Source organism: Taudactylus pleione, unplaced genomic scaffold (genome assembly GCF_031769625.1).
Source record: "Taudactylus pleione unplaced genomic scaffold, aTauple2 ptg000052l, whole genome shotgun sequence".
Classification (NCBI taxonomy): Eukaryota; Metazoa; Chordata; class Amphibia; order Anura; family Myobatrachidae; genus Taudactylus; species Taudactylus pleione.
This window is the reverse complement of record NW_028284454.1, coordinates 601418-745596: the sequence shown is the minus strand read 5'-3', so window position 1 is coordinate 745596 and position 144179 is coordinate 601418. Positions and strand designations below refer to the sequence as shown.

At 48.9% G+C, this 144179-nt stretch overlaps 1 protein-coding gene across 2 annotated transcripts; it reads left to right on the top strand.

The window, feature by feature from the left end:
- The first annotated feature begins 87828 nt into the window (after positions 1 to 87828).
- On the top strand, positions 87829 to 143771 carry LOC148535424 (solute carrier organic anion transporter family member 1C1-like). 2 transcript variants are annotated; one of them, XM_088462663.1, is made up of 15 exons: positions 87829 to 87957; positions 90983 to 91110; positions 112844 to 112985; positions 113068 to 113200; positions 113298 to 113404; positions 116009 to 116155; positions 118779 to 118877; positions 120301 to 120516; positions 125991 to 126155; positions 126520 to 126715; positions 137360 to 137525; positions 137648 to 137832; positions 141951 to 142015; positions 142123 to 142240; positions 143370 to 143771. In XM_088462663.1, exons 2-15 carry the CDS (start codon positions 90997 to 90999, stop codon positions 143578 to 143580), a joined length of 2064 nt encoding a protein of 687 aa, XP_088318789.1. In that variant the 5' UTR covers positions 87829 to 87957; positions 90983 to 90996; the 3' UTR covers positions 143581 to 143771. The 2 variants fall into 2 exon arrangements, with proteins under 2 accessions (XP_088318789.1, XP_088318790.1); XM_088462664.1 differs by lacking the exon at positions 90983 to 91110.
- The last annotated feature ends 408 nt before the right edge of the window (positions 143772 to 144179 follow it).

Genomic DNA, 144179 nt, shown 5'->3' with positions numbered 1-144179 from the left:
TTTCGGGGGTTACAGCATCCTTTAACGGTCAAGCCAGCCGGCCCTTTACTTATGACACAGGCGCACGCTTGGCACTACTTTGTTGATGCACGTGCGGCTACTGCGCACACAATTCACAAACACAGAAAATAATTTTTTTTTTGGTTTGGACTGGAGTGTACTTTGGGGGTTACAGCACCCTTTAACGGTCAAGCCAGCCGGCCCTTTACTTATGACACAGGCGCACGCTTGGCACTACTTTGTTGATGCACGTGCGGCTACTGCGCACACAATTCACAAACACAGAAAATAATTTTTTTTTTGGTTTGGACTGGAGTGTACTTTCGGGGGTTACAGCACCCTTAACGGTCAAGCCAGCCGGCCCTTTACTTATGACACAGGCGCACGCTTGGCACTACTTTGTTGATGCACGTGCGGCTACTGCGCACACAATTCACAAACACAGAAAATAATTTTTTTTTGGTTTGGACTGGAGTGTACTTTCGGGGGTTACAGCACCCTTTAACGGTCAAGCCAGCCGGCCCTTTACTTATGACACAGGCGCACGCTTGGCACTACTTTGTTGATGCACGTGCGGCTACTGCGCACACAATTCACAAACACAGAAAATAATTTTTTTTTTGGTTTGGACTGGAGTGTACTTTCGGGGGTTACAGCACCCTTAACGGTCAAGCCAGCCGGCCCTTTACTTATGACACAGACGCACGCTTGGCACTACTTTGTTAATGCACGTGCGGCTACTGCGCACACAATTCACAAACACAGAAAATAATTTTTTTTTTGGTTTGGACTGGAGTGTACTTTCGGGGGTTACAGCACCCTTAACGGTCAAGCCAGCCGGCCCTTTACTTATGACACAGGCGCACGCTTGGCACTACTTTGTTGATGCACGTGCGGCTACTGCGCACACAATTCACAAACACAGAAAATATTTTTTCTTTTGGTTTGGACTGGAGTGTACTTTCGGGGTTTACAGCACCCTTTAACGGTCAAGCCAGCCGGCCCTTTACTTATGACACAGGCGCACGCTTGGCACTACTTTGTTGATGCACGTGCGGCTACTGCGCACACAATTCACAAACACAGAAAATAATTTTTTTTTGGTTTGGACTGGAGTGTACTTTCGGGGGTTACAGCACCCTTTAACGGTCAAGCCAGCCGGCCCTTTACTTATGACACAGGCGCACGCCTGGCACTACTTTGTTGATGCACGTGCGGCTACTGCGCACACAATTCACAAACACAGAAAATATTTTTTTTTTTGGTTTGGACTGGAGTGTACTTTCGGGGGTTACAGCACCCTTAACGGTCAAGCCAGCCGGCCCTTTACTTATGACACAGGCGCACGCTTGGCACTACTTTGTTGATGCACGTGCGGCTACTGCGCACACAATTCACAAACACAGAAAATAATTTTTTTTTGGTTTGGACTGGAGTGTACTTTCGGGGGTTACAGCACCCTTTAACGGTCAAGCCAACCGGCCCTTTACTTATGACACAGGCGCACGCTTGGCACTACTTTGTTGATGCACGTGCGGCTACTGCGCACACAATTCACAAACACAGAAAATAATTTTTTTTTTGGTTTGGACTGGAGTGTACTTTGGGGGTTACAGCACCCTTTAACGGTCAAGCCAGCCGGCCCTTTACTTATGACACAGGCGCACGCTTGGCACTACTTTGTTGATGCACGTGCGGCTACTGCGCACACAATTCACAAACACAGAAAATAATTTTTTTTTTGGTTTGGACTGGAGTGTACTTTCGGGGGTTACAGCACCCTTAACGGTCAAGCCAGCCGGCCCTTTACTTATGACACAGGCGCACGCTTGGCACTACTTTGTTGATGCACGTGCGGCTACTGCGCACACAATTCACAAACACAGAAAATAATTTTTTTTTGGTTTGGACTGGAGTGTACTTTCGGGGGTTACAGCACCCTTTAACGGTCAAGCCAGCCGGCCCTTTACTTATGACACAGGCGCACGCTTGGCACTACTTTGTTGATGCACGTGCGGCTACTGCGCACACAATTCCCAAACACAGAAAATAATTTTTTTTTTGGTTTGGACTGGAGTGTACTTTCGGGGGTTACAGCACCCTTAACGGTCAAGCCAGCCGGCCCTTTACTTATGACACAGGCGCACGCTTGGCACTACTTTGTTGATGCACGTGCGGCTACTGCGCACACAATTCACAAACACAGAAAATAATTTTTTTTTGGTTTGGACTGGAGTGTACTTTCGGGGGTTACAGCACCCTTTAACGGTCAAGCCAGCCGGCCCTTTACTTATGACACAGGCGCACGCTTGGCACTACTTTGTTGATGCACGTGCGGCTACTGCGCACACAATTCACAAACACAGAAAATAATTTTTTTTTTGGTTTGGACTGGAGTGTACTTTGGGGGTTACAGCACCCTTTAACGGTCAAGCCAGCCGGCCCTTTACTTATGACACAGGCGCACGCTTGGCACTACTTTGTTGATGCACGTGCGGCTACTGCGCACACAATTCACAAACACAGAAAATAATTTTTTTTTTGGTTTGGACTGGAGTGTACTTTCGGGGGTTACAGCACCCTTAACGGTCAAGCCAGCCGGCCCTTTACTTATGACACAGGTGCACGCTTGGCACTACTTTGTTGATGCACGTGCGGCTACTGCGCACACAATTCACAAACACAGAAAATTATTTTTTTTTTGGTTTGGACTGGAGTGTACTTTCGGGGGTTACAGCACCCTTAACGGTCAAGCCAGCCGGCCCTTTACTTATGACACAGGCACACGCTTGGCACTACTTTGTTGATGCACGTGCGGCTACTGCGCACACAATTCACAAACACAGAAAATAATTTTTTTTGGGTTTGGACTGGAGTGTACTTTCGGGGGTTACAGCACCCTTAACGGTCAAGCCAGCCGGCCCTTTACTTATGACACAGGCGCACGCTTGGCACTACTTTGTTGATGCACGTGCGGCTACTGCGCACACAATTCACAAACACAGAAAATAATTTTTTTTTTGGTTTGGACTGGAGTGTACTTTCGGGGGTTACAGCACCCTTAACGGTCAAGCCAGCCGGCCCTTTACTTATGACACAGGCGCACGCTTGGCACTACTTTGTTGATGCACGTGCGGCTACTGCGCACACAATTCACAAACACAGAAAATAATTTTTTTTTGGTTTGGACTGGAGTGTACTTTCGGGGGTTACAGCACCCTTTAACGGTCAAGCCAGCCGGCCCTTTACTTATGACACAGGCGCACGCTTGGCACTACTTTGTTGATGCACGTGCGGCTACTGCGCACACAATTCACAAACACAGAAAATAATTTTTTTTTTGGTTTGGACTGGAGTGTACTTTCGGGGGTTACAGCACCCTTAACGGTCAAGCCAGCCGGCCCTTTACTTATGACACAGGCGCACGCTTGGCACTACTGTGTTGATGCACGTGCGGCTACTGCGCACACAATTCACAAACACAGAAAATAATTTTTTTTTGGTTTGGACTGGAGTGTACTTTCGGGGGTTACAGCATCCTTTAACGGTCAAGCCAGCCGGCCCTTTACTTATGACACAGGCGCACGCTTGGCACTACTTTGTTGATGCACGTGCGGCTACTGCGCACACAATTCACAAACACAGAAAATAATTTTTTTTTTGGTTTGGACTGGAGTGTACTTTGGGGGTTACAGCACCCTTTAACGGTCAAGCCAGCCGGCCCTTTACTTATGACACAGGCGCACGCTTGGCACTACTTTGTTGATGCACGTGCGGCTACTGCGCACACAATTCACAAACACAGAAAATAATTTTTTTTTTGGTTTGGACTGGAGTGTACTTTCGGGGGTTACAGCACCCTTAACGGTCAAGCCAGCCGGCCCTTTACTTATGACACAGGCGCACGCTTGGCACTACTTTGTTGATGCACGTGCGGCTACTGCGCACACAATTCACAAACACAGAAAATAATTTTTTTTTGGTTTGGACTGGAGTGTACTTTCGGGGGTTACAGCACCCTTTAACGGTCAAGCCAGCCGGCCCTTTACTTATGACACAGGCGCACGCTTGGCACTACTTTGTTGATGCACGTGCGGCTACTGCGCACACAATTCACAAACACAGAAAATAATTTTTTTTTTGGTTTGGACTGGAGTGTACTTTCGGGGGTTACAGCACCCTTAACGGTCAAGCCAGCCGGCCCTTTACTTATGACACAGGCGCACGCTTGGCACTACTTTGTTGATGCACGTGCGGCTACTGCGCACACAATTCACAAACACAGAAAATAATTTTTTTTTGGTTTGGACTGGAGTGTACTTTCGGGGGTTACAGCACCCTTTAACGGTCAAGCCAGCCGGCCCTTTACTTATGACACAGGCGCACGCTTGGCACTACTTTGTTGATGCACGTGCGGCTACTGCGCACACAATTCACAAACACAGAAAATAATTTTTTTTTTGGTTTGGACTGGAGTGTACTTTGGGGGTTACAGCACCCTTTAACGGTCAAGCCAGCCGGCCCTTTACTTATGACACAGGCGCACGCTTGGCACTACTTTGTTGATGCACGTGCGGCTACTGCGCACACAATTCACAAACACAGAAAATAATTTTTTTTTTGGTTTGGACTGGAGTGTACTTTCGGGGGTTACAGCACCCTTAACGGTCAAGCCAGCCGGCCCTTTACTTATGACACAGGTGCACGCTTGGCACTACTTTGTTGATGCACGTGCGGCTACTGCGCACACAATTCACAAACACAGAAAATAATTTTTTTTTTGGTTTGGACTGGAGTGTACTTTCGGGGGTTACAGCACCCTTAACGGTCAAGCCAGCCGGCCCTTTACTTATGACACAGGCACACGCTTGGCACTACTTTGTTGATGCACGTGCGGCTACTGCGCACACAATTCACAAACACAGAAAATAATTTTTTTTTGGTTTGGACTGGAGTGTACTTTCGGGGGTTACAGCACCCTTAACGGTCAAGCCAGCCGGCCCTTTACTTATGACACAGGCGCACGCTTGGCACTACTTTGTTGATGCACGTGCGGCTACTGCGCACACAATTCACAAACACAGAAAATAATTTTTTTTTTGGTTTGGACTGGAGTGTACTTTCGGGGGTTACAGCACCCTTAACGGTCAAGCCAGCCGGCCCTTTACTTATGACACAGGCGCACGCTTGGCACTACTTTGTTGATGCACGTGCGGCTACTGCGCACACAATTCACAAACACAGAAAATAATTTTTTTTTGGTTTGGACTGGAGTGTACTTTCGGGGGTTACAGCACCCTTTAACGGTCAAGCCAGCTGGCCCTTTACTTATGACACAGGCGCACGCTTGGCACTACTTTGTTGATGCACGTGCGGCTACTGCGCACACAATTCACAAACACAGAAAATAATTTTTTTTTTGGTTTGGACTGGAGTGTACTTTCGGGGGTTACAGCACCCTTAACGGTCAAGCCAGCCGGCCCTTTACTTATGACACAGGCGCACGCTTGGCACTACTGTGTTGATGCACGTGCGGCTACTGCGCACACAATTCACAAACACAGAAAATAATTTTTTTTTGGTTTGGACTGGAGTGTACTTTCGGGGGTTACAGCACCTTTAACGGTCAAGCCAGCCGGCCCTTTACTTATGACACAGGCGCACGCTTGGCACTACTTTGTTGATGCACGTGCGGCTACTGCGCACACAATTCACAAACACAGAAAATATATTATATTTTTAGCACTTGGGGGGAGCACCCCTGATGGACAGAGCACCCCCTGGACAACACTACAGCACCTCTTTAGGACTGGCACACTGCACAGGACTTTGGAGTGGACACAGCCCCTATGGAGAACTGACTGCACAACACAGTCCAGCCAGCCCCTATGGACTTTGAAGTAGTGGACACAGCCCCTATTAACAACAGCAGCACAGCACAACACAGCCAGCCCCTATGGACTTTGAAGTAGTGGACAACAGCAGCACTACACTACACTACACTACACAGCACTAACTCCCACCCTCCCTCTTCACTGTCCACAGCCGAGTGAGAAAATGGCGCCGACGTGGGTACCTTATATAGGATCCAAAACCCGCGAGACTCGGAAGGCGGGAAGATGACGTTTTGCCTCGATTTCAGAATCCGAGTCAGGCGGGAAAAGTCGAGCCTGACTCGGATCGGACTCGGATCGGGGGGGCTCGGGGGGGTTCGGATTTCAGAAATCCGAACCCGCTCACCCCTACTGTACATACACACACATACACACACTGTACATACACACACTGTACATACACATACTGTACATATACATACACACACATACTGTACATACACACACTGTACATACACACACTGTACATATACATACACACACATACTGTACATACACACACTGTACATACACACACTGTACATATACATACACACACATACTGTACATACACACACTGTACATATACATACACACACATACTGTACATACACACACTGTACATATACATACACACACATACTGTACATACACATACTGTACATACACATACTGTACATACACACACTGTACATACACACACTGTACATACACACACATACACACACTGTACATACACATAAACCTTCTATCGGATGAGGTGTTGTCATGTGTGCAAACCACTTATCATACTAACATAAAATAAAGACACTGAGACGTGGATTTTGCAGATAACTTGATGGCGATTTATTGGAGCAATAATAATTATTATTTATTTAAGGATGTATGGTGGCAAAGAAAGGACGGCCAGAAATCAGCCAGATCTGCTATGCCCACACACAAACAACGAAAGGCATAGCAGGCGTAGATCGCCCAGAGTGCATACACATAACCATGTAAATCATGTCAACAACAAAAGGTAACGCTCACCCCCATCTTGACTTCCCACCCGTTTAGGTGGTGATACTGCCCCCCGTTCGGTTGGTACAGCCAACTACCAGTCAACGAAGGGAGCGCCCTTAAATCATAATTGCACCCGGACTGGTGACCTGCCGTTCTTTCCCACTTCAAGCCCATTATATAAAGTTCCTGTTGCAAAAAACGCCCCCCCTAACTGCCATAGGCTAGCTCCCACTAGTCATTTGCATACATGCCTGCCCAGAGCTGGATTAAGGCTTTGGGGGGCCCGGGGCACTTAAGACAGGGGGGCCCTAAAGTCTCTAAAATTAAAATCATTCATCATCAATCACTAGAGAGAGAATTACGGTACAATTCGGTGGTAAATATTAATATTATATATAGCATATAGGTATCCTGTAGAAAGGAAAAAGCTGCACTCCACAGACTTTTAAAATAGTTCAAATTTGTTTAAATAGTTACCGATATTTCAAGACCTCTATGAATCTTTTCCTCAGGGTACATATTTACACTAATTTAAAAGTATGTGGAGTGATGCTTCTTTCTTTCTTTCTACAGGATACTGTACCTATTTGCGTCTACTAAAGTAGGAGTGCACTCCGGCATACTGTTTCTTTTCCAGAGTGCCAAACTTCACATTTAAAAAAAAGTGACTTACCGATAACCTACATCTCCAACTCATTTAGCCAACTGAAGCCATGTCACTTTTGTGGCATCATAGGCATTGTATAACACAGCGCGTTTGCTGCGTGCTGAACAGCGATACGTTCCACCCGCGGCACACAAATCCCTGCGCACGTGACCAGTGTGTGTTAACCAATGGGCGCTTCAAAAGAGAGTTGCTATGCAACATGATAAATACACAATCTCGGTATAAATAAGCAGGGATAAGCACTCAAAAAAAAACCTGTATAATCCAGGCAGACTATCTTGTCCAGGGGGTAAAATAATATAGGGACTTGGCCATAGGGACACACAAACCAATCTCCAATTATTGTGTTAAAGTACAAGCATATCACTTCTAGCTATACCAGATATATATATATATATATATACACACACACATCTATCTATCTCTCTCTATAGCTCTATATATAGATATATATGTATAATATATAGATATATATATCTATATATATATATATATATATATATATATATATATATATATATGGAGAGAGAGATTTATATATAGATTTATATGTATATGGTATAGATCTATATATATATATATATATATGTATATATATATATATCTATGTGTATATATATATATATATATATATATATAAACACATAGATATATATATACATAGATAGATAGATATATATATATAAATCTATATAACAAAAATTGAGCTGCCTAAACGAATAAGGTCTGTCACTGACTTACCCTAACACTGGGACAGACAGTGCACAGACCAGGCTCCCTGCTGTCGTTGTTGAGCCCAGTGCCCGCTCCTCAGTGGTGAATAAGAAAGGAGGCCAGAGTGGAGGACCGGCGCAGGCAGTCGCGCAGCGTCATGAGATGGGATTGAGTTCATGACGCTGACGCGGCGCCGCGCATCACATTGCCAATAGAGAGTATGCGCAGTGCAAGCATCTGACCTCTGCCGGCGGCGCCCACAGCCCATTCAAGTAAGAAAGACGGGGGCCAGGGCCGGCGGTGGAGGCGATGCAGAGTCTCCACTTGGAGCCTGGCTTTCTGCCTCGGAAACGCGGCAGAAAGGTGCTTGGTGCCCAGAGCACTCGGGGCCCCTCTGAACTTCGGTGCCCAGCACAGATGTGCCCCTAGTCCCCCCGTCGCCGGGCCTGGTGGCAGGGGGCCCTCTCCAAGAGGGGGGCCCAGGGGTACATGCCCCCAATGCCCCCCCCTTAATCCGGCCCTGCCGGTATTTCACCCTTGCCGGGATATGACAGTCGGGAAGCCGGCTGCCGGTGTTTAGGCAGTCGGCTTCCCGATTGCATACCGTGTACAGTATGTGTATGTGTGTGTATGTACAGTATGTGTATGTACAGTATGTGTATGTACAGTATGTGTGTGTATGTACAGTATGTGTGTGTGTATGTACAGTATGTGTATGTACTAGGGGTGTGCACCGGCCACTTTTCGTGTTTTGTGTTTTGGTTTTGGATCTGGATCTTTCTTCGTGTTTTGGATCTGGATTGGTTTTGCCAAAACCACCCTTCCGTGTTTTGGGTTCTGGGTTTTGTGTTTTGGATCTGTATTTTTTTGAAAAAAAGCATAAAAACAGCTAAAATCACAGAATTTGTGGGTTTTTCTGCTCCTATGCTATTATTAACCTCAATAACCTTAATTTCCACTCATTTCCAGTCTATTCTGAACACCTCACACCTCACAATAGTGTTTTTATGTCCAAAAGGTTGCACCGAGGTAGCTGGATGACTATGCTAAGCGACACGAGTGGGCGGCACAAACACGTGACCCATCTAGGAGTGACACTGCAGTGGCAGACAGGATGGCAGTTTAAAAAACTAGGCCCCAAACTGTACATAGTGCAAAGAAAAAAAAGAGGTGCAAGATGGAATTGTCCTTGGGCCCTCCCACACACCCTTATGTTGTATAAACAGGACATGCACACTTTAACAAACCAATCATTTCAGCGCCAGGGTCTGCCACACAACTGTGGCTGAAATGATTGGTTCGTTTGGGCCCCCACAAAACAAGCTGGCAATTAATCTGTCCCTGCACAAACTGGCTCTACGGAGGCAAGATGTCGTCCTCATCCTCCTCATCCACCGATTCCTCACCCTCTTCAGTGTTGTGTACATCCTCATCCTCACAGAGTATTAATTCGTCCCCGCTGGAATCCACAACCACAGGTCCCTCTGTACGTTCTGGAGGCTGGTCTCCCTGGAAGAGTTGATAACTCATTTTATGAACATCATCTTCTCCACATTTTGTGGAAGCAACCTCCTACGCCTTTCGCTGACAAGGTTCCCAGCTGCACTAAACACTCTTTCGGAGTACACACTGGAGGGGGGGCAACTCAGGTAAAATAGATCCAGTTTGTACAGGGACCTCCAAATTGCTTCTTTTTCCTGCCAGTACAGGTACGGACTGTCTGACATGCCTACTTGGATGCTGTCACCGATGTAATCCTTTAACAGACAGACGCACGCTTGTCACTGCTGCTTTGAGGATGCAAGTGCGGCTACAGCCCACACAATTCACAAAGACAGAAAAAAAAAGAAGAATATTTTTATTGTTTGTGTAGCACACTTTGAGGGTGTCACCACCCTTTAACAGACAGACGCACGCTTGTCGCTGCTGCTATGAGGACAGTATCATATGCAGTGACAGTAGACTTGTCAGAAATTGTTGGCACGTCCTTCAGTCCGGACCAGATGTCCAAACCAGCCCTTGACTTATGACACAGGCGCACGCTTGGCGCTGCTACTATGTTGAAGCACGTGCGGCTACATCGCACACAAGTCACAAACACATTAAAAAAATTGTTTTTTATTTTTTGGAGCACTTTGAGGGTGTCACCATCCTTTAACAGACAGACGCACGCTTGTCGCTGCTGCTTTGAGGATACAGGTGGAATCTAGACGGGATTTGGAACCAGGGACACACTACCTCCATCAATTGTCTAAATCCCACTGCACTAATGGCGGATACCGGATGCACGTCTAACACCAACATAGCAGTCAAGGCCTCAGTTATACGTTTTGCTTCAGGATGACTGCTGTCGTACTTCATCCTCATCGCTAGGGACTGTTGGAGGGTCAATTGTTTAGTAAAAGTAGTGATGTTCCTACTTCCTCTCTGGGATGATGAACAACTCCCAGCAGCAGCAACAGCACTAGGAGGAAGTGGTTCTTGATCTTTCCCTATTTTATTTTTATCGGAGAAAGTTTTTTCCTCCATTTATGTTATATTGATATATATGTGCGGCTAAAGCGCACACAAACACAGAAAATATTTTTTTATTTTTGCTGGAGAGTAGTGCACTTTGTGGGTTACACCACCCTTTAAGAAATGAGCCAGCCGGCTCTTTACTTATGGGACACAGGCGCACGCTTGGCGCTGCTCCTTTGTTGATGCACGTGCAGCCACAGTGCACACAAGTCACAAACACAGAAAATATTTTGTTATTTGGTTTGGAGTGTACTTTGGGGGTTACAGCACCCTTTAACGGTCAAGCCAGTTGGCCCTTTACTTATGACACAGGCGCACGCTTGGCACTACTTTGTTATTGCACGTGCGGCTACTGCGCACACAATTCACAAACACAGAAAATATTTTTTGTTTTGGTTTGGACTGGAGTGTACTTTGGGGGTTACAGCACCCTTTAACGGTCAAGCCAGCTGGCCCTTTACTTATGACACAGGCGCACGCTTGGCACTACTTTGTTGATGCACGTGCGGCTACTGCGCACACAATTCGCAAACACAGAAAATATTTTGTTATTTGGTTTGGAGTGTACTTTGGGGGTTACAGCACCCTTTAACGGTCAAGCCAGCTGGCCCTTTACTTATGACACAGGCGCACGCTTGGCACTACTTTGTTGATGCACGTGCGGCTACTGCGCACACAATTCACAAACAGAAAATATTTTTTTTTTTGGTTTGGACTGGAGTGTACTTTGGGGGTTACAGCACCCTTTAACGGTCACGCCAGCCGGCCCTTTACTTATGACACAGGCGCACGCTTGGCACTACTTTGTTGATGCACGTGCGGCTACTGCGCACACAATTCGCAAACACAGAAAATAATTTTTTTTTTGGTTTGGACTGGAGTGTACTTTTGGGGTTACAGCACCCTTTAACGGTCAAGCCAGCCGGCCCTTTACTTATGACACAGGCGCACGCTTGGCACTACTTTATTGATGCACGTGCGGCTACTGCGCACACAATTCACAAACACAGAAAATATATAATTTTTTTAGCACTTGGGGGGAGCACCCCTGATGGACAGAGCACCCCCTGGACAACACTACAGCACCCCTTTATGATTGGGACACTGCACAGGACTTTGGAGTGGACACAGCCCCTATGGAGAACTGACTGCACAACACAGTCCTCCCAGCCCCTATGGACTTTGAAGTAGTGGACACAGCCCCTATGGACAACAGCAGCACAGCACAACACAGCCAGCCCCTATGGACTTTGGAGGAGTGGACACAGCCCCTATGGACAACAGCAGCACAGCGCAGCACAGCACAACACTACTCTGCACTACACTACACTACACAGCCCAGCCAGCCCTAACTCCCACCCTCCCTCTTCACTGTCCACAGCCGAGTGAGAAAATGGCGCCGACGCGGGTACCTTATATAGGATCCAAAACCCGCGAGACTCGGAAGGCGGGATGATGACGTTTTGCCTCGATTTCAGATCCGAGTCAGGCGGGAAAAGTCGAGCCTGACTCGGATCGGCCTCGGATCGGGGGGGCTCGGGGGGGTTCGGATTTAAGAAATCCGAACCCGCTCACCCCTAGTATGTACAGTATGTGTATGACCAGTAAGTGTATGTACAGTGTGTGCATGTACGGTATGTGTGTGTGTTTTTTTTACACCAGTAGTGTCTAAGGAAGGTTGTTTCTGGGGAATAGAGGGCAGTAGCCAGTGGACAGGATGAAGTTGGAGGGGGCAGGTAAGAAGGAGAGGTAAACTGGAGGATAGAAATGAGGCAGGTACATGAGAGCGAGTTATAATTACTGAGGCTGTTATAGAGAGGGGATAATGGCATTAGACAGGTGACAGAAATGAAGGAGGGTTGAGAGGAATGGGGAGTCAGGTAAAGGAAAGGTGGGTACACACTAGACGATAGGTCACCTGATCCTGCTGATCGGGCCGGCATATTGTCCACATCGCCAGTGTGTACCCACTATGCATAACCCTGCGCACTCCCATGGAGGCGTCTATCGGGGTCGTTCCATCGCCCTGCATGTAGGGCCGATGGAACAATCCAGGTGCCGACGCCGGCATAGTGGATGGAGCCGGTGCCCGACATATCGGGCGTTCAATCACCGAATCGCGCAGTATGTTTCGACCTCCCAATATATATTGCGTGGTCGGGCGTCGCATTGCTGGGTACACACATCGGCAAGTGTGTACCTAGCTGAAGACTGGCAAGGGAATGAGGTATGAAAAGAGGAGGCGGTAACAATATGGCGGCTGGTGTAGAGGGGGAAAAGCAATGTAGGCAGATAATAAGGCTGTGCATACACTAATATATTTAGGCTAGTAAAGAGGGGAATAAAACAAATGAGGCAGGTAGAGAGTGAGGACAAAGAGACACCCCCATAAATTGGGCTTTTTATGATTGTTTTGGGCTTGTTCTTTACTTATTGGTTGCTTGTTTTCCATTTCAGAGTTGTCAGCACTGCTGAGGAGATAAGGGAGCATCATGGTGTGGATGACACTTGGAGCAAAGAGCTGGACAAGGTCTGTAGCAATCCCCCTGACACATCCCTGCATCAGACCTTTACCCCTCCAGCAGCAGCACACTAAGCCCAGGCACCGTGTTACATTGAGCAGCACACGTGTCAGCCAGTTACCCCGCGGGCACTTATTGGGAGTCTGTATTACTGATAATCTGTGACATAATGCCAGGAAATAGGAATAGGATCTGCAATAGCCAAAACCTGTCACTCAGGAAAAGAACATTAACATTCTAAGACAAATACATATTAGTGTCCACCTTCTAGCCTAAATATAACCGAGGGCACATAAACTTCTAGTCAGGGAGAGAGGGGTTAATAACGTGGAAGATGTTTGTTTTTTGTTTGACAGTAGCTAGGCAGATGTGATAGGATGAGAGGTTAGGGGGTGTGTTATGTGAGAGTGTGTGGTGATAGGATGAGAGGATAGGGGGCGTGTTATGTGAGAGGGTGTGGTGATAGGATGAGAGGATAGGGGGCGTGTTATGTGAGAGGGTGTGGTGATAGGATGAGAGGATAGGGGGCGTGTTATGTGAGAGGGTGTGGTGATAGGATGAGAGGTTAGGGGGTGTGTTATGTGAGAGGGTGTGGTGATAGGATGAGAGGTTAGGGGGCGTGTTATGTGAGAGGGTGTGGTGATAGGATGAGAGGTTAGGGGGCGTGTTATGTGAGAGGGTGTGGTGATAGGATGAGAGGATAGGGGGCGTGCTATGTGAGAGGGTGTGGTGATAGGATGAGAGGTTAGGGGGCGTGTTATGTGAGAGGGTGTGGTGATAGGATGAGAGGATAGGGGGCGTGTTATGTGAGAGGGTGTGGTGATAGGATGAGAGGTTAAGGGGGCGTGTTATGTGAGAGGGTGTGGTGATAGGATGAGAGGTTAGGGGGCGTGTTATGTGAGAGGGTGTGGTGAGAGGATGAGAGGTTAGGGGGCGTGTTATGTGAGAGGGTGTGGTGACAGGATGAGAGGTTAGGGGGCGTGTTATGTGAGAGGGTGTGGTGACAGGATGAGAGGTTAGGGGGCGTGTTATGTGAGAGGGTGTGGTGATAGGATGAGAGGTTAGGGGTGTGTTATGTGAGAGGGTGTGGTGATAGGAGGAGAGGTTAGGGGGCGTGTTATGTGAGAGGGTGTGGTGATAGGATGAGAGGTTAGGGGGTGTGTTATGTGAGAGGGTGTGGTGATAGGATGAGTGGTTAGGGGGTGTATTATGTGAGAGGGAGTGGTGATAGGATGAGAGGTTAGGGGGTGTGTTATGTGAGAGGGTGTGGTGATAGGATGAGAGGTTAGGGGGTGTGTTATGTGAGAGTGTGTGGTGATAGGATGAGAGGTTAGGGGGTGTGTTATGTGAGAGGGTGTGGTGATAGGGTGACAGGTTAGGGGGCGTGTTATGTGAGAGGGTGTGGTGATAGGATGAGAGGTTAGGGGGCGTGTTATGTGAGAGGGTGTGATGACAGGAGGAGAGAATAGGGGGCGTGTTATGTGAGAGTGTGTGGTGATAGGATGAGAGGTTAGGGGTGTGTTATGTGAGAGGGTGTGGTGATAGGAGGAGAGGTTAGGGGGCGTGTTATGTGAGAGGGTGTGGTGATAGGATGAGAGGTTAGGGGGCGTGTTATGTGAGAGGGTGTGGTGGCAGGATGAGAGGTTAGGGGGCGTGTTATGTGAGAGGGTGTGGTGATAGGATGAGAGGTTAGGGGCGTGTTATGTGAGAGGGTGTGGTGATAGGATGAGAGGTTAGGGGGTGTGTTATGTGAGAGTGTGTGGTGATAGGATGAGAGGTTAGGGGGTGTGTTATGTGAGAAGGTGTGGTGATAGGGTGACAGGTTAGGGGGCGTGTTATGTGAGAGGGTGTGGTGATAGGATGAGAGGTTAGGGGGCGTGTTATGTGAGAAGGTGTGGTGATACGATGAGAGGTTAGGGGGCATGTTATGTGAGAGGTGTGGTGATAGGAGGAGAGGTTAGGGGGCGTGTTATGTGAGAGGGTGTGGTGATAGGATGAGAGGTTAGGGGCAGTGTTATGTGAGAGGGTGTGGTGATAGGATGAGAGGTTAGGGGGCGTGTTATGTGAGAGGGTGTGGTGATAGGAGGAGAGGTTAGGGGGCGTGTTATGTGAGAGGGTGGGGTGATAGGATGAGAAGTTAGGGGGCGTGTTATGTGAGAGGGTGTGGTGATAGGATGAGAGGTTAGGGGGCGTGTTATGTGAGAGGGTGTGGTGATAGGATGAGAGCTTAGGGGGCGTGTTATGTGAGAGGGTGTGGTGTTAGGATGAGAGGTTAGGGGAGGTGTTATGTGAGAGGGTGTGGTGATAGGATGAGAGGTTAGGGGGCGTGTTATGTGAGAGGGTGTGGTGATAGGATGAGAGGTTAGGGGGCGTGTTATGTGAGAGGGTGTGGTGATAGGATGAGAGGTTAGGGGGCATGTTATGTGAGAGGGTGTGATGACAGGAGGAGAGAATAGGGGGCGTGTTATGTGAGAGTGTGTGGTGATAGGATGAGAGGTTAGGGGTGTGTTATGTGAGAGGGTGTGGTGATAGGAGGAGAGGTTAGGGGGCGTGTTAGGTGAGAGGGTGTGGTGATAGGATGAGAGGTTAGGGGGTGTGTTATGTGAGAGGGTGTGGTGATAGGATGAGAGGTTAGGGGGTGTATTATGTGAGAGGGAGTGGTGATAGGATGAGAGGTTAGGGGGTGTGTTATGTGAGAGGGTGTGGTGATAGGAGGAGAGGTTAGGGGGCGTGTTATGTGAGAGGGTGTGGTGATAGGATGAGAGGTTAGGGGGTGTGTTATGTGAGAGTGTGTGGTGATAGGATGAGAGGTTAGGGGGTGTGTTATGTGAGAGGGTGTGGAGATAGGGTGACAGGTTAGGGGGCGTGTTATGTGAGAGGGTGTGGTGATAGGATGAGAGGTTAGGGGGCGTGTTATGTGAGAGGGTGTGATGACAGGAGGAGAGAATAGGGGGCGTGTTATGTGAGAGTGTGTGGTGATAGGATGAGAGCTTAGGGGGCGTGTTATGTGAGAGGGTGTGGTGTTAGGATGAGAGGTTAGGGGAGGTGTTATGTGAGAGGGTGTGGTGATAGGATGAGAGGTTAGGGGGCGTGTTATGTGAGAGGGTGTGGTGATAGGATGAGAGGTTAGGGGGCGTGTTATGTGAGAGGGTGTGGTGATAGGATGAGAGGTTAGGGGGCGTGTTATGTGAGAGGGTGTGATGACAGGAGGAGAGAATAGGGGGCGTGTTATGTGAGAGTGTGTGGTGATAGGATGAGAGGTTAGGGGTGTGTTATGTGAGAGGGTGTGGTGATAGGAGGAGAGGTTAGGGGGCGTGTTATGTGAGAGGGTGTGGTGATAGGATGAGAGGTTAGGGGGTGTGTTATGTGAGAGGGTGTGGTGATAGGATGAGAGGTTAGGGGGTGTATTATGTGAGAGGGAGTGGTGATAGGATGAGAGGTTAGGGGGTGTGTTATGTGAGAGGGTGTGGTGATAGGAGGAGAGGTTAGGGGGCGTGTTATGTGAGAGGGTGTGGTGATAGGATGAGAGGTTAGGGGGTGTGTTATGTGAGAGTGTGTGGTGATAGGATGAGAGGTTAGGGGGTGTGTTATGTGAGAGGGTGTGGAGATAGGGTGACAGGTTAGGGGGCGTGTTATGTGAGAGGGTGTGGTGATAGGATGAGAGGTTAGGGGGCGTGTTATGTGAGAGGGTGTGATGACAGGAGGAGAGAATAGGGGGCGTGTTATGTGAGAGTGTGTGGTGATAGGATGAGAGGTTAGGGGTGTGTTATGTGGGAGGGTGTGGTGATAGGAGGAGAGGTTAGGGGGCGTGTTATGTGAGAGGGTGTGGTGATAGGATGAGAGGTTAGGGGGTGTATTATGTGAGAGGGAGTGGTGATAGGATGAGAGGTTAGGGGGTGTGTTATGTGAGAGGGTGTGGTGATAGGATGAGAGGTTAGGGGGCGTGTTATGTGAGAGGGTGTGGTGATAGGATGAGAGGTTAGGGGGTGTGTTATGTGAGAGTGGGTGGTGATAGGATGAGAGGTTAGGGGGTGTGTTATGTGAGATGGTGTGGTGATAGGGTGACAGGTTAGGGGGCGTGTTATGTGAGAGGGTGTGGTGATAGGATGAGAGGTTAGGGGACATGTTATGTGAGAGGGTGTGTTGATAGGATGAGAGGTTAGGGGGCGTGTTATGTGAGAGGGTGTGGTGGCAGGATGAGAGGTTAGGGGGCGTGTTATGTGAGAGGGTGTGGTGATAGGATGAGAGGTTAGGGGGCGTGTTATGTGAGAGGGTGTGGTGATAGGATGAGAGATTAGGGGGCGTGTTATGTGAGAGGGTGTGATGACAGGAGGAGAGAATAGGGGGCGTGTTATGTGAGAGTGTGTGGTGATAGGATGAGAGGTTAGGGGTGTGTTATGTGAGAGGGTGTGGTGATAGGAGGAGAGGTTAGGGGGCGTGTTATGTGAGAGGGTGTGGTGATAGGATGAGAGGTTAGGGGGTGTGTTATGTGAGAGGGTGTGGTGATAGGATGAATGGTTAGGGGGTGTATTATGTGAGAGGGAGTGGTGATAGGATGAGAGGTTAGGGGGTGTGTTATGTGAGAGGGTGTGGTGATAGGATGAGAGGTTAGGGGGCGTGTTATGTGAGAGGGTGTGGTGATAGGATGAGAGGTTAGGGGGTGTGTTATGTGAGAGTGTGTGGTGATAGGATGAGAGGTTAGGGGGTGTGTTATGTGAGAGGGTGTGGTGATAGGGTGACAGGTTAGGGGGCGTGTTATGTGAGAGGGTGTGGTGATAGGATGAGAGGTTAGGGGGCGTGTTATGAGAGAGGGTGTGATGACAGGAGGAGAGAATAGGGGGCGTGTTATGTGAGAGTGTGTGGTGATAGGATGAGAGGTTAGGGGTGTGTTATGTGAGAGGGTGTGGTGATAGGAGGAGAGGTTAGGGGGCGTGTTATGTGAGAGGGTGTGGTGATAGGATGAGAGGTTAGGGGGTGTGTTATGTGAGAGGGTGTGGTGATAGGATGAGAGGTTAGGGGGTGTATTATGTGAGAGGGAGTGGTGATAGGATGAGAGGTTAGGGGGTGTGTTATGTGAGAGGGTGTGGTGATAGGGTGACAGGTTAGGGGGCGTGTTATGTGAGAGGGTGTGGTGATAGGATGAGAGGTTAGGGGACATGTTATGTGAGAGGGTGTGTTGATAGGATGAGAGGTTAGGGGGCGTGTTATGTGAGAGGGTGTGGTGGCAGGATGAGAGGTTAGGGGGCGTGTTATGTGAGAGGGTGTGGTGATAGGATGAGAGGTTAGGGGGCGTGTTATGTGAGAGGGTGTGGTGATAGGATGAGAGATTAGGGGGCGTGTTATGTGAGAGGGTGTGATGACAGGAGGAGAGAATAGGGGGCGTGTTATGTGAGAGTGTGTGGTGATAGGATGAGAGGTTAGGGGTGTGTTATGTGAGAGGGTGTGGTGATAGGAGGAGAGGTTAGGGGGCATGTTATGTGAGAGGGTGTGGTGATAGGATGAGAGGTTAGGGGGTGTGTTATGTGAGAGGGTGTGGTGATAGGATGAATGGTTAGGGGGTGTATTATGTGAGAGGGAGTGGTGATAGGATGAGAGGTTAGGGGGTGTGTTATGTGAGAGGGTGTGGTGATAGGATGAGAGGTTAGGGGGCGTGTTATGTGAGAGGGTGTGGTGATAGGATGAGAGGTTAGGGGGTGTGTTATGTGAGAGTGTGTGGTGATAGGATGAGAGGTTAGGGGGTGTGTTATGTGAGAGGGTGTGGTGATAGGGTGACAGGTTAGGGTGCGTGTTATGTGAGAGGGTGTGGTGATAGGATGAGAGGTTAGGGGGCGTGTTATGAGAGAGGGTGTGATGACAGGAGGAGAGAATAGGGGGCGTGTTATGTGAGAGTGTGTGGTGATAGGATGAGAGGTTAGGGGTGTGTTATGTGAGAGGGTGTGGTGATAGGAGGAGAGGTTAGGGGGCGTGTTATGTGAGAGGGTGTGGTGATAGGATGAGAGGTTAGGGGGTGTGTTATGTGAGAGGGTGTGGTGATAGGATGAGAGGTTAGGGGGTGTATTATGTGAGAGGGAGTGGTGATAGGATGAGAGGTTAGGGGGTGTGTTATGTGAGAGGGTGTGGTGATAGGAGGAGAGGTTAGGGGGCGTGTTATGTGAGAGGGTGTGGTGATAGGATGAGAGGTTAGGGGGTGTGTTATGTGAGAGTGTGTGGTGATAGGATGAGAGGTTAGGGGGTGTGTTATGTGAGAGGGTGTGGAGATAGGGTGACAGGTTAGGGGGCGTGTTATGTGAGAGGGTGTGGTGATAGGATGAGAGGTTAGGGGGCATGTTATGTGAGAGGGTGTGATGACAGGAGGAGAGAATAGGGGGCGTGTTATGTGAGAGTGTGTGGTGATAGGATGAGAGGTTAGGGGTGTGTTATGTGGGAAGGTGTGGTGATAGGAGGAGAGGTTAGGGGGCGTGTTATGTGAGAGGGTGTGGTGATAGGATGAGAGGTTAGGGGGTGTATTATGTGAGAGGGAGTGGTGATAGGATGAGAGGTTAGGGGGTGTGTTATGTGAGAGGGTGTGGTGATAGGATGAGAGGTTAGGGGGCGTGTTATGTGAGAGGGTGTGGTGATAGGATGAGAGGTTAGGGGGTGTGTTATGTGAGAGTGGGTGGTGATAGGATGAGAGGTTAGGGGGTGTGTTATGTGAGATGGTGTGGTGATAGGGTGACAGGTTAGGGGGCGTGTTATGTGAGAGGGTGTGGTGATAGGATGAGAGGTTAGGGGACATGTTATGTGAGAGGGTGTGTTGATAGGATGAGAGGTTAGGGGGCGTGTTATGTGAGAGGGTGTGGTGGCAGGATGAGAGGTTAGGGGGCGTGTTATGTGAGAGGGTGTGGTGATAGGATGAGAGGTTAGGGGGCGTGTTATGTTAGAGGGTGTGGTGATAGGATGAGAGATTAGGGGGCGTGTTATGTGAGAGGGTGTGATGACAGGAGGAGAGAATAGGGGGCGTGTTATGTGAGAGTGTGTGGTGATAGGATGAGAGGTTAGGGGGCGTGTTATGTGAGAAGGTGTGGTGATACGATGAGAGGTTAGGGGGCATGTTATGTGAGAGGTGTGGTGATAGGAGGAGAGGTTAGGGATCGTGTTATGTGAGAGGGTGTGGTGATAGGATGAGAGGTTAGGGGCAGTGTTATGTGAGAGGGTGTGGTGATAGGATGAGAGGTTAGGGGGCGTGTTATGTGAGAGGGTGTGGTGATAGGAGGAGAGGTTAGGGGGCGTGTTATGTGAGAGGGTGGGGTGATAGGATGAGAGGTTAGGGGGCGTGTTATGTGAGAGGGTGTGGTGATAGGATGAGAGGTTAGGGGGCGTGTTATGTGAGAGGGTGTGGTGATAGGATGAGAGCTTAGGGGTCGTGTTATGTGAGAGGGTGTGGTGTTAGGATGAGAGGTTAGGGGAGGTGTTATGTGAGAAGGTGTGGTGATAGGATGAGAGGTTAGGGGGCGTGTTATGTGAGAGGGTGTGGTGATAGGATGAGAGGTTAGGGGGCGTGTTATGTGAGAGGGTGTGGTGATAGGATGAGAGGTTAGGGGGCGTGTTATGAGAGGGAGTGTGATGACAGGAGGAGAGAATAGGGGGCGTGTTATGTGAGAGTGTGTGGTGATAGGATGAGAGGTTAGGGGTGTGTTATGTGAGAGGGTGTGGTGATAGGAGGAGAGGTTAGGGGGCGTGTTATGTGAGAGGGTGTGGTGATAGGATGAGAGGTTAGGGGGTGTGTTATGTGAGAGGGTGTGGTGATAGGATGAGAGGTTAGGGGGTGTATTATGTGAGAGGGAGTGGTGATAGGATGAGAGGTTAGGGGGTGTGTTATGTGAGAGGGTGTGGTGATAGGATGAGAGGTTAGGGGGCGTGTTATGTGAGAGGGTGTGGTGATAGGATGAGAGGTTAGGGGGTGTGTTATGTGAGAGTGTGTGGTGATAGGATGAGAGGTTAGGGGGTGTGTTATGTGAGAGGGTGTGGTGATAGGGTGACAGGTTAGGGGGCGTGTTATGTGAGAGGGTGTGGTGATAGGATGAGAGGTTAGGGGGCGTGTTATGTGAGAGGGTGTGATGACATGAGGAGAGAATAGGGGGCGTGTTATGTGAGAGTGTGTGGTGATTGGATGAGAGGTTAGGGGTGTGTTATGTGAGAGGGTGTGGTGATAGGAGGAGAGGTTAGGGGGCGTGTTATGTGAGAGGGTGTGGTGATAGGATGAGAGGTTAGGGGGTGTATTATGTGAGAGGGAGTGGTGATAGGATGAGAGGTTAGGGGGTGTGTTATGTGAGAGGGTGTGGTGATAGGATGAGAGGTTAGGGGGCGTGTTATGTGAGAGGGTGTGGTGGCAGGATGAGAGGTTAGGGGGCATGTTATGTGAGAGGGTGTGGTGATAGGATGAGAGGTTAGGGGCGTGTTATGTGAGAGGGTGTGGTGATAGGATGAGAGGTTAGGGGGTGTGTTATGTGAGAGTGTGTGGTGATAGGATGAGAGGTTAGGGGGTGTGTTATGTGAGAAGGTGTGGTGATAGGGTGACAGGTTAGGGGGCGTGTTATGTGAGAGGGTGTGGTGATAGGATGAGAGGTTAGGGGGCGTGTTATGTGAGAAGGTGTGGTGATACGATGAGAGGTTAGGGGGCATGTTATGTGAGAGGTGTGGTGATAGGAGGAGAGGTTAGGGGGCGTGTTATGTGAGAGGGTGTGGTGATAGGATGAGAGGTTAGGGGCAGTGTTATGTGAGAGGGTGTGGTGATAGGATGAGAGGTTAGGGGGCGTGTTATGTGAGAGGGTGTGGTGATAGGAGGAGAGGTTAGGGGGCGTGTTATGTGAGAGGGTGGGGTGATAGGATGAGAGGTTAGGGGGCGTGTTATGTGAGAGGGTGTGGTGATAGGATGAGAGGTTAGGGGGCGTGTTATGTGAGAGGGTGTGGTGATAGGATGAGAGCTTAGGGGGCGTGTTATGTGAGAGGGTGTGGTGTTAGGATGAGAGGTTAGGGGAGGTGTTATGTGAGAGGGTGTGGTGATAGGATGAGAGGTTAGGGGGCGTGTTATGTGAGAGGGTGTGGTGATAGGATGAGAGGTTAGGGGGCGTGTTATGTGAGAGGGTGTGGTGATAGGATGAGAGGTTAGGGGGCGTGTTATGAGAGGGAGTGTGATGACAGGAGGAGAGAATAGGGGGCGTGTTATGTGAGAGTGTGTGGTGATAGGATGAGAGGTTAGGGGTGTGTAATGTGAGAGGGTGTGGTGATAGGAGGAGAGGTTAGGGGGCGTGTTATGTGAGAGGGTGTGGTGATAGGATGAGAGGTTAGGGGGTGTGTTATGTGAGAGGGTGTGGTGATAGGATGAGAGGTTAGGGGGTGTATTATGTGAGAGGGAGTGGTGATAGGATGAGAGGTTAGGGGGTGTGTTATGTGAGAGGGTGTGGTGATAGGATGAGAGGTTAGGGGGCGTGTTATGTGAGAGGGTGTGGTGATAGGATGAGAGGTTAGGGGGTGTGTTATGTGAGAGTGTGTGGTGATAGGATGAGAGGTTAGGGGGTGTGTTATGTGAGAGGGTGTGGTGATAGGGTGACAGGTTAGGGGGCGTGTTATGTGAGAGGGTGTGGTGATAGGATGAGAGGTTAGGGGGCGTGTTATGTGAGAGGGTGTGATGACAGGAGGAGAGAATAGGGGGCGTTTTATGTGAGAGTGTGTGGTGATAGGATGAGAGGTTAGGGGTGTGTTATGTGGGAGGGTGTGGTGATAGGAGGAGAGGTTAGGGGGCGTGTTATGTGAGAGGGTGTGGTGATAGGATGAGAGGTTAGGGGGTGTATTATGTGAGAGGGAGTGGTGATAGGATGAGAGGTTAGGGGGTGTGTTATGTGAGAGGGTGTGGTGATAGGATGAGAGGTTAGGGGGCGTGTTATGTGAGAGGGTGTGGTGATAGGATGAGAGGTTAGGGGGTGTGTTATGTGAGAGTGGGTGGTGATAGGATGAGAGGTTAGGGGGTGTGTTATGTGAGATGGTGTGGTGATAGGGTGACAGGTTAGGGGGCGTGTTATGTGAGAGGGTGTGGTGATAGGATGAGAGGTTAGGGGACATGTTATGTGAGAGGGTGTGTTGATAGGATGAGAGGTTAGGGGGCGTGTTATGTGAGAGGGTGTGGTGGCAGGATGAGAGGTTAGGGGGCGTGTTATGTGAGAAGGTGTGGTGATAGGGTGACAGGTTAGGGGGCGTGTTATGTGAGAGGGTGTGGTGATAGGATGAGAGGTTAGGGGGCGTGTTATGTGAGAAGGTGTGGTGATAGGATGAGAGGTTAGGGGGCATGTTATGTGAGAGGTGTGGTGATAGGAGGAGAGGTTAGGGGGTGTGTTATGTGAGAGGGTGTGGTGATAGGAGGAGAGGTTAGGGGTCGTGTTATGTGAGAGGGTGTGATGATAGGATGAGAGGTTAGGGGGCGTGTTATGTGAGAGGGTGTGGTGATAGGATGAGAGGTTAGGGGGCGTGTTATGTGAGAGGGTGTGATGATAGGATGAGAGGTTAGGGGGCGTGTTATGTGAGAGGGTGTGGTGATAGGATGAGAGGTTAGGGGCAGTGTTATGTGAGAGGGTGTGGTGATAGGATGAGAGGTTAGGGGGCGTGTTATGTGAGAGGGTGTGGTGATAGGGTGACAGGTTAGGGGGCGTGTTATGTGAGAGGGTGTGGTGATAGGATGAGAGGTTAGGGGGCGTGTTATGTGAGAAGGTGTGGTGATAGGATGAGAGGTTAGGGGGCATGTTATGTGAGAGGTGTGGTGATAGGAGGAGAGGTTAGGGGGTGTGTTATGTGAGAGGGTGTGGTGATAGGAGGAGAGGTTAGGGGTCGTGTTATGTGAGAGGGTGTGATGATAGGATGAGAGGTTAGGGGGCGTGTTATGTGAGAGGGTGTGGTGATAGGATGAGAGGTTAGGGGGCGTGTTATGTGAGAGGGTGTGATGATAGGATGAGAGGTTAGGGGGCGTGTTATGTGAGAGGGTGTGGTGATAGGATGAGAGGTTAGGGGGCGTGTTATGTGAGAGGGTGTGATGATAGGATGAGAGGTTAGGGGGCGTGTTATGTGAGAGGGTGTGGTGATAGGATGAGAGGTTAGGGGCAGTGTTATGTGAGAGGGTGTGGTGATAGGATGAGAGGTTAGGAGGCGTGTTATGTGAGAGGGTGTGGTGATAGGAGGAGAGGTTAGGGGGCGTGTTATGTGAGAGGGTGTGGTGATAGGATGAGAGGTTAGGGGGTGTGTTATGTGAGAGTGTGTGGTGATAGGATGAGAGGTTAGGGTTTGTGTTATGTGAGAGGGTGTTTTGATAGGATGAGAGGTTAGGGGGCGTGTTATGTGAGAGGGTGTGGTGATAGGATGAGAGTTTAGGGGGCGTGTTATGTGAGAGGGTGTGGTGATAGGATGAGAGGTTAGGGGGTGTGTTATGTGAGAGTGTGTGGTGATAGGATGAGATGTTAGGGGGTGTGTTATGTGAGAAGGTGTGGTGATAGGGTGACAGGTTAGGGGGCGTGTTATGTGAGAGGGTGTGGTGATAGGATGAGAGGTTAGGGGGCATGTTATGTGAGAAGGTGTGGTGATAGGATGAGAGGTTAGGGGGCATGTTATGTGAGAGGTGTGGTGATAGGAGGAGAGGTTTGGGGGTGTGTTATGTGAGAGGGTGTGGTGATAGGAGGAGAGGTTAGGGGGCGTGTTATGTGAGAGGGTGTGATGATAGGATGAGAAGTTAGGGGGCGTGTTATGTGAGAGGGTGTGGTGATAGGATGAGAGGTTAGGGGGCGTGTTATGTGAGAGGGTGTGATGATAGGATGAGAGGTTAGGGGGCATGTTATGTGAGAGGGTGTGGTGATAGGATGAGAGGTTAGGGGCAGTGTTATGTGAGAGGGTGTGGTGATAGGATGAGAGGTTAGGGGGCGTGTTATGTGAGAGGGTGTGGTGATAGGAGGAGAGGTTAGGGGGCGTGTTATGTGAGAGGGTGTGGTGATAGGATGAGAGGTTAGGGGGTGTGTTATGTGAGAGGGTGTGGTGATAGGATGAGAGGTTAGGGGGCGTGTTATGTGAGAGGGTGTGGTGATAGGATGAGAGCTTAGGGGGCGTGTTATGTGAGAGGGTGTGGTGTTAGGATGAGAGGTTAGGGGAGGTGTTATGTGAGAGGGTGTGGTGATAGGATGAGAGGTTAGGGGGCGTGTTATGTGAGAGGGTGTGGTGATAGGATGAGAGGTTAGGGGGTGTGTTATGTGAGAGTGTGTGGTGATAGGATGAGATGTTAGGGGGTGTGTTATGTGAGAAGGTGTGGTGATAGGGTGACAGGTTAGGGGGCGTGTTATGTGAGAGGGTGTGGTGATAGGATGAGAGGTTAGGGGGCATGTTATGTGAGAAGGTGTGGTGATAGGATGAGAGGTTAGGGGGCATGTTATGTGAGAGGTGTGGTGATAGGAGGAGAGGTTTGGGGGTGTGTTATGTGAGAGGGTGTGGTGATAGGAGGAGAGGTTAGGGGGCGTGTTATGTGAGAGGGTGTGATGATAGGATGAGAAGTTAGGGGGCGTGTTATGTGAGAGGGTGTGGTGATAGGATGAGAGGTTAGGGGGCGTGTTATGTGAGAGGGTGTGATGATAGGATGAGAGGTTAGGGGGCATGTTATGTGAGAGGGTGTGGTGATAGGATGAGAGGTTAGGGGCAGTGTTATGTGAGAGGGTGTGGTGATAGGATGAGAGGTTAGGGGGCGTGTTATGTGAGAGGGTGTGGTGATAGGAGGAGAGGTTAGGGGGCGTGTTATGTGAGAGGGTGTGGTGATAGGATGAGAGGTTAGGGGGCGTGTTATGTGAGAGGGTGTGGTGATAGGATGAGAGGTTAGGGGGCGTGTTATGTGAGAGGGTGTGGTGATAGGATGAGAGCTTAGGGGGCGTGTTATGTGAGAGGGTGTGGTGTTAGGATGAGAAGTTAGGGGAGGTGTTATGTGAGAGGGTGTGGTGATAGGATGAGAGGTTAGGGGGCGTGTTATGTGAGAGGGTGTGGTGATAGGATGAGAGGTTAGGGGGCGTGTTATGTGAGAGGGTGTGGAGATAGGATGAGAGGTTAGGGGGCGTGTTATGTGAGAGGGTGTGATGACAGGAGGAGAGAATAGGGGGCGTGTTATGTGAGAGTGTGTGGTGATAGGATGAGAGGTTAGGGGTGTGTTATGTGAGAGGGTGTGGTGATAGGAGGAGAGGTTAGGGGGCGTGTTATGTGAGAGGGTGTGGTGATAGGATGAGAGGTTAGGGGGTGTGTTATGTGAGAGGGTGTGGTGATAGGATGAGAGGTTAGGGGGTGTATTATGTGAGAGGGAGTGGTGATAGGATGAGAGGTTAGGGGGTGTGTTATGTGAGAGGGTGTGGTGATAGGATGAGAGGTTAGGGGGCGTGTTATGTGAGAGGGTGTGGTGATAGGATGAGAGGTTAGGGGGTGTGTTATGTGAGAGTGTGTGGTGATAGGATGAGAGGTTAGGGGGTGTGTTATGTGAGAGGGTGTGGTGATAGGGTGACAGGTTAGGGGGCGTGTTATGTGAGAGGGTGTGGTGATAGGATGAGAGGTTAGGGGGCGTGTTATGTGAGAGGGTGTGATGACAGGAGGAGAGAATAGGGGGCGTGTTATGTGAGAGTGTGTGGTGATAGGATGAGAGGTTAGGGGTGTGTTATGTGGGAGGGTGTGGTGATAGGAGGAGAGGTTAGGGGGCGTGTTATGTGAGAGGGTGTGGTGATAGGATGAGAGGTTAGGGGGTGTATTATGTGAGAGGGAGTGGTGATAGGATGAGAGGTTAGGGGGTGTGTTATGTGAGAGGCTGTGTTGATAGGATGAGAGGTTAGGGGGCGTGTTATGTGAGAGGGTGTGGTGATAGGATGAGAGGTTAGGGGGTGTGTTATGTGAGAGTGGGTGGTGATAGGATGAGAGGTTAGGGGGTGTGTTATGTGAGATGGTGTGGTGATAGGGTGACAGGTTAGAAGACGTGTTATGTGAGAGGGTGTGGTGATAAGATGAGAGGTTAGGGGACATGTTATGTGAGAGGGTGTGTTGATAGGATGAGAGGTTAGGGGGCGTGTTATGTGAGAGGGTGTGGTGGCAGGATGAGAGGTTAGGGGGCGTGTTATGTGAGAGGGTGTGGTGATAGGATGAGAGGTTAAGGGGGCGTGTTATGTGAGAGGGTGTGGTGATAGTATGAGAGGTTAGGGGGTGTGTTATGTGAGAGTGTGTGGTGATAGGATGAGAGGTTAGGGGGTGTGTTATGTGAGAAGGTGTGGTGATAGGGTGACAGGTTAGGGGGCATGTTATGTGAGAGGGTGTGGTGATAGGATGAGAGGTTAGGGGGCGTGTTATGTGAGAAGGTGTGGTGATAGGATGAGAGGTTAGGGGGCATGTTATGTGAGAGGTGTGGTGATAGGAGGAGAGGTTAGGGGGTGTGTTATGTGAGAGGGTGTGGTGATAGGAGGAGAGGTTAGGGGGCAAGTTATGTGAGAGGGTGTGATGATAGGATGAGAGGTTAGGGGGCGTGTTATTTGAGAGGGTGTGGTGATAGGATGAGAGGTTAGGGGGTGTGTTATGTGAGAGGGTGTGATGATAGGATGAGAGGTTAGGGGGCGTGTTATGTGAGAGGGTGTGGTGATAGGATGAGAGGTTAGGGGCAGTGTTATGTGAGAGGGTGTGGTGATAGGATGAGAGGTTAGGGGGCGTGTTATGTGAGAGGGTGTGGTGATAGGAGGAGAGGTTAGGGGGCGTGTTATGTGAGAGGGTGTGGTGATAGGATGAGAGGTTAGGGGGCGTGTTATGTGAGAGGGTGTGGTGATAGGATGAGAGCTTAGGGGGCGTGTTATGTGAGAGGGTGTGGTGATAGGGTGAGAGGTTAGGGGAGGTGTTATGTGAGAGGGTGTGGTGATAGGATGAGAGGTTAGGGGGCGTGTTTTGTGAGAGGGTGTGGTGATAGGATGAGAGGTTAGGGGGCGTGTTATGTGAGAGGGTGTGGTGATAGGATGAGAGGTTAGGGGGCGTGTTATGTGAGAGGGTGTGATGACAGGAGGAGAGAATAGGGGGCGTGTTATGTGAGAGTGTGTGGTGATAGGATGAGAGGTTAGGGGTGTGTTATGTGAGAGGGTGTGGTGATAGGAGGAGAGGTTAGGGGGCGTGTTATGTGAGAGGGTGTGGTGATAGGATGAGAGGTTAGGGGGTGTGTTATGTGAGAGGGTGTGGTGATAGGATGAGAGGTTAGGGGGTGTGTTATGTGAGAGGGAGTGGTGATAGGATGAGAGGTTAGGGGGTGTGTTATGTGAGAGGGTGTGGTGATAGGATGAGAGGTTAGGGGGTGTGTTATGTGAGAGTGTGTGGTGATAGGATGAGAGGTTAGGGGGTGTGTTATGTGAGAGTGTGTGGTGATAGGATGAGAGGTTAGGGGGCGTGTTATGTGAGAGGGTGTGGTGATAGGAAGAGAGGTTAGGGGACATGTTATGTGAGAGGGTGTGTTGATAGGATGAGAGGTTAGGGGGCGTGTTATGTGAGAGGGTGTGGTGGCAGGATGAGAGGTTAGGGGGCGTGTTATGTGAGCGGGTGTGGTGATAGGAAGAGAGGTTAAGGGGCGTGTTATGTGCGAGGGTGTGGTGATAGGATGAGAGTTTAGGGGTCGTGTTATATGAGAGAGTGTGGTGATAGGAGGAGAGGTTAGGGGGCGTGTTATGTGTGAGGGTGTGGTGATAGGAGGAGAGGTTAGGGGGTGTGTTATGTGAGAGGGTGTGGTGATAGGAGGAGAGGTTAGGGGGCGTGTTATGTGAGAGGGTGTGGTGATAGGAGGAGAGGTTAGGGGGTGTGTTAAGTGAGAGGGTGTGGTGATAGGATGAGAGGTTAGGGGGTGTGTTATGTGAGAGGGTGTGGTGATAGGATGAGAGGTTAGGGGGAGTGTTATGTGAGAGGGTGTGGTGATAGGAGGAAAGGGTAGGGGGCGTGTTATGTGAGAGGGTGTGGTGATAGGATGAGAGGATAGGGGGCGTGTTATGTGAGAGGGTGTGGTGATAGGATGAGAGGTTAGGGGGCGTGTTATGTGAGAGGGTGTGGTGATAGGATGAGAGGTTAAGGGGCGTGTTATGTGAGAGGGTGTGGTGATAGGATGAGAGGTCAGGGGGCGTGTTATGTGAGAGGGTGTGGTGATAGGATGAGAGGTTAGGGGGCGTGTTATGTGAGAGGGTGTGGTGACAGGATGAGAGGTTAGGGGGCGTGTTATGTGAGAGGGTGTGGTGACAGGATGAGAGTTTAGGGGGCGTGTTATGTGAGAGGGTGTGGTGATAGGATGAGAGGTTAGGGGGCGTGTTATGTGAGAGGATGTGGTGATAGGATGAGAGGTTAGGGGGCGTGTTATGTGAGAGGGTGTGGTGATAGAATGAGAGGTTAGGGGGACGTGTTATGTGAGAGGGTGTGGTGATAGGATGAGAGGTTAGGGGGACGTGTTATGTGAGAGGATGTGGTGATAAGATGAGAGGTTAGGGGGCGTGTTATGTGAGAGGGTGTGGTGATAGGATGAGAGGTTAGGGGGACGTGTTATGTGAGAGGATGTGGTGATAGGATGAGAGGTTAGGGGTCATGTTATGTGAGAGGGTGTGGTGATAGGATGAGAGGTTAGGGGGCGTGTTATGTGAGAGGGTGTGGTGATAGGATGAGAGGTTAGGGGGCGTGTTATGTGAGAAGATGTGGTGATAGGATGATAGGTTGGGGGTGTGTTATGTGCGAAGGTGTGGTGATAGGATGAGAGGTTAGGGGTGTGTTATGTGAGAGGGTGTGGTGATAGGAGGAGAGGTTAGGGGGCGTGTTATGTGAGAGGGTGTGGTGATAGGATGAGAGGTTAGAGGGCGTGTTATGTGAGGGGGTGTGGTGATAGGATGAGAGGTTAGGGGGCGTGTTATGTGAGAAGGTGTGGTGATAGGATGAGAGGATAGGGGGCGTGTTATGTGATAGGGTGTGGTGATAGGATGAGAGGTTAGGGGGCGTGTTATGTGAGAGGATGTGGTGATAGGATGAGAGGTTAGGGGGCGTGTTATGTGATAGGGTGTGGTGATAGGATGAGAGGTTAGGGGGCGTGTTATGTGAGAGGGTGTGGTGATAGGATGAGAGGTTAGGGGGCTTGTTATGTGAGATCTGCAGGAAGGGAAGTGCAGTTTGTTGCTTGGCAGATCTGTTCTTTGATTTTTCCTTGTACTTTCTTGTCTCTTCTTTATTCTATCCCTGCCCTTCAGTTTTTCTTTAGATTGTTTAGATTATAAAGGTTATTTCCCTACTCTCTCTTTTCTTATCCATTATGCAGCGCTCCCAATGTGCACGCTCGGTACCCACCCGTCTTTCCGGCGCGGACTCTGCGAACACTACGACACCTGCAGTGGTCACAGCATTCATTCGCAGAGTTCTCGTGGGCACACGCGGCAAGTCACGCCGCCCACCCCTTGTCCCCCAGAGGTCGCCCAGCTCAGGGCGGATGATAGCCAGGGGCAGGGTTGGCATAAAAGGCCACATAAGCGTGTAGGCCGGACGCCTGTCATGGCGTCGGCTTACACGCAGGTTACAGTAGCCCAGCAGGGTGAAGATGGGGGGTGGAGCCAGAGGGGGTGGAGCCAGCACCTGCATAGCGACAGGCACGTTAATGCTCCCTCTCCTTTGCTGCCCTCTGATCCTAGCAGCAGGGATTCGGATATGGGGTCCCCATGTCTGTGTTTGCCAGCTCCTCCAAGCCTGTGGGGTTGCAACTTTGCAGGCAAACACTTTAACTGCGGGGTCTGTGGCATCTGGGAGTGTCCCTTTATTGGATGCTGGGGCCATTGCCGGACTGATGATCTCTGTAGTAGGTGCTGCTGAAACTGGCGTTCCTTCTGCGTTGGCGGCGTCCACTGTGCAGATACAGCTTGGCCCTTTGGTGCAGCAGTTAGGCAGGATTTGAGGCCTCTCCCTCTCTCCTATACCAACAGCTCCCTCTGTCTCTTTTGCTCCCTCTGCTGTCTCCCTTCCTCAGCCCAATCAGGCTGCGGATACAGTCAGTGCACACGATTCTGCCTCAGTCTCTTATTTTACAGAATTTGGTTTGGAGGAGGTTCCAGTGGTCAGGGCCCCAACCAGAGGTGGAGCGGCGGACGTCACAGTCAGTGCAGGGAATGGAGTCACCAATGCCATTGTCGGTCCTTCCGGTGAGTGTGCCAGTTCATCTGACTGCGGGTCTAGTTCCATTTCCTCCTCCTCTTCGAGTGATAGCTCACCTAGGGCTAGACGTAAACGGGCCAGGAGGTCTTGTAGACATCGCTCGCGTCATCGAAGGCATTCTAGTGACCAGTCCTCAGGGAGTAGTACCAGTGTAGATCGGGGGCAGGTTGTAGTACACTGCGCTAATACAGCAGTTACTCAGGGTGTGCGTACCAGAGTTAAGCGGCGAATCATAAAAGGGCACTACATAGACATGTTCACACTTACAGCTATGAAAAAAGCTTTTGCGGCTGCAAAGGCTAAAGGGGGTATTGGGCTGGAGGCGTATAAAACATACACTAATTGGATATCAGGATTTTTGTGTGTTTTCGGCTTGCTACCTTAAAACGCGGCTGACCGAGTACCTTAACGTGATTCGGTATTTACACCTATTCAAGTCATCACAGGGTCTGGCTTGGCATCTATACACCGAGGAGTTTCATCATAAACAGGATCGGGTCATGGTCATGGACTTATGTTGTAAGGATGTTGAGGTGTGGATGGAGGTGGCACAGCCTGTCAGGGTTCAGCCTAGGATCGGCTATCTCTCATCTCTGTGCCGGCTTCCCCTGACTTTCTTGTGGTCAGACGTCTGGTGCAGTGAGGGGTGAGTTGCTGTGTATTCTGCCTTAGGTGCTTTTGTGGACTTCCATGGTTGGCTGTGTGTTTTGGGGATTTGAGTTCCCATCATGGGCGCCGCCATGACAGTTCCTCTCATGTGACAGACCTCCTAACCAATGGTAGCATGATCTTAGTCAGCTGATGCTGTGCTCCAATAATCTGCTACCTCTTGGTATAAATCCGCCCCCAGAACTTCAGGAAGAGGCTGTTCAACTTCTTCTTATTTGTCCCAGTGCCTCTGATACCAGTGTTGTTGCTCTGTGCTATTCCTGCAGAGAGTTGCTTCAGCCTGCTCACAGTTCTCCAGTTTCCAGCATTTGCTTCCATGCTATTCTTAGTCTGAGAGTTTGTTTTCTCCCAGTATCCAGACTGTCATGTTTTCTATGTCTGTGTGTCTTTGTATATGTGCTGCTAGTATTGCAGCTTCCCTGTGTCACCGAGGTGTCAGATTTCCTGCTAATTACTAGTTAGCTCACAGCTGGACCTCCCAGCACTCTCCCAGTGTGTGCCTGACTTCTCTCTGTGTCTTGTCTGTGCAGTCAGCACCTACATTTATAGCATTCCAGTATTTGTCTGTGATCTTTGCTCAGTGTCTTGTCTCTGCTAATCAGCTCCAAACATATCTAGCAATCCCCAGTATTTGCCTTTGTCCTGTACCACATTTCTAGCATTCCCATATATTACCTGAGTCCACTCTGCTCTTGTCTGTGCTACCCCCAGTATATGTTTGTATTTTTCTGCATATTTAGCAGACTCCAGTACCTGCCTGTGTCCACATCTCCCTGAGCTCCTGGATTTCTTAGTGATTCTTAGTACATTTCTTAGTATACTCATGCAAGCCTGTGTTCAGGATTTCTAATTGTATTTCAGTATTCTGTTCCGTTCTCATATTCTAGCATCCAGATTCTTTCCCTGTGTTGTAGCATTCATTCTAGTCTTGGTCTTCTGCCATTCCCAGGTACCTGTCCAGTGGGCCGCGACCTGCTCGCTTGGTGCAGCGAAAACCAAATCCCAATTGGAGGGGTCACTGGAGAAAACCACCAAGTGAGTTAGACTCCATGCCTCTGGGCAGGTCTCGCCAAACCTGGGTTCGGCCGCAACTAGGAGACCTAGTCCAGTCACTCCCCTAGTCACCCGAACCCCCCGGATTACCGTCCTCCACAGAGGAACATTTGCACCGGATCGTGACACAGCCTACATGCATCCTTTCTGATCATATCCCTGGGCGGCTAGTTCATCCCTTGTCTCCTCTGCGCCAAGGACAGTTAGTGGAGGGCAGAACAAGCGTAGGTGTTACGCGTACAATAACGGGAATTGTACCCTGGGAAACAGGTGTCGTTTTCGACACCAGTGCCTCCGCTGCAGCACAACACACCCCAGTAAGGATTGTTCCCATGGTCCAGGAGGGTCTTAGGCCACCTCCACAGCACCCACTGCCAGGGGTCGGGAATTTTAAGTAGAGCAGCAACTCCCATCTGTCTGGAGGCTATGGCAAGATGGCTGGACTGGTATCCTGTGCGGGACGATGCTGCCTTTTTGCGTAAGGGTTTTGCAGGGTGGTTTTCACTTCCAATAATTCGACCAGTGGGTACTGGGTGCCCTAGGAATTTCCATTCGGCCTACGATTTGCCTCACATGGTTAAGGACAAGGTTATGAAAGAGGTCGGGCTGGGTCGCATGTTTGGGCCGTTCCTGCAACCTCCGGTACCCGATCTTGTCCTTTCACCTGTGGGAGTTGTCCCCAAGAAGGCCCCGGGTAGTTACCGTTTAATCCAGCACTTGTCGCATCCGACAGGTAATTTGGTTAATGACGCCATAGGGGTTGAAGTCTGCCGCGTACGTATCAGTCCTTCGACTCTGTGTTAGTTGCAGTTCCGGGTTCCTTGATGGCGAAGGTGGACATTGAGTCCGCTTTCAGATTGTTGCCCCTGCATCTGGAATAATTTCAATTCATGGGGTTTCGATTGCCGGATGGGTATTACCTGGACAAATGTCTTCCTGTGGGATTTTCGGTTTCCTGCGCTTTCTTTGAGCATTTCAGTTCCTTTCTCCATTGGTGCATCACTGTAGGGTCTGGGGAGACGGGCATAGCACATTATTTGGACTTCTTGTGCGTGGGTCCCTCTGGTTCTTACCGCTGCTATCGCCTCCTGTATTCATTGCAAGCACTTTTTTCGCAATTTGGGGTTCATATTGCGCACGACAAGACTGAGGGCCCAACTACTTGTTTGGTTTTCTTGGGTATTAAAATTGATACCTTGGAGGGTCTTTGCCGGCTGCTGCCGCAAAAGGTGCGCCGCTTGCAAGATGCTATCCTCCTAGCGTTGGCAGGGGGGAAGGTAACACTTCATCAAGAACAATCCTTGCTCGCGCTGTTTAACTTCGCGTGTCGTGTTCTCCCGGTGGGGAGGGTGTTTTGTCGCAAGCTGCAGAGGGCCTTGGTAGGGCTACGTCGGCCACACCATTTTTTGTGGCTGTTGGCTGAATTGGAACTGGACATGTCGGTTTGGGAGACCTTTTTGTGCGATTTTAATGGAGTGCATGTCTGGCCTGTGGATCCTCAGCCTAATGTTTGCCTGCAGCTCTTCACGGATGCTGCAGGATCCTCAGGTTTTGAATCATATTTGGGTGGTGATTTGTGTTTTTCGGCTTGGCCGGAGGAATTGTTGCAGGCAGGACTGACCAAGAACTTGCTCCTGCTTGAACTATTTCCCATAGTTGTGGCATTGGAGCTATGGTGTCCTCGGTTGCGCAACCGATCTGTCGTGTTTTGGTGTGATAACCTGGGTGTGGTACATGCGATCAACAATCAAAGATAGTCATCGATACCAGTTCTGCGTCTCCTTGCTTGGCTGGTCCTGCCCGCTTTGCAATTTAACATTCAGTTTACAGCCCGTCATGTGCCCGGTACTGACAATTCCATTACAGATGCGCTCTCCAGGCAGGATTGGCGAAGGTTTCGTGAATCAGCGCTGTACACGGCATTAATTGGTGAGCCTTGTCCTTCTCATTGTTGGCCAGTCATCAAGCCAGAATGGTAGATCTCGCACGTCGGTCCGTGACCTCACGGACTTTGACAGCGTACCAGGCATATTGGCAGCCGTGGGATAATTTTTTTGCACAGACGGAGTTCATCAGGTAGATCCCGTTATTCTAATATGGTCACATTTGTATGGTTTTTAGTTTGATTCCGACAGGTCGCGGGCTTATGTTGCCCAGAGAGTTGCCGGGATTACATTCTTTCTGAACTTAGCAGGACTGAGATCATCAATAAGGGTTTTTATATACAAAGGGCCCTTAGGGGTTGGTCTCGCTCCATACCTACGGTGGATGATCAGCGTCATCCTATTGGTCCTGATTTGTTAGTGCGGCTATGTGTAAGCTTGACAGTCATTTGTTCCACGCAGTTCGAAGTTCGTTTATTCCACCTCGCTTTTGCAATGGTCTTTGATGGGGCTTTTCGCATCAGAGAGCTGGTTGCGACTTTGCGGCATGTTCAACCCCCTCTGTTTCGTTCCCACATTCTGCTGCGCAATACGATGCTGTGCCATATTCTGCGTTCTAAGACCAATCAGATGGGTAGGGGTCGCTGGGTGCCCCTGAGATCCTGTCCTGATGACAGGATTGTCCGGTTCACTTGTCCTCCCAATATGATCTCTGCCGGCCGGTGCTGCCGGGGCCTTGGCTCATGCATGAAGACGGCTCTCCTCTGACAAGTGCTTTCCCCTTCGGAGTAGAGCACCCATTCTTTTAGAATTGATGCTGCAACTTTTTTAGGCCTCTTCGGGTCTTTCTTCACAGGAGATCCAGGCTCTCGGAAGATGGAAGTCCAATGCCTACAGAAGATATGTTCGTGTGGAACCATAAATTGTTATACTTTGTTTGACTTGAGTGCTTTGGCCAACTCGCCGCCTTTCTGGTGGGGGTCCCGAGAGATTTTGCCCTGTTTTTTGCCCTGCTTTGGACATTGATTGGTTAGCTTAAAATAAAAAATAAAAAATGAATAAATACAAATAAAAGAAATACATGAAAGATAAATGTTTACAATAGAAAAGATCCAGCAGGTTTTTTGTAGGTTTTTACCTCAGGTCAAGTCTTCCTCCCCCCTCCCACCCTCCCACTCCTCTTTTATGATTTGACATGTTGCATATATACTCATCTATTATTATTTCTGTATGTTTGCAGGTTTCCAGGACGCTAGGCCCATTTGGTGTATTGGACACTATTTTATTTTTTGGGCCGGGCAGTCGCGCTTTGCTGAAGATGCCTCCGTGTTCCCGCATTGGGAGAGTGTTAGGTGGTTGGGGCAGAGGGGCATGTTGTGGGAAGCTTTGTTGCGCAGCTTACACAGGTCAGTGACTGAATTCGGAGCCCCCTTAGTGTTAATTATTCATCTCGGGGGCAATGATTTGGGCAAGCGAACTTCCTTAGAGCTGCGCCATGCGATTGTTCGTGACTTGAGGGAGGTGGTTCGGCTATGGCCTAACTGCCTGTTAGTATGGTCCTCTATCATCGCCTGGCCTTCCTGGCGCTATTATTATAATAGCGCGGCTTTGGACAGGTCCAGGAGGAAAGTGAACAAATGGGTGGCTAGGCACGTGCTGGAGTTGGGAGGGCTGGTGGTGCATCATCCTTTAATTCAGGTCCAGGATGCCCATCTTTTTCGTAGGGATGGGGTACATCTCACTGAGGAGGGAAATTTTTTGTTTCTGGAAGGCATATTTGTGGTATTAAGGGGTTTCGTTAGTTAGTATGGTGGCGGGCTGGTTCTTTACTGAGAACCGCTGTGGCGGGTAAGACCGGCAATATTGAAGCGTCCATCTTGTGGCAGTAATAGCGGTGCGCATCCCTTCAATGCACTGATAGGCTGATGTCACCATATTGGGGTCAGCGGCACCTCTAGACTGAGCAGGATAAATGGTGCATTGGCATGGGTGTTGGGGCCGCATCACTTGCACTGAAAGGGATAGTTGACCCTAACAAGTTGTGATATATACTTTTGGCATAAGACCAGTGGACACTGGTTATTTGCCGTTCTATCTCCTGCCACCATACCTTCATTGTAACTAAATAAAGCTGACCAGTTAGTTTAAATGGCATAACTTGGTCTCGTCTGTTTATTTTAGTTAAGTTTAGTTTAAGTTTATGGGTCACAGCTATCATCTGACGATAGAAAGTTTATTACAGCTCACACTGACAGTTACACAGACACCTGTCAGTGAGGAGAGTATTACAGCTCACACTGACAGTTACACAGACACCTGTCAGTGAGGAGAGTATTACAGCTCACACTGACAGTTACACAGACACCTGTCAGCGAGGAGAGTATTACAGCTCACACTGACAGTTACATAGACACCTGTCAGTGAGGAGAGTATTAGAGCTCACACTGACAGTCACACAGACACCTGACAGCGAGGAGTGTATTACAGCTCACACTGACAGTTACATAGACACCTGTCAGCGAGGAGAGTATTACAGCTCACACTGACAGTCACACAGACACCTGACAGCGAGGAGTGTATTACAGCTCACACTGACAGGTACATAGACACCTGTCAGCGAGGAGAGTATTACAGCTCACACTGACAGTCACACAGACACCTGACAGCGAGGAGAGTATTACAGCTCACACTGACAGTTACATAGACACCTGTCAGCGAGGAGTGTATTACAGCTTACACTGACAGTTACACAGACACCTGTCAGCGAGGAGAGTATTACAGCTCACACTGACAGTTACACAGACACCTGTCAGCGAGGAGAGTATAACAGCTCACACTGACAGTTACACAGACACCTGTCAGTGAGGAGAGTATTACAGCCTACACTGACAGTTATACAGACACCTGTCAGTGAGGAGAGTATTACAGCTCACACTGACAGTTACACAGACACCTGTCAGCGAGGAGAGTATTACAGCTCACACTGACAGTTACACAGACACCTGTCAGCGAGGAGAGTATTACACCTTACACTGACAGTTATACAGACACCTGTCAGCGAGGAGAGTATTACAGCTCACACTGACAGTCACACAGACACCTGACAGCAAGGAGTGTATTACAGCTCACACTGAAAGTTACACAGACACCTGTCAGCGAGGAGAGTATAACAGCTCACACTGACAGTTACACAGACACCTGTCAGCGAGGAGAGTATTACAGCTCACACTGACAGTCACACAGACACCTGACAGCGAGGAGTGTATTACAGCTCACACTGACAGTTACACAGACACCTGTCAGCGAGGAGAGTATTACAGCTCACACTGACAGTCACACAGACACCTGACAGCGAGGAGAGTATTACAGCTCACACTGACAGTTACACAGACACCTGTCAGCGAGGAGAGTATTACAGCTCACACTGACAGTTACATAGACACCTGTCAGCGAGGAGAGTATTACAGCTTACACTGACAGTTACACAGACACCTGTCAGCGAGGAGAGTATTACAGCTCACACTGACAGTTACACAGACACCTGTCAGCGAGGAGAGTATTACAGCTCACACTGACAGTTACATAGACACCTGTCAGCGAGGAGAGTATTACAGCTCACACTGACAGTTACTCAGAGACCTGTTAGCGAGGAGAGTATTACAGCTCACACTGACAGTTACACAGACACCTGTCAGCGAGGAGAGTATTACAGCTCACACTGACAGTTACATAGACACCTGTCAGCGAGGAGAGTATTACAGCTTACACTGACAGTTATACAGACACCTGTCAGCGAGAAGAGTATTACAGCTCACACTGACAGTCACACAGACACCTGACAGTGAGGAGTGTATTACAGCTCACACTGACAGATACATAGACACCTGTCAGCGAGGAGAGTATTACAGCTCACACTGACAGTCACACAGACACCTGACAGCGAGGAGAGTATTACAGCTCACACTGACAGTTACACAGACACCTGTCAGCGAGGAGAGTATAACAGCTCACACTGACAGTTACACAGACACCTGTCAGCGAGGAGAGTATTACAGCTCACACTGACAGTTACACAGACACCTGTCAGAGAGGAGAGTATTACAGCTCACACTGACAGTTACAAAGACACCTGTCAGTGAGGAGAGTATTACAGCTTACACTGACAGTTACACAGACACCTGTCAGCGAGGAGAGTATTACAGCTTACACAGACACCTGTCAGCGAGGAGAGTATTACAGCTCACACTGACAGTTTTACAGACACCTGTTAGCGAGGAGAGTATTACAGCTCACACTGACAGTTACACAGACACCTGTTAGCGAGGAGAGTATTACAGCTTACACTGACAGTTACTCAGACACCTGTCAGCGAGGAGAGTATTACAGCTCACACTGACTGTTTTACAGACACCTGTTAGCGAGGAGAGTATTACAGCTCACATTGACAGTTACACAGACACCTGTTAGCGAGGAGAGTATTACAGCTTACACTGACAGTTACTCAGACACCTGTCAGCGAGGAGAGTATTACAGCTTACACTGAGTTACACAGACACCTGTCAGTGAGGAGAGTATTACAGCTCACACTGACAGTTACTCAGACACCTGTCAGCGAGGAGAGTATTACAGCTTACACTGACAGTTACACAGACACCTGTCAGCGAGGAGAGTATTACAGCTTACACAGACACCAGTCAGTGAGGAGAGTATTACAGCTCACACTGACAGTTACACAGACACCTGTTAGCGAGGAGATTATTACAGCTTACACTGACAGTTACACAGACACCTGTTAGCGAGGAGAGTATTACAGCTCACACTGACAGTTACACAGACACCTGTCAGCAAGGAGAGTATTACAGCTCACAATGACAGTTGCACAAACACCTGTCAGCGAGGAGAGTATTACAGCTCACACTGACAGTTACACAGACATCTGTCAGCGAGGAGAGTATTACAGCTCACACTGACAGTTACACAGACACCTGTCAGCGAGGAGAGTATAACAGCTCACAACGACAGTTACACAGACACCTGTCAGCGAGGAGAGTATTACAGCTCACACTGACAGTTACACAGACACCTGTCAGTGAGGAGAGTATTACAGTCTACACTGACAGTTATACAGACAACTGTCAGCGAGGAGAGTATTACAGCTCACACTGACAGTTACACAGACACCTGTCAGCGAGGAGAGTATTACAGCTCACACTGACAGTTACACAGACACCTGTCAGCAAGGAGAGTATTACAGCTCACACTGACAGTTACACAGATACCTGTCAGCGAGGAGAGTATTACAGCTCACACTGACCATTACACAGACGTCTGTCACTGAGGAGAGTATTACAGCTCACACTGATAGTTACACAGATACCTGTCAGCGAGGAGAGTATTACAGCTTACACTGACAGTTACACAGACACCTGTCAGCGAGGAGAGTATTACAGCTCACACTGACCATTACACAGACATCTGTCACTGAGGAGAGTATTACAGCTCACACTGATAGTTACACAGATACCTGTCAGCGAGGAGAGTATTACAGCCTACACTGACAGTTACACAGACACCTGTCAGCGAGGAGAGTATTACAGCTCACACTGACAGTTACATAGACACCTGTCAGCGAGGAGAGTATTACAGCTTACACTGACAGTTATACAGACACCTGTCAGCGAGAAGAGTATTACAGCTCACACTGACAGTCACACAGACACCTGACAGCGAGGAGTGTATTACAGCTCACACTGACAGTTACATAGACACCTGTCAGCGGGAGAGTATTACAGCTCACACTGACAGTCACACAGACACCTGACAGCGAGGAGAGTATTACAGCTCACACTGACAGTTACACAGACGTCTGTCAGCGAGGAGAGTATTACAGCTCACACTGACAGTTACACAGACACCTGTCAGCGAGGAGAGTATAACAGCTCACACTGACAGTTACACAGACACCTGTCAGCGAGGAGAGTATTACAGCTCACACTGACTGTTACACAGACACCTGTCAGTGAGGAGAGTATTACAGCTTACACTGACAGTTACACAGACACCTGTCAGTGAGGAGAGTATTACAGCTTACACTGACAGTTACACAGACACCTGTCAGCGAGGAGAGTATAACAGCTTACACAGACACCTGTCACCGAGGAGAGTATTACAGCTCACACTGACAGTTTTTCAGACACCTGTTAGCGAGGAGAGTATTACAGCTCACACTGACAGTTACACAGACACCTGTCAGCGAGGAGAGTATTACAGCTTACACAGACATCAGTCAGTGAGGAGAGTATTACAGCTCACACTGACAGTTACACAGACACCTGTTAGCGAGGAGATTATTACAGCTTACACTGACAGTTACACAGACACCTGTTAGCGAGGAGAGTACTACCGCTCACACTGACAGCTACACAGACTCCTGTTAGCGAGGAGAGTATTACAGCTCACACTGACAGTTACACATACACCTGTTAGCGAGGAGAGTATTACAGCTCACACTGACAGTTACACAGACACCTGTCAGCGAGGAAAGTATTACAGCTCACACTGACTGTTACACAGACACCTGTCAGCGAGGAGAGTATTACAGCTCACACTGACAGTTACACAAACACCTGTCATCGAGGAGAGTATAACAGCTCACACTGACAGTTACACAGACGTCTGTCAGCGAGGAGAGTATTACAGCTCACACTGACAGTTACACAGACACCTGTCAGCGAGGAGAGTATTACAGCTCACACTGACAGTTACACAGACACCTGTCAGTGAGGAGAGTATTACAGTCTACACTGACAGTTATACAGACAACTGTCAGTGAGGAGAGTATTACAGCTCACACTGACAGTTACACAGACACCTGCCAGCGAGGAGAGTATTACAGCTCACACTGACAGTTACACAGACACCTGTCAGCGAGGAGAGTATTACAGCTCACACTGACAGTTACACAGATACCTGTCAGCGAGGAGAGTATTACAGCTCACACTGACCATTACACAGACGTCTGTCACTGAGGAGAGTATTACAGCTCACACTGATAGTTACACAGATACCTGTAAGCGAGGAGAGTATTACAGCCTACACTGACAGTTACACAGACACCTGTCAGCGAGGAGAGAATTACAGCTCACACTGACAGTTACACAGACACCTGTCAGCGAGGAGAGTATTATAGCCTACACTGACAGTTATACAGACACCAGTCAGTGAGGAGAGTATTACAGCTCACACTGACAGTTACACAGACACCTGTCAGCGAGGAGAGTATTACAGCTTACACTGACAGTCACACAGACTCCTGTTAGTGAGGAGAGTATTACAGCTCACACTGACAGTTATACAGACACCAGTCAACGAGGAGAGTATTACAGCTTACACTGACAGTTACACAGACGTCTGTCAGCGAGGAGAGTATTACAGCCTACACTGAGTTACACAGACACCTGTCAGCGAGGAGAGTATTACAGCCTACACTGAGTTACACAGACACCTGTCAGCGAGGAGAGTATTACAGCTTACACTGACAGTTACACAGACACCTGTCAGCGAGGAAAGTATTACAGCTCACACTGACAGTTACACAGACACCTGTCAGCGAGGAGAGTATAACAGCTCACACTGACAGTTATACAGACACCTGTCAGCGAGGAGAGTATTACAGCTTACACTGACAGTCACACAGACACCTGTTAGCGAGGAGAGTATTACAGCTCACACTGACAGTTACACAGACACCTGTTAGCGAGGAGAGCATTACAGCTTACACAGACACCTGTCACTGAGGAGAGTATTACAGCTCACACTGACAGTTTTACAGACACCTGTTAGCGAGGAGAGTATTACAGCTCACACTGACAGTTACACAGACACCTGTTAGCGAGGAGAGTATTACAGCTTACACTGACAGATACACAGACACCTGTCAGCAAGGAGAGTATTACAGCTTACACTGACAGTTACACAGACACCTGTCAGCGAGGAGAGTATTACAGCTTACACTGACAGTTACACAGACACCTGTCAGCGAGGAGAGTATTACAGCTTACACAGACACCTGTCAGTGAGGAGAGTATTACAGCTCACACTGACAGTTTTACAGACACCTGTTAGCGAGGACAGTATTACAGCTCACACTGACAGCTACACAGACACCTGTTAGCGAGGAGAGTATTACAGCTTACACTGACAGATACACAGACACCTGTCAGCAAGGAGAGTATTACAGCTTACACTGACAGTTACACAGACACCTGTCAGCGAGGAGAGTATTACAGCTCACACTGACAGTTACACAGACACCTGTCAGCGAGGAGAGTATTACAGCTCACACTGACAGTTACACAGATACCTGTCAGCGAGGAGAGTATAACAGCTCACAACGACAGTTACACAGACACCTGTCAGCGAGGAGAGTATTACAGCTCACACTGACAGTTACACAGACACCTGTCAGTGAGGAGAGTATTACAGTCTACACTGACAGTTATACAGACAACTGTCAGCGAGGAGAGTATTACAGCTCACACTGACAGTTACACAGACACCTGTCAGCGAGGAGAGTATTACAGCTCACACTGACAGTTACACAGACACCTGTCAGCAAGGAGAGTATTACAGCTCACACTGACAGTTACACAGATACCTGTCAGCGAGGAGAGTATTACAGCTCACACTGACCATTACACAGACGTCTGTCACTGAGGAGAGTATTACAGCTCACACTGATAGTTACACAGATACCTGTCAGCGAGGAGAGTATTACAGCTTACACTGACAGTTACACAGACACCTGTCAGCGAGGAGAGTATTACAGCTCTCACTGACCATTACACAGACGTCTGTCACTGAGGAGAGTATTACAGCTCACACTGATAGTTACACAGATACCTGTCAGCGAGGAGAGTATTACAGCCTACACTGACAGTTACACAGACACCTGTCAGCGAGGAGAGTATTACAGCTCACACTGACAGTTACATAGACACCTGTCAGCGAGGAGAGTATTACAGCTTACACTGACAGTTATACAGACACCTGTCAGCGAGAAGAGTATTACAGCTCACACTGACAGTCACACAGACACCTGACAGCGAGGAGTGTATTACAACTCACACTGACAGTTACATAGACACCAGTCAGCAGGAGAGTATTATAGCTCAAACTGACAGTCACACAGACACCTGACAGCGAGGAGAGTATTACAGCTCACACTGACAGTTACACAGACGTCTGTCAGCGAGGAGAGTATTACAGCTCACACTGACAGTTACACAGACACCTGTCAGCGAGGAGAGTATAACAGCTCACACTGACAGTTACACAGACACCTGTCAGCGAGGAGAGTATTACAGCTCACACTGACTGTTACACAGACACCTGTCAGTGAGGAGTGTATTACAGCTTACACTGACAGTTACACAGACACCTGTCAGTGAGGAGAGTATTACAGCTTACACTGACAGTTACACAGACACCTGTCAGCGAGGAGAGTATTACAGCTTACACAGACACCTGTCACCGAGGAGAGTATTACAGCTCACACTGACAGTTTTACAGACACCTGTTAGCGAGGAGAGTATTACAGCTCACACTGACAGTTACACAGACACCTGTCAGCGAGGAGAGTATTACAGCTTACACAGACACCAGTCAGTGAGGAGAGTATTACAGCTCACACTGACAGTTACACAGACACCTGTTAGCGAGGAGATTATTACAGCTTACACTGACAGTTACACAGACACCTGTTAGCGAGGAGAGTACTACCGCTCACACTGACAGTTACACAGACTCCTGTTAGCGAGGAGAGTATTACAGCTCACACTGACAGTTACACATACACCTGTTAGCGAGGAGAGTATTACAGCTCACACTGACAGTTACACAGACACCTGTCAGCGAGGAAAGTATTACAGCTCACACTGACTGTTACACAGACACCTGTCAGCGAGGAGAGTATTACAGCTCACACTGACAGTTACACAAACACCTGTCAGCGAGGAGAGTATAACAGCTCACACTGACAGTTACACAGACGTCTGTCAGCGAGGAGAGTATTACAGCTCACACTGACAGTTACACAGACACCTGTCAGCGAGGAGAGTATTACAGCTCACACTGACAGTTACACAGACACCTGTCAGTGAGGAGAGTATTACAGTCTACACTGACAGTTATACAGACAACTGTCAGCGAGGAGAGTATTACAGCTCACACTGACAGTTACACAGACACCTGTCAGCGAGGAGAGTATTACAGCTCACACTGACAGTTACACAGACACCTGTCAGCGAGGAGAGTATTACAGCTCACACTGACAGTTACACAGATACCTGTCAGCGAGGAGAGTATTACAGCTCACACTGACCATTACACAGACGTCTGTCACTGAGGAGAGTATTACAGCTCACACTGATAGTTACACAGATACCTGTCAGCGAGGAGAGTATTACAGCCTACACTGACAGTTACACAGACACCTGTCAGCGAGGAGAGAATTACAGCTCACACTGACAGTTACACAGACACCTGTCAGCGAGGAGAGTATTATAGCCTACACTGACAGTTATACAGACACCAGTCAGTGAGGAGAGTATTACAGCTCACACTGACAGTTACACAGACACCTGTCAGCGAGGAGAGTATTACAGCTTACACTGACAGTCACACAGACACCTGTTAGTGAGGAGAGTATTACAGCTCACACTGACAGTTATACAGACACCAGTCAACGAGGAGAGTATTACAGCTTACACTGACAGTTACACAGACGTCTGTCAGCGAGGAGAGTATTACAGCCTACACTGAGTTACACAGACACCTGTCAGCGAGGAGAGTATTACAGCCTACACTGAGTTACACAGACACCTGTCAGCGAGGAGAGTATTACAGCTTACACTGACAGTTACACAGACACCTGTCAGCGAGGATAGTATTACAGCTCACACTGACAGTTACACAGACACCTGTCAGCGAGGAGAGTATAACAGCTCACACTGACAGTTATACAGACACCTGTCAGCGAGGAGAGTATTACAGCTTACACTGACAGTCACACAGACACCTGTTAGCAAGGAGAGTATTACAGCTCACACTGACAGTTACACAGACACCTGTTAGCGAGGAGAGTATTACAGCTTACACTGACAGATACACAGACACCTGTCAGCAAGGAGAGTATTACAGCTCACACTGACAGTTACACAGACACCTGTTAGTGAGGAGAGTATTACAGGTTACACAGACACCTGTCACTGAGGAGAGTATTACAGCTCACACTGACAGTTTTACAGACACCTGTTAGCGAGGAGAGTATTACAGCTCACACTGACAGTTACACAGACACCTGTTAGCGAGGAGAGTATTACAGCTTACACTGACAGATACACAGACACCTGTCAGCAAGGAGAGTATTACAGCTTACACTGACAGTTACACAGACACCTGTCAGCGAGGAGAGTATTACAGCTTACACTGACAGTTACACAGACACCTGTCAGCGAGGAGAGTATTACAGCTTACACAGACACCTGTCAGTGAGGAGAGTATTACAGCTCACACTGACAGTTTTACAGACACCTGTTAGCGAGGACAGTATTACAGCTCACACTGACAGCTACACAGACACCTGTTAGCGAGGAGAGTATTACAGCTTACACTGACAGATACACAGACACCTGTCAGCAAGGAGAGTATTACAGCTTACACTGACAGTTACACAGACACCTGTCAGCGAGGAGAGTATTACAGCTCACACTGACAGTTACACAGACACCTGTCAGCGAGGAGAGTATTACAGCTCACACTGACAGTTACACAGATACCTGTCAGCGAGGAGAGTATTACAGCTCACACTGACCATTACACAGACGTCTGTCACTGAGGAGAGTATTACAGCTCACACTGATAGTTACACAGATACCTGTCAGCAAGGAGAGAATTACAGCTCACACTGACAGTTACACAGACACCTGTCAGCGAGGACAGTATTAAAGCCTACACTGACAGTTATACAGACACCAGTCAGCGAGGAGAGTATTACAGCTCACACTGACAGTTACACAGACACCTGTCAGCGAGGAGAGTATTACAGCTTACACTGACAGTCACACAGACACCTGTTAGCGAGGAGAGTATTACAGCTTACACTGACAGTCACACAGACACCTGTTAGTGAGGAGAGTATTACAGCTCACACTGACAGTTATACAGACACCAGTCAACGAGGAGAGTATTACAGCTTACACTGACAGTTATACAGACGTCTGTCAGCGAGGAGAGTATTACAGCCTACACTGAGTTACACAGACACCTGTCAGGAAGGAGAGTATTACAGCTTACACTGACAGTTACACAGACACCTGTCAGCGATGAAAGTATTACAGCTCACACTGACAGTTACACAGACACCTGTGAGCGAGGAGAGTATAACAGCTCACACTGACAGTTATACAGACACCTGTCAGCGAGGAGAGTATTACAGCTTACACTGACAGTCACACAGACACCTGTTAGCGAGGAGAGTATTACAGCTCACACTGACAGTTACACAGACACCTGTTAGCGAGGAGAGTATTACAGCTCACACTGACAGTTACACAGACACCTGTCAGCAAGGAGAGTATTACAGCTCACACTGACAGTTACACAGACACCTGTCAGTGAGGAGAGTATTACAGGTTACACAGACACCTGTCACTGAGGAGAGTATTACAGCTCACACTGACAGTTTTAAAGACACCTGTTAGCGAGGAGAGTATTACAGCTCACACTGACAGTTACACAGACACCTGTTAGCGAGGAGAGTATTACAGCTTACACTGACAGATACACAGACACCTGTCAGCAAGGAGAGTATTACAGCTTACACTGACAGTTACACAGACACCTGTCAGCGAGGAGAGTATTACAGCTTACACTGACAGTTACACAGACACCTGTTAGTGAGGAGAGTATTACAGCTCACACTGACAGTTACACAGACACCTGTCAGTGAGGAGAGTATTAGAGCACACACTGACAGTTACACAGACACCTGTTAGCGAGGAGAGTATTACAGCTCACACTGACAGTTACACAGACACCTGTTAGCGAGGACAGTATTACAGCTCACACTGACAGTTACACAGACTCCTGTTAGCGAGGAGAGTATTACAGCTCACACTGACAGTTACACAGACACCTGTTAGCGAGGAGAGTATTACAGCTCACACTGACAGTTACACAGACACCTGTTAGCGAGGAGAGTATTACAGCTTACACTGACAGATACACAGACACCTGTCAGCGAGAGTATTACAGCTCACACTGACAGTTACACAGACACCTGTCAGCGAGGAAAGTATTACAGCTCACACAGACAGTTACACAGACACCTGTCAGCGAGGAGAGTATTACAGCTCACACTGACAGATACACAGACACCTGTCAGCGAGGAGAGTATTACAGCTCTCACTGACAGTCACACAGACACCTGACAGCGAGAAGTGTATTACAGCTCACACTGACAGTTACATAGACACCTGTCAGCGAGGAGAGTATTACAGCTCACACTGACAGTTACACAGACACCTATCAGCGAGGAGAGTATTACAACTCACACTGACAGATACACAGACACCTGTCAGCGAGGAGAGTATTACAGCTCACACTGACAGTTACACAGACACCTGTTAGCGAGGAGAGTATTACAGCTCACACTGACAGTTACAGAGACACCTGTTAGCGAGGAGAGTATTGCAGCTCACACTGACAGTTACACAGACACCTGTCAGCGAGGAGACTATTACAGCTTACACTGACAGTTACACAGACACCTGTCAGCGAGGAGAGTATTACAGCTTACACAGACACCTGTCAGTGAGGAGAGTATTACAGCTCACACTGACAGTTACACAGACACCTGTCAGCGAGGAGAGTATTACAGCTCACACTGACAGTTACACAGACACCTGTCAGCGAGGAGTGTATTACAGCTCACACTGACAGTTACAGAGACACCTGTCAGCGAGGAGAGTATTACAGCTTACACTGACAGTTACACAGACACGTGTCAGCGAGGAGAGTATAACAGCTCACACTGACAGTCACACGGACACCTGTCAGCGAGAAGACTATTACAGCTTACACTGACAGTTACACAGACACGTGTCAGCGAGGAGAGTATTACAGCTTACACTGACAGTTACACAGACACCTGTCAGCGAGGAGAGTATTACACCTTACACTGACAGATTCAGTGAAGGAAGAGGAGATGGATCAGTGCAGGCTCAGTGTAACCAGGAGGTGGTGGGCACTAAAGGCTGCTCAGAGAAGGAAGCCCCCTGTGAAATGCAGTTTTGAGCAGAGCTACCTCGGAGAAGCCAGCTGGGGGTGAGGAGACAGGCGGGTAGCTGAAGGGGCTGAGAGTAGCAGCGGTCGGCAGAACCTTATATTGTGCAGCAGCACCTGCCAGCAGATGTGAGTGACTTATTACGCTGCACATACTCGCAGTGTCATCCTGTAATAGGGCCACTGTAGTCTTATACCTATTACACAGATACAAACAGGAAGAAGTGACATAAAAGGAATCAGAACCTGGATAACCGAGGGCTGTTTAGTTTTCCATCACCCGGCTCTATTACTAATAATAGCGAAGCGGAGAGAGTTTGGGGGAGTGGGGAGTTAGACCCTCACTGTGAAGCAGGATATATTTTACTTACTGAAACAAAAGTAACTTGTTAACATAGACACTTTCAGTATCCTTAGTTGGTAAGAAAGTAACTGTATCCGGTAACAGTCTCAGAGAACTTCGTACATCCTCCCTAAATTGAAGGATGTTCCCAAAATAGTGTGAGAGCATAAGGAACATTCTACACATTGCAAATACAGAACTCTTGTCTGACGTTTGGACTCTCTAATTAACAGGAGACTTTGTTACTGTACTATTGCATGACATGTGAGTTTACATTTATTTACGTTAACGGACCATATATATGTTTTTATATAATATGTATAATTTGTTCAGTTATCATATAAACATCATATGTACAATACTTGGAATGATCAAGTTAAATTTGTGTTACCAACCATCTTACTAAAGTATAAGTATTCTTCAAACTGTATCTTGTGCGTCACTTTCCTGGAGGAGCAGTGGAGGGAAGACGTAGATAATTATTCTGGTAAATTGTATATTCATAGTGTGATCCAATGTTACATGACACACCTATAACTCAACACTTAGATTAGGGTTTTCCCAAGTAGGCTCAAACTCCTTACTGATACTTGGGTGGAGGCACTGATTTACAAAGGAGTTACACCACTTAGTGGGAGGTAAAGGGTGGGTACTATAGAGTATAGTATGTTTCTCCCACAGGCAGAGACATACAGTACATGGATCACAGATCACAGGCAGAGACATACAGTACATGGATCACAGATCACAGGCAGAGACATACAGTACATGGATCACAGATCACAGGCAGAGACATACAGTACATGGATCACAGATCACAGGCAGAGACACACAGTACATGGATCACAGATCACAGGCAGAGACACACAGTACATGGATCACAGATCACAGGCAGAGACACACAGTACATGGATCACAGATCACAGGCAGAGACACACAGTACATGGATCACAGATCACAGGCAGAGACATACAGTACATGGATCACAGATCACAGGCAGAGACACACAGTACATGGATCACAGATCACAGGCAGAGACATACAGTACATGGATCACAGATCACAGGCAGACACATACAGTACATGGATCACAGATCACGGGCAAAGACATACAGTACATGGATCACAGATCACGGGCAAAGACATACAGTACATGGATCACAGATCACGGGCAGAGACATACAGTACATGGATCACAGATCACAGGCAGAGACATACAGTACATGGATCACAGATCACAGGCAGAGACACACAGTACATGGATCACATATCACAGGCAGAGACATACAGTACATGGATCACAGATCACAGGCAGACACATACAGTACATGGATCACAGATCACGGGCAAAGACATTCAGTACATGGATCACAGATCACGGGCAGAGACATACAGTACATGGATCACAGATCATGGGCAGAGACATACAGTACATGGATCACAGATCACGGGCAGAGACATACAGTATATGGGTCACAGATCACAGGCAGAGACATACTGTACATGGATCACAGATCACAGGCAGAGACATACAGTACATGGATCACAGATCACAGGCAGAACCATACAGTACATGGATCACAGATCACAGGCAGAGACATACAGTACATGGATCACAGATCACAGGCAGAGACATACAGTACATGGATCACAGATCACAGGCAGAGACACACAGTACATGGATCACAGATCACAGGCAGAGACATACAGTACATGGATCACAGATCACAGGCAGAGACACACAGTACATGGATCACAGATCACAGGCAGAGACATACAGTACATGGATCACAGATCACAGGCAGAACCATACAGTACATGGATCACAGATCACAGGCAGAGACATACAGTACATGGATCACATATCACAGGCAGAGACACATACAGTACATGGATCACAGATCACAGGCAGAGACACACAGTACATGGATCACAGATCACAGGCAGAGACACACAGTACATGGATCACAGATCACAGGCAGAGACACACAGTACATGGATCACAGATCACAGGCAGAGACACACAGTACATGGATCACAGATCACAGGCAGAGACACACAGTACATGGATCACAGATCACAGGCAGAGACACACAGTACATGGATCACAGATCACAGGCAGAGACAGACAGTACATGGATCACAGATCACAGGCAGAGACACACAGTACATGGATCACAGATCACAGGCAGAGACACACAGTACATGGATCACAGATCACAGGCAGAGACACACAGTACATGGATCACAGATCACAGGCAGAGACACACAGTACATGGATCACAGATCACAGGCAGAGACACACAGTACATGGATCACAGATCACAGGCAGAGACACACAGTACATGGATCACAGATCACAGGCAGAGACACACAGTACATGGATCACAGATCACAGGCAGAGACACACAGTACATGGATCACAGATCACAGGCAGAGACAGACAGTACATGGATCACAGATCACAGGCAGAGACACACAGTACATGGATCACAGATCACAGGCAGAGACACACAGTACATGGATCACAGATCACAGGCAGAGACATATGTGACACCCAGCTGAGGGTGTACGGTACTAAGGGTGATGTGTTCTTCCCAAGTTTACCAATTTCCTTACTCTTTCGACTGCTTCGGTTCAAGTACAGTAAGAATCAGACTTAGGTTACCGACTAGTGTTTGAAGAACAGTGTGAATTTATTCACAATTTTCCAAAAAAAGAGTAATTTTACACATTAAGTAACACATCAACAAAATACATTACAGTACATTACATACATGAGAATACAATAAATACACTCTGTTCCTAGCGAGATTTTATTAATCTGGAACACTTCTGTCTTTAGGCTGAAAAGAAGGTTATTAGATCATACATGTAGAATATCAACTAACAATCTACAAAACATCGGTGGCCAATGAAACTTCTTATCTCAATCACTGACTCTGAACCCCGTCAGTGACCAAATATTACTGTATGCAAATAACAGTTTTAGGCATTCTCAGTTTCCCTTAAGGTCTGGACATTACCCCTTGCGTTGGTGCACGTTAGTGTAGTAGCTACTTGGTCACTTTTTCTCCCTGATTCCTGAAGGTAAGTATGTAGATTACACTAACTCAGGTGCTGTTACTGATGTTGATGCTTGTACGTGGCAAGCCCGGGCCTGTTAATTCCTTTGGATACTGTAGGTGGTTGCGGTCCCTGAGGCTGTCTGTCATTTACTATTAAGAATAGACTCCTGCAGTTAACACTAGAGATGGCTGACTCAGCCTAGCTTTGGTGTAAAATCCTGACCTGTCTCCCGGCTCTTGTATTAGTACGTTGAAGCCTATCTAAACCTCAATTATTTATTTGCAACTTTAAATAATTTCACCCCTTCCAATAGCTGCATGAGGTGTTTAGTCTCACTAAGTCGGCTGGGTTTCCCCCCTGTACTGTCCTTTACTCCAAGCCCTGTTCAGTTAATGTCTATCCTCTGCTCTCTATTATTCCTGGTAACAATATCCCTGATAAAGTTGCAACTTGGATTGGTTTTCAGATTTCTAGGTTAATTGTACATGCACTAAGGCGGTCATTCAGACCCACTCGCGAGTGGCAGTATGCTCGCAAGTGGGTCGATGTTCCCCACTGCGCATGCGCACGACGGAGGGAGCTCCGTCGTGCGCAGGCGCGAGACCCGGTGAGCGTCGGGCTTCCCATCGCTCCGGGTCTCGCACCAAAGGGGGCGTGCTGTCGATGTTGATTGACAGCACGCCCCCTTTGGTAGGCGTGCCTGCCAGATGGAGGCGTTCCCATGGGAACGCCTACCGTCTGAAGCCAGCCCCACTGACATCACTAGTGATGTCAGTGGGAGTGATTTTGGCTCTGATAGAGCCAAAATCACTCCTGGGCTTGCGGCAGCGAGACCCTACCGCAGGGTCTCCGTCACAAGTCCGATGGTCGCGATGGTCAAGACCATCACGACCATCTTTTTGGCCACTCGCATATGCTGTGGGTGGTCACCCACAGCTATGCGAGCGGCCAGGAGGCCGCTCCATTTTCATGGAGGAGGGCACTGATTCAGAGCGAGCGCTCTGGTCAGAGCGTCCGGCTCTGAATCAGGCCCTAAGTCTTTATTGGGTTCCTTGCAATGCGTTGATCAAGCTGCTCTATATGAAGAACACATTTGTTTTGTGCTTCCTTATTTATACTGCAGCTCCTAATATATGTTGTGCACAACAGATTCAAGCATGCAAGTTGTGTACCTTACTAGCGGTTCCAAAGCCTGCTTTAGAAGTTTTCTCAAGGCATGCTGGGTCCTGGTGGAGCTGGGCTGGATATGCAGATGAGCAACATCAGAGGTACCAAGCAGGTGTCTCTTGAGCAGTCAGTAGTAGGGGTAGGGGTCTCACAGCTGAGCTGCGAGGGCTTCCTATAACTGTGGCTGAGCTGCGAGGGCTTCCTATAACTGTGGCTGAGCTGCGAGGGCTTCCTATAACTGTGGCTGAGCTGCCAGGGCTTCCTATAACTGTGGCTGAGCTGCGAGGGCTTCCTATAACTGTGGCTGAGCTGCGAGGGCTTCCTATAACTGTGGCTGAGCTGCGAGGGCTTCCTATAACTGTGGCTGAGCTGCGAGGGCTTCCTATAACTGTGGCTGAGCTGCGAGGGCTTCTTATAACTGTGGCTGAGCTGCGAGGGCTTCTTATAACTGTGGCTGAGCTGCGAGGGCTTCCTATAACTGTGGCTGAGCTGCGAGGGCTTCTTATAACTGTGGCTGAGCTGCGAGGGCTTCCTATAACTGTGGCTGAGCTGCGAGGGCTTCCTATAACTGTGGCTGAGCTGCGAGGGCTTCCTATAACTGTGGCTGAGCTGCGAGGGCTTCCTATAACTGTGGCTGAGCTGCGAGGGCTTCCTATAACTGTGGCTGAGCTGCCAGGGCTTCCTATAACTGTGGCTGAGCTGCGAGGGCTTCCTATAACTGTGGCTGAGCTGCGAGGGCTTCCTATAACTGTGGCTGAGCTGCGAGGGCTTCCTATAACTGTGGCTGAGCTGCGAGGGCTTCTTATAACTGTGGCTGAGCTGCGAGGGCTTCTTATAACTGTGGCTGAGCTGCGAGGGCTTCCTATAACTGTGGCTGAGCTGCGAGGGCTTCCTATAACTGTGGCTGAGCTGCGAGGGCTTCCTATAACTGTGGCTGAGCTGCGAGGGCTTCCTATAACTGTGGCTGAGCTGCGAGGGCTTCCTATAACTGTGGCTGAGCTGCGAGGGCTTCCTATAACTGCGGCTGAGCTGTGAGGGCTTCCTATAACTGTGGCTGAGCTGCGAGGGCTTCCTATAACTGTGGCTGAGCTGCGAGGGCTTCCTATAACTGTGGCTGAGCTGCGAGGGCTTCCTATAACTGTGGCTGAGCTGCGAGGGCTTCTTATAACTGTGGCTGAGCTGTGAGGGCTTCTTATAACTGTGGCTGAGCTGCGAGGGCTTCCTATAACTGTGGCTGAGCTGCGAGGGCTTCCTATAACTGTGGCTGAGCTGCGAGGGCTTCTTATAACTGTGGCTGAGCTGCGAGGGCTTCCTATAACTGTGGCTGAGCTGCGAGGGCTTCCTATAACTGTGGCTGAGCTGCGAGGGCTTCCTATAACTGTGGCTGAGCTGCGAGGGCTTCCTATAACTGCGGCTGAGCTGGATCCTCTGACTGACAGACAGCAATGATTACGTAGTAGCAGGGATGCAATTGGGGGAATAGTGGTCTTATAAAGTAGAGAACCACTTAGGAAAACAAGAGGGACTGGGCTGCTTTTACCTTTCAGCATTCACTTCAAAGACTGCAGGGCAGACTGGCCTTTATTACCTTTATTAGCCAGTAACAGAAGCCTATACCTAAGGGCAAGACTTGTGGAGCAGTCACTTAACCAACAAGGGCTTTGGGGCTGGGCTGACTGATAGGTGGGCAGAAGGGCAATGCGCCGGTATTGGGAATCCTTCCTCACCCAGCTGTTGTCACTGAGATGCAGCTTCACATACACAGGCACAGTCGCCAGCAGCACCACAGCCAGGGTATTCAGCTGGCACCTCAGAACTTCCTGGTAGGGATGGGCAGAAAGATTCACTACACTGAGTTGAGCCACATGGCTCAACTCAGTGAAGTGTCTGGAGACACGACTCTTTATGTAATGCAGCGCTGTAGCCAGCAGGGGAGCCAGCGACTCAGAGTGAGTCACTGACAGCTCCGCCCCCTACACTGCTGATCTGACTCAGTGCAGAAGTATAATCAGGTCGGATCAGCAGTGTAGGGGGAGGAGCTGTTACTCACTCTAGCTACCACTGACAGAGAGATTAGGGGAGGTGACAGAGAAGCTAGAGGAGGTGACAGAGAAGCTAGGGGAGGTGACAGAGAGGATAGGGGAGGTGACAGAGAGGCTAGGGGAGGTGACAGAGAGGATAGGGGAGGTGACAAAGAAGCTAGGGGAGGTGACAGAGAGGCTAGGGGAGGGGACAGAGAAGCTAGGGGAGGTGACAGAGAGGTGAAAGAGAGGCTAGGGGAGGTGACAGAGAGGCTGGGGAGGTGACAGAGAGGCTAGGAGAGGTGACAGAGAGGCTAGGGGAGGTGACAGAGAGGCTAGGGGAGGTGACAGAGAAGCAAGGGGAGGTGACAGAGAGACTAGGGGAGGTGACAGAGAGGATAGGGGAGGTGACAAAGAAGCTAGGGGAGGTGACAGAGAGGCTAGGGGAGGGGACAGAGAAGCTAGGGGAGGTGACAGAGAAGCTAGGGGAGGTGACAGAGAGGTGAAAGAGAGGCTAGGGGAGGTGACAGAGAGGCTGGGGAGGTGACAGAGAGGCTAGGAGAGGTGACAGAGAGGCTAGGGGAGGTGACAGAGAGGCTAGGGGAGGTGACAGAGAAGCAAGGGGAGGTGACAGAGAGACTAGGGGAGGTGACAGAGAGACTAGGGGAGGTGACAGAGAGGCTAGAGGAGGGGACAGAGAAGCTAGGGGAGGTGACAGAGAGGATAGGGGAGGTGACAGAGGCTAGGGGAGGTGACAGAGAGGCTAGGGGAGGTGACAGAGAAGCTAGGGGAGGTGACAGAGAGGATAGGGGAGGTGACAGAGAGGCTAGGGGAAGTGTCAAAGAGGCTAGGGGAGATCACAGAGAAGCTAGGGGAGGTGACAGAGAGGCTAGGGGAGGTGACAGAGAAGCTAGGGGAGGTGACAGAGAAGCTAGGGGAGGTGACAGAGAGGCTAGGGGAGGTGACAGAGAAGCTAGCGGAGGTGACAGAGAGGCTAGGGGAGGTGACAGAGAAGCTAGGGGAGGTGACAGAGAGGTTAGGGGAGGTGACAGAGAGGCTAGGGGAGGTGACAGAAAAGCTAGGGGAGGTGACAGAGAGGATAGGGGAGGTGACAGAGAGGCTAGGGGAGGTGAGAGAGGCTGGGGGAGGTGACAGAGGCTGGGGGAGGTGACAGAGAGGCTAGGGCGGTGACAGAGAAGCTGGGGGAGGTGACAGAGAGGCTAGGGGAGGTGACAGAGAGGCTGGGTGAGGTGACACAGAGGCTGGGGGAGGTGACAGAGAGGCTAGGGAGGTGACAGAGAGGCTGGGGGAGGTGACAGAGAAGCTGGGGGAGGTGACAGAGAGGCTAGGGGAGGTGACAGAATCTAGGGGAGGTGACAGAGAAGCTAGGGGAGGTGACAGAGAGGCTGAGGGAGGTGACAGAGAGGATGGGGGAGGTGACAGAGAGGATGGGGGAGGTGACAGAGAAGCTAGGGGAGATGACAGAGAGGCTAGGGGAGGTGACAGAGAAGCTAGGGGAGGTGACAGAGAAGCTAGGGGAGGTGACAGAGAGGCTAGGGGAGGTGAGAGAGGCTAGGGCCGGTGACAGAGAGGCTGGGGGAGGTGACAGAGAGACAAGGGGAGGTGACAGAGAGACTAGGGGAGGTGACAGAGAGGCTAGAGGAGGTGACAGAGAAGCTTGGGGAGGTGACAGAGGATAGGGGAGGTGACAGAGAGGCTAGGGGAGGTGACAGAGAGGCTAGGAGAGGTGACAGAAAAGCTAGGGGAGGTGCCAGAGAGGCTAGAGGAGGTGACAGAGATGGAAGGGGAGGTGACAGAGAGGCTAGGGGAGGTGACAGAGAAGCTAGGGGAGGTGACAGAGAGGATAGCGGAGGTGACGGAGAGGCAAGGGGAGGTGTCAGAGAGGCAAGGGGAGGTGACAGAGAAGCTAGGGGAGATGACAGAGAGGCTAGGGGAGGTGACAGAGAAGCTAGGGGAGGTGACAGAGAAGCTAGGGGAGGAGACAGAGAGGCTAGGGGAGGTGACAGAAGCTAGCGGAGGTGACAGAGGTAAGGGGAGGTGACAGAGAGGCTAGGGGAGGTGACAGAGAAGCTAGGGGAGGTGACAGAGAGGATAGGGGAGGTGATAGAGAGGCTAGGGGAGGTGAGAGAGGCTAGGGGAGGTGAGAGAGGCTGGGGGAGGAGACACAGAGGCTGGGGGAGGTGCCAGAGAGGCTAGGGAGGTGACAGAGAAGCTGGGTGAGGTGACAGAGAGGCTAGGGGAGGTGACAGAGAGGCTAGGGGAAGTGACAGAATCTAGGGGAGGTGACAGAGAAGCTAGGGGAGGTGACAGAGAGGCTGAGGGAGGTGACAGAGAGGATGCGGGAGGTGACAGAGGATGGGGGAGGTGACAGAGAAGCTAGGGGAGGTGACAGAGGCTAGAGGAGGTGACAGAGAGGCTAGGGGAGGTGAGTGAAGCTAGGGTAGGTGACAGAGAGGCTGGGGGAGGTGACAGAGAGGCTGGGGGAGGTGACACAGAGGCTGGGGGAGGTGACAGAGAGGCTGGGAGAGGTGACAGAGGCTGTGGGAGGTGACAGAGAGGCTAGGGGAGGTGACAGAGAGGCAAGGGGAGGTGACAGAGAAGCTGGGGGAGGTGTCAGAGAGGCTAGGGGAGGTGACAGAGAGGCTAGGGGAGGTGACAGAATCTAGGGGAGGTGACAGAGAAGCTAGGGGAGGTGACAGAGAAGCTGGGGGAGGTGACAGAGAGGATAGGGGAGGTGACAGAGAGGCTAGGGGAGGTGACAGAGAGGCTGGGGATGTGACAGAGAGGCTAGGGGAGGTGACAGAGAGGCTAGGGGAGGTGACAGAGAAGCTAGGGGAGGTGACAGAGAGACTAGGGGAGGTGACAGAGAGACTAGGGGAGGTGACAGAGAGGCTAGGGGATGTGACAGAATCTAGGGGAGGTGACAGAGAAGCTAGTGGAGGTGACAGAGAAGCTGGGGGAGGTGACAGAGAGGCTAGGGGAGGTGACAGAGAGGCTAGGGGAGGTGACAGAGAGGCTAGGGGATGTGACAGAGAAACTGGGGGAGGTGACAGAGAGGCTAGGGGAGGTGACAGAGAGGCTAAGGGATGTGACAGAGAAGCTAGGGGAGGTGACAGAGGCTAGGGGAGGTGCCAGAGAGGCTACGGGAGGTGAGAGAGTCTAGGGGAGGTGACAGAGAGGCTGGGGGAGGTGACACAGAGGCTAGGGGAGGTGACAGAAAGGCTGGGAGAGGTGACAGAGGCTGGGGGAGGTGACAGAGAGGCTGGGGGAGGTGACACAGAGGCTAGGGGAGGTGACAGAAAGGCTGGGAGAGGTGACAGAGGCTGGGGGAGGTGACAGAGAGGCTAGGGGAGGTGACAGAGAGGCTGGGGGAGGTGACAGAGAGGCTAGGGGAGGTGACAGAGAGGCTAGGGGAGGGGACAGAATCTAGGGGAGGTGACAGAGAAGCTAGGGGAGGTGACAGAGGCTAGGGGAGGTGACAGAGAGGCTTGGGGAGGTGACAGAGAGGCTAGGGGAGGTGACAGAGAAGCTGGGGGAGGTGACAGAGAGGCTAGGGGAGGTGACAGAGAAGCTGGGGGAGGTGACAGAGAGGCTAGGGGAGGTGACAGAGAGGCTAGGGGAGGTGACAGAGAGGCTAGAGGAGGTGACAGAGTCTAGGGGAGGTTCCAGAGAGGCTAGGGGAGGTGAGAGAGGCTTGGGGAGGTGACAGAGAGGCTGGGGGAGTTGGCAGAGAGTCTGGGGGAGGTGACACAGAGGCTGGGGGAGGTGACAGAAAGGCTGGGAGAGGTGACAGAGGCTGGGGGAGGTGACAGAGAGGCTAGGGGAGGAGACAGAGAGGCTAGGGGAGGTGACAGAGATGCTGGGGGAGGTGACAGAGAGGCTAGGGGAGGGGACAGAATCTAGGGGAGGTGACAGAGAAGCTAGGGGAGGTGACAGAGGCTAGGGGAGGTGACAGAGAGGCTTGGGGAGGTGACAGAGAGGCTAGGGGAGGTGACAGAGAAGCTGGGGGAGGTGACAGAGGCTGGGGGAGGTGACAGAGAGGCTAGGGGAGGTGACAGAGAGGCTAGTGGAGGTGACAGAGAAGCTAGGGGAGGTGACAGAGAGGATAGGGGAGGTGACAGAGAAGCTAGGGGAGGTGACAGAGAAGCTAGGGGAGGTGACAGAGAGGATAGGGGAGGTGACAGAGAGGCTAGGGGAGGTGACAGAGAGGATAGGGGAGGTGACAAAGAAGCTAGGGGAGGTGACAGAGAGGCTAGGGGAGGGGACAGAGAAGCTAGGGGAGGTGACAGAGAGGTGAAAGAGAGGCTAGGGGAGGTGACAGAGAGGCTGGGGAGGTGACAGAGAGGCTAGGAGAGGTGACAGAGAGGCTAGGGGAGGTGACAGAGAGGCTAGGGGAGGTGACAGAGAAGCAAGGGGAGGTGACAGAGAGACTAGGGGAGGTGACAGAGAGGATAGGGGAGGTGACAAAGAAGCTAGGGGAGGTGACAGAGAGGCTAGGGGAGGGGACAGAGAAGCTAGGGGAGGTGACAGAGAAGCTAGGGGAGGTGACAGAGAGGTGAAAGAGAGGCTAGGGGAGGTGACAGAGAGGCTGGGGAGGTGACAGAGAGGCTAGGAGAGGTGACAGAGAGGCTAGGGGAGGTGACAGAGAGGCTAGGGGAGGTGACAGAGAAGCAAGGGGAGGTGACAGAGAGACTAGGGGAGGTGACAGAGAGACTAGGGGAGGTGACAGAGAGGCTAGAGGAGGGGACAGAGAAGCTAGGGGAGGTGACAGAGAGGATAGGGGAGGTGACAGAGGCTAGGGGAGGTGACAGAGAGGCTAGGGGAGGTGACAGAGAAGCTAGGGGAGGTGACAGAGAGGATAGGGGAGGTGACAGAGAGGCTAGGGGAAGTGTCAAAGAGGCTAGGGGAGATCACAGAGAAACTAGGGGAGGTGACAGAGAGGCTAGGGGAGGTGACAGAGAAGCTAGGGGAGGTGACAGAGAAGCTAGGGGAGGTGACAGAGAGGCTAGGGGAGGTGACAGAGAAGCTAGCGGAGGTGACAGAGAGGCTAGGGGAGGTGACAGAGAAGCTAGGGGAGGTGACAGAGAGGTTAGGGGAGGTGACAGAGAGGCTAGGGGAGGTGACAGAAAAGCTAGGGGAGGTGACAGAGAGGATAGGGGAGGTGACAGAGAGGCTAGGGGAGGTGAGAGAGGCTGGGGGAGGTGACACAGAGGCTGGGGGAGGTGACAGAGAGGCTAGGGCGGTGACAGAGAAGCTGGGGGAGGTGACAGAGAGGCTAGGGGAGGTGACAGAGAGGCTGGGTGAGGTGACACAGAGGCTGGGGGAGGTGACAGAGAGGCTAGGGAGGTGACAGAGAGGCTGGGGGAGGTGACAGAGAAGCTGGGGGAGGTGACAGAGAGGCTAGGGGAGGTGACAGAATCTAGGGGAGGTGACAGAGAAGCTAGGGGAGGTGACAGAGAGGCTGAGGGAGGTGACAGAGAGGATGGGGGAGGTGACAGAGAGGATGGGGGAGGTGACAGAGAAGCTAGGGGAGATGACAGAGAGGCTAGGGGAGGTGACAGAGAAGCTAGGGGAGGTGACAGAGAAGCTAGGGGAGGTGACAGAGAGGCTAGGGGAGGTGAGAGAGGCTAGGGCCGGTGACAGAGAGGCTGGGGGAGGTGACAGAGAGACAAGGGGAGGTGACAGAGAGACTAGGGGAGGTGACAGAGAGGCTAGAGGAGGTGACAGAGAAGCTTGGGGAGGTGACAGAGGATAGGGGAGGTGACAGAGAGGCTAGGGGAGGTGACAGAGAGGCTAGGAGAGGTGACAGAAAAGCTAGGGGAGGTGCCAGAGAGGCTAGAGGAGGTGACAGAGATGGAAGGGGAGGTGACAGAGAGGCTAGGGGAGGTGACAGAGAAGCTAGGGGAGGTGACAGAGAGGATAGCGGAGGTGACGGAGAGGCAAGGGGAGGTGTCAGAGAGGCAAGGGGAGGTGACAGAGAAGCTAGGGGAGATGACAGAGAGGCTAGGGGAGGTGACAGAGAAGCTAGGGGAGGTGACAGAGAAGCTAGGGGAGGAGACAGAGAGGCTAGGGGAGGTGACAGAAGCTAGCGGAGGTGACAGAGGTAAGGGGAGGTGACAGAGAGGCTAGGGGAGGTGACAGAGAAGCTAGGGGAGGTGACAGAGAGGATAGGGGAGGTGATAGAGAGGCTAGGGGAGGTGAGAGAGGCTAGGGGAGGTGAGAGAGGCTGGGGGAGGAGACACAGAGGCTGGGGGAGGTGCCAGAGAGGCTAGGGAGGTGACAGAGAAGCTGGGTGAGGTGACAGAGAGGCTAGGGGAGGTGACAGAGAGGCTAGGGGAGGTGACAGAATCTAGGGGAGGTGACAGAGAAGCTAGGGGAGGTGACAGAGAGGCTGAGGGAGGTGACAGAGAGGATGCGGGAGGTGACAGAGGATGGGGGAGGTGACAGAGAAGCTAGGGGAGGTGACAGAGGCTAGAGGAGGTGACAGAGAGGCTAGGGGAGGTGAGTGAAGCTAGGGTAGGTGACAGAGAGGCTGGGGGAGGTGACAGAGAGGCTGGGGGAGGTGACACAGAGGCTGGGGGAGGTGACAGAGAGGCTGGGAGAGGTGACAGAGGCTGTGGGAGGTGACAGAGAGGCTAGGGGAGGTGACAGAGAGGCAAGGGGAGGTGACAGAGAAGCTGGGGGAGGTGTCAGAGAGGCTAGGGGAGGTGACAGAGAGGCTAGGGGAGGTGACAGAATCTAGGGGAGGTGACAGAGAAGCTAGGGGAGGTGACAGAGAAGCTGGGGGAGGTGACAGAGAGGATAGGGGAGGTGACAGAGAGGCTAGGGGAGGTGACAGAGAGGCTGGGGAGGTGACAGAGAGGCTAGGGGAGGTGACAGAGAGGCTAGGGGAGGTGACAGAGAAGCTAGGGGAGGTGACAGAGAGACTAGGGGAGGTGACAGAGAGACTAGGGGAGGTGACAGAGAGGCTAGGGGATGTGACAGAATCTAGGGGAGGTGACAGAGAAGCTAGTGGAGGTGACAGAGAAGCTGGGGGAGGTGACAGAGAGGCTAGGGGAGGTGACAGAGAGGCTAGGGGAGGTGACAGAGAGGCTAGGGGATGTGACAGAGAAACTGGGGGAGGTGACAGAGAGGCTAGGGGAGGTGACAGAGAGGCTAAGGGATGTGACAGAGAAGCTAGGGGAGGTGACAGAGGCTAGGGGAGGTGCCAGAGAGGCTACGGGAGGTGAGAGAGTCTAGGGGAGGTGACAGAGAGGCTGGGGGAGGTGACACAGAGGCTAGGGGAGGTGACAGAAAGGCTGGGAGAGGTGACAGAGGCTGGGGGAGGTGACAGAGAGGCTGGGGGAGGTGACACAGAGGCTAGGGGAGGTGACAGAAAGGCTGGGAGAGGTGACAGAGGCTGGGGGAGGTGACAGAGAGGCTAGGGGAGGTGACAGAGAGGCTGGGGGAGGTGACAGAGAGGCTAGGGGAGGTGACAGAGAGGCTAGGGGAGGGGACAGAATCTAGGGGAGGTGACAGAGAAGCTAGGGGAGGTGACAGAGGCTAGGGGAGGTGACAGAGAGGCTTGGGGAGGTGACAGAGAGGCTAGGGGAGGTGACAGAGAAGCTGGGGGAGGTGACAGAGAGGCTAGGGGAGGTGACAGAGAAGCTGGGGGAGGTGACAGAGAGGCTAGGGGAGGTGACAGAGAGGCTAGGGGAGGTGACAGAGAGGCTAGAGGAGGTGACAGAGTCTAGGGGAGGTTCCAGAGAGGCTAGGGGAGGTGAGAGAGGCTTGGGGAGGTGACAGAGAGGCTGGGGGAGTTGGCAGAGAGTCTGGGGGAGGTGACACAGAGGCTGGGGGAGGTGACAGAAAGGCTGGGAGAGGTGACAGAGGCTGGGGGAGGTGACAGAGAGGCTAGGGGAGGAGACAGAGAGGCTAGGGGAGGTGACAGAGATGCTGGGGGAGGTGACAGAGAGGCTAGGGGAGGGGACAGAATCTAGGGGAGGTGACAGAGAAGCTAGGGGAGGTGACAGAGGCTAGGGGAGGTGACAGAGAGGCTTGGGGAGGTGACAGAGAGGCTAGGGGAGGTGACAGAGAAGCTGGGGGAGGTGACAGAGGCTGGGGGAGGTGACAGAGAGGCTAGGGGAGGTGACAGAGAGGCTAGTGGAGGTGACAGAGAAGCTAGGGGAGGTGACAGAGAGGCTAGGGGAGGTGACAGAGAGGCTAGGGGAGGTGACAGAGAAGCTGGGGGAGGTGACAGAGAGGCTAGGGGAGGTGACAGAGAGGCTAGGGGAGGTGAGAGAGAGGCTAGGAGAGGTGACAGAGAAGCTAGGGGAGGTGACAGAGAGGCTAGGGGAGGTGACAGAGAGGCTAGGGGAGGTGACAGAGAAGCTGGGGGAGGTGTCAGAGAGGCTAGGGGAGGTGACAGAGAGGCGAGGGGAGGTGACAGAATCTAGGGGAGGTGACAGAGAAGCTATGGGAGGTGACAGAGAAGCTGGGGGAGGTGACAGAGAGGATAGGGGAGGTGACAGAGAGGCTAGGGGAGGTGACAGAGAGGCTGGGGAGGTGACAGAGAGGCTAGGGGAGGTGACAGAGAGGCTAGGGGAGGTGACAGAGGATGGGGGAGGTGACAGAGAAGCTAGGGGAGGTGACAGAGGCTAGAGGAGGTGACAGAGAGGCTAGGGGAGGTGAGTGAAGCTAGGGGAGGTGACAGAGAGGCTGGGCGAGGTGACAGAGAGGCTGGGGGAGGTGACACAGAGGCTGGGGGAGGTGACAGAGAGGCTGGGAGAGGTGACAGAGGCTGGGGGAGGTGACAGAGAGGCTATGGGAGGTGACAGAGAGGCAAGGGGAGGTGACAGAGAAGCTGGGGGAGGTGTCAGAGAGGCTGGGGGAGGTGACAGAGAGGCTAGGGGAGGTGACAGAATCTAGGGGAGGTGACAGAGAAGCTAGGGGAGGTGACAGAGAAGCTGGGGGAGGTGACAGAGAGGCTAGGGGAGGTGACAGAGAGGCTAGGGGAGGTGACAGAGAGGCTGGGGAGGTGACAGAGAGGCTAGGGGAGGTGACAGAGAGGCTAGGGGAGGTGACAGAGAAGCTAGGGGAGGTGACAGAGAGACTAGGGGAGGTGACAAAGAGGCTAGGGGATGTGACAGAATCTAGGGGAGGTGACAGAGAAGCTAGTGGAGGTGACAGAGAAGCTGGGGGAGGTGACAGAGAGGCTAGGGGAGGTGACAGAGAGGCTAGGGGAGGTGACAGAGAGGCTAGGGGAGGTGACAGAGAAGCTGGGGGAGGTGACAGAGAGGCTAGGGGAGGTGACAGAGAGGCTAGGGGATGTGACAGAGAAGCTAGGGGAGGTGACAGAGGCTAGGGGAGGTGCCAGAGAGGCTAGGGGAGGTGAGAGAGGCTAGGGGAGGTGACAGAGAGGCTGGGGGAGGTGGCAGAGAGGCTGGGGGAGGTGACACAGAGGCTAGGGGAGGTGACAGAAAGGCTGGGAGAGGTGACAGAGGCTGGGGGAGGTGACAGAGAGGCTGGGGGAGGTGACACAGAGGCTGGGGGAGGTGACAGAAAGGCTGGGAGAGGTGACAGAGGCTGGGGGAGGTGACAGAGAGGCTAGGGGAGGTGACAGAGATGCTGGGGGAGGTGACAGAGAGGCTAGGGGAGGTGACAGAGAGGCTAGGGGAGGGGACAGAGAGGCTAGGGGAGGTGACAGAGAAGCTGGGGGAGGTGACAGAGAGGCTAGGGGAGGTGACAGAGAGGCTAGGGGAGGTGACAGAGAAGCTAGAGGAGGTGACAGAGGCTAGGGGAGGTTCCAGAGAGGCTAGGGGAGGTGAGAGAGGCTAGGGGAGGTGACAGAGAGGCTGGGGGAGGTGGCAGAGAGTCTGGGGGAGGTGACACAGAGGCTGGGGGAGGTGACAGAAAGGCTGGGAGAGGTGACAGAGGCTGGGGGAGGTGACAGAGAGGCTAGGGGAGGAGACAGAGAGGCTAGGGGAGGGGACAGAATCTAGGGGAGGTGACAGAGAAGCTAGGGGAGGTGACAGAGGCTAGGGGAGGTGACAGAGAGGCTTGGGGAGGTGACAGAGAGGCTAGGGGAGGTGACAGAGAAGCTGGGGGAGGTGACAGAGGCTGGGGGAGGTGACAGAGAGGCTAGGGGAGGTGACAGAGAAGCTAGGGGAGGTGACAGAGAGGCTAGGGGAGGTGACAGAGAAGCTGGGGGAGGTGACAGAGAGGCTAGGGGAGGTGACAGAGAGGCTAGGGGAGGTGAGAGAGAGTCTAGGGGAGGTGACAGAGAAGCTAGGGGAGGTGACAGAGAGGCTAGGGGAGGTGACAGAGAGGCTAGGGGAGGTGTCAGAGAGGCTAGGGGAGGTGACAGAGAGTCTAGGGGAGGTGACAGAGAAGCTAGGGGAGGTGACAGAGAAGCTGGGGGAGGTGACAGAGAGGATAGGGGAGGTGACAGAGGGGCTAGGGGAGGTGACAGAGAGGCTGGGGAGGTGACAGAGAGGCTAGGGGAGGTGACAGAGAGGCTAGGGGAGGTGACAGAGAAGCTAGGGGAGGTGACAGAGAGACTAGGGGAGGTGACAGAGAGACTAGGGGAGGTGACAGAGAGGCTAGGGGATGTGACAGAATCTAGGGGAGGTGACAGAGAAGCTAGTGGAGGTGACAGAGAAGCTGGGGGAGGTGACAGAGAGGCTAGGGGAGGTGACAGAGAGGCTAGGGGAGGTGACAGAGAAGCTGGGGGAGGTGACAGAGAGGCTAGGGGAGGTGACAGAGAGGCTAGGGGAGGTGACAGAGAAGCTAGGGGAGGTGACAGAGGCTAGGGGAGGTGCCAGAGAGGCTAGGGGAGGTGACAGAGAGGCTGGGGGAGGTGGCAGAGAGGCTGGGGGAGGTGACACAGAGGCTAGGGGAGGTGACAGAAAGGCTGGGAGAGGTGACAGAGGCTGGGGGCGGTGACAGAGAGGCTAGGGGAGGTGACAGAGAGGCTAGGGGAGGTGACAGAGATGCTGGGCGAGGTGACAGAGAGGCTAGGGGAGGGGACAGAATCTAGGGGAGGTGATAGAGAAGCTAGGGGAGGTGACAGACGCTAGGGGAGGTGACAGAGAGGCTTGGGGAGGTGACAGAGAGGCTAGGGGAGATGACAGAGAAGCTGGGGGAGGTGACAGAGTGGCTGGGGGAGGTGACAGAGAGGATAGTGGAGGTGACAGAGAAGCTAGGGGAGGTGACAGAGAGGCTAGGGGAGGTGACAGAGAGGCTAGGGGAGGTGACAGACAAGCTGGGGGAGGTGACAGAGAGGGTAGGGGAGGTGACAGAGAGGCTAGGGGAGGTGACAGAGAGGCTAGGGGAGGTGACAGAGATGCTGGGGGAGGTGACAGAGAGGCTAGGGGAGGGGACAGAATCTAGGGGAGGTGACAGAGAAGCTAGGGGAGGTGACAGAGGCTAGGGGAGGTGACAGAGAAGCTAGGGGAGGTGACAGAGGCTAGGGGAGGTGCCAGAGAGGCTAGGGGAGGTGAGAGAGGCTAGAGGAGGTGACAGAGAGGCTGGGGGAGGTGGCAGAGAGGCTGGGGGAGGTGACACAGAGGCTAGGGGAGGTGACAGAAAGGCTGGGAGAGGTGACAGAGGCTGGGGGAGGTGACAGAGAGGCTAGGGGAGGTGACAGAGAGGCTAGGGGAGGTGACAGAGATGCTGGGCGAGGTGACAGAGAGGCTAGGGGAGGGGACAGAATCTAGGGGAGGTGATAGAGAAGCTAGGGGAGGTGACAGACGCTAGGGGAGGTGACAGAGAGGCTTGGGGAGGTGACAGAGAGGCTAGGGGAGATGACAGAGAAGCTGGGGGAGGTGACAGAGAGGCTGGGGGAGGTGACAGAGAGGCTAGTGGAGGTGACAGAGAAGCTAGGGGAGGTGACAGAGAGGCTAGGGGAGGTGACAGAGAGGGTAGGGGAGGTGACAGAGAAGCTGGGGGAGGTGACAGAGAGGCTAGGGGAGGTGACAGAGAGGCTATGGGAGATGACAGAGAAGCTGGGGGAGGTGACAGAGAGGCTGGGGGAGGTGACAGAGAGGCTAGTGGAGGTGACAGAGAAGCTAGGGGAGGTGACAGAGAGGCTAGGGGAGGTGACAGAGAGGGTAGGGGAGGTGACAGAGAAGCTGGGGGAGGTGACAGAGAGGCTAGGGGAGGTGACAGAGAGGCTAGGGGAGGTGACAGAGAGGCTAGGGGAGGTGACAGAGATGCTGGGGGAGGTGACAGAGAGGCTAGGGGAGGGGACAGAATCTAGGGGAGGTGACAGAGAAGCTAGGGGAGGTGACAGAGGCTAGGGGAGGGGACAGAGAGACTTGGGGAGGTGACAGAGAGGCTGGGGGAGGTGACAGAGAGGCTGGGGGAGGTGACAGAGAGGCTGGGGGAGGTGACAGAGAGGCGAGGGGAGGTGACAGAGAAGCTAGGGGAGGTGACAGAGAGGCTAGGGGAGGTGACAGAGAGGCTAGGGGAGGTGACAGAGAGGCTGGGGGAGGTGACAGAGAAGCTGGGGGAGGTGACAGAGAAGCTGGGGGAGGTGACAGAGAGGCTGGGGGAGGTGACAGAGAGGCTAGGGGAGGTGAGAGAGGCTAGGGGAGGTGACAGAGAAGCTAGGGGAGGTGACAGAGAAGCTGGGGGAGGTGACAGAGAAGCTGGGGGAGGTGACAGAGAGGCTGGGGGAGGTGACAGAGAGACTAGGGGAGGTGACAGAGAGGCAAGGGGAGGTGACAGAGAAGCTGGGGGAGGTGACAGAGAGGCTAGGGGAGGTGACAGAGAAGCTGGGGGAGGTGACAGAGGCTAGGGGAGGTGACAGAGAGGCTAGGGGAGGTGACAGAGAGGCTGGGGGAGGTGACAGAGAGGCTGGGGGAGGTGACAGAGAGGCGAGGGGAGGTGACAGAGAAGCGAGGGGAGGTGACAGAGAGGCTAGGGGAGGTGACAGAGAGGCTAGGGGAGGTGACAGAGAGGCTGGGGGAGGTGACAGAGAGGCTGGGGGAGGTGAGAGAGGCTAGGGGAGGTGACAGAGAAGCTAGGGGAGGTGACAGAGAAGCTGGGGGAGGTGACAGAGATGCTGGGGGAGGTGACAGAGAGACTAGGGGAGGTGACAGAGAGGCTAGGGGAGGTGACAGAGAAGCTGGGGGAGGTGACAGAGAGGCTAGGGGAGGTGACAGAGAAGCTGGGGGAGGTGACAGAGAGGCTAGGGGAGGTGACAGAGAGGCTGGGGGAGGTGACAGAGAGGCTGGGGGAGGTGACAGAGAGGCTAGGGGAGGTGACAGAGAGGCTAGGGGAGGTGACAGAGAGGCTGGGGGAGGTGACAGAGAAGCTGGGGGAGGTGACAGAGAAGCTGGGGGAGGTGACAGAGAGGCTGGGGGAGGTGAGAGAGGCTAGGGGAGGTGACAGAGAAGCTAGGGGAGGTGACAGAGAAGCTGGGGGAGGTGACAGAGAAGCTGGGGGAGGTGACAGAGAGGCTGGGGGAGGTGACAGAGAGGCTAGGGGAGGTGACAGAGAAGCTGGGGGAGGTGACAGAGAAGCTGGGGGAGGTGACAGAGAGGCTGGGGGAGGTGACAGAGAGACTGGGGGAGGTGACAGAGAGGCTAGGGGAGGTGACAGAGAAGCTGGGGGAGGTGACAGAGAGGCTAGGGGAGGTGACAGAGAAGCTGGGGGAGGTGACAGAGAGGCTAGGGGAGGTGACAGAGAAGCTGGGGGAGGTGACAGAGAGACTAGGGGAGGTGACAGAGAGACTAGGGGAGGTGACAGAGAGGCTAGGGGAGGTGACAGAGAAGCTGGGGGAGGTGACAGAGAGGCTAGGGGAGGTGACAGAGAAGCTGGGGGAGGTGACAGAGAGGCTAGGGGAGGTGACAGAGAAGCTGGGGGAGGTGACAGAGAAGCTGGGGGAGGTGACAGAGAGGCTGGGGGAGGTGACAGAGAGGCTAGGGGAGGTGACAGAGAGGTTGGGGGAGGTGACAGAGAGGCTGGGGGAGGTGACAGAGAGGCTGGGGGAGGTGACAGAGAAGCTGGGGGAGGTGACAGAGAAGCTGGGGGAGGTGACAGAGAGGCTGGGGGAGGTGACAGAGAGACTAGGGGAGGTGACAGAGAGACTAGGGGAGGTGACAGAGAGGCTAGGGGAGGTGACAGAGAAGCTGGGGGAGGTGACAGAGAGGCTAGGGGAGGTGACAGAGAAGCTGGGGGAGGTGACAGAGAGGCTAGGGGAGGTGACAGAGAAGCTGGGGGAGGTGACAGAGAAGCTGGGGGAGGTGACAGAGAGGCTGGGTGAGGTGACAGAGAGGCTGGGGGAGGTGACAGAGAAGCTGGGGGAGGTGACAGCGAGGCTGGGGGAGGTGACAGAGAGGCTGGGGGAGGTGACAGAGAGGCTGGGGGAGGTGAGAGAGGCTAGGGGAGGTGACAGAGAAGCTAGGGGAGGTGACAGAGAAGCTGGGGGAGGTGACAGAGAAGCTGGGGGAGGTGACAGAGAGGCTGGGGGAGGTGACAGAGAGACTAGGGGAGGTGACAGAGAGGCTAGGGGAGGTGACAGAGAAGCTGGGGGAGGTGACAGAGAGGCTAGGGGAGGTGACAGAGAAGCTGGGGGAGGTGACAGAGAGGCTAGGGGAGGTGACAGAGAGGCTAGGGGAGGTGACAGAGAGGCTGGGGGAGGTGACAGAGAGGCTGGGGGAGGTGACAGAGAGGCGAGGGGAGGTGACAGAGAAGCTAGGGGAGGTGACAGAGAGGCTAGGGGAGGTGACAGAGAGGCTAGGGGAGGTGACAGAGAGGCTGGGGGAGGTGACAGAGAAGCTGGGGGAGGTGACAGAGAAGCTGGGGGAGGTGACAGAGAGGCTGGGGGAGGTGACAGAGAGGCTAGGGGAGGTGAGAGAGGCTAGGGGAGGTGACAGAGAAGCTAGGGGAGGTGACAGAGAAGCTGGGGGAGGTGACAGAGAGGCTGGGGGAGGTGACAGAGAGGCTAGGGGAGGTGAGAGAGGCTAGGGGAGGTGACAGAGAAGCTAGGGGAGGTGACAGAGAAGCTGGGGGAGGTGACAGAGAAGCTGGGGGAGGTGACAGAGAGGCTGGGGGAGGTGACAGAGAGGCTAGGGGAGGTGACAGAGAAGCTGGGGGAGGTGACAGAGAAGCTGGGGGAGGTGACAGAGAGGCTGGGGGAGGTGACAGAGAGACTAGGGGAGGTGACAGAGAGACTAGGGGAGGTGACAGAGAGGCTAGGGGAGGTGACAGAGAAGCTGGGGGAGGTGACAGAGAGGCTAGGGGAGGTGACAGAGAAGCTGGGGGAGGTGACAGAGAGGCTAGGGGAGGTGACAGAGAAGCTGGGGGAGGTGACAGAGAAGCTGGGGGAGGTGACAGAGAGGCTGGGTGAGGTGACAGAGAGGCTGGGGGAGGTGACAGAGAAGCTGGGGGAGTTGACAGAGAGGCTGGGGGAGGTGACAGAGAGGCTGGGGGAGGTGAGAGAGGCTAGGGGAGGTGACAGAGAAGCTAGGGGAGGTGACAGAGAAGCTGGGGGAGGTGACAGAGAAGCTGGGGGAGGTGACAGAGAGGCTGGGGGAGGTGACAGAGAGACTAGGGGAGGTGACAGAGAGGCTAGGGGAGGTGACAGAGAAGCTGGGGGAGGTGACAGAGAGGCTAGGGGAGGTGACAGAGAAGCTGGGGGAGGTGACAGAGAGGCTAGGGGAGGTGACAGAGAGGCTAGGGGAGGTGACAGAGAGGCTGGGGGAGGTGACAGAGAGGCTGGGGGAGGTGACAGAGAGGCGAGGGGAGGTGACAGAGAAGCTAGGGGAGGTGACAGAGAGGCTAGGGGAGGTGACAGAGAGGCTGGGGGAGGTGACAGAGAAGCTGGGGGAGGTGACAGAGAAGCTGGGGGAGGTGACAGAGAGGCTGGGGGAGGTGAGAGAGGCTAGGGGAGGTGACAGAGAAGCTAGGGGAGGTGACAGAGAAGCTGGGGGAGGTGACAGAGAAGCTGGGGGAGGTGACAGAGAGGCTGGGGGAGGTGACAGAGAGGCTAGGGGAGGTGACAGAGAAGCTGGGGGAGGTGACAGAGAAGCTGGGGGAGGTGACAGAGAGGCTGGGGGAGGTGACAGAGAGACTAGGGGAGGTGACAGAGAGGCTAGGGGAGGTGACAGAGAAGCTGGAGGAGGTGACAGAGAGGCTAGGGGAGGTGACAGAGAAGCTGGGGGAGGTGACATAGAGGCTAGGGGAGGTGACAGAGAAGCTGGGGGAGGTGACAGAGAAGCTGGGGGAGGTGACAGAAAGGCTGGGGGAGGTGACAGAGAGACTAGGGGAGGTGACAGAGAGACTAGGGGAGGTGACAGAGAGGCTAGGGGAGGTGACAGAGAAGCTGGGGGAGGTGACAGAGAGGCTAGGGGAGGTGACAGAGAAGCTGGGGGAGGTGACAGAGAAGCTGGGGGAGGTGACAGAGAGGCTGGGGGAGGTGACAGAGAAGCTGGGGGAGGTGACAGAGAAGCTGGGGGAGGTGACAAAGAGGCTAGGGGAGGTGACAGAGAAGCTGGGGGAGGTGACAGAGAAGCTGGGGGAGGTGACAGAGAGGCTGGGGGAGGTGACAGAGAAGCTGGGGGAGGTGACAGAGAAGCTGGGGGAGGTGACAGAGAGGCTGGGGGAGGTGACAGAGAGGCGAGGGGAGGTGACAGAGAAGCTAGGGGAGGTGACAGAGAGGCTAGGGGAGGTGACAGAGAGGCTGGGGGAGGTGACAGAGAGGCTGGGGGAGGTGACAGAGAAGCTGGGGGAGGTGACAGAGAAGCTGGGGGAGGTGACAGAGAGGCTGGGGGAGGTGAGAGAGGCTAGGGGAGGTGACAGAGAAGCTAGGGGAGGTGACAGAGAAGCTGGGGGAGGTGACAGAGAAGCTGGGGGAGGTGACAGAGAGGCTGGGGGAGGTGACAGAGAGGCTAGGGGAGGTGACAGAGAAGCTGGGGGAGGTGACAGAGAAGCTGGGGGAGGTGACAGAGAGGCTGGGGGAGGTGACAGAGAGACTAGGGGAGGTGACAGAGAGGCTAGGGGAGGTGACAGAGAAGCTGGAGGAGGTGACAGAGAGGCTAGGGGAGGTGACAGAGAAGCTGGGGGAGGTGACATAGAGGCTAGGGGAGGTGACAGAGAAGCTGGGGGAGGTGACAGAGAAGCTGGGGGAGGTGACAGAAAGGCTGGGGGAGGTGACAGAGAGACTAGGGGAGGTGACAGAGAGACTAGGGGAGGTGACAGAGAGGCTAGGGGAGGTGACAGAGAAGCTGGGGGAGGTGACAGAGAGGCTAGGGGAGGTGACAGAGAAGCTGGGGGAGGTGACAGAGAAGCTGGGGGAGGTGACAGAGAGGCTGGGGGAGGTGACAGAGAAGCTGGGGGAGGTGACAGAGAAGCTGGGGGAGGTGACAAAGAGGCTAGGGGAGGTGACAGAGAAGCTGGGGGAGGTGACAGAGAAGCTGGGGGAGGTGACAGAGAGGCTGGGGGAGGTGACAGAGAAGCTGGGGGAGGTGACAGAGAAGCTGGGGGAGGTGGGTGTCGACTCACTCACTCACTAGCCATCTCTACTTCCTGGTGCTTCAGCTCTAACAGCCGACAAGTCACTGCCCGCACTGCCACCCTGACAGGCGGCACTCTGGCAGCACAGCTCCTGCTGCTCAGAAGGTCACCTCAGCTCTCCCCTCAGGGTCAGTGAGAGCTGCTATATATCACCTCTGGCCAGGTACCAGGATGTTCCCCGCCCACAGCACAAGCAGGTTCAAATTCTCATTCAGCCCAACTGTCACCGGCTCCCTCAGCTGCAGTGTATCATGGGAGAGGAGGGGGGACCCCTGCAGAGTATCTCACAGTAACATGTCCCTAATGCAGCTCACACACTACAGTGTATTTAAAGTAGAGAAAGTACATGTATATATAGGGAAGCCATACAAGTTCCTTTTTCAGTACAAGAGAGGTACCACACATACAGTACATGGATCACAGATCACAGGCAGACACATACAGTACATGGATCACGGATCACAGGCAGAAACATACAGTACATGGATCACAGATCACAGGCAGAGACACACAGTACATGGATCACAGATCACAGGCAGAGACATACAGTACATGGATCTCAGATCACAGGCAGAAACATACAGTACATAGATCACGGATCACAGGCAGAAACATACAGTACATAGATCACGGATCACAGGCAGAGACACACAGTACATAGATCACATATCACGGGCAGAGACACACAGTACATGGATCACAGATCACAGGCAGACACATACAGTACATGGATCACGGATCACAGGCAGAAACATACAGTACATGGATCACAGATCACAGGCAGAGACACACAGTACATGGATCACAGATCACAGGCAGAGACATACAGTACATGGATCACGGATCACAGGCAGAAACATACAGTACATGGATCACAGATCACAGGCAGAGACATACAGTACATGGATCACAGATCACAGGCAGAGACATACAGTACATGGATCACGGATCACAGGCAGAAACATACAGTACATGGATCACGGATCACAGGCAGAGACATACAGTACATGGATCACGGATCACAGGCAGAGACATACAGTACATGGATCACGGATCACAGGCAGAGACATACAGTACATGGATCACGGATCACAGGCAGAAACATACAGTACATGGATCACGGATCACAGGCAGAAACATACAGTACATGGATCACGAATCACAGGCAGAGACATACAGTACATGGATCACATATCACAGGCAGAGACATACAGTACATGGATCACATATCACAGGCAGACACATACAGTACATGGATCACAGATCACAGGCAGAGACATACAGTACATGGATCACAGATCACGGGCAGAGACATACAGTACATGGATCACATATCACGGGCAGAGACACACAGTACATGGATCACAGATCACAGGCAGAGACATACAGTACATGGATCACATATCACGGGCAGAGACACACAGTACATGGATCACAGATCACAGGCAGAGACATACAGTACATGGATCACAGATCACAGGCAGAGACATACAGTACATGGATCACATATCACAGGCAGAGACATACAGTACATGGATCACAGATCACAGGCAGATGTATTTATTTCATGTGTTTTTACGTGAGAGTTTAGAAAGTCTCTGCTTGGTAAATTCCCGGCTCCTATCTTCACCAGGGAAAGGTTCTCCAGTTTTGCCGATGGTGAATTGAAGAGAGTTTGCTAACTCTGCAGTATTTTCCCGTAGCAAAGGAGATCTCTCTCCCGAGTTTCACATTAGCGCTGCGGAATATGAGTGCGCTATATAAATAACTGGTAATAAATAAATAAATTAGTAAATTGGAGAGTGGGAAAAATGCCCAAACTCTCCAGAGATAGCAAAGTCTCCTCAGTGCGCGTACTAGCTATAGCGATGGGGACTGCGTGTACAGAGGCTACACAGACCCAGAGAGAAGTGATTGACAGGAAGTGCCATTTTGTTGGGGTGGACGGGCAAATGCAGGCGTGCCTGTGCATTTGGATGGAGTTTTAGGGGCGTGCATAATTAAGCCCTTGTGGCGACAGCTGTAGCCTAAGCTCTAGTTGCACGCAGGAAGCAGCACACATCCTATATGGAGTCAGGTCAACCACTAGTATGCTAATGTGTTCTATGGTTCTCGATGTTACCGATGTTTCCGCTGTCTTGCGTGGTATAACAGGATGCACGCTAAGGGAAGTGGGAGGTATTGTGTTTTGCTAGGTGTCTGCTTATTCTGCGTACATATGCATTTAATATTTATTAGCATATACTTGCAGCGGCCAGGTGTGCGTGCATCTGCATCCGTGCATTCCTTGCTGAATCAGGCCCTTAGGTCACTGATCTCTCCTTTTTTCTTAATCTCAGCGGATGTGTGTAATTCCACTGTAAGGTACTAGAGCTGTCCCTCTCCCTCTCACCTTTATGTGCAGATCACCCTGCACCTCCTTGTCCAGCTCTGCCTCACCTGTAACAGTCACTGACTGTCCTCTCTGTAACTGTCACTCACTGTCCTCTCTGTACTGTCACTCACTATCCTCTCTGTAACTGTCACTCACTGTCCTCTCTGTAACTGTCACTAACTGCCCTCTCTGTAACTGTCTCTCACTGCCCTCCCTGTAACTGTCACTAACTGCCCGCTCTGTAACTGTCACTCACTGTCCTCTCTGTAACTGTCACTCACTGTCCTCTCTGTAACTGTCACTCACTGTCCTCTCTGTAACTGTCACTCACTATCCTCTCTGTAACTTTCACTCACTGTCCTCTCTGTAACAGTCACTGACTGTCCTCTCTGTAACTGTCACTCACTGTTCTCTCTGTAACTGTCACTGACTGTCCTCTCTGTAACTGTCACTCACTATCCTCTCTGTAACTGTCACTCACTCTCCTCTGTAACTCTCACTCACTCTCCTCTCTGTACTGTCACTCACTATCCTCTCTGTAACTGTCACTCACTGTCCTCTCTGTAACTGTCACTAACTGCCCTCTCTGTAACTGTCTCTCACTGCCCTCCCTGTAACTGTCACTAACTGCCCGCTCTGTAACTGTCACTCACTGTCCTCTCTGTAACTGTCACTCACTGTCCTCTCTGTAACTGTCACTCACTATCCTCTCTGTAACTTTCACTCACTGTCCTCTCTGTAACAGTCACTGACTGTCCTCTGTAACTGTCACTCACTGTTCTCTCTGTAACTGTCACTGACTATCCTCTCTGTAACTGTCACTCACTCTCCTCTCTGTAACTGTCACTCACTGTCCTCTCTGTAACTGTCACTTCAGGCTGTGCATGTGCCCTAGAGGAGCCTGGTAGTTCAATATGACTGCAGCGACCTGAGCAGCACTGGCAAACCAAAGAATTGATACCTTGAAGTTGCGGGATACCACAAGGGCTCTCATGCTGTAAGGAGATCGCAATGGCTAATTTATGCACGCCCATGAAGCGACATTCAAATGGTCCTGACACGCCTGCGTATACTTAGCCACCCCCTGTTTCCACCCCACAAAACTGACTACCTGTCACTCACATTGCGATTGAAATCTCTGTGTGAGCGTGATCACAAACCAATCGCTATACATGCGCAGTACGGCTTTCATGCATTCATACGCAATGGGCCTAAAACGCTCAAAATCCGTGAATATCTGCATTGCGTAAATCTCAGAATGTTTTTTTGGGGCTTTAAACATAAATTGTCACATGCTGAGTATAGATGTGACATGCAGAGCACAGGAAGATGTGTAGCAGAGTCCCCCGGACCCTCTATCAGTGGTGCAGGTCCATCACCACTTCACAGAGGCCCCAGTGGGCATCAGTATATTCATGCTCCAACAATCACAGGGCTGGAATTCATTGCATGCCGAGGGACTGCCAAGAGAACGAAACAGAAAGCCGATCACAGCTTGTCGCGTCATTGGCCCACCTGCTTGCTCCAGTACTATATATAAGTTGGTGTGAGGGTCCAATAGCAGAGAGAACCAAAGCAAGAGCAGGAAACGGGTGAAGACGTCAGAAGCCATGGACCAGGGGTGGCCATTGCCAAAGCAGATATAAGTCACTGCTATCTAGGGGAAGAGGGGGGCAGACGATTTGGGAAGTCATGAGACAGTAGCGACTGTAATTACAAAGGAGCTTACAGTACACTGACTGCCCAGGGGGTGGATCTGTTAGCTAGAAGAGAATAGTGCAAATACACCCAGGGGGTAGATCTGTTAGCTAGAAGAGAATAGTGCAAACACACCCAGGGGGTAGATCTGTTAGCTAGAAGAGAATAGTGCAAATACACCCAGGGGGTAGATCTGTTAGCTAGAAGAGAATAGTGCAAATACACCCAGGGGGTAGATCTGTTAGCTAGAAGAGAATAGTGCAAATACACCCAGGGGGTAGATCTGTTAGCTAGAAGAGAATAGTGCAAACACACCCAGGGGGTGGATCTGTTAGCTAGAAGAGAATAGTGCAAATACACCCAGGGGGTAGATCTGTTAGCTAGAAGACAATAGTGCAAATACACCCAGGGGGCAGATCTGTTAGCTAGAAGAGAATAGTGCAAACACATCCAGGGGGTAGATCTGTTAGCTAGAAGAGAATAGTGCAAACACCCAGGGGGTAGATCTGTTAGCTAGAAGAGAATAGTGCAAACACACCCAGGGGGTAGATCTGTTGGCTGGAAGAGAATAGCGCAAACACGCCCAGGGGGTAGATCTGTTAGATAGAAGAGAATAGTGCAAATACACCCAGGGGGTAGATCTGTTAGCTAGAAGAGAATAGTGCAAATACACCCAAGGGGTAGATCTGTTGGCTAGAAGAGAATAGTGCAAACACATCCAGGGGGTAGATCTGTTAGCTAGAAGAGAATAGTGCAAACACACCCAGGGGGTAGATCTGTTAGCTAGAAGAGAATAGTGCAAATACACCCAGGGGGTAGATCTGTTAGCTAGAAGAGAATAGTGCAAATAAACCCAGGGGGTAGATCTGTTAGCTAGAAGAGAATAGTGCAAACACACCCAGGGGGTGGATCTGTTAGCTAGAAGAGAATAGTGCAAATACACCCAGGGGGTAGATCTGTTAGCTTGAAGAGAATAGTGCAAACACACCCAGGGGGTGGATCTGTTACCTAGAAGAGAATAGTGCAAATACACCCAGGGGGTAGATCTGTTAGCTAGAAGAGAATAGTGCAAACACACCCAGGGGGAAATCTGTTCGCTAGAAGAGAATAGTGCAAACACGCCCAGGGGTAGATCTGTTAGCTAGAAGAGAATAGTGCAAACACACCCAGGGGGTAGATCTGTTGGCTGGAAGAGAGTAGCGCAAACACGCCCAGGGGGTAGATCTGTTAGATAGAAGAGAATAGTGCAAATACACCCAGGGGGTAGATCTGTTAGATAGAAGAGAATACTGCAAATACACCCAGGGGGAAATCTGTTAGCTAGAAGAGAATAGTGCAAACACACCCAGGGGGTAGATCTGTTAGCTAGAAGAGAATAGTGCAAACACACCCAGGGGTAGATCTGTTAGCTAGAAGAGAATAGTGCAAACACACCAAGGGGGTAGATCTGTTAGCTAGAAGATAATAGTGCAAATACACCCAGGGGGTGGATCTGTTAGCTAGAAGAGAATAATGCAAACACACCCAGGGGAAGATCTGTTAGCTAGAAGAGAATAGTGCAAACACACCCAGGGGAAGATCTGTTAGCTAGAAGAGAAAAGTGCAAACACACCCAGGGGGTAGATCTGTTAGCTAGAAGAGAATAGTGCAAACACACCCAGGGGGTAGATCTGTTAGCTAGAAGAGAATAGTGCAAACACACCCAGGGGAAGAGCTGTTAGCTAGAAGAGAATAGTGCAAACACACCCAGGGGGTAGATCTGTTAGCTAGAAGAGAATAGTGCAAACACACCCAGGGGGTAGATCTGTTAGCTAGAAGAGAATAGTGCAAACACACCCAGGGGGTAGATCTGTTAGCTAGAAGAGAATAGTGCAAATACACCCAGGGGGCAAATCTGTTAGCTAGAAGATATTAATGCAAATACACCCAGGGGGTAGATCTGTTAGCTAGAAGAGAATAGTGCAAACACACCCAGGGGGTAGATCTGTTAGCTAGAAGAGAATAGTGCAAACACGCCCAGGGGGTAGATCTGTTAGCTAGAAGAGAATAGTGCAAACACATCCAGGGGGTAGATCTGTTAGCTAGAAGAGAATAGTGCAAATACACCCAGGAGGTAGATCTCTTAGCTAGAAGAGAATAGTGCAAACACATCCAGGGGGTTGATCTGTTAGCTAGAAGATATTAGTGCAAATACACCCAGGGGGTAGATCTGTTAGCTAGAAGAGAATAGTGCAAATACACCAAGGGGGTACATCTGTTAGCTAGAAGATAATAGTGCAAACACACCCAGGGGGAAATCTGTTAGCTAGAAGAGAATAGTGCAAACACACCCAGGGGGTAGATCTGTTAGCTAGAAGAGAATAGTGCAAATACACCCAGGGGGCAAATATGTTAGCTAGAAGATATTAGTGCAAATACACCCAGGGAGTAGATCTGTTAGCTAGAAGAGAATAGTGCAAACACACCCAGAGGAAGATCTGTTAGCTAGAAGAGAATAGTGCAAACACACCCAGGGGGTAGATCTGTTAGCTAGAAGAGAATAGTGCAAACACATCCAGGGGGTAGATCTGTTAGCTAGAAGATATTAGTGCAAATACACCCAGGGGGTAGATCTGTTAGCTAGAAGAGAATAGTGCAAACACACCCAGGGGGTAGATCTGTTAGCTTGAAGAGAATAGTGCAAACACACCCAGTGGTAGATCTGTTAGCTAGAAGATAATAGTGCAAACACACCCAGGGGGTAGATCTGTTAGCTTGAAGATAATAGTGCAAGCACACCCAGTGGGTAGATCTGTTAGCTAGAAGAGAATAGTGCAAACACACCCAGGGGGTAGATCTGTTAGCTAGAAGAGAATAGTGCAAACACACCCAGGGGGTAGATCTGTTAGCTAGAAGAGAATAGTGCAAACACACCCAGGGGGTAGATCTGTTAGCTAGAAGAGAATAGTGCAAACACACCCAGAGTTAGATCTGTTAGCTAGAAGAGAATAGTGCAAACACCCAGGGGGTAGATCTGTTAGCTAGAAGAGAATAGTGCAAATACACCCAGGGGTGGATCAGTTAGCTAGAAGAGAATAGTGCAAACACACCCAGGGGGTAGGTCTGTTAGATAGAAGAGAATAGTGCAAACACACCCAGGGGGTAGGTCTGTTAGCTAGAAGAGAATAGTGCAAACACACCCAGGGGGTAGATCTGTTAGCTAGAAGATAATAGTGCAAGCACACCCAGTGGGTAGATCTGTTAGCTAGAAGAGAATAGTGCAAACACACCCAGGGGGTAGATCTGTTAGCTAGAAGAGAATAGTGCAAACACACCCAGGGGGTAGATCTGTTAGCTAGAAGAGAATAGTGCAAACACACCCAGGGGGTAGATCTGTTAGCTAGAAGAGAATAGTGCAAACACACCCAGGGTTAGATCTGTTAGCTAGAAGAGAATAGTGCAAACACCCAGGGGGTAGATCTGTTAGCTAGAAGAGAATAGTGCAAATACACCCAGGGGTGGATCAGTTAGCTAGAAGAGAATAGTGCAAACACACCCAGGGGGTAGGTCTGTTAGATAGAAGAGAATAGTGCAAACACACCCAGGGGGTAGGTCTGTTAGCTAGAAGAGAATAGTGCAAACACACCCAGGGGGTAGATCTGTTAGCTAGAAGAGAATAGTGTAAACACACCCAGGGGGTAGGTCTGTTAGCTAGAAGAGAATAGTGCAAACACACCCAGGGGGTAGATCTGTTAGCTAGAAGAGAATAGTGCAAACACACCCAGGGGGTAGGTCTGTTAGCTAGAAGAGAATAGTGCAAACACACCCAGGGGGTAGATCTGTTAGCTAGAAGAGAATAGTGCAAACACACCCAGGGGGTAGATCTGTTAGCTTGAAGAGAATAGTGCAAACACACCCAGTGGTAGATCTCTTACCTAGAAGAGAATAGTGCAAACACACCCAGGGGGTAGATCTGTTAGCTAGAAGAGAATAGTGCAAACACACCCAGGGGGTAGGTCTGTTAGCTAGAAGAGAATAGTGCAAACACACCCAGGGGGTAGATCTGTTAGCTAGAAGAGAATAGTGCAAACACACCCAGGGGGTAGATCTGTTAGCTTGAAGAGAATAGTGCAAACACACCCAGTGGTAGATCTCTTACCTAGAAGAGAATAGTGCAAACACACCCAGGGGGTAGATCTGTTAGCTAGAAGATAATAGTGCAAACACACCCAGGGGGTAGATCTATTAGCTAGAAGAGAATAGTGCAAACACACCCAGGGTTAGATCTGTTAGCTAGAAGAGAATAGTGCACACAGCCAGGGGGTAGATCTGTTAGCTAGAAGAGAATAGTGCAAACACACCCAGGGGGTAGATCTGTTAGCTTGAAGAGAATAGTGCAAACACACCCAGTGGTAGATCTGTTAGCTAGAAGATAATAGTGCAAACACACCCAGTGGGTAGATCTGTTAGCTAGAAGATAATAGTGCAAGCACACCCAGGGGGTAGATCTGTTAGCTAGAAGAGAATAGTGCAAACACACCCAGGGGGTAGATCTGTTAGCTAGAAGAGAATAGTGCAAACACACCCAGGGGGTAGATCTGTTAGCTAGAAGAGAATAGTGCAAACACACCCAGGGGGTAGATCTGTTAGCTAGAAGAGAATAGTGCACACAGCCAGGGGGTAGATCTGTTAGATAGAAGAGAATAGTGCAAACACTCCCAGGGGGTAGATCTGTTAGCTTGAAGAGAATAGTGCAAACACACCCAGTGTTAGACCTGTTAGCTAGAAGAGAATAGTGCAACCACACCCAGGGGGTAGATCTGTTAGCTAGAAGATAATAGTGCAAGCACACCCAGGGGGTAGATCTGTTAGCTAGAAGAGAATAGTGCAAACACACCCAGGGGGTTGATCTGTTAGCTAGAAGAGAATAGTGCAAACACACCCAGGGGCTAGATCTGTTAGCTAGGAGAGAATAGTGCAAACACACCCAGGGGCTAGATCTGTTAGCTAGGAGAGAATAGTGCAAACACACCCAGGGGGTAGATCTGTTAGCTAGAAGAGAATAGTGCAAACACACCCAGGGGGTAGATCTGTTAGCTAGAAGAGAATAGTGCAAACACACCCAGGGGGTAGATCTGTTAGCTAGGAGAGAATAGTGCAAACACACCCAGGGGGTAGATCTGTTAGCTAGGAGAGAATAGTGCAAACACACCCAGGGGGTGTTATGCACACCTAGATTACCACATGACTCCTGCATTCTAATAAAGGTGTCTACCTATAACAACTGTCTTTCCTGGGTGAAGTAAGTTCTCATGGGTGACATAAGGGTGGCTGATGTACCGGTTCCATAGATGGTGATCACCCGGTCTGGAGAATAGGTGCCCAGGTCCTTCCCATCTTGGTCCTTAGGGCCCAAAAGACCTTTACCCTTCTGACGATATTAGCAGTTCAGGTAAGGTACCAATAAAGGCAATACCCCTTGCCTAGAGCCAATATTTGTACTATAAAATAGATGTTTCCCACATACTGTATATGGTAAAACAGCTACTGATGAGTACATCCAACAAACAGAAGGACAGACACACACAGACATATATATACACAAACAAACACATACATATATACACACACACACATATACACATACACACACATATACACACACACACATATACACACACACACATATACACACACACACACATATACACACACATATACACATACACACATATACACACACACACACAATACGATACAGGTATGCAGCATGTACATTAGCTATGTAAGTGTTGTATACAAACATGTAGAACCATGACCAGCTGCTGGTGTACTGGGGCTTCTGGATCCCCTAACACCTGTGTAAGTTTTATTTGTGTTGCTTTTTAGTACATTGCTCAGAGTGATCATGGAAACGCGTTTCTCCAACATGTGGATACAAAACAGGTCTCATTACAAGTATAGGATGAGGCTCGATCTCTATGACTTTGGGGCTTGTTCTTTACCTTTCATTATACTGATATCACTTGTAAAGTGACATCACATTTCTCCACCGCTTCACAAAGTGAGGCATACCGCCATATTTTGGTCGGAACGCGTTCACTTCACCCAACTCCTGTCCTCTGCCGGAAATGTTCATTGCAGCCATCTTGCAATGTAAACATCTGTTACAAATTGAGGTGTGAGGTGTCCTGCTGTGGATTGCGGCTGTTTAGCCTTATGGTCTTATAACCTTCATGCGAGTCCTCCATGCGTCTTCTGCCTCAGCTTTAAGCTTTGTATCAGACTGCATTTCTGTGCACATGGTGGGTATTATGAGGAGAGATTTAAGTCCTCCCCTGTATAATGGAGCTGGTTACATGCACTGTCCCAGTTTCCCACCCTCGGTATTAGAATGGATGTAATGTCCAGCTCCTGAGGCTCACTAGACTATGGCTGGCTGGAGAAACTCTTTGTCCTGGTTTGGTAAGACAAATGCGCAGGTCTGTGACAAATCCAGACATCATCGTTCCAGCCTGTATGTAGTGCAGGGTCACCTGGCAGAGCAGGTAAGCTCCAATACCTGAGTCTCAGAGGTAGGTCACCTGGCAGAGCAGGTAAGCTCCAGTACCTGAGTCTCAGAGGTAGGTCACCTGGCAGAGCAGGTACGCTCCAGTACCTGAGTCTCAGAGGTAGGTCACCTGGCAGAGCAGGTAAGCTACTGTACCTGAGTCTCAGAGGTAGGTCACCTGGCAGAACAGGTAAGCTCCAATACCTAAGTCTGAGAGGTAGGTCACCTGGCAGAGCAGGTAAGCTCCAATACCTGAGTCTCAGAGGTAGGTTACCTGGCAGAGCAGGTAAGCTCCAATACCTGAGTCTGAGAGGTAGGTCACCTGGCAGAACAGGTAAGCTCCAATACCTGAGTCTGAGAGGTAGATCACCTGGCAGAGCAGGTAAGCTCCAATACCTGAGTCTGAGAGGTAGTTCACCTGGCAGAGCAGGTAAGCTCCAATACCTGAGTCTGAGAGGTAGGTCACCTGGCAGAGCAGGTAAGCTCCAGTACCTGAGTCTCAGAGGTAGGTCACCTGGCAGAGCAGGTAAGCTCCAGTACCTGAGTCTCAGAGGTAGGTCACCTGGCAGAGCAGGTAAGCTCCAGTACCTGAGTCTCAGAGGTAGGTCACCTGGCAGAGCAGGTAAGCTCCAGTACCTGAGTCTCAGAGGTAGGTCACCTGGCAGAGCAGGTAAGCTCCAGTACCTGAGTCTCAGAGGTAGGTCACCTGGCAGAGCAGGTAAGCTCCAGTACCTGAGTCTCAGAGGTAGATCACCTGGCAGAGCAGGTAAGCTCCAGTACCTGAGTCTCAGAGGTAGGTGACCTGGCAGAGCAGGTAAGCTCCAGTACCTGAGTCTCAGAGGTAGGTGACCTGGCAGAGCAGGTAAGCTCCAGTACCTGAGTCTCAGAGGTAGGTCACCTGGCAGAGCAGGTAAGCTCCAGTACCTGAGTCTCAGAGGTAGGTGACCTGGCAGAGCAGGTAAGCTTCAATGCCTGAGTCTCAGAGGTAAACAATCAGGGCGACTGTTTGGTTTGGGGAAGTTAATCATTGCTGACATCTTATTACCAAATAGGAAAGTCTCATCCTGTGTGTAACCAGTGGATGGAATTGTTACAGCTGCACAGGTATTCCCTATATGTTACCTTATAGCATGTATATAGTATTGTGTGTTACTGTTTATAGCTACTGTCTGGTGCATGTACACGTATTATATGCTTTGTGTCTGTGGTAAATGAGGATTGGCGCATTTATGTCACCACAAGCTAATGTATACCTGTACAACAATCTCTTTAGTTTCTGTGAATTGTTGTTAGGAAGACATTGGCCCTGATTCAGAGCCGGACGCTCTGACCAGAGCGCTCGCTCTGAATCAGGGCCCACCTCCAGTAATATGGAGCGTCCTCCTGGACGCTCGTATAGCTGTGGGTCACCACCCACAGCATATACGAGCATGCAGGATGATGGTCGCGATGGTCTTGACCATCGCGACCATCGGAACTGCGAGTAAAAGCCTGCGGTTGAGTTTTTCAACCACAAGGCCAGGAGTGATTTTGGCTCTATCAGAGCCAAAATCACTCCCACTGACATCACTAGTGATGTCAGTGGGGCCGGCTTCAGACGGTAGGCGTTCCCTTAGGAATGCCTCCGTCTGGCAGGCACGCCCACCAAAGGGGGCGTGCTGTCAGTCAACATCGACAGCACGCCCCCTTTGATGAGACACTCCGAGCGAAGGAAAGTCCTTCGCTCATCGCGTCTCGCGCATGCGCACGATGGAGCTCCCTCTGTCGTGCGCATGCGCAGTGCAGACCACCGACCCACTTGCGAGCGGACAGCCGCTCGCGAGTGGGTTTGAATGAGGGCCATTGTTTCCAGCGGGTCTCAATGATAATATCGATTTTGAATCGATTATAACTCTAATGGAGCATACACACAGTCAGATTTGTCAGATTTGTCAGATGAACGATTGAACGATTTGAACGATTTGACCAAAGTTTTTGAACGATTTGTGACTGCATTAAAATGAATGGAATCGTCCAAGTCTGACTGCAAACCCATCAGATGTCAGATATCGTTATCTGACAAACGGGAACGTGCATCGTCCATCGTTCAGGCATGTCAGATATGTCAGATTTTCCTTCAGATATGAACGACTGAACGATTTTTAAATCGTTATCGTTCACATCTGAAGGAAAAATCTGACCGTGTGTATGCACCATTATCTGACCGTGTGTGTGCGCCATTATCTGACCGTGTGTGTGCGCCATTATCTGACCGTGTGTGTGCACCATTATCTGACCGTGTGTGTGCACCATTATCTGACCGTGTGTGTGCACCATTATCTGACTGTGTGTATGCACCATTATCTGACCGTGTGTGTGCGCCATTATCTGACCATGTGTGTGCGCCATTATCTGACCGTGTGTATGCGCCATTATCTGACCGTGTGTATGCGCCATTATCTAACCGTATGTATGCACCATTATCTGACCGTGTGTGCACCATTATCTGACCGTGTGTATGCACCATTACCTGACTGTGTATGCACCATTATCCGACCGTGTGTGTGCACCATTATCTGACCGTGTGTATGCACCATTATCTGACCGTGTGTGCACCATTATCTGACCGTGTGTGTGCGCCATTATCTGACCGTGTGTATGCACCATTATCTGACCGTGTGTATGCACCATTAGATTCCCCGACCTATATACTTTAGAGGTTCAGTAGAGGGGTGTTCTGGGTATCTAGAGTAGTGTAGTATTTAGCCACCTCCACTTAGTTACAGCTGGTTGGAGTGAGATAGGAATAGTCTGTCCCACCCCTCTAGGAATAGATAATGTCACCATTTATCTACATTCTTGTATTAATCAAAGTAGTATGGTCAGCTTGAGAGCTCAGTGGTACGGAGTGTGAGAAATGGTTCGAGAAGTAGCTACAAACATTGATGCAAGTTCGCATCACTTAGGTTCATTACAAATAGGGACTGAGGTACATAGTATTTACATCCTGTAGATTTTAGTATATGGATTTTATTAGATTTTTGTGGTCCATCGGGTATGGTTGTATGGACTATGAGATTAGGTATGTACATATACATGCAAAATATAGTTGGTTAGAAGGGTTATGGGTATAATTTATTTATCTTTGTCGTGGGAGTCAATGTAACTATCCACAAGTCTTGTATTTACTATGATTGTAGTTTGATTGTGAGCTCCAGTGGTGTGGAGCATGAGAAAAGGTTTGGGAACCAGAAACATAGGAGGGTATAAGTTCAAATCCCATAGGTGACCAAGATAATAATTTAAAATAGGAATGTTGGTTTAATTAATTTTTAACACTGATTAATTTTTATTATATTATATGGTAAGATCTCTTATATTTTTTTCTTTTTAATTGATATGTTGCTTCAATGATTTAAAGATACATTGTGAGTATTTATTTATGTACATTTGAGTTTTCAAGACACCAAGTGAAGAGTTGATTTTATTTTCTGTGTTAGAAAATGGTTTTACATGTGTTAAGAATGACAATCAGAACAGTGGCATCATGTGGAGACTGATTAAGTAACATTGTATCCTATCAGGAAAAAGGAAGCTGTATATAAGGGGGGAGAATATACTTTACCCCATTCATGCTCTTTGATTAAGCTTCATGTAGTGGAAGCGAAACTAGTTAGAGGGTTTTCATCAAGTGACAGTCGTTTTGCTGACCCTGGACACCCGTTTATATCCACGGAGAGCCATAAGCGCTACACATTGCGGTGACGGTGCCCGCTGGCTGGATTCAAGACGGTGAGAGATAACCAGGCGGTCATGTGTTGCCCATATTAAACCTGTCAGTTATGCCGGTTTCTATTAGGAATCAAGAGGTTCCATGGTAATATATGATAGTCTGTACAGACTTTTACAATATTAAGGTGATTGTTAGATGTCATTTGTACACCATTGCTGATATGCTTATTGTGTATTTATTAAATTCATGGTAAATTTATTTGGTGTCTTGAATTCATTTCTGCCACGTTAAGTATTTATTTGTAATTACAAATCCAATTAGCGCAACACCATCGGTGTATTATCTGTGTTTGGGATCATCAGCAGGTGATCTTTTATTGGGGTTACACAGACCTATAGGTGTTTGAAGCTGTGGTCTGTTATTCAATTGTAGTTTATTAGCGCCAGGCCGTTGTTTGGTGGTATATATAGGTAAGTGTGTGTGTATAGGTAACGTGTGTGTGTGTGTATAGGTAATGTGTGTGTGTGTGTGTGTGTGTGTGTGTATGTATGTGTGTATATATATGTGTGTGTGTGTATATATATATATATATATATATATATATATATATATATATATATAGGGAACACTGGACTTGATTCAGAACCGCTTGCTAGATGCGATTGCTCGCATCCAGCGTATGCAAATTTGTCAACGTGACGCCATGGGAAGCACTCGCTCGCCAAGGCATAAGCACACCCACTTTGGCTGTGCGAGCGATCACTCTGTGTATGCAGACACCCATTAGCGAATGTAGAGACGCCCACTAGCTCACGTCATCTCCAGGAAGTGTTTTAAGACATTGGTACATCGAGCACCATCGGATACGATAGCAGCGCTTGTGGTTGCCTTAACCTACCGCGAGGACTTCAGTGTAAAAACCAGGCATGTGAAGTGTACTATGACGCTCCTTGTTAATTATGCACACCTTAAAAACGGCGTGGAAACACCTAGGCACCTCCACTCCCCCGTTATTATTGCCCTGCCCCTGTTACCACCCGCAAACTGTCTCTCCTGTCACTCATTTCACTGGGCTGATTTTGCTGGGCGAGCGAGCGGGTTGTGATCAGAGTAGTTTGCGCACGCACAGAATAAAGCGTACGCATGCCATCGGGCTGCTTGTGGGCGCACAGCACTAGCGAGCAGCTCTGAATCAGGGTGTGTGTGTGTGTATATTGGAATGCTGTGTGTGTGTGTATGTGTGTGTGTATGTATGTATGTATGTATATATATATATATATATATATATATATATATATATATATATATATAGGAAAAGCTGTGTCATGGCAGATCAATAGCTGGGAGGCTGCACTAAGACACGATTCCTATATAACAAATATTACACAACAGAGGTAAACGCAGAGATGACCTATTCCCCCATCTCATTACTAACAAATATCCTGCAATTACTGTATCACCACCAAATGCAAAACCGCCACCTCCATGAGAGACACCGAGAGCCCCACGCGTTTCCTACACTCTGCAGCCAACAACACACATGGAGATTCTCTCATTTCAAAAGACCGATAAGGATCTTTTTCTATGTGACTGGCTGCGCATGTGTGTGACGCCATTATTGGCAGATAATCACAGGTGATGAGTCTGCGCTCAGGAAAGCCAGGTACACACTAGATCAGTGGTTCTCAAAGTCAGGGGGGGATTCAGATGCAGCGCACTTTCGCAGCCATCAGGGGCCGGGTATGCAAATTCCGCTACTGCACGGCCAGGCTTAAGGACGCCCTCTACGTCTTACAGAGAGATGGCACAGTGATTGCACGCCGATGTAATGACGCCCTCTACGTTATAGAGAGATGGCACAGTGATTGCACGCCGATGTAATGACGCCCTCTACGTTATAGAGAGATGGCAGTGATTGCACGCCGATGTAATGACGCCCTCTACGTTATAGAGAGACAAGTCAAGTGATTGCCAAAGCCGCTATGATCACCTGACGTGCTTCCCTGTGGTACCAACCAACGTCTACGCCACGGTGGAGTGGCACAATATGTGACAAACGCCGCTAGTGACTCCTCCGCAGCCCTCCCGGAACATCACACAGCAGCGCCTTGGAGCCGGTAATTAGCAGTGATATGTGTCTGTGCTTAGACTTTACAAATTGTAACAATATCACTGTAATGCTGGGTACACACGGGACGATCTGCACAACGAACGATATCGCTGTAATGCTGGGTACACGCGGGATGATCTGCACAACGAACGATATCGCTGTAATGCTGGGTACACGCGGGACGATCTGCACAATGAACGATATCGCTGTAATGCTGGGTACACGCGGGACGATCTGCACAACGAACGTTATCGCTGTAATGCTGGGTACACGCGGGACGATCTGCACAATGAACAATATCGCTGTAATGCTGGGTACACGCGGGACGATCTGCACAATGAACGATATCGCTGTAATGCTGGGTACACACGGGATGATCTGCACAATGAACGATATCGCTGTACCAATTAAATTCATTGTTGTTTTTCTATTAAACATTTTTTTCATTAAGTGACCGATAATTAGCTCATTTCATTTGTCTTCAGTACCTCACACCCCAATTAAGGTTGGTGACCACTGCACCAGCCGATGTTTGTACGCAGTGACAGACCGGGGATAACTGGGGAATCTCCTGATTTTGGATGTACTGGCACAAACACGTCAGAACGACGCACTTTACCGATGTCTTGTCTCTGAATCGGCCTTTTCTTCACTATCTCCACTATGCACCAATAAGAGACCAGTTAGATGAAAAGCCACAGACTGGTCATATGAGTGCGTGTGTATTCCGCTTATAGAACACAGCTGCGTTCACACTAATTACTGACACTATTTCCTTATATTTCTCACAACTGCACCTTAAACGAAAGAGAAAATAACCATCAATACAAGGGACAAAATGCGTCATTTATATTCCAAATAATGACCTTATTATGATAGTTTATAAAAAAGTCATGTATATTCTCTCCCACATTTCAAGCGATGCTCGTAGTAATCTAAGTCGCCCTTTGGTAACATTTAATGTTGACTCTTAGACTAATCCTGCGTCATGGCTGTGGAGAAAGACTGCAGTGAGCTGAAGAGCTCACATCCCAGCTTATCCCCGCAAGATGGAGCCGTCTCTGATTCCACTAAGAAGGCCCAATGCTGCTCCCCTCTGAAGGTAACGTCACTACCCCCAATACCCCGTTACCCCAATCACAGAATGGTTACATCATACATACTGTACCCCATTACCCCAGTCACAGAATGGTTACATCGTACATACTGTACCCCGTTACCCCAGTCACAGAATGGTTACATCGTACATACTGTACCCCATTACCCCTGTCACAGAATGGTTACATCGTACATACTGTACCCCGTTACCCCAGTCACAGAATGGTTACATCGTACATACTGTACCCCATTACCCCAATCACAGAATGGTTACATGGTACATACTGTACCCCATTACCCCAGTCACAGAATGGTTACATCGTACATACTGTACCCCATTACCCCAGTCACAGAATGATTACATGGTACATACTGTACCCCATTACCCCAGTCACAGAAGGGGTACAGTATGTCTGATGTAACCATTCTGTGACTGGGGTAATGGGGTACAGTATGTACGATGTAACCATTCTGTGACTGAGGTAATGGGGTACAGTATGTACGATGTAACCATTCTGTGACTGAGGTAATGGGGTACAGTATGTCTGATGTAACCAATTACCTCAGTCACAGAATGGTTACATCGTACATACTGTACCCCATTACCTCAGTCACAGAATGGTTACATCGTACATACTGTACCCCATTACCTCAGTCACAGAATGGTTACATCGTACATACTGTACCCCATTACCCCAGTCACAGAATGGTTACATCGTACATACTGTACCCCATTACCCAAGTCACAGAATGGTTACATCATACATACTGTACCCCATTACCCCAGTCACAGAATGGTTACATCGTACCTAGTCATCATATTAGGGCACTATTACACTTATAGGATCGCTGAGGTCACATTTATAGTTAATTTGAATCATAAAGGTAAATGTTACCCCGAGATACCAGCACTGCGGCAATGCGTTACCTCCCACTGCGTTATATCTTTAGTAATGTGATGCAGGTGTAAATGCTGGGAATGCAGTCACTTCAGCTGCTGTGATGTCACTAGTGCTACCTCGGTGTAAGAATCCACCCACTCACACAGAGCGTTCCTGCAAAGCAAGGCTGCAAAGGATGTCAGTCATTCTGTGCATGCTCTGCTAGAGAAGCCCCTCCTGCTATGACTGGCAGCCCCCCACACAGCCTGTGCTTAGTATATGTATTGTGTAAGAGGGCACAATCCAGACTCCATTTTATTGTGCACATCGGAGCAGTGAGACAAATGCGCATGCATGTCCTGCGCACAAGATCCCGGAAGGAGCCGGACGGGGCAGAGAGATAGAATAGGATCCCCCTATTTCACCTTCTCGATGAATGGCCCCATAACTTCATTTCTAATATTGCAGGTGATGATGTTTGTTTTGTAGAAACTAAGGACCTCATTCAGAGTCGATCGTTACGGTCGTACGCCACCGATGTTCGCTAAACTGCACATGCGTAAAATTCGCAATGCGCGTGCGCAAACTAGCTGTTACGATCAGAAATTTCTCTCTCCTTGAACACAGCCAGGTCGTTAGTTTGAGTGACAGGATGAGGCGTTTGTGGGTGGTAACAGGGGAAGGTGCTTGAAAACGGGGGAGTGGAGATCCGAATGCAGGCGTGCCTAATTATGCGAACGGCGTTTTATGGGAGTGCATAATTAACAAAGTAGTGTCATGGCACATGTGACATGGGAGGTTTGTACACAGACCTGATCGTAGAGCTTAAGAGAGGGTATGGTCAACCTTAAGCTCTACGACCAGCTCCGATGGTTCCTGATGGTCTCGATTAATCCTTATATGGCCGGAGATGACGTGTATTGCGAACGAGAAGGGGGCGTATTTTTAGTCTTACGGCCGCATCCTCCCCTCGCTCGTCCAGCTAACGATCCCATCTTAACGACGCAACTTGCGAGCGCTTAATTTGCATATCCGGCACCTTTTCCCTTACGACCGTGCAGCCGCAGTGACCGACTCTGAATGAGGTCCTAAGTGCTGATGAATAAGCCCCATAATATCTGACCGATGTTGGACATGGGTAATAAGGGGGAAAGACTGACTATCCTGCGATCCCTTTTTCACCCAGCGCTTACCCAATAACTGAATCAGCACAAACATTGGGCACAATGGGTCAGAGCTTTATTATGCACATAACCAAATCATATCGTCATATGTCGCAGGGCGAGGAAAGAATCGCCAAGCAAGGCTCTTTGTTAACCATGTGTGCACCATGTGAAGTGTGGGGGGGGTGGGTTCAGACTAGGGGTGAGCGGGTTCGGTTTTACTCGGATCTTTTTATTGGCTATCGCCGAACACGTGTTTTGGATAGCGAATAAAATCGAGCCGAATTTGCGGTAAAGTGGCGATAAGAACCGAGTAAAACCGAACCCGCTCACCCCTAGTTCAGACCAACTGAGTATTCATGTCACATCCCACCCCTCCCCCCTGTATGCCTGTAGGTAGTATGTTGGCTCAGCCCAACCTTGTAGGCACACCGCATCCCGTCCCCTCCTCCATACCGAATGGGGGGGGGGGGGGCGTGCTCAGCCCAAACTAGCAGGCACACAACAGCCGCCCCCTATACCACCCGGGGACCACGTACCATGCAGATGCCACCCTCACTAGGTACACAGCCCATGTGGCCCAACCGTCTCAAGCTGGAGCCAGGCGTGTGGCCTGGTGAATACTGTATGCCTGGCCGCCTGAAGCCCCCCTATGTAACATTTCATACCACACCTTGCTCACCACATTCCCCACACTGCTCACACTGACTGTGACATTTTATAAAATGCCCACATACCACTTTACCCACGTTGACATTTGCCTGCACTAAATAGGAAAACAAAAGGAAAATTGTTCCAAGGCGCCGTCAGATTAATGATTTTAATCAATAAAAAATTATTACAAATATATTATGCACATACATGAATACAATAATTACAATCTATAACCATACCCCCCCCCTCTGAGTCTGAAACCAAAATGACAAATGTCTAATGGTCCAATGGAGGCAAAGTCCTGCATTTTATCTGATGCCAAACACAAAGAAATCTGTATCTATAGATGTAGACAGTTGTTTTTTTTCATACATTTTTTTATTGACAGATTGACAAAAAGAACAAAATACAAAACACAATCTCAGATACAAATATTTGATATAAAATATCCAATAACATACAAACAAATAAATATCAGTAAGATATACAGCAGAAAGGGGGTGTAAACAAATATATGCAGATGTAGACAATTGTATCCAGTTGTCATTGTTTAATCCAAATGGCAACATGGTGATACAAAGATTAAGGGCTTCATTCAGAGGTGGCCGTACGGTCTACGACCGCACGGCCGCCTCGATGTTTGTCCAGTGTGCATGCGCACGAGGGAGCCGGCTCCTTCGTGCGCATGCGTGAGACCCGCTACGACCGATAGCGCCTGTCGTAGCGGGTCTCTTTCCAAAGGGGGCGAGCTTTCGATGTTGATTGACAGGAAGGCTGGCCGGGGGGGGGTGGCAGCCCAAACGGAGACGTTCCCATGGAAACGCCTGCCGCTTGGGGGAGGCCCCACTGACATCACTAGTGATGTCAGTGGAGAGCTTCCGGCTCTGACAGAGCCAGAAGCTCTCCGGAGCTTACGACAAGTGAGACCCTACCCTAGGGTCTCGTCGTAAGCCCCGATGGTCGCGATGGTCTATGACCATCACGACCATCACCCTAGCGGTCGTTAGAGCTGTGGGTGTAAACCCACAGCCTAATGACCGCAACAGAGGCGGGCGGTCAAGATGGAAGCGGCCGCCCAGTTTCTGAGCGACCGCTTGCATCCTCCGACCGCCTCTGAATGAGGCCCTAAATCTTTATGTCGCTCTGACAGGGAGAGAAAAAGATATCTGATAAATATGGAGCTCAGGTGGTAGTATGAAATGTCATTTATTTCTCAGCGATTACTCCGGGTGTGGCTGATGTAATGAGCCGTCTGCCTGTTCTTACTGTAGCTGCTCATACAGCGCTATGCTATTTCGTTCAGGCAGGTGGACGATTTAATCATTGGTTTAAGAGCTCGCTGTCTCTGCCGTCCCGAATATCAGGCTTTTCAGTCTCAGACCAGGGGTATTTGAAGTCAGTATTGACCGGTCAGTAGATTAGCCAGAATGTCTCTATGCGTTTCTCCGCCTCACATACAATCCGCGGCTTCCTCAGGAACTTATTTATATACTTTTTTTTTTTCAAAGAAAAATAACCATCACCAAAACATTTTGACACATACCCTTAAATGAAACATGGAAAACTATCCTCCACGTGACCACACTAAATATATAGTATTACTTCACCCTGCTAGGGATGGGCAGAGCGACTCGCAGTACTGAGATGAGCCACATGTCTTGGGACACGGCTCTTTAGATTCTACAGGGCTGTAGGAAGCAGGGGTGGTGGCGACTCTGAGTGATTCGCTGATAGCTCCACCCCCCCCCCCACAGCCTCGCGCTTCTGAACCATTCTACTGCACTGACTCTCCTGAGTCAGTGCACAACCGCTGAGCTGAGCCCGGCAACCCCTAGTGAGTCGCTGACAGTTCCGCCCTCTGCGCTGCTGATCCGCCCTGATCAGTGCACACACACCCCGGGTGACAGAGAAGCTAGAGACTGAGGTGGGTGACTCCAATAATTTGAACATCTGAATGATCGAGTCATTGTGATGAGACCCTCACTCACTAGCCATCTCTACCTGCTACACGTAATGACGGACTAACAGGGGGTAGGTGGCGAGGAATTGCTGCTAGTGATTACTGACTCCCCTCTTCCTCCTGCTGCTCCTTATCTACCCACTGCCCGCTCCCTCCCCCCCCCCCCCCCGCATGGCCACGCTTCCCGACTGGTCAGCGTACCTCCTAAGGTGACAAAATGGGTGACGAGTCACACGCTGCCCCCAGGTTTTCGCGCTGCAGACCACCATGTGCCCCTCTCCATTACCTGGCTCCGGTACCATCCCTGGCATCCTTTGCCTCTATTATTGTTGCGTCTATCCGCTGTGCCCACTTGTGTATAATACTAATGGTTGTTCTCGGTCACCATTGCTTGTCAGATAATGTAGGGGTCAACCCCAGGGAACCCCAACCTGACTCAGCGGACATGATTAGGGTAACGGGGGGAACCTGTACTACGAAGGGTTAGGAAATGTACAAATGTGGAGTGTGAGGCTGCACCGCAATCAGGGAGATAAAGCGCAAGAACAATCCCGTCCAAATGCCGCAGCAGAGGTGACTAAGGGACAATTACTATTGATTTTTTAGTGTAATATTAACAATGAAAGTTTATTTAACTCTCTGATTAATCCTAATAGGACTCTAGTGATTCGCACTATTAGTGATCCTCAAACACACGCTCCTAGCCAATAGATTCCGTAACATAACAATGCGGGTGGCCGTTCTCTCGCCCGTGTACATGAGCTGTATACTCCATACAGAGGTCTCAGCACTCGAATCAGACCCGCTCGCTAGATGCTTTCGCACGCAGCTGCTCTACTGCTAATATATGCATAGGCTGCGATCGCACGGTAAGGCATTAGTACGCGCACTGTCTTAGCGTGGGACGGCAGTGCGATCACAAGCCAGTCTAATGACGCCCCCTTCCCCTCGCAGCACACGTCATCTCCAGGAACTGTATGTGACCAGTAACATCGAGAACCATCGGAGCCGCTCGCAGCACTTGTGGTTGACCCTACCCTTCCGCAAGTACTGTGATCGCTGCAGTGTGAACTACAACCAGGTGATGTGTACAATGACGCTCCATGTTAATTATGCACGCCTATTAAATGCCATTAGAATGCAGAGGCACGCCTGTATTCACACATCCACTCCCCCGTTTTCATGGACCATACCCTGTCACCACCCACAAATGGCATTTTCTGTCACTCACACTAACGAGCAGAATAAGGCTGGCGTGCGATCGCTTCTTTATCGCAGTGACTGGTTTGCGCACTGTGATGTATACGTATGTGCAGTTAGCAAAAATCGGCCAGCTGCGAGCGAACGCAGCCTAGTGAGCGGGTCTGAATCACCCCCTCAGTCTCTCCCTGTTCTGCAACCGTTCTGTCCCATGGGCACATCTATCGGGGAGGGGGCACCATATTGTCACTGCCTTTTAGTAAATAGCATTGGAAATATGTGTATATAGACTTGTACACCCCAGCAGATGCCTCACAGCTATGAACAGCCCAGATGATAACCAGTAGACTGGTTTATTGATGATATATAGTGTACAGCCGTACTCACTGTTATACACACTCTGATCAGGATGGAGCGGAGCTTGTGCAGAGCAAGGTGTCATACAGCTCAGCAGCCGGTGAGTGTATACTAGATGCAGATAGCGTTGCAGGAGTGCTGAACAGCCATCTTGGCAAAGAAGCTTCTAATTGAGGGGCAGCACATTAGCGCACTCCACTTTCATTTGGTGAATTGGGCCCAATGTTGTATCTATAATGGGTGCACCCAGGTCTTTGGGTCCAAGGGGTCCCACACCGCAAACCCTGCACCCATATATGGCTATACTGACCTCTCTGCAGTCCCTGCTGAGTTGCTCTAAAGTGCCAGGCTGGGAGATGGATGTCTCCTACTTGGCTCCATATAAATACTTGGAATTGCCGCCACCCACAGCGCTGCTCCAGCTTCCTGCACCACAACCCTCAACCAGCATACACTCATGGGCTGGCGAGCTGTATAAAACCCTGCTCCGCTCAAGCACTGTCCAGGAGTGTGTACAACAGTGAGTACGGATGTAGCTGTTCTGTTTTCAACAAACTGTCACCACTGGATAAGTAACTGGGCTGTTCACCCCCTGGATGTGTACCTAACTCTTCTGTAATATTAACACCTGTATATATTAGAGATGAGCGGGTCCGGTTTTCCGGGGCCTGGACCCACCCGAATTTTTGGGATCCGGGGGGATCCGAGACACAGCTCGGCTCTCCCTGCCTGCCCTGGATCTCTAATCGAGGCAAAGTGTTAAGCCTGCAGTGAGCGGCCTTAATGATTATTGGTTGAGAGAACCGTCTGTCACGGCTCTCAGCCAATCAGCATTAAGCCCACTGAATATGGGCACAGGAAGTTAGGCAGATGCCGCCCGCCCATCCCCCTTGCCTGACACTGCCAGCACCCCCCTTGCCTAACACAGCTGGAACCCCCTACTGCTAACCCCCACTAGCAGCATCCCCCAGCTGCCGACACTGCTGGCACCCTGCATTGAGACACCACCATTACCCATGCACTGCCGACACCATCAGTACCCCCACACTGAGGACACCACTGTCACCCCCGCTCTGCCGACACTGGTGGCACCTTGCACTGTGGACACTGCCAGCACCTCTGCACTGCTGCCCCATGTACTTAGGACACCGTCAGCGACCCGACACTGCCGGAACTCTCACACTGAGGCCACCACTGGCACCCCTGCACTGCCGACACTGTCAGCACACATGCATTGAGGACACTGCTGGCACCCCTGCTTTGCTGACACCCTGCACTGAGGACACTGCCAGCACCCCCGCACTCCCCACGTACTGAGGACACCATCAGCAATCCACACTGCCAACACTGCCAGCACTCCCACACTGAGGACACCACCACCACCCCTGCACTGCCGACAGAACTGGCACAGTACTGAAAAATGGGGGGGCACCAATGCTCTTTCTGGCACAGGGCACCAAAAAGACTAGTTATGGCTCTGGCCGTTAGCGTCCCTGCACTGTCGCTACTCACACACAGAGGGCATCCCTGCCCAGCCGACACTGTCAGCACTCCTGCACTCAGGACACTGCCAGGACCCCCACACTGCCAACATCGCCGGCACTTCCGCATTGAGGACACCACTGGCATTCTCACATTGAGGACACTGCCAGCACCCACGCTCTGCCGACACTGCTGTCACAGTAAGTGCACTATTGGTGTATCCAACCCACACTGTATAACACACTGTATCCAACCCGCACTGTATAACACACTGTATCCAACCCGCACTGTATAACACTCTGTATCCGTTTTGGAAATTAGAAGCTGAACTGCTACATGTTAGTGCTGCCCACTGTGTCACTTAGCTTAGTCAGCCAGCTAGCTGGATGTAACCTTTTGAGGTGGTCACTCAAAATTTACATCCTGTCCAACATCTGGGGCTAAGGGACTGATTCAGAGATGTACGCTATTGCTCAGCATTCCTTGTCGCAGACACCAATTGGCATAATTGCCGTACAGATCCTGCGCGATCGGCAGCCATCGGAGTTGTCCCTAAGTAGTACTGTACACGCTATCAAATGATTACACACTTATCAGAAGGATTTTCTTTTTCTAATCTGGAGCTTATAATGTGTTTTTGGTTAATTTGTTTTATTGAAATATAAGATATATCTACATAAACATTCATTCAGGTATGAACCATAATATGCCTAAAATTGAGTGTCTCATAGGGCGCGCTGCAGGGGAGCAGGCACATCCCTTTGCGACTGCGATTCTGTAGGCAGCAATTCTGAAAAAATATGCTAATTCCGCAGCTGCCTGGATTTGTACAATGACGCCCTTTAACAGCGTCTCTGATTCGCTGTTTGAATACCAAAAAGGAGGAAGAAAGGGTTGAAATGTCCCTAATGGTGCACATGACTGTAAATATTAAAATATAACTTTTATTGTTCAAATTAATTACAAAAAAACAGCAAAAATTGATTGAAAATATAGAAGTGTGTAAGAAATAAAATCTGTGATTTAAAAAGAGGTGCGTACTTATACCCCCCAAAAAATTGTCACAATAAGGAAGTTGTGGCAGAAAAATGTCCCCAAAATATATTCAGAGTGATTCTATCTTTTAATACACATACAGGGATTATTAATTAGGAAATAGTTCTTATAAATCCCTAATATAATTATGGTGATGTATGTATAAATCCCTTATTATAGTGCTGTCTATCACCCTTGTATGACTGAGATATCACCCAAAAGTAATATCAAAATATTTTTGCAAAAAACTCCCATTTTAAACACAATATCACAAATCTTTTAGCTTAGATATAGATGGTGCTGGGAGATATGCAAATCTAGCACTCAGTATGATGCTGTGGGAACACTGCACCACACTAGTCGCTATTCTCAAGCATAACAGAACTATTGGTAGTAAGAGTCATGTATATTTAGAACCCTCTCGGGATAATCACATATGACTTTCACTGCAACACATAATATAATCGCTTAGTTCAGGACATGAGGGGTATTAACATGCGCCGCTAACCGACGCAGTGTTTCGCTTCCATGCTTTATCAAGGTAAGCTGAATGTCTCATTGAAAAAGCCCTAAATGCCCGCGAGTAGCATGGTTAGCCAATCCCAGGCATTCACAAAATGAGCGGGCCTATTGCTTTATGACCACTAAGTTAGTGGCTCCTTATTATCGCTGATTGACAGATATAGCTGCATCAGAGAGACAGTGATGTCAACCAAGGATAGTCTAATGGAAGCTCGAATATCAAGATTGCATTCAGGCTATAGTAATCAAGCCCCGATCTATATTTAATATAATTCCTGTATCAACAATTAGACTCCAAAATAAATAAAATTATGTATGGGATTAATCCTGGAGATGACGGATCCTCTATATATAAACAGTCAAAGTTCTTACAGTGGAATTAAATAGCAATATTGTTTATTAAAGGTCACGTGATCACTATACAGGGTATTGAATATAGCCTATTCAGATTAAATAGTAGATAACCTATTCTCGGATTGCCATCCATTTTCATTTAGATATATAGATCTTTGATCTCACCCAATATATACTACTCAGATTATGATAAAAATAATTATATTATAGTGTAATACCATCAGAATAGTGACATATATATGTAATAGGACAAAAATTATATAATTGTAAAAAGCCATATACCTGTAACTGTGTTCAATACTATTACATATTGATTAATTGATTAATAGTGATGTGACAATAAATGAGTAAAAAGTGAAAAATATGTAAAAAAAATAAAAAAATATATATATTTTTTAAGGTACAGTCTCCAAATAAATAGTGTAAAAATAAAAAAATATAAAAGAAATAAGATAAATAAAATGTGAAAAAAATTAAGTATGAAAATATTTTTTTGTGATGTTAGTAAGGAGACAATAGTCTCAAAAAGTGATGTGAAAAGTGAGATAATAATAATATGTGACCTAAGTATAATATAAATATTATGGATATAATAAGATATATCTAAGAAAATTATATAATGATCTTAAATCATCTAAATGGCTTAACATAATTGGATATTAATGGTTTTCATCATAACTACTATTGAGTTGAATTTTACTCCAAAAAAGCTGTGTAGGTATTTTCCTTCATTCAGGCCCCTAGGTGTTAGAGTGTCCATGAGGAAGAGTTTCTTGATTTAATAATTCTCGATCCACATCTCCCCCTCTAATATTGATGTTAATTTTCTTCATTCCAAAGGCCAAAAGGCCTTCTGGATTGCCATCATGAAATCTCAAAAAATGTCTGGCTATTGGTGTTAAAGGTTTGTATAGTTAGTGATCACGTTTGGCATTCCTTATGCTTCCAAGATGTTCAAGAATCCTCTTTTTGAGGGGTCTTATAGTTTTGCCAATGTAATGTTTTTTACATGGACATCGTAGATTGTATACCACTGCTGTTGTATTACAATCGATGTGTTCTTTAACATGCCAAATTCTTTTAAATGTATCACAATAAGTTTCTGTGGTTGTCATAACTGAGCAGGCTTTGCAAATTCCACATTTTCTTGAGCCCTTTTTAAAATATAAGGGCTTCTTGGGTGTCTCCAAATGGCTGTGAACCAAAATGTCCCTCAAATTCTTCGAGCGTCTCCAGCTCATTTGGATTTTATCTCCAAGGATCTTCATCAAATCTTGATCAGTATGTAATACATCAAGATGTTTATGTATAATTTATTGTATAAATTTCCATTCATGGCAAAAAGTCCCCACAAATCTCACATACTCTTGTTCTCTTTTCTTCATTTTCGGCATAAGAAGTTGATCTCTAGTATAAATTTTAGTATCCTTGTAGGCTCTTTTGATGCTCCTGTTACTATATCCACGAAATTTTAATCTTTCACTTAGTTGTTCTGATCTAATCCGAAGAGTTTGATCTTCTGAACAATTGCGCTTCATACGTAAGAATTTGCCATTAGGTAACCCCTTAAGAACCGAAGGAAAATGTGAACTTGTGTTATGTAGTATACTATTAGTAGATGTTTTTTTACGAAATACATCCAAGGATATATGTCCATCATTTCGATAGTCAATGTAACATCTAAAAAGTTGATTTTCTCTTTACTTGCATCAAAAGTCAATTTTAAGTTAAGGTTGTTGGAGTTTAGTTTATTTAAAAATTCCATAAATAACTCCACTTCTCCCTCCCAAATGATAGATGTCATCAATATACCTCAACCAAAAAATTACATGTTTTGTGTAGGTCTCGTTAATCTTGGTTAAAACGTACTCCCACCCCAGGTAGAGGTTAGCATATGTGGGGGCACATATGGTCCCCATTGCAGTACCTCTTACCTGGAGATAGAAGTTATTATTACATACAAAGTAGTTTTTGGTGAGTACGAATCGTAATAGTGAGATAAGAAAGTTATTAAAGTCACTGTCCTGATCCATGCTTAGAAAATATTTAACTGCCTTAATCCTATGTTCACGGCTGATACTCGTGTATAGACTTTCCACGTCACACATAATCAGCCATGTGTCATCATTCAAAAAAACATCTTGGATTTTACTCAATACATCCGGTGTATCCTTTATAAATTATGGTAGACGAAGAACGTGATTTCTTAAATGGGAATCCAGATACTTACTGGCATTTTCAGTGAGGCTGCCAATCCCTGAGACGATCGGTCTTCCGGGTGGTTTAGTCTCATTTTTGTGCATCTTGGGTAACAAATAAAGGGTCGGGACCCTAGGATTTTCTGTTATTAAGAAATCATGGTCCCTTTTTGTTATAATGCCCTTTATTTTGGCTTCTGCAATGATCTTATTATTATATAGATCCAAAAAATAATTGGTGGGATTAAAAACAAGGTGTCTATAGCAGGATTCATCATTAAGTTGTCTATTAAGTTCTTCCACATATTGATTCCGAGACCACAATACAATGTTACCTCCCTTATCTGAGGGCTTAATTACTGTGTCCTCCCATTTATGCATCTCCTTCAGTGCCCATCTTTCTTCCCTGTTCAAATTGTAATCACAATCTCTGATTGTTTTTCGAACTTCTAATCTATCAAGATCTTGGCTTACCAAATCCACAAAGCCCTTCACTTGTTGACAGATTGAGATATCTGGTGAGAATGTAGATTTTTTCTTTAAGGTACTACCTTGATTCTCTATAGGGTTTGTTACACTGGATTCAAAAGATTGTGTTCCCCCTAACTCTTCCAACATAGCAACAGCTGTCAAATCATTCTGTGAGAGGTCAATATTCGTAGATGTGTTATTTCCTTTCATCGTAAATAACTTCTTTAATAAGAGCTTCCTGGCAAAGAGATTGATGTATTTTTCCATTTCAAATCTATCGATAGATTGTGTGGGTGAAAAGGATAATCCCTTATTAAGGACCTTAATTTGAGGGGGTGTTAGGGTTCCATCGGTTAGATTAATGATCCTCAAGGAATCGGAATCGGCTATTTTCTGTATCGACGGTGGTCCCTTGGTTCCTCCCGCCATTCCCTGAAACTTCTTTTCCCTCTTCTTTCCCCTTCTAATCCTTTTGAATTTCATCCTATAGCATTCCTGGTTTCTCTGGGGGTAAACCCTAATAAATTCCTCTGTTGTTGGTGCAATGGTATCTGTTCTTGTATAGATTCATTTTCAGAGGATTCAATGTTAGATGTAATGTAATTTAAATGGCTATCTGGTGTTCTTCTCTTGACATTGTTCCATTTACCTCTCTTTCTACTGATGATATCTTTCTCAATGTTTTCTTCCTCCTGTCTGTATTTGTCATAAGTTTTTTGAAATTTCTCCAAACTTTAAAATTGTTTCAGTTTATTTCCCAGGGTAGAAATTTCTTGTGAATATTTATTCAGTAGCATTTCATGGTGTTTAATCAAAATGGTAATTAAGCTCAAAGAGCAGGTTGTAAGAGTTTTTTCCCATTCCATTCTTAACGTGTCAGAAGCTAATTCGAAAGAGGGGAATACCCGTGGTCTTAGACCCCTTGGTGTGATGGACTGCTTAATATAGTTTTCAAATGTAACTTTATTCCAAAAAGTCTTTGATTGTTTAATAAGTATTTGTTTCAACTGATATAGATCATTCATCCAATCTCCACATAGAATATCTGAGTTAGATGTCTCATTACTGAATACACTGTCTGTATAGTTTTTTCATCTTGTTTGTCTATAGTCTAACTCACGGCTAAGACTAAAGTTAGGCATGTTTTGTTCAGGTGTATTTGAGCTAGACATATCATGGGAATAGGTAAGGCAAATTCAGTAATAGTTCGACTTTACTGTTATAATGATTATATCAAAAAATATATACAATTCTATTTATACATTTTTTTTATTTTTTATCATATATTTCTGTGCTGACCAAAGAAAAAAAGTGGTGAGTAACCTCACCAAAAATACACTAAGACCAACATGTATCTAGTTGCACAAGAATTACTCCTGAACAAGGAGAATGAGGGCCCTCACATACAGATCTTCAAGAAAATCAGTGTCATCAAATGAGGCGTGCCACCATGGACATCTATAATATGGTTACAAAAAAGGAGGAAGAAAGGGTTGAAATGTCCCTAATGGTGCACATGACTGTAAATATTAAAATATAACTTTTATTGTTCAAATTAAATACAAAAAAACAGCAAAAATTGATTAAAAATATAGAAGTGTGTAAGAAATAAAATCTGTGATTTAAAAAGAGGTGCGTACTTATACCCCTCAAAAAATTGTCACAATAAGGAAGTTGTAGCAGAAAAATGTCCCCAAAATATATTCAGAGTGATTCTATCTTTTAATACACATACAGGGATTATTAATTAGGAAATAGTTCTCATAAATCCCTAATATAATTATGGTGATGTATGTATAAATCCCTTATTATAGTGCTGTCTATCACCCTTGTATGCCTGCTATATCACCCAAAAGTAATATCAAAATATTTTTGCAAAAAACTCCCGGAGGGAGCAGTGCAGCATGTATGAGGAGCAGGAGGGAGCAGTGCAGCGTGTAGGAGGAGCAGGAGGGAGCAGCGCAGCGTGTAGGAGGAGCAGGAGGGAGCAGCGCAGCGTGTAGGAGGAGCAGGAGGGAGCGGTGCAGCGTGTAGGAGGAGCAGGAGGGAGCGGTGCAGCGTGTAGGAGGAGCAGGAGGGAGCGGTGCAGCGTGTAGGAGGAGCAGGAGGGAGCGGTGCAGTGTGTAGGAGGAGCAGTAGGGAGCAGTGCAGCATGTAGGAGGAGCAGGAGGGAGCAGCGCAGCGTGTAGGAGGAGCAGGAGGGAGCAGCGCAGCGTGTAGGAGGAGCAGTAGGGAGCAGTGCAGCATGTAGGAGGAGCAGGAGGGAGCAGCGCAGCGTGTAGGAGGAGCAGGAGGGAGCAGCGCAGCGTGTAGGAGGAGCAGGAGGGAGCGGTGCAGCGTGTAGGAGGAGCAGGAGGGAGCGGTGCAGCGTGTAGGAGGAGCAGGAGGGAGCGGCGCAGCGTGTAGGAGGAGCAGGAGGGAGCGGCGCAGCGTGTAGGAGGAGCAGGAGGGAGCGGTGCAGCGTGTAGGAGGAGCAGGAGGGAGCGGTGCAGCGTGTAGGAGGAGCAGGAGGGAGCGGTGCAGCGTGTAGGAGGAGCAGGAGGGAGCGGTGCAGTGTGTAGGAGGAGCAGTAGGGAGCAGTGCAGCATGTAGGAGGAGCAGGAGGGAGCAGTGCAGCGTGTAGGAGGAGCAGGAGGGAGCATCGCAGCGTGTAGGAGGAGCAGGAGGGAGCGGCGCAGCGTGTAGGAGGAGCAGGAGGGAGCGGTGCAGCGTGTAGGAGGAGCAGGAGGGAGCGGTGCAGCGTGTAGGAGGAGCAGGAGGGAGCGGTGCAGCGTGTAGGAGGAGCAGGAGGGAGCGGTGCAGCGAGTAGGAGGAGCAGGAGGGAGCGGTGCAGCGTGTAGGAGGAGCAGGAGGGAGCGGTGCAGCGTGTAGGAGGAGCAGGAGGGAGCGGTGCAGCGTGTAGGAGGAGCAGGAGGGAGCGGTGCAGCGTGTAGGAGGAGCAGGAGGGAGCAGTGCAGCGTGTAGGAGGAGGAGGAGGGAGCAGTGCAGTGTGTAGGAGGAGCAGTGCAGCGTGTAGGAGGAGCAGGAGGGAGCAGAGCAGTGTGTAGGAGGAGCAGGAGGGAGCAGTGCAGCGTGTAGGAGGAGCAGGAGGGAGCAGTGCAGCGTGTAGGAGGAGCAGTGCAGCGTGTAGGAGGAGCAGGAGGGAGCAGTGCAGCGTGTAGGAGGAGCAGGAGGGAGCAGTGCAGCATGTAGGAGGAGCAGGAGGGAGCAGTGCAGTGTGTAGGAGGAGCAGGAGGGAGCAGTGCAGCGTGTAGGAGGAGCAGTGCAGCGTGTAGGAGGAGCAGGAGGGGGCAGTGCAGCGTGTAGGAGGAGCAGGAGGGTGCAGTGTGTAGGAGGAGCAGGAGGGAGCAGTGCAGCGTGTAGGAGGAGCAGTGCAGCATGTAGGAGGAGCAGGAGGGAGCAGTGCAGTGTGTAGGAGGAGCAGTAGGGAGTAGTGCAGTGTGTAGGAGGAGCAGTAGGGAGCAGTGCAGCGTGTAGAAGGAGCAGTAGGGAGCAGTGCAGCGTGTAGGAGGAGCATGAGGGAGCAGTGCAGCGTGTAGGAGGAGCAGTAGGGAGCAGTGCAGCGTGTAGGAGGAGCAGTAGGGAGCAGTGCAGCGTGTAGGAGGAGCAGTAGGGAGCAGTGCAGCGTGTAGGAGGAGCAGTGCAGCGTGTAGGAGGAGCAGTGCAGCTTGTAGGAGGAGCAGTGCAGCTTGTAGGAGGATCAGTGCAGCGTGTAGGAGGAGCAGGAGGGAGCAGTGCAGTGTGTAGGAGGAGCATTAGGGAGCAGCGCAGTGTGTAGGAGGAGCAGTGCAGCTTGTAGGAGGATCAGTGCAGCGTGTAGGAGGAGCAGTTGGGAGCAGTGCAGCGTGTAGGAGGAGCAGGAGGGAGCAGTGCAGCGTGTAGGAGGATCAGTGCAGCATGTAGGAGGAGCAGTAGGGAGCAGTGCAGTGTGTAGGAGGAGCAGTAGGGAGCAGTGCAGCGTGTAGAAGGAGCAGTAGGGAGCAGTGCAACGTGTAGGAGGAGCTGGAGGGAGCAGTGCAGTGTGTAGGAGGAGCAGGAGGGAGCAGTGCAGTGTGTAGGAGGAGCAGTGCAGCGTGTAGGAGGAGCAGGAGGGAGCAGTGCAGTGTGTAGGAGGAGCAGGAGGGAGCAGTGCAGCGTGTAGGAGGAGCAGGAGGGAGCAGTGCAGTGTGTAGGAGGAGCAGTGCAGCGTGTAGGAGGAGCAGGAGGGAGCAGTGCAGCGTGTAGGAGGAGCAGGAGGGAGCAGTGCAGCGTTTAGGAGGAGCAGGAGGGAGCAGTGCAGTGTGTAGGAGGAGCAGTGCAGCGTGTAGGAGGAGCAGGAGGGAGCAGCGCAGCGTGTAGGAGGAGCAGGAGGGAGCACTGCAGCGTGTAGGAGGAGCAGTGCAGCGTGTAGGAGGAGCAGGAGGGAGCAGTGCAGCGTGTAGGAGGAGCAGGAGGGAGCAGTGCAGTGTGTAGGAGGAGCAGGAGGGAGCAGTGTAGCATGTAGGAGGAGCAGTGCAGCGTGTAGGAGGAGCAGTAGGGAGCAGTGCAGCGTGTAGGAGGAGCAGTGCAGCATGTAGGAGGAGCAGGAGGGAGCAGTGCAGCATGTAGGAGGAGCAGGAGGGAGCAGTGCAGTGTGTAGGAGGAGCAGTAGGGAGCAGTGCAGTGTGTAGGAGGAGCAGTAGGGAGCAGTGCAGCGTGTAGGAGGAGCAGTAGGGAGCAGTGCAGCATGTAGGAGGAGCAGGAGGGAGCAGTGCAGCGTGTAGGAGGAGCAGGAGGGAGCAGTGTAGCGTGTAGGAGGAGCAGTAGGGAGCAGTGCAGCGTGTAGGAGGAGCAGTAGGGAGCAGTACAGCATGTAGGAGGAGCAGTGCAGCGTGTAGGAGGAGCAGTAGGGAGCAGTGCAGCATGTAGGAGGAGCAGGAGGGAGCAGTGCAGTGTGTAGGAGCAGTAGGGAGCAGTGCAGCGTGTAGGAGGAGCAGTAGGGAGCAGTGCAGCGTGTAGGAGGAGCAGTAGGGAGCAGTGCAGCGTGTAGGAGGAGCAGTAGGGAGCAGTGCAGTGTGTAGGAGGAGCAGGAGGGAGCAGTGCAGCGTGTAGGAGGAGCAGTAGGGAGCAGTGCAGCGTGTAGGAGGAGCAGTAGGGAGCAGTAGGGAGCAGTGCAGTATGTAGGATGAGCAGTGCAGCTTGTAGGAGGAGCAGTGCAGCTTGTAGGAGGATCAGTGCAGCGTGTAGGAGGAGCAGGAGGGAGCAGTGCAGTGTGTAGGAGGAGCAGTAGGGAGCAGTGCAGTGTGTAGGAGGAGCAGTGCAGCTTGTAGGAGGATCAGTGCAGCATGTAGGAGGAGCAGTAGGGAGCAGTGCAACGTGTAGGATTTGCAGGAGGGAGCAGTGCAGCGTGTAGGAGGATCAGTGCAGCATGTAGGAGGAGCAGTAGGGAGCAGTGCAGTGTGTAGGAGGAGCAGTAGGGAGCAGTGCAGCGTGTAGAAGGAGCAGTGCAGCGTGTAGGAGGAGCAGGAGGGAGCAGTGCAGTGTGTAGGAGGAGCAGTAGGGAGCAGTGCAGCGTGTAGGAGGAGCAGTAGGGAGCAGTGCAGCGTGTCGGAGGAGCAGTAGGGAGCAGTGCAGCGTGTAGGAGGAGCAGTAGGGAGTAGTGCAGTGTGTAGGAGGAGCAGTAGGGAGCAGTGCAGCGTGTAGAAGGAGCAGTAGGGAGCAGTGCAGCGTGTAGGAGGAGCATGAGGGAGCAGTGCAGCGTGTAGGAGGAGCAGTAGGGAGCAGTGCAGCGTGTAGGAGGAGCAGTAGGGAGCAGTGCAGCGTGTAGGAGGAGCAGTAGGGAGCAGTGCAGCGTGTAGGAGGAGCAGTGCAGCTTGTAGGAGGAGCAGTGCAGCTGGTAGGAGGAGCAGTGCAGCTTGTAGGAGGATCAGTGCAGCGTGTAGGAGGAGCAGGAGGGAGCAGTGCAGTGTGTAGGAGGAGCAGTAGGGAGCAGCGCAGTGTGTAGGAGGAGCAGTGCAGCTTGTAGGAGGATCAGTGCAGCGTGTAGGAGGAGCAGTTGGGAGCAGTGCAGCGTGTAGGAGGAGCAGGAGGGAGCAGTGCAGCGTGTAGGAGGATCAGTGCAGCATGTAGGAGGAGCAGTAGGGAGCAGTGCAGTGTGTAGGAGGAGCAGTAGGGAGCAGTGCAGCGTGTAGAAGGAGCAGTAGGGAGCATTGCAACGTGTAGGAGGAGCTGGAGGGAGCAGTGCAGTGTGTAGGAGGAGCAGGAGGGAGCAGTGCAGTGTGTAGGAGGAGCAGTGCAGCGTGTAGGAGGAGCAGGAGGGAGCAGTGCAGTGTGTAGGAGGAGCAGGAGGGAGCAGTGCAGCGTGTAGGAGGAGCAGGAGGGAGCAGTGCAGCGTTTAGGAGGAGCAGGAGGGAGCAGTGCAGTGTGTAGGAGGAGCAGTGCAGCGTGTAGGAGGAGCAGTAGGGAGTAGTGCAGTGTGTAGGAGGAGCAGTAGGGAGCAGTGCAGCGTGTAGAAGGAGCAGTAGGGAGCAGTGCAGCGTGTAGGAGGAGCATGAGGGAGCAGTGCAGCGTGTAGGAGGAGCAGTAGGGAGCAGTGCAGCGTGTAGGAGGAGCAGTGCAGCTTGTAGGAGGAGCAGTGCAGCTTGTAGGAGGAGCAGTGCAGCTTGTAGGAGGATCAGTGCAGCGTGTAGGAGGAGCAGGAGGGAGCAGTGCAGTGTGTAGGAGGAGCAGTAGGGAGCAGCGCAGTGTGTAGGAGGAGCAGTGCAGCTTGTAGGAGGATCAGTGCAGCGTGTAGGAGGAGCAGTTGGGAGCAGTGCAGTGTGTAGGAGGAGCAGGAGGGAGCAGTGCAGTGTGTAGGAGGAGCAGGAGGGAGCAGTGCAGTGTGTAGGAGGAGCAGGAGGGAGCAGTGCAGCGTGTAGGAGGAGCAGGAGGGAGCAGTGCAGCGTTTAGGAGGAGCAGGAGGGAGCAGTGCAGTGTGTAGGAGGAGCAGTGCAGCGTGTAGGAGGAGCAGGAGGGAGCAGTGCAGCGTGTAGGAGGAGCAGGAGGGAGCAGTGCAGCGTATAGGAGGAGCAGTGCAGCGTGTAGGAGGAGCAGGAGGGAGCAGTGCAGCGTGTAGGAGGAGCAGGAGGGAGCAGTGCAGTGTGTAGGAGGAGCAGGAGGGAGCAGTGTAGCATGTAGGAGGAGCAGTGCAGCGTGTAGGAGGAGCAGTAGGGAGCAGTGCAGCGTGTAGGAGGAGCAGTAGGGAGCAGTGCAGCGTGTAGGAGGAGCAGGAGGGAGCAGTGCAGCGTGTAGGAGGAGCAGGAGGGAGCAGTGTAGCGTGTAGGAGGAGCAGTAGGGAGCAGTGCAGCGTGTAGGAGGAGCAGTAGGGAGCAGTGCAGCATGTAGGAGGAGCAGTGCAGCGTGTAGGAGGAGCAGTAGGGAGCAGTGCAGCATGTAGGAGGAGCAGGAGGGAGCAGTGCAGTGTGTAGGAGGAGCAGTAGGGAGCAGTGCAGCGTGTAGGAGGAGCAGTAGGGAGCAGTGCAGCGTGTAGGAGGAGCAGTAGGGAGCAGTGCAGCGTGTAGTAGGAGCAGTAGGGAGCAGTGCAGTGTGTAGGAGGAGCAGGAGGGAGCAGTGCAGCGTGTAGGAGGAGCAGTAGGGAGCAGTGCAGCGTGTAGGAGGAGCAGTAGGGAGCAGTAGGGAGCAGTGCAGTATGTAGGATGAGCAGTGCAGCTTGTAGGAGGAGCAGTGCAGCTTGTAGGAGGATCAGTGCAGCGTGTGTAGGAGGAGCAGGAGGGAGCAGTGCAGTGTGTAGGAGGAGCAGTAGGGAGCAGTGCAGTGTGTAGGAGGAGCAGTGCAGCTTGTAGGAGGATCAGTGCAGCATGTAGGAGGAGCAGTAGGGAGCAGTGCAACGTGTAGGATTAGCAGGAGGGAGCAGTGCAGCGTGTAGGAGGATCAGTGCAGCATGTAGGAGGAGCAGTAGGGAGCAGTGCAGTGTGTAGGAGGAGCAGTAGGGAGCAGTGCAGCGTGTAGAAGGAGCAGTGCAGCGTGTAGGAGGAGCAGGAGGGAGCAGTGCAGTGTGTAGGAGGAGCAGTAGGGAGCAGTGCAGCGTGTCGGAGGAGCAGTAGGGAGCAGTGCAGCGTGTCGGAGGAGCAGTAGGGAGCAGTGCAGCGTGTAGGAGGAGCAGTAGGGAGCAGTGCAGCTTGTAGGAGGAGCAGTGCAGCTTGTAGGAGGATCAGTGCAGCGTGTAGGAGGAGCAGGAGGGAGCAGTGCAGCGTGTTGGAAGAGCAGTGCAACGTGTAGGAGGAGCAGTAGGGAGCAGTGCAGCATGTAGGAGCAGGAGGGATCAGTGCAGCGTGTAGGAGGGAGCAGTGCAGCGTGTAGGAGGAGCAGTAGGGAGCAGTGCAGCGTGTAGGAGGAGCAGGAGGGAGCAGTGCAGCGTGTAGGAGGAGCAGTAGGGAGCAGTAGAACATCATTGCATTTTGTGTCCCTGTCATTATAGTAATATGACTGTATGTAGAATGTGCCGTTTCTGCATCATGTTATGTTATTCCGGTATGTACTAATAGGCAAAGGCAGGAAATGTCACAGAAATCTCTTGCAAAATGCTAATTAGCGTAGAAGTTTGCAGTCCCCATTATTATCAATGGCTGACTATGGTCTGACTCCTATGTCTCAAAGTCCAAAATCCATTAGCCTCCAACCTGCTTCAGTGACTGACACCAGTGCTGGTGCAGAGATGGAGGCAGCGCCAATATTTATGCCATACCTGCCTACGTTGTATTTCTCCTCCCCGGGTGAAGCAGGTTGCCTGCAACGGGGGTGGGACCTGATGTTTGTGTCATTAAGTCCCGCCCCCTTCTCTGGAAATTGCTGCGATTGGTGCAAATTTAAATAGGGGCGGGGCTAAATGACACTATTCGTGGAGAATCTGCGTTCACCGCGGAACTTATCTACATTCTGTCCACTTCACTAGGAAGTGGGCAGAATGCGGGAGAAGTGCCTACTCTTCTAGAGGTACGGGGGAGTTACCCGAAAAATCGGGAGCCTCCCTCGAATTCCGGGAGGGTAGGCATGTATGATTTACACAGGTGAGTGATGTTTTGCTACTGTGCATAAAGTTGAGAAATCCCTTACTGCACGCGCATGAGCCCAAGTGTCTTATGCTGCTCACAATTGCGTATGGAATCGCTAACACCTGAGAAGGGAATCGCCACTGTCCCTGCGAGTTACATCTAGTACATAGAAGGTAATTTTTGTTTAAAATAATACGGGCTGTTAGTAATGGCGGCACGGCTGTGATTTATTAATACATAGACCCCCAAGTCAGTCACCAATGGCCAATTACTGACCACAAATTCTACATACTACCAGGATGTTTAGTTTTGTGAAATCAAAGTTTTGCACAATTTTTGTCAACTTTTTGTTTTCGGGCTTTTCTCCTATACAATAGGGGGGCTCCTACTTTTTGGGGCAAAATTATTTCCTTCCAGTTTAATAACAGATAAACGTCTTCTCTACGTTGCAGCTGTTCCTGGTGTCTCTTTGTTTCACATACTTTGCCAAAGCCTTTTCCGGGAGTTACATGAAAAGCTCCATAACGCAGATTGAGAGGCGCTTTGACATTCCCTCCTCTACAGTGGGGATGGTGGATGGAAGCTTTGAGTTTGGTAAATATCTTATTCTTATTACATATTACCACGTGTCTCTGACCATTGCAGTCTGTTATTGCTCTCACACTTTACCGTGCAGGTAACTTACTGATGATCGCCATCGTCAGCTATTTTGGGGCGAGACTACACAGGCCACGGATTATTGCGGCTGGCTGCATTGTGATGGCGTTGGGAAGTTTCCTCTCCGCTATGCCGCACTTCTTTATGGGACCGTACGTAATGACCTTGTTGAGTCTGCGTTTCCATATAATTTAATTCAACGATTCTACTCTTCTGTCATAAACCCAATGTGTGGTTGTCTCCTTACAGTTATAGGTATGATTCTCTGAAGATACACAGAAGTGCACAGAACAATTCCACCTTCAGTGTTTCCCCCTGTTTAGCCAATGAGACATTTACTGAGGCCATTAAACCAGGTACAAACTGAATCCAGACCCCACTGCATTTCTCTATAGCCTTAGGACATCAGCTGAGAGGGAGGGAGGGAGGCAGGGATGGAGGGAGGGATGGAAAGTGGAGGGAGGGAGGGATGGAAGGATGGAGGAGGGAGGGAGGGATGGATGGATGGAGGGAGGTAGGGATGGAAGGTGGAGGGAGGGAGGGATGGTGGGAGGAGGGAAGGATGGAGGGAGGGAGGCAGGGATGGATGGAGGGAGGGAGGTAGGGAGGGAGGGATGGAAGGTGGAGGGAGGGATGGAAGGTGGAGGGAGGGAGGGATGGTGGGAGGAGGGAAGGATGGAGGAGGGAGGCAAGGATGGAGGGAGGCAGAGATGGCTGGAGGGAGGTAGGGATGGAAGGTGGAGGGAGGGAGGGATGGTGGGAGGAGGGAAGGATGGAGAAGGGAGGCAGGGATGGAGGGAGGGAGGGAAGGAGTGAGGTAGAGAGGCAGGGATGGAGAGAGGGAGGGAGGAGGGATGTAGGGAGGAGAGAGGGAGGGATGGAAGGAGTAGGGAGGGATGGAGGTAGGAGAGAGGGAAGGATGTTGGGAGGACGGAGGGATGGAGGAATGGAAAGTGGAGGGAGTGAAGAATGGAGGAGGTAGGCAGAAATGGAGGGAGGTAGGGAGGGATGGAGGGTGGAGGGAGGGATAGATGGATGGAGGAGGGAGGGAGGGAAGTATGGAGGAGTGATGGAGGACGGAAGGAGTAAGGGATGGAGGGTGGAGGGATGGAGGGATTAGAGAGGGAGAGATAGAGGGAGGAGGGAGGGATGGAGTTAAGAGGGATGGAGGGTGGAGGGAGGGATGGATGGAGGAGGGATGGAGGGAGGAGAGAGGGAGGGATGGAGGGAAGAGAGAGGGAGGGATGGAGGGAGGGAGGAGAGATGCTCGGAGGAGGGAGTGATGGAGGGAGGAGAGAGGGAGGGATGGAGAAGGGAGGCAGGGATGGAGAGAGGGAGTAGGGAGGGATGGAGGTAGGAGAGAGGGAAGGATGGAAAGTGGAGGGAGTGAAGGATGGAGGAGGTAGGCAGGGATAGAGGGAGGTAGGGAGGGATGGAGGGTGGAGGGAGGGATAGGTGGATGGAGTGAGGATGGGAGGGAAGGATGGAGGAGTGATGGACGAGGGAAGAAGTGAGGGATGGAGGGTGGAGGGAGGGATGGATGGAGGAGGGATGGAGGGAGGAGAGAGGGAGAGATAGAGGGAGGGATGGAGTTAGGAGGGATGGAGAGTGGAGGGAGAGATGGATGGATGGAGGAGGGAGGGATGGAGGGAGGAGGGATGTAGGGAGGAGAGAGGGAGGGATGGAGGGAAGAGAGAGGGAGGGATGGAAGGAGGGATGTAGAGAGGAGGGAGTGAGGGATGGAGAGAGGAGGAAAGGAGTGAGAGATGGAGGGAGGAGGGATGGAAACAAGGAGCAATGGCATTTTTATTCCTCTATATTTTCTGTCCCCGTCTTAGCAAACAAATCCATGGTGCCATACAGTAGGTGACCTCGCTATGTATGATGAGCTCCAGGAGACAAGATAAATATAATGTAGAACGCAGCAGGCGATTGGACCAGGGCTGCTGCTTGTGATAATATAAGTTGCACAGTTCAGAGCAGGAGTTTTTTTCCTTATTACTAGAGCTGTGCAGTTCGATTTTCCTGAAATATTAACACACCAGAATTTTGGAGTTCTGAGTCAAATTGAGTCAAAGGTCGGAATCATTTGGGGTTTCAAATTGAGTCCCGGTTCGGTCCTCGGTCAATTCACAACTCTGATTTAAAAACCAAACTTTCGGATTACATGTAAACAGGTCCAAGTTACGTCATTTTAGCTGTTTTATCGATTTTTTTTTAACCAATTTGTTTAATCGATTTTCATAGATTTTTAAGGAGTCAAAAACCGAATCCGAAACCAAAACACATGAGGATGGTTTCACCAAAACCAAAACGCGATGATGAATTAGAACTAAAACCAAAACACAGGGTCTGCGTACATCTTTACTGTTTACAATTACAGATACCCAATGGATTGGCCAATAGGTCCCCATACCCCTTCACCAGACTGTCTAACTCATCATCACCATCACCTGTCCTATTAGTTACCTGTATGACCTCACACGAAGCCAGTAGTTTGGTTTTTACATTAGATTTGGGTAACCAGGGACAGAACCATAGGGAATCTACCATAGTTATATATAGAGAAATGGCAGCTCACTAATACACAGGAAATGGTGGGATAGCTACTGATAATGTCACTCGTCTGTCATCGGACACATTTCCAGGCCAATAATCCACTTACCATCACATGGACCATTAGCGTAACACACAACTAGACTAATAAAGGTAACGGATCACCAGGTCATGTGAGTGCAAATCCTGTGTTAAGAATTGGAGCGTAATGAAATGCAAACGTTTGGCGCGCCCCTGCGGGGCAGAGAAAGGAGTTGCGGACTTTACCACTCACTTGTTTTCTACCGTTCGCCAATTGTAGAATTTCAAAAGGGAACCAATTCTCCCATTTAGCTATCGTAAGGGTGCACCAGACCATGGGAAGACGCTGCTTATTTTGACGTAGGAATGCTATGTATTTTCAGAGTGCGTGAAGGAAGGCAGCTCATACATGTGGGTTTATATATTAATTGGAAATATGCTGCGAGGAGTTGGAGAAAGTCCCATTACCCCCCTTGGAATTTCGTATATTGATGACTATGCTGGATTTGAAAACACTCCTCTGTACATAGGTAATACCTAGTGCTCCAAAGACCCATCTCATTATATCTTCTTATCTGACATTATAGCACATACCCTGGGGCTTCTAACCATAGACTTGCACATTCCCTTAGGCATGATGTCTTTTCATCTAATAAGAGAATAGCACAGCGGTTGCCAACCTCGTTCCTCAAGAGCTACTAACAGTTCACATTTTCCAGACCACCTAGCTGGGGCACAGCTGTATCATTACTCACATATGAACATTTGAAAAGATCCACAGGTGGATCTAATTATTTCACTTGTGATTCTATGAGGAGAAATGAAAAACATGCACTGTTTGTAGCTCTCGTGGACCAGGGTTGGCTATCCCTGGTATAGCACATGCCCTGGGACTTATGACAATATAATAGAACATTCCCTGGGGCATGATGTCTTCCAATCTAACCATAGAATAGCACATTACCTGGGGCATGATGTCTTCTCATCTAACCATAGTGTAGCACTTTCCCTGGGGTATGGTGTCTTCTCATCTAACCATGATGTAGCACTTTCCCTGGGCATGATGTATTCTTATCTAGCCATAGTGTAGCACTTTCCCTGGGGCATGGTGTATTCTCATCTAGCCATAGAATAGCACATTCCCTGGGGCGTGGTATCTTCTCATCTAACCATAGTGTAGAAATTTCCCTTGGGCATGGTGTAATCTCATCTCTCCATAGTGTAGCACTTTCCCTGGGGCATGGTGTCTTCTCATCTAACCATAGAATAGCACATTCCCCTGGTGCATGGTGTCTTCTCATCTGCCATAGAATAGCACATTCTCCCTGGGGCATGATGTCTTCTCATCTGCCATAATGAATCACCTTCCCTGGGGCATGGTGTCTTCTCATATAACAATAGAATAACACTTTCCCTGGGACATGGTGTCTTCTCATCTAACCATAGTGTAGCACTTTCCCTGGGACATGGTGCCTACTCATCTAACCATTGTATAGCACATTCCCTGGGGCATGGTGTCTTCTCATCTAACCATAGAATAGTACATTCCCTGTGGCATGGTGTCTTCTCATCTTACCATAGAATAGCACATTCCCTGCGGCATGGTGTCTTCTCATCTAACCATAGTGTAGCACTTTCCCTGGGGCATGGTGTCTTTTCCTCTAACCATAGAATAGAACATTCTCTGGTGCATGGTGTATTCTCATCTGCCATAGAATAGCACATTCCCTGGGGCATGGTATCTTCTCATCTAACCATAGTGTAGAAATTTCCCTAGGGCATGGTGTCTTCTCATCTAACCATAGAATAGCACTTTCCCTGGTGCATGGTGTCTTCTTATCTGCCATAGAATAGCACATTACCTGGGGCATGATGTCTTCTCATCTATCCATAGCATAGCACTTTTCCTGGGGCATAGTGTCTTCTCATCTAACCATAGAATAGCACTTTCCCTGGGACATGGTGTCTTCTCATCTAACCATAGAATAGCACATTCCCTGGGGCATGGTGTCTTCTCATCTGCCATAATGAATCACCTTCCCTGGGACATGGTGTCTTCTCATCTAACCATAGAATAGCACTTTCCTTGGGGCATGGTGTCTTCTCATCTAACCATAGAATAACACTTTCCCTGGGGCATGGTATCTTCTCATCTTACCATAGTGCAGCACATTCCCTGGGGCATGGTGTCTTCTCATCTAACCATAGTTTAGCACATTCCCTGGGGCATGGTGTCTTCTCATCTAACCATAGTGTAGCACTTTCCCTGGGGCATGGTAACTACTCATCTAACCATAGTGTAGCACTTTCCCTGGGGCATGGTATCTTCTCATCTAACCATAGTGCAGCACATTCCCTGGGGCATGGTGTCTTCTCATCTAGCCATAGCATAGCACTTTCCCTGGGGCATGGTGTCTTCTCATCTAACCATAGTGCAGCACTTTCCCTTTGGAATGGTGTCTTCTCATCTATCCATAGTGTAGCACTTTCCCTGGGGCATGATGTATTCTCATCTAACCATAGCGTAGCATATTCCCTGGGGCATGGTGTTTTCGCTCTAACCATAGAATAACACATTACCTGGGGCATGATGTTCTCTCTTCTTGCCATAGTGTAGCACTTTCCCTGGGGCATGGTGTCTTCTCATCTAACCATAGAATAGCACTTTCCCTGGGACATGGTATCTTCTCATCTAACCATAGAATAGCACATTACCTGGGGCATGATGTCCTCTCTTCTTGCCATAGTGTAGCACTTTCCCTGGGGCATAGTGTCTTCTCATCTAACCATAGAATAGCACATTCCCTGGAACATGGTTTCTTCTCATCTAACCATAGTGTATCACATTCCCTGGGGCATGGTGTCTTCTCATCTAACCATAGTGTAGCACATTCCCTGGGGCATGGTGTCTTCTCATCTAACCATAAAAGTTTCATAGATAATTTGCCAGTCCTGGCCTATATGGAGATGCACATGATGGTAATGACACTTCAAAATCTTTTATCACTGCCAGATCATCTATATTAATTGTAGGAAGTTTTTGGTCTAATACATCATTTAGTGTTGAAAATATATTCCCTGCTGTGTATATAGAAATATTGTGAATGAATGTTTTGTGGGAAGCATTGAGTAATTGGCTGTTCCATCCGGCAGCATGCCTCCAGACCGTGGCGCTGTTTGGACCAATGATGGGATACATGCTCGGATCTTTCTGCGCTAAACTCTACGTTGACATCGGCTTTGTTGATTTGGGTGAGTTTTCATTTGAAATATGAATAAATCTCACCGGGCTTAGGGCCTGATTCAGACCCACTCGCGAGCGGCTGTCCGCTCGCAAGTGGGTCGATGTTATGCACTGAGCATGCGCACGACGGAGGGAGCTCCGTCGTGCGCATGCGCCAGACGCGACGAGCGAAGGAAAGTCCTTCGCTCGTTGTGTCCGATCAAAGGGGGCGTGCTGTCAATGTTGATTGACAGCACGCCCCCTTTGGTGGGCGTGCCGGGGGCGTGCCTCCCTGACGGGGGCGTTCCCACGGGAACGCCTCCCGTCAGAAGCCGGCCCACTGACATCACTAGTGATGTCAGTGGGAGTGATTTTGGCTCTGATAGAGCCAAAATCACTTCGGAGCTTGCGGTTGAAAACCTCAACCGCAGGCTCCGGCTCGCAATTTCGATGGTCGCGATGGTCTCGACCATCGCGGCCATCAAAAAGCACGCTCGTATAGCCTGTGGGTGGTGACCCACAGCTATACGAGCGTCCAGGAGGACGCTCCATGAAAATGGAGCCCGGCCCTCATTCAGAGCGTGCGCTCTGCTCAGAGCGTACGGCTCTGAATGAGGGCCTTAGTTAGTATTTTGGTGAAAATATCAGTGTTATGGAAAGGGGAAACAGATACTTTCTTTATAGGTGTTCATTTTAGTCTTATCTTCCTAAAACACACAACACATGGTGAGTATGTTGGCAGTGCCTCCTCTGTCTTCAGCTACATTATAGGGTGCTTAAAGATTTTCATTACATGGATCAGTCATCCAATCGGTAGTCCGGGATCAGTTGGGTAATTGGTATTCAAATTTAAAGATCTTTCAAAGTGTTCCCAGGCTTGTTGAGGCTGAGGCCTCTCAGATCACATAATTCACATTTTAATAAAATTCTATAGTTGAGAATAGTATGTAATGTACTTTTGTTAATTTAAGGTTTCTTTTTCTTAATATTGCCAGTTATTCACTTTTCTGAATAATCCCCTAAACCAGGGATGGGGAACCTCAGGCCCGGGGGCCGTATAAGGCCCTCAGAGTAATTTGGTTTGGCCCTCGGACTATTTTCTGCTGGCCTCATCTGGCTAGCAGGATGTCTATAATGTCCCCCTGCAGCCAGAATCTATGCCGCAGTGCCGCATGGCGTGTCCTTAGGACCCTCAGACGGTCACACCGCAGCCCTTACAGCTCCCTCAGGATGCTCCAGGATTGTTGTAATCACTGGCGATTGTGGCCCCGTCCCCGTGTGACATCACATGGAGGGGGCATGGCCTGCACCGGCCCGCGAATAATGTTACATATATCAAAATGGCCATTGGCAGAAAAAAGGTTCCCCACCCCTGCCCTAAACCCTACTCCTGCTCCAGAGCTCAGCGAAGTTATTGTACATTAAATACATTGAGCTTAATTTCTGTTCCAGACAGTGTAACCATTACACCACAGGACGTGCGCTGGGTCGGTGCCTGGTGGATCGGATTCCTGGTGGCCGGAATGATTGAATTAATGTCAGGGATCCCCTTCTGCTTCCTGCCCAAGAGTATGAGCAAGGAGGGGACAAAACATTCCCTCAACTTACTGAAGTTTAAAGAGATTGAAAAGTCCGACTCGGAAAGTCATACAAAATCAACACTGAAAGGTGAGGATATCTGCCAAACTGTTACAGGTTCATTATAATAAAAATAAAATCCATTGAAACATTGTAGATTGCTTGCCGTGTAAATCTGGGAGGCTCGTATGTTGTAGAGATGCCTCGTTCTGACCGCCATGATAATTTGGCCACCTCATGCCTCAGCAACGTCACTGTTTTCTAGTAATTTGTCCAATTTTGTGACTATTAGGCCATAATTCAGTATTTCTCTACATGACATCACCATAGAAAGGGTCCACCAGAATTGCACTGATCAGATGCTATCGGGCATGAGAGGCTCCCACAGTCCTTCCATTTCCATGAGGGTTTTGTTTCAATGTTTTTGACCTTTCAAAATATAGATAATGCTTTGCTAACTCCTCTATCAGATATGTGTGTACATTACATTAATGAGTGATCAATATAAATACTGGAGCACCTATAAGACAACAACCATATCTCTTATTGGGTTTATTTATAATTGTTACATTACAGTAATTACAGTACAGATGAAAAACACCATTTCCACCATCCCGCACTTCTCTTGTCCATGCCGCCCTGCTCTGAGGCCATTTTGCTGCCCTCTCCCATCCACCTGGGTCATCTTCCCCTAACACCTCCATTCACAACGCAAGTTCTTTTCTGTTTCTTCCACTTTATCTTGTCTCACAAAGACTTCCCTTGCTGAGATCCTGACTTCCTTTCTGTCTCCCAACTAATCCATTATTCTCCCCTTCTCCTTCCAACTCACCTCCAGTATGTAGCCATTATACATCCTCTGCCCACAGCTCTCTCACTGTGCCCCCTACCACCATCTTCTTTTTCCCCTTCTGGTCTCCACTTTATTGTTCTCTGCTTATCTTAACCCTGCACACCCCTGTGTACCTTCAGCCCTTCCCATCCCATCCCTATCCCCCCCTCCCTGGCTCTTTTATGCCTATTGGAATGTCAGATCTGCGAGTAACAGATTCTGTCCATGATCATTTCATGTTCAACTCCCTTAACCTCACTGTTGTCATTAAGACTCGGATCTCCCAATCTGGCCAGTTTCCTGCTGCTCTCTCTCTCTTGGCGACCAGCAGGGTGGTGGCATCAGTATCCTCTTCCTCCATGCACCTTATGGACCAGAGGTCATTTCTTTCACCTCTTCCACTACATTCACCTCCTGGATGCAGTAATCTACCATTCCCCTGGTCGCTCCTCCATCTTCCTTGTCATTCAATATATCTCTGCTTCTATATTTCTCTGCCTTTTACCTCCCTTGACCTCACTCAATAACTCCCCTTGTCACTCCAGTTACCACACTGTTATCTCTTCCCATTTCTATGATTTCACCAACCTCCTCTTCCTTCTCTCTGACCAGCACATCATCTCCTTCTACCTCTCTATCACTCGATCCACCACCCCCTCTCCCCCAAGTATATTCTCACTCTGCACAACCTTGAAGCCCTCATCATTTTTCCTCCCCCTGAACTCACGCCTTTTTACCTTCTCTCCAGCTTAAGTCCACCCTTAAATCTGTTGTCCCAGTGGTTAGCATCAATCTCTGTCAAAACCCACCCCAACCCTGGCACTCTAGACAGACCCGCTACCTCCAACAATGTTCCCTCTCACTCTCTGACTTTCTTCACTATAAATTCAGGCTCCTCTATTTCTCGCTCCATTCTTATTTTAAATCTCTCATCTCTGACCAACGTATTTCCTCCCCTTTGCTTTTAAACACTTATGGAGCATACACACGGTCAGATTTGTCAGACTTGTCAGATTTGTCAGATGAACGACTGAACGATTGAACGATTTGAACGATTTGAACGATTTTACCAAAGTTTTGAACGATTTGAACGATTTTTTACTGCATTAAAATGAATGGAATCGTCCAAGTCTGACTGCAAACACATCAGATGTCAGAAATCGTTATCTGACCATCGGGAACGCGCATCGTTGATCGTCCATCGTTCAGGCATGTCAGATATGAACGATTTTCCTTCAGATATGAACGACTGAACGATTTTTAAATCGTTATCGTTCATATCTGAAGGAAAAATCTGATCGTGTGTATGCACCATTAGAATGACTTCCAATGGCTTCCACCTTCCCTTACTCCCACTGCCTCCTTGACCCACTTCAATCTATATTTTACTCCCTTCACTCCACATACATTTCCCAGCCCAAGGTGACAGACAACTTCCTTACCACTATCTTATACCTTTGGACATGTCAGCTGCTTTTGACACATTTTATTGTCCTCTCCATCAAACCCTCCTTGCTCTTGGGCTCTGTGACGCTGTCCTCTCGTGACTGTCCTCCCACTGTTCCTTTACTGTATATACCTCCCCCTCCCTTCCTCTGACTGTTGGTGTAACCCAAAGCTCTGTCCTTGGTTCCTTGCACCTCTCTCTACATTCTTTCTCCTGGTTTATATCCTTCCTCACCCGGGTGGCAACCAAATCTCTCTTATACATTTCTTGTTATCTCCTGCCTTGCCTACTGCGTCCTCCTGCTGTCTGGTCTCCCACCTTCCTGCCTCTCCACTCTTACTTCTGCTGCTCACCTCGTTTTCCTATCTCGGTGTTCTGATTCAATCTCTCCTCTCCTTCACAGTCTCCCCTTCCCATAGAGAACTCAGTATATGCTCCTCCGCCTCACGTTCCAAGCTCTCTATTGCTCCTTCCATCCTACCTCATCTCTGCTCTTCCTCTGTCACCTTGGAGTTCATGCATTAGGCAATGAAATTAGTGGAGCGGTGACCAGAGGAGATGTTTCCCATAGCAACCGATCAGCATCTACCTATCATTTTATACAATGTACTTGATAAGTGTTTCCTCAAAGCTGATTGGTTGCTATGGGCAACGTCTCTACTGGTCTGCTTCTCCACTTTTTTCACTGCTTGATACATCAAACCCCTTGTCTCAGCACTGATTACTTTCTCCCACTCCAAGGTTTCTTCTGTGGTGCTCCCCACCACTGGAACTCGCTCCCCTACGTACTCTCTAGCAATCTGTATGCATTCATGCCCTGAAAACCCTCCTGTGCATTAAATGTTACCAGCCCTCCTCACTCTTATCTCACATCCTCTGTCCTCCCTCCTCATTTCTTACTAGTTCACCTCCCGGTTATACCCCCTCTACCCTATACCGAAAGCTGTCATGGGCACGACCCTCACCATGCACTAGGACACACACTAAGGCACTGGGTCACTTGTTATTTATTATCTGTCACATCTTTCCCTGTCTGTCTGTCTGTCTGTCTGACTGTTAGATTTTTCCCTTAGTACTAGGACTGTCTGCTAAACGTTAGTGAATATGGCTGTAATCGTTGTGCTTTTCCCTTCTCAGCTGTGTGGACACTTGGTGGCGCCATATGATAAACAATAGTAATAATAATAATTCATACACCACTTACACCGCTCTAATACTGTATCTCTCTATATTGCTGGTAACTTTCACTTCCATTATGATTACGCTGTATTGGAATCCATGGATGAGATCCAGAGTTCTTGTCTCTTGGTGCCGCCTAGTTGCAGATCTGTCGTTTGTGTAAATCGGCCAATAGGTAGAAGTATCTGTAACCGATACAATGGGGTAAATTTACTAAAGTGAGAGTTTTCAGAAGTGGGGATGTTGCCCATAGCAACCAGTCAGTTATTACTTAACATTTATCTAGCAGCTGCTAGAAGATAATAGCTAGAATCTGATTGGTCGCTATGGGCAACAACTCTTACTTTAGTAAATATCCCCCTTATGAATCATTTCTACCTTTATATTTATTCAGTCTTAATAGAGTTTAATAATTAACCAATTATTACTTTTCCCATTAATAGCGTCAGCATTTGGTAATAATCAGTGATTTTTATTTTAGACACATAGATGACTGTGATCATAATTAATAATTACAGTACAGTATACAGGATGCAGCATCGATCACTATAGCCTGTATATAGGAGCAGTTACATTATTGCTATAATAATGGATCGTAGCATGATATACAGTGGCGGAACTCCCGGAGACAATAGTCATTTGCCGCCGGGCGCCAGCCCTGAAGGGGGCACCTGGCTCCATTGTCCACAGGAGCTGCATGGAGAAGGAGCGCCGCTGATCGGCGCTCCACCTCCAGTGGCGTAACTACGGAGGGTGCAGGGAGTGCGGTCGCACCCCCTGCACCCTCCATTTGCCGGGCGCCCGCTGAGTGTGTTACCAGCGGGCACCTGGCTCCTTCTCTACCCCCGGCGGTAGCCGGAGGCTGGAGGCTCACTCCTGAGCTCCGGCTTCCGGGTCCCGCAGTGCACTATGGGAGTAACGTCATGACATCACTCCCATAGTTCCGAGGAGCAAGCGCCGGGGACGGACAGCAACAGGCACTGGAGCGGGGTTTAAGGTAAGTAATTTTTTTTTGTATGTATGTGTGTGTGTGTGTGTGTGTGTGTGTGTGTATGTGTGTGTGTGCATGCGGGGGCACTACAGGGGGCTTACTATTGGGGCATTACAGGGGGCTGCCGCTTATTACAGAGGGTTTACTACTGGAGGCACATTACAGGGGGCATTACAAGGGGCTTCCTACTTGGGGCACTACTGGGGTCTTACTACTGGGGGCTTACTACTGGGGGCTTATTACAGGGGTCTTACTACTGGGGGCACTACAGGGGGCTAATTACTGGGGGCATTACTGGGGGCACCACTGGGGGCTTATTACAGGAGGCTTACTACTGGGGGCATTACAGGGGGCTTGCTACTGGGGGCATTACAGGGGGCTGCCGCTTATTACAGGGGGTTTACTACTGGAGGCACATTACAAGGGGCAGAACAAGGGGCTTACTACTGGTGGTTTACTACTGGGGGCACTACAGGGGGCTAATTACAGGGGGCTTATCACAGGGGGCTTACTACTGGTGGTTTACTACTGGGGCATTACAGGGGGCTTATTACAGGGAGCTTACTACTGGAGGCATTACAGGGGGCTTACTACTGGGGACATTACAGGGGGCATCATATGGGGGCACTACAAGGGGCATTACAGGGGCCTTACCACTGGGGCATCATATGGGGGCACTACAGCAGCATTACTACTGGGGGCACTACAGGGGCCTTACTATTGGGGTCACTACAGGGGCCATACTATTGGGGGCACAGCAGAGGGGGACCACTACTGGAGGCACTGCATAGGGGGACCATTACTGGGGGGCACTACATAGGCGGGCACTGCATAGGGGGATCTCTTCTGAGGGCACTGTATGGGGGACCACTACTGGGGGCATTGTATAAAAGAGACTGAATAGGGAGGCAGCGGCATCTGGGGCTGGCATAGGTGTTGGGGGGTGGTAAATTTTAATTTGGGGGGTGGGGGGGATACCAACATTTATCTTGCCTCCGGGCACCTGGGATGAAGTTACGTCACTGATGATATATATATATATATATATATATATATATCATCAATATAACTGATACACAAGGAGCGGCAGGAATTCATTGATGTCCTCCATGCAGGGTTCTTCGTTGCGCTGAAGACGCTGGGCTGTAATCGCCTCTATGTGCTGATGATGTGTCTGACTCTGATACAAATGAACAGTTTCCTGGGATATATAACGTACAAACCCAAATACATGGAGCAGCAGTATGGCCAGTCCATCTCCAAATCCAACTTCCTCACCGGTAAGTGGCCAGCGCCATTATAACCAACGCTACAAAGTCACATGATTGCGCATTTTATATAGAAACATTTATACTGTAATCTCTTGATGGCTCCAAGTTAGATTGTCCAGAATTTATATTAGACATCTTAATTCTGGACAATTTAACTTGGGGCCTTCAAGAGGTTATAAATGTCTCTATAGAAATGCGCAGTCATGTGACACATCGCATATTACACTGCGCTAATGGCTGTAGCCTGTATTTCCGGTCTCTGTAACCAGAGCAATGGCGTAGTTTATAAAGGGCTCAAATACGTTTCCAAATAAGCGCAATAAGTGTATTATTCCATTGGCCAGCTGCTCACGTCTATACTCTATCCCTGCAGGAATTACCACCCTGCCTGCGGCCGCTCTCGGGGTGCTGCTCGGGGGGCTTATTATGAAAAAGTACAAGTTCGGATTGCTCTCAGCGTCTAAGATGGCCTTTGTGACGTCATTTATCGCCTTCATCCTCTCTCTGTCCGTCTTTGTGATTGGCTGCGAGAACAATGACGTCGCTGGGATAACGGTGACCTACAACGGGCAAGTTAATGATTTTTATTTCTACTAGAAGTGTGGGGGGTTTAATATGCTGCCTCCAGGCCTGAATATACAGGAACCCATTACCGGTCCCTACAGCCATGTACAGTATGTATACATGATCTATATACTGATTATACAGTATGGATACATGATCTATAGCCTGATTATACAGTATGGATACATGATCTATAGCCTGATTATACAGTATGGGCACATGATCTATAGACTGATTATACAGTATGGGTACATGATCTATAGCCTGATTATACAGTATGGGCACATGATCTATAGACTAATTATACAGTATGGGTACATGATCTATAGACTGATTATACAGTATGGGTACATGATCTATAGACTGATTATACAGTATGGGTACATGATCTATATACTGATTATACAGTATGGCTACATGATCTATAGACTGATTATACAGTATGGATACATGATCTATAGACTGATTATACAGTATGGGCACATGATCTATAGACTGATTATACAGTATGGATACATGATCTATAGACTGATTATACAGTATGGGTACATGATCTATAGACTGATTATACAGTATGGGCACATGATCTATAGAGTGATTATACAGTATGGATACATGATCTATAGACTGATTATACAGTATGGGCACATGATCTATAGACTGATTATACAGTATGGGTACATGATCTATAGACTGATTATACAGTATGGATACATGATCTATAGACTGATTATACAGTATGGATACATGATCTATAGACTGATTATACAGTATGGGCACATGATCTATAGACTGATTATACAGTATGGATACATGATCTATAGACTGATTATACAGTATGGGCACATGATCTATAGACTGATTATACAGTATGGGTACATGATCTATAGAATGATTATACAGTATGTTTACATGATCTATAGACTGATTATACAGTATGGATACATGATCTATAGACTGATTATACAGTATGGGCACATGATCTATAGACTGATTATACAGTATGGATACATGATCTATAGACTGATTATACAGTATGGGCACATGATCTATAGACTGATTATACAGTATGGGCACATGATCTATAGACTGATTATACAGTATGGGCACATGATCTATAGACTGATTATACAGTATGGGCACATGATCTATAGAGTGATTATACAGTATGGGCACATGATCTATAGAGTGATTATACAGTATGGGCACATGATCTATAGAGTGATTATACAGTATGGGCACATGATCTATAGACTGATTATACAGTATGGATACATGATCTATAGACTGATTATATAGTATGGATACATGATCTATAGACTGATTATACAGTATGGGCACATGATCTATAGACTGATTATACAGTATGGGCACATGATCTATAGAGTGATTATACAGTATGGGCACATGATCTATAGACTGATTATATAGTATGGATACATGATCTATAGACTGATTATATAGTATGGATACATGATCTATAGACTGATTATACAGTATGGGCACATGATCTATAGAGTGATTATACAGTATGGGCACATGATCTATAGACTGATTATACAGTATGGTTACATGATCTATAGGCTGATTATACAGTATGGATACATGATCTATAGACTGATTATACAGTATGGGCACATGATCTATAGACTGATTATACAGTATGGATACATGATCTATAGACTGATTATACAGTATGGGCACATGATCTATAGACTGATTATACAGTATGGGCACATGATCTATAGACTGATTATACAGTATTGGTACATGATCTATAGGCTGATTATACAGTATGGATACATGATCTATAGACTGATTATACAGTATGGGCACATGATCTATAGACTGATTATACAGTATGGATACATGATCTATAGACTGATTATACAGTATGGGCACATGATCTATAGACTGATTATACAGTATGGGTACATGATCTATAGACTGATTATACAGTGTGGGCACATGATCTATAGACTGATTATACAGTATGGGCACATGATCTATAGACTGATTATACAGTATGGGCACATGATCTATAGACTGATTATACAGTATGTATACATGATCTATAGAGTGATTATACAGTATGGGTACATGATCTATAGACTGATTATACAGTATGGGCACATGATCTATAGACTGATTATACAGTATGGGTACATGATCTATAGACTGATTATACAGTATGGGCACATGATCTATAGACTGATTATACAGTATGGGCACATGATCTATAGACTGATTATACAGTATGTATACATGATCTATAGAGTGATTATACAGTATGGGTACATGATCTATAGACTGATTATACAGTATGGGCACATGATCTATAGACTGATTATACAGTATTGGTACATGATCTATAGAGTGATTATACAGTATGGGCACATGATCTATAGACTGATTATACAGTATGGGCACATGATCTATAGAGTGATTATACAGTATGGGTACATGATCTATAGACTGATTATACAGTATGGGCACATGATCTATAGAGTGATTATACAGTATGGATACATGATCTATAGACTGATTATACAGTATGGATACATGATCTATAGACTGATTATACAGTATGGGCTCATGATCTATAGAGTGATTATACAGTATGGGTACATGATCTATAGCCTGATTATACAGTATGTATACATGATCTATAGACTGATTATACAGTATGGATACATGATCTATAGACTGATTATACAGTATGGGCACATGATCTATAGAGTGATTATACAGTATGGGTACATGATCTATAGCCTGATTATACAGTATGTATACATGATCTATAGACTGATTATACAGTATGGATACATGATCTATAGGCTGATTATACAGTATGGATACATGATCTATAGAGTGATTATACAGTATGGGCACATGATCTATAGACTGATTATACAGTATGGATACATGATCTATAGAGTGATTATACAGTATGGGTACATGATCTATAGCCTGATTATACAGTATGTATACATGATCTATAGACTGATTATACAGTATGGATACATGATCTATAGGCTGATTATACAGTATGGGCACATGATCTATAGAGTGATTATACAGTATGGGTACATCATCTATAGACTGATTATACAGTATGGGCACATGATCTATAGACTGATTATACAGTATGGGTACATGATCTATAGACTGATTATACAGTATGGGTACATGATCTATAGAGTGATTATACAGTATGGGTACATGATCTATAGAGTGATTATACAGTATGGGTACATGATCTATAGACTGATTATACAGTATGGATACATGATCTATAGACTGATTATACAGTATGGGTACATGATCTATAGACTGATTATACAGTATGGGCACATGATCTATAGACTGATTATACAGTATGGGCACATGATCTATAGACTGATTATATAGTATGGGCACATGATCTATAGGCTGATTATACAGTATGGATACATGATCTATAGAGTGATTATACAGTATGGGCACATGATCTATAGACTGATTATACAGTATGGATACATGATCTATAGAGTGATTATACAGTATGGGTACATGATCTATAGGCTGATTATACAGTATGGATACATGATCTATAGACTGATTATACAGTATGGGTACATGATCTATAGACTGATTATACAGTATGGGTACATGATCTATAGGCTGATTATACAGTATGGGCACATGATCTATAGACTGATTATACAGTATGTATACATGATCTATAGACTGATTATACAGTATGGGTACATGATCTATAGACTGATTATACAGTATGGGCACATGATCTATAGACTGATTATACAGTATGGGTACATGATCTATAGACTGATTATACAGTATGGGCACATGATCTATAGACTGATTATACAGTATGGGCACATGATCTATAGACTGATTATACAGTATGTATACATGATCTATAGAGTGATTATACAGTATGGGTACATGATCTATAGACTGATTATACAGTATGGGCACATGATCTATAGACTGATTATACAGTATTGGTACATGATCTATAGAGTGATTATACAGTATGGGCACATGATCTATAGACTGATTATACAGTATGGGCACATGATCTATAGAGTGATTATACAGTATGGGTACATGATCTATAGACTGATTATACAGTATGGGCACATGATCTATAGAGTGATTATACAGTATGGATACATGATCTATAGACTGATTATACAGTATGGATACATGATCTATAGACTGATTATACAGTATGGGCTCATGATCTATAGAGTGATTATACAGTATGGGTACATGATCTATAGCCTGATTATACAGTATGTGTACATGATCTATAGACTGATTATACAGTATGGATACATGATCTATAGACTGATTATACAGTATGGGCACATGATCTATAGAGTGATTATACAGTATGGGTACATGATCTATAGCCTGATTATACAGTATGTATACATGATCTATAGACTGATTATACAGTATGGATACATGATCTATAGGCTGATTATACAGTATGGATACATGATCTATAGAGTGATTATACAGTATGGGCACATGATCTATAGACTGATTATACAGTATGGATACATGATCTATAGAGTGATTATACAGTATGGGTACATGATCTATAGCCTGATTATACAGTATGTATACATGATCTATAGACTGATTATACAGTATGGATACATGATCTATAGGCTGATTATACAGTATGGGCACATGATCTATAGAGTGATTATACAGTATGGATACATCACCTATAGACTGATTATACAGTATGGGCACATGATCTATAGACTGATTATACAGTATGGGTACATGATCTATAGACTGATTATACAGTATGGGTACATGATCTATAGAGTGATTATACAGTATGGGTACATGATCTATAGAGTGATTATACAGTATGGGTACATGATCTATAGACTGATTATACAGTATGGATACATGATCTATAGACTGATTATACAGTATGGGTACATGATCTATAGACTGATTATACAGTATGGGCATATGATCTATAGACTGATTATACAGTATGGGCACATGATCTATAGACTGATTATATAGTATGGGCACATGATCTATAGACTGATTATACAGTATGGGTACATGGTCTATAGAGTGATTATACGGTAAGGGTACCTGATCTATAGGCTGATTATACAGTATGGATACATGATCTATAGACTGATTATACAGTATGGGTACATGATCTATAGACTGATTATACAGTATGGGTACATGATCTATAGGCTGATTATACAGTATGGGCACATGATCTATAGGCTGATTATACAGTATGTATACATGATCTATAGACTGATTATACAGTATGTATACATGATCTATAGACTGATTATACAGTATGGGTACATGATCTATAGACTGATTATACAGTATGGGTACATGATCTATAGACTGATTATACAGTATGGGTACATGATCTATAGACTGATTATACGGTATGGGTACATGATCTATAGACTGATTATACGGTATGGGTACATGATCTATAGAGTGATTATACGGTATGGGCACATGATCTATAGACTGATTATACGGTATGGGCACATGATCTATAGAGTGATTATACAGTATGGGCACATGATCTATAGAGTGATTATACAGTATGGGCACATGATCTATAGAGTGATTATACAGTATGGGCACATGATCTATAGACTGATTATACAGTATGGATACATGATCTATAGACTGATTATATAGTATGGATACATGATCTATAGACTGATTATACAGTATGGGCACATGATCTATAGACTGATTATACAGTATGGGCACATGATCTATAGAGTGATTATACAGTATGGGCACATGATCTATAGACTGATTATATAGTATGGATACATGATCTATAGACTGATTATATAGTATGGATACATGATCTATAGACTGATTATACAGTATGGGCACATGATCTATAGAGTGATTATACAGTATGGGCACATGATCTATAGACTGATTATACAGTATGGTTACATGATCTATAGGCTGATTATACAGTATGGATACATGATCTATAGGCTGATTATACAGTATGGGCACATGATCTATAGACTGATTATACAGTATGGATACATGATCTATAGACTGATTATACAGTATGGGCACATGATCTATAGACTGATTATACAGTATGGGCACATGATCTATAGACTGATTATACAGTATTGGTACATGATCTATAGGCTGATTATACAGTATGGATACATGATCTATAGACTGATTATACAGTATGGGCACATGATCTATAGACTGATTATACAGTATGGATACATGATCTATAGACTGATTATACAGTATGGGCACATGATCTATAGACTGATTATACAGTATGGGTACATGATCTATAGACTGATTATACAGTGTGGGCACATGATCTATAGACTGATTATACAGTATGGGCACATGATCTATAGACTGATTATACAGTATGGGCACATGATCTATAGACTGATTATACAGTATGTATACATGATCTATAGAGTGATTATACAGTATGGGTACATGATCTATAGACTGATTATACAGTATGGGCACATGATCTATAGACTGATTATACAGTATGGGTACATGATCTATAGACTGATTATACAGTATGGGCACATGATCTATAGACTGATTATACAGTATGGGCACATGATCTATAGACTGATTATACAGTATGTATACATGATCTATAGAGTGATTATACAGTATGGGTACATGATCTATAGACTGATTATACAGTATGGGCACATGATCTATAGACTGATTATACAGTATGGGTACATGATCTATAGAGTGATTATACAGTATGGGCACATGATCTATAGACTGATTATACAGTATGGGCACATGATCTATAGAGTGATTATACAGTATGGGTACATGATCTATAGACTGATTATACAGTATGGGCACATGATCTATAGAGTGATTATACAGTATGGATACATGATCTATAGACTGATTATACAGTATGGATACATGATCTATAGACTGATTATACAGTATGGGCTCATGATCTATAGAGTGATTATACAGTATGGGTACATGATCTATAGCCTGATTATACAGTATGTATACATGATCTATAGACTGATTATACAGTATGGATACATGATCTATAGACTGATTATACAGTATGGGCACATGATCTATAGAGTGATTATACAGTATGGGTACATGATCTATAGCCTGATTATACAGTATGTATACATGATCTATAGACTGATTATACAGTATGGATACATGATCTATAGGCTGATTATACAGTATGGATACATGATCTATAGAGTGATTATACAGTATGGGCACATGATCTATAGACTGATTATACAGTATGGATACATGATCTATAGAGTGATTATACAGTATGGGTACATGATCTATAGCCTGATTATACAGTATGTATACATGATCTATAGACTGATTATACAGTATGGATACATGATCTATAGGCTGATTATACAGTATGGGCACATGATCTATAGAGTGATTATACAGTATGGGTACATCATCTATAGACTGATTATACAGTATGGGCACATGATCTATAGACTGATTATACAGTATGGGTACATGATCTATAGACTGATTATACAGTATGGGTACATGATCTATAGAGTGATTATACAGTATGGGTACATGATCTATAGAGTGATTATACAGTATGGGTACATGATCTATAGACTGATTATACAGTATGGATACATGATCTATAGACTGATTATACAGTATGGGTACATGATCTATAGACTGATTATACAGTATGGGCACATGATCTATAGACTGATTATACAGTATGGGCACATGATCTATAGACTGATTATATAGTATGGGCACATGATCTATAGACTGATTATACAGTATGGGTACATGGTCTATAGAGTGATTATACGGTAAGGGTACCTGATCTATAGGCTGATTATACAGTATGGATACATGATCTATAGACTGATTATACAGTATGGGTACATGATCTATAGACTGATTATACAGTATGGGTACATGATCTATAGGCTGATTATACAGTATGGGCACATGATCTATAGGCTGATTATACAGTATGTATACATGATCTATAGACTGATTATACAGTATGTATACATGATCTATAGACTGATTATACAGTATGGGTACATGATCTATAGACTGATTATACAGTATGGGTACATGATCTATAGACTGATTATACAGTATGGGTACATGATCTATAGACTGATTATACAGTATGGGTACATGATCTATAGACTGATTATACGGTATGGGTACATGATCTATAGACTGATTATACAGTATGGGTACATTATCTATAGAGTGATTATACGGTATGGGCACATGATCTATAGACTGATTATACGGTATGGGCCCAAGATCTATAGAGTGATTATACGGTATGGGCCCAAGATCTATAGACTGATTATACGGTATGGGTACATGATCTATAGACTGATTATACAGTATGGATACATGATCTATAGAGTGATTATACAGTATGGGTACATGATCTATAGACTGATTATACGGTATGGGCCCAAGATCTATAGAGTGATTATACGGTATGGATACATGATCTATAGACTGATTATACGGTATGGGTACATGATCTATAGACTGATTATACAGTATGGGCACATAATCTATAGAGTGATTATACAGTATGGGTACATGATCTATAGATTGATTATACAGTATGGGCACATGATCTATAGAGTGATTATACAGTATGGGTACATGATCTATAGATTGATTATACAGTATGGGTACATGATCTATAGACTGATTATACGGTATGGGCCCAAGATCTATAGAGTGATTATGCAGTATGGATACATGATCTATAGAGTGATTATACAGTATGGGCACATGATCTATAGAGTGATTATACAGTATGGGCCCAAGATCTATAGAGTGATTATCCAGTATGGATACATGATCTATGGGTATGGGTACATGATCTATAGACTGATTATACCATATGGGTACATGATCTATAGAGTGATTATACAGTATGGATACATGATCTATAGAGTGATTATAAGTTGCTTTCTGTGCATACTGGCACTGTGTAATTCAAACCATAAACATGTTCCTCTGCACAGAATACCCCCAATGCCGCTTCCCTGTCTGTGTGTTGGTAGCAGCCTGTAGGGGTCTCTGCAAAAATATGGTGTGGGGCTGCCAAGCATGAAACTACTCTGTGCGGGGGAGGGGAGATGGTATAATGCTGGTGAGACAATAAGGGTATAATCACGCAATTGTGAGCGCAGGCACGTGCACCTGAGAAAGTCGTATTATTTCTGGGTGGTGATGTTGACAGATAACAGAGGGTGGTGATGTTGGCAGATAACAGAGGGTGGTGATGTGGGCAGATAACAGAGGGTGGTGATGCGGGCAGATAACAGAGGGTGGTGATGCGGGCAGATAACAGAGGGTGCTGATGCGGGCAGATAACAGAGGGTGGTGATGCGGGCAGATAACAGAGGGTGGTGATGCGGGCAGATAACAGAGGGTGGTGATGCGGGCAGATAACAGAGGGTGGTGATGCGGGCAGATAACAGAGGGTGCTGATGCGGGCAGATAACAGAGGGTGGTGATGCGGGCAGATAACAGAGGGTGGTGATGCGGGCAGATAACAGAGGGTGCTGATGCGGGCAGATAACAGAGGGTGCTGATGCGGGCAGATAACAGAGGGTGGTGATGCGGGCAGATAACAGAGGGTGGTGATGCGGGCAGATAACAGAGGGTGGTGATGCGGGCAGATAACAGAGGGTGCTGATGCGGGCAGATAACAGAGGGTGCTGATGCGGGCAGATAACAGAGGGTGGTGATGCGGGCAGATAACAGAGGGTGGTGATGCGGGCAGTTAACAGGGTGGTGATGCGGGCAGATAACAGAGGGTGGTGATGCGGGCAGATAACAGAGAGTGGTGATGCTGGCAGATAACAGAGGGTGGTGATGCGGGCAGATAACAGAGGGTGGTGATGCGGGCAGATAACAGAGAGTGGTGATGCTGGCAGATAACAGAGGGTTGGGCACCACTGCTGATTGGCTGAGTGTAAATGTTCCGCTGACACTGATAGGTGCTCTCTCCGTCATTACAGAATGTGTTACACTTGTGTATATTAGTAATTCCCTCCTTACACACATGGCAGTAAGTTGTATCTGCTGTATTAGGGAGCCGCCATGTGTGGGTGGTCCAGGGAGCTTACTATCGCTGAGCAGTAGTAGTCCCCTCTGCCCTCCTGCACAATGTGCCCCCTGCTGCTGCGCCAGGTATGAAGTGTTTGGGGTGGGGGGCAAATGCACTTATCGTTTCCCTTCCCCCGGATCCTGGCACAATTGTACATGGTACCCCCCTCGTTGGAGCATGTGATGTTGCGCATAATATTTTTGGGCGTAGTGGGCATAGCCACGCCTCCCCGATTTGGTCACACACCCCATACCTGGTCTCGATGGCCCTGCATGTGAAGTAAACCTGGTGTAAAGAGGGTGCGTATGATGGTGCCGAGCTGAGAGTATCTTCCAATGTCTTCACCTCAGCATATGGGGTACATTTGCTATATGTGTGTGCAGATATGTGGGGCACAATACAGCCTGGGGGGTTTCACCGAGGGTCTCACCAGCTCTGTATTTCCATGTTATTTCAGAAGCCAACTGAACAAGTTCCAGGACAACTTCTTATCCGCCTCCTGCAACTTAGGCTGCAGATGCTCAACGAGTCGGTGGGACCCGGTGTGCGGGGAAAATAACGTCACCTATTTGTCCGCATGTTTGGCCGGGTGTAAAGCCTCCATGGGAGGGGGAAAGAACATGGTAAGTCTGAGGTTCTCACTTATCACCAAGATGGGAGAGAACAGTGAGATCTGTGGTGTGGATGTGTCACATATCACCTATGTATGTATATATGTCTATTTATCTGCTTTATGTCATGGCAGGTGTTTCAGAATTGTTCCTGCATAGAACTTATGGGGATCCCATCCATAAACTCCTCGGCCAGGCTGGGATCGTGTCCCAGGAGTGACACCTGTGACAGAATGTTCCTGTACTACATAATCTCACAAGTCATCTCTACATTCGTGTTTGCATTAGGTGGATCTGCATCATATGTCATCATTCTCTGGTGAGCTGCTTCCATCTTCATGTCTGGACCTGTGCTGTCCCATTTGTGTCTCTAAGGGTCCATGCTTCTTGTGGCTCATTCCTACCAATATATATAAATGAAATGTTGTATCTATATCTGTTGCTCAATCACGGCAAAACCTTTCGATCGATGGACAATTCACATAATAGATAGATTACAGGCCGGGTTAGAACATAGGTTATGGGGTCTATTTATCATCATTTTTGTTATGCAAAAGCAGGGGAAAATTAAAATGTTCACATACTTTTGTATAAATGAAGTGTCAGGGCCATTCATCAAGTTCCGAAAAAAAAAGTTTTCGTAACTTGTTGGTGTTACTGTACACCATCCTGAGATGGCGTACAGCCCCGATAATCTTCACAGGCTGCCATTTACATGTTTCCATGGCAGCCCTTGCAGCCAGCAGAGTGATCTCTTTAGATCTATTTAGATCCCTCCCTGCTGTATCTGCATAACTCCGGGAGCTGATATCTCCGGTGGCACCGCAGCCCATTGTCCCCTACACTGCCTCGGGCTCACCTCACCAGGCTCTATGGCATCTCTGCGGGTAGGGAGAGGAGACAGGTGAGAGGATGTGGGGGGAAGACACCAGCGGATGGGGGGCTAGGGCAGACAACGGCAGCCGGGAGGACAGACGCTGGAGAAATGGGGACTCTCAATTGTGAATGGGAGTCTGTACTTACAGATAGCGGCAGGGTCTGTGCGGTCGGCGGGGGAGGAGTACAGACGCCGGTGGCGACTAAATAAATGTTAAAGATACATGCGCAGTTTGAGGAAGTCATTATGGATACCTCAGCTGCAGGGGAAAAGTATCACAATTCCGAATAGCTGACGCCACAAAAAGAGCAGCTTTTCGGAAATGATACTTTAGGCAATGAGGCATGATGAATGAGGCATGATGAATGAGGCATGATGAATGCTTCCGAAAGGTTGTTTAAACTCGCAGTGAGTATAAAACATAATTACCTTTAGTGATAATTATGTAATGATGAATAGACCCCTATGTGTTTTCCCAAACCTCCCACTCACACTCACATTTTCTAGGTACTGGGGTACAAACACCAATGGGCATGGGCGGCTAGAACCCATCACACAGAGCACATAATAGGGAGATGTTTAGTGCTGCTAGTTGCGCAGCCGTTACATTAAAATGACTAATGCCAACCAATAAACAAACATTTAGCACAATCAAATTGATACAGTTAGTTTGTGTCAGAGAGATACTAAGGTCAAGTAATTATATATATATACAGACAAACACCCAGGTGTCAGGCAATGTGTGCACAGCAGTAAGTAGGGCGAGGCATACACCGGTGTCAGGCAAAGTGTGCACAGCAGTAAGTAGGGCGAGGCATACACCGGTGTCAGGCAATGTGTGCACAGCAGTAAGTAGGGCGAGGCATACACCGGTGTCAGGCAATGTGTGCACAGCAGTAAGTAGGGCGAGGCATACACCGGTGTCAGGCAATGTGTGCACAGCAGTAAGTAGGGCGAGGCATACACCGGTGTCAGGCAATGTGTGCACAGCAGTAAGTAGGGCGAGGCATACACCGGTGTCAGGCAATGTGTGCACAGCAGTAAGTAGGGCGAGGCATACACCGGTGTCAGGCAATGTGTGCACAGCAGTAAGTAGGGCGAGGCATACACCGGTGTCAGGCAGTGTGTGCACAGCAGTAAGTAGGGCGAGGCATACACCGGTGTCAGGCAATGTGTGCACAGCAGTAAGTAGGGCGAGGCATACACCGGTGTAAGGCAATGTGTGCACAGCAGTAAGTAGGGCGAGGCATACACCGGTGTCAGGCAATGTGTGCACAGCAGTAAGTAGGGCGAGGCATACACCGGTGTCAGGCAATGTCTGCACAGTAGTAAGTAGGGCGAGGCATACACCGGTGTCAGGCAATGTGTGCACAGTAGTAAGTAGGGCGAGGCATACACCGGTGTCAGGCAATGTGTGCACAGCAGTAAGTAGGGCGAGGCGTACACCGGTGTCAGGCAATGTGTGCACAGTAGTAAGTAGGGCGAGGCATACACCGGTGTCAGGCAATGTGTGCACAGCAGTAAGTAGGGCGAGGCGTACACCGGTGTCAGGCAATGTGTACACAGCAGTAAGTAGGGCGAGGCATACACCGGTGTCAGGCAATGTGTGCACAGCAGTAAGTAGGGCGAGGCATACACCGGTGTCAGGCAATGTGCTGCACAGTAGTAAGTAGGGCGAGGCATACACCGGTGTCAGGCAATGTGTGCACAGTAGTAAGTAGGGCGAGGCATACACCGGTGTCAGGCAGTGTGTGCACAGTAGTAAGTAGGGCGAGGCATACACCGGTGTCAGGCAATGTGTGCACAGTAGTAAGTAGGGCGAGGCATACACCGGTGTCAGGCAATGTGTGCACAGCAGTAAGTAGGGCGAGGCATACACCGGTGTCAGGCAATGTGTGCACAGTAGTAAGTAGGGCGAGGCATACACCGGTGTCAGGCAATGTGTGCACAGCAGTAAGTAGGGCGAGGCGTACACCGGTGTCAGGCAATGTGTACACAGCAGTAAGTAGGGCGAGGCATACACCGGTGTCAGGCAATGTGTGCACAGCAGTAAGTAGGGCGAGGCATACACCGGTGTCAGGCAATGTGCTGCACAGTAGTAAGTAGGGCGAGGCATACACCGGTGTCAGGCAATGTGTGCACAGTAGTAAGTAGGGCGAGGCATACACCGGTGTCAGGCAGTGTGTGCACAGTAGTAAGTAGGGCGAGGCATACACCGGTGTCAGGCAATGTGTGCACAGCAGTAAGGAAGTCTGGCATTGCTTACCACAGCACTTCGGGAATGGAGCAGCTGCACGTAGGGAAATCCACAATGTTTGTAGCGAGTTTTATGTTGGAAATCCTTTGGACATGTTGGGATCTGCTTTAGAATAACTGGTGACACAGTCCTGGTGCTTTGAGCTCATTACCACTGACGTCTGGCAGACAGTATTCTGCCATCCAGGCGCGCTGGTCACATTCACTTTTGGAGGTACCGGTGTACTACTCCAATATACATTTGTGGCTCAGACTCCTCTGCACAGAGCACATGATGTTTTGTTCTTCATAATATTGCTTTAAATGTCACTCAGACGTCCACCTAGAAAATCCCATTTCATTTTATATCTAATGACATTTGGTCACAGACTTGCCGGGGCAACGCCGTGTACTACAGCTATTTGTTATACACGTTCTATAATTCTTCCCACATATACTCACTGTACTAAGGCCCAAAGCGTCTCGCGATTATCAGCAGGCGCGCATACGCCATTGTAAGTATATGCATCTTGCTGGGACAGGACCACTGTATACAAGGAGGGGTTACTATATACAAGGAGGGGTTACTTTACACAAGGAGGGGTTACTATATATAAGGAGGAGTTACTGTATATAAGGAGGGGTTACTGTATGCAAGGAGGGGTTACTGTATACAAGGAGGGGTTACTGTATACAAGGAGGGGTTACTGTATACAAGGAGGGGTTACTGTACACAAGGAGGGGTTGCTGTATACAAGGAGGGGTTACTGTATACAAGGAGGAGCTACTATATACAAGGAGAGGTTACTGTACACATTGGAGGGGTTACTGTACACATTGGAGGGGTTACTGTACACAAGGAGGGGTTACTGTATACAAGGAGGGGTAACTATATACAAGGAGGGGTTACTGTATACAAGGAGGGGTTACTGTATACACGGAGGGGTTACTATACACAAGGAGGGGTTACTGTACACAAGGAGGGGTTACTGTACACAAGGAGGGGTTACTGTATACAAGGAGGGGTTACTGTACACAAGGAGGGGTTACTGTACACAAGGAGGGGTTACTGTATACAAGGAGGGGGGTTACTATATACAAGGAGAGGTTACTGTATACAAGGAGGGGTTACTATATACAATGAGGGGTTACTGTATACATGGAGGGGTAACTATATACAAGGAGGGGTTACGGTACACAAGGAGGGGTTACTGTATACAAGGAGGGGGGTTACTATATACAAGGAGAGGTTACTGTATACACGGAGGGGTTACTATATACACTCACACATTCATCTTTGTGCTATTTCCATCTTTGTGCCGTAGGTGCGTTACTCCTCAGCTGAAATCCCTGGCGGTGGGTGTCTTTATGTTACTGGTGAGAATGTTAGGTGAGTGTGATGATAACTGTGGGCCTCTATATAGTGGTAACTGGTTATTATAGTGACCGCACTAACCTTTTATATTAAATGTTACTCCTTCTGTGTTTATCTCATAGCTGGAATTCCAGCGCCGATTTACTTTGGCGCTCTCATAGATAGAACATGCCTGAAATGGGGGACCAAATTATGTGGCGGAAGAGGGTCCTGTCGTATGTATGACACCATCTCCTTCAGGTAAATGACGTCCTAGAAGTGAGCGATAAATCGGCTGATACCTGGCGCCGTAGTACTAGTACATTACATTATCAGACTGATCCTGAGCCTTCATTTACTATACAAATTGGTCCCTTTACTCTATTTAATGGGCTGGATCCCAAGATGAGTTAGAGGCATAATTACCAGGTATCTGGACTGGTCCCAATAATTATCATTTGTTATCGCCACATATTGCGACAATGGAAAATGCGCATTGGCTAATTTACCAACAATCACATGCAGGGAGGCCCGTCCCTGTGGCGTGTAACAAGTAAAATGATCGCTAATGCCAGTGGCGCCATTTTCCCAAAGACAGTGAAGACTCCGCCACAGTGCAAGCAGCACAGAGTGCACAGAGGACAGTAGCGTTACTAGATTTAGGAGGGACAGACCTGATTTGAAGACCTTCTGGACTTTTGTCCGAATTTGGACAGTACGGAAGGAGCACAAACCAGCGGCAGGGGCACGTGGTATAGAAAGGGTTATGGGGCGACCCAGCTGTACCAGTGCAGGAGTCAGGGACACAGTGTAATACACCTCCCTGTGTAGCCCCTCTCCGCCAATTTGTAATTCATAAATGCTGAGACATAAGGAATAACAATGACACACTTGGCATTTGGAAATTGACAAAGAGGGTGGCACATAGCGCAGACTGGCACATAGCGCAGACTGGCACAAGACACTAAGGTGTGTACTCGTCAAAAACAATTGCAGGATATCCAACAAAAATATCAGTTTTGGGGGGATACCAACAAATATTAAGCTTCCCCTGTATATAAAGTGAAATTTACCTTCGCTTTCCGGAGCGTGGCCTGGACAGATATCGCCATTGTAGCCTCAGGCTATATTATACTAACATTGGCTTCTTAGTAGCGCGGCCGGGGTCCAAACCCAGACGTAGAGAGACCGCATTACCTTTTACATGTCACACTGACTGGCTCCTATCCTGTGTTTTTGGTACATTTAGGTGATAAGAACCAAGTCCCAATAATTGCTAAATGTGTCCCTAAATACTTCCCGTTGGGAGTTACTGAATTCTCATTTAATTATACAAACAGCGAGAGATAATGGTCAGACTAATAATATTTCTCTGTCCTCCTCTCCCCAGAAACACCTTCCTGGGCCTGACCACTGGGATCCTCATTCCCTCATTTATTTTATTTCTGTGGTTTATATATATGGTAAAGAAACAGCTGTCTGTGAAATCACCGGAGAATGGGGCGCCGCAATCAGACATCACAAAGACAGAAGCGTGCCCAGATGATGCCGCTAAGGTGGAACCTGCCAGGGGCGATATAGAGAAAGAAACCTTCATTTAGTGCGTGTCGCCCACATCCCGCCATGCTGAGATAGACGGCTCCAATCATACCGTATCTGTACGTGATGGGAACATTGTGTCACACGACCGGACTCTGGGTCTACACTAATATTTCTGTACTATAATCATTTTCTGTGAAGTATTGTGTCACAATCTGGCAGCTGAATATACCAGACACTATTATAGCGTACGTTTCTGTCCCATTAAATACTATACATTGTGTCCATAAACAATGGGTAGCGCCAATCTGTGGGTGCACATACAAGGAGGCACAGAAAGGTTATTGTCACAAATGTCACTTTCCAAGCCTTGAGGTGTATTGTGCCCAGAGCTGATCTCCGAGAAGGGAATAACCTTGTCATCAATGAGGCACGAGGCAGCAACCTCTGGTACATCCATCCATTATACATCCGTTCAGATCTTAGGAAGCAGAGCAGCCCCATATACACCTCCTGACGGGCATCCGTGCGGCTGCTTCCCCCCGTAAATGAGACTGTAGGTAGCGCTATAGTAGCGTTGCCCCTTCCCACCCCATGTCTGTCTCTTTATTTCTATGGGGCTCTCAGCGTAAGACGCAAATTTTATGTATCCTACAAGCAA

Excerpts from the sequence above, each read along its gene's own strand:
- LOC148535424 (XM_088462663.1), top strand. The coding sequence starts at position 90,997 with ATGGCTGTGGAGAAAGACTGCAGTGAGCTGAAGAGCTCACATCCCAGC. Across the intron at positions 112,986-113,067 it reads GGATGGAAGCTTTGAGTTTG|GTAACTTACTGATGATCGCC; the intron begins GTAAATATCTTA and ends TTTACCGTGCAG. Across the intron at positions 113,405-116,008 it reads TACTGAGGCCATTAAACCAG|AGTGCGTGAAGGAAGGCAGC; the intron begins GTACAAACTGAA and ends ATGTATTTTCAG.